Raw genomic sequence first — 119,016 nt, 5'->3', positions numbered from 1 at the left:
GGATCCAGGTTTATTGAGACTTCTGGTCTTCCTATGGAGTCACCCTACTCCTCAACTTCTTCCAGCCTTTCCCTAATTCAAGCACAGGGGGGCCCTGGCTTCTTTCCATTGGTTGGGTGTAAGTATCTGCTTCTGTCTCAGTTGGCTATTTGATGGGCCTCTGAGAGGACAGCCATGCTAGGTTCCTGTCCATAAGTACATCCTAGCATCAGTAATAGCATCATAGCTCAGAACCTCCCCTTGAGATGGGTCCCAATTTGGATGAGTCACTGCAGTCTCTTTCCTTTCCCTCAGTCCCCTCTCCAATTTTGTCCCTGCAGTTGTTTTAAACAGGGACGATTCTGTGTTAGAGGTTTTCACTGTGGGATGGCAACCCTATCCCTCCACCTGATGCCCTGTCTTTCTCCTGGAGGGGGACTTTACAAGTTCCTTTTCCCCACTGTTAGGAATTTCATCTATGGTCCCTCCCTTTGAGTCCTGAGAGTCCCTCACCTCCCAGGTCTCCGGAATATTCTAGAGAGTTCCACTTCCTGAGGTTGCCTGATTCCATTATTTCTGCTGGCCCTCAGAGCTTCACTTCTGTTTTCCACCCTAATACCTGATTGTATTATGCCCCCTGTTCCCTCTCACAGCCAGGGTCCTCCCTCTGCCCCTGTGATTGATGTCTTCTCCCTCCCAAGTGGGATTAAAGTGTTCTTGTTTGGGCAATTTGACTTATTAACCTTCTTGAGTTCTGTGGATTGTATCCTGGGTATTCTTTACTCTTCAGGCTAATGTCCACTTATGTGTGACTACATACCATGCATGTCCTTTTGGCTCTGAGTTACCTCACTTAGGATGATATTTTCTAGTTCCATCCATTTGCCTGCAAAACTCATGATATCCTCTTTCTTAATAGCTGAATATTCCATTGTGTAAATGAACCATATTTTCTGTATTCACTCTTCTGTTGTGGGACCTCTGGATTGTTTCCAGCTTCTGGCTATCACAAATAAGGCTGTTATAAACATAGCAGAGCACATTCTCTGTGGTATGGTGGGCCACCTTTTGGATATAAGCCCAAGAGTACTACAGCTGGTTCTTCAGGTAGGTCTATTCACAATTTACTGAGGAATGTCTAGATTGATTTCCAGAGTAGTTGTACAACTTTGCAATCTCATCAGCAATGGAGTTCTCTGCTTTTTCCACATCCTTGCCAGAATCTGCTGTGTAAGAATGGAATCTCAGGGTCATTTTGATTTGCATTTCCTTGGTCACTAAGGACTTTGAGTGATTCTTTAAATGATTCTGGGCCATTCAAAGATTGTTCTGCTGTGAATTCTTTGTTTAGTTCTATACCTCATGTTTTTGATTGGGTTGTTTTGGTTTTTTTTTTTTTTCAGATTAGCTTCTTGAGTGGATGTGTACTCTGAGGATTTAAAGTAGAAATTACTGAGTGCCTGAACCTCGCTGATCCCAGTCCAAAGCTCCCTGCTCCCAAACCCCGTGGGAGAGAGAGCTGATCACCCAGAAGTGTAGGCAATCCTGAGACTACAGAGCAGGAGAGACCTCCATATCTGCTCACCTTTGCCCACATCCCTAGCCCAAGATAAAACTGTATAGTGCCTCTGGACACAGGAAGATACCAGCAGTCAAGCTGCAGGAGCACTGTGGTCCAGATTGTGCCTGGATCTGAACTGAACAGATCAAACAGCTCCCTGCACCCAAATCCTGTGGGAGCGAGAGCTAGACCTTCAGAGGGGCAGACACTCCTGGGAAACCAGAGGAGACTACTCTCTGCCCGCATTCCTGGCTCTAGAGGGAAACACCTAGTGCCATCTGGGCCCCCTGCACACAGGGACCCAGGAGCAGTAGGGGAAGGGCCCTTCTGGTTGCTGCCCTCGCAGAGAGCTGAAAGCCATCCCCAAGGAGCAACTTCAGGCCTGAGACCAGAGGTAAAATCAACTTTTCTGCTCCAAGTGACCTGCCTGGTGGACTCAGGACACATAAAGGCAAAATTCCTCTGGGACTGGACACTTCCGGTTTCTTTTCTTTCTTTCTTTCTTTTTTTTTTTTTTTAGATCCAATTGATAAGATATAATTGCCCACTTAAACATACAAAGCCCAGTACCATCCATCCCTTAGGAATATTGATAACAACCTGTAAATACATAGAGCAGAATCTTAACATCACCTGCCCTGGCTTCTCCCCTCTCTCCTCCTGTCTCTTTCTTTCTCTTCTCGTCTCCTCCTCTTCCTTCAAACTTCTCTCCAGCCCATTCTTCCTTCTCCTCCAATGATAGGCCTCAAGGGCTGGAGAGATGGCTCAGTGGTTAAGGGCACTGGCTGTTCTCCCAGAGGTCCTTAGTTCAATTCCCATCAACCACATGGTGGTTCACAACCATCTTGTGGGTCTGAAGATAGCAACAGTGCACTTCTTGTTTCTAGCTGGCACCCAAACATCGCTGATCCCGGCCCACAGCTCCCTGCTCCCGAACACCATGGGAGAGAGAGCTGATCGCCCAGAAGTGTAGGCAATCCTGAGACTACAGAGCAGGAGAGACCTCCATGTCTGCTCACCTTTGCCCACATCCCTAGCCCAAGAGGAAACTGTATAGTGCCTCTGGACACAGGAAGATACCAGCAGTCAAGCTGCAGGAGCCCTGTGGTCCAGATTGTGCCTGGATCTGAACTGAACAGATCAAACAGCTCCCTGCACCCAAATCCTGTGGGAGCGAGAGCTAGACCTTCAGAGGGGCAGACACTCCTGGGAAACCAGAGGAGACTACTCTCTGCCCGCATTCCTGGCTCTAGAGGGAAACACCTAGTGCCATCTGGGCCCCCTGCACACAGGGACCTAGGAGAAGTAGGGGCAGGACAGGGACGGCTGAAAGCCAGTGGACAGGAATGACTACATGCTTCAGAGCAGAACACTCTGTTCCCGTAACTAGCTGAAAGAAAACAGGAAAACAGGTCTATAGCATTCCTGACACACAGGCCTATAGGATGGTTAAGTCACTGTCAGAAACAGCGGAAGAAGGTAACACCAGAGACAACCTGATGGCAAGAGGCAAGCCCAGGAACCCAAGCAACAGAAACCAAGACTATATGGCATCATCAGAGCCCAAGTCTCCCACCAAAGCAAACACTGAATATCCAAACACACCAGAAAACCAAGACCTAGATTTAAGATCACATTTTATCATGATGATGGAGAACTTTAAGAAGGTCATAAATAACTCCCTTAAGGAAATACAGGAAAACACAAGTAAATGGCTAGAAGCCCTTAAAGAGGAAACACAAAAATCCTTTAAAAAACTACTGGAAAAAACAACAAAACAAGAGAAGGAAATGAACAGAACCATCCAGGAGATAAAAATGGAAATAGAAGCAATGAAGAAAGAACACAGGGAAACAACACTGGATATAGAAAACCAAAGGAAGAGACCAGGAGCTGTAGATACAAGTATCACCAACAGAATACAAGAGATAGAAGAGAGAATCTCAGGAGCAGAAGTTTCCATAGAAATCATCGACACAACTGTCAAAGATAATGTAAAACAGAAAAAGTTACTGGTCCAAAACATACAGGAAATCCAGGACTCAATGAGAAGATCAAACCTAAGGATAATAGGTATAGAAGAGAGTGAAGACTCCAATCTCAAAGGACCAGTAAATATCTTCAACAAACTCATAGAGGAAAACTCCCCTAACCTAAAGAAAGAGATGTCCACAGGTCTTCCTGGTTGCTGCCGCTGCAGAGAACCCCTGGGCAGCACCCCACGAGCGAACTTGAGCCTCGGGACCACAGGTAAGACCAAATTTTCTGCTGCAAGAAAGCTGCCTGGTGAGCTTGGGACACACGGAAGCAGAATTTCTCTAGAACCGGGCACGTTCTGTGTTTACCGGAAGTCCCACACCCGCGGATCCCGGCCCGCAGCAGCTCTCTGCTCCCAGACCCGGTGAGAGAGAGACCCAACCGCCTGGTCAGGTGGGCACTCCTGAGGCTGCAGAGCGGAAGAGACCACCAACACTGCTCACCCCTGCCCACATCCCTGGCCCAAGAGGAAACTGTATAAGGCCTCTGGGCTCCCGTGGGGGAGGGCCCAGGAGCGGCAGGACCCCTGCCGGAGACACCGCCGGACCCTGAAGGAAACAGACCGGATAAACAGTTCTCTGCACCCAAATCCCGTGGGAGGGAGAGCTAAACCTTCAGAGAGGCAGACAGGCCTGGGAAACCAGAAGAGACTGCTCCCTGCACACACATCTCGGACGCCAGAGGAAAAAGCCAAAGGCCATCTGGAACCCTGGTGCACTGAAGCTCCCGGAAGGGGCGGCACAGGTCTTCCTGGTTGCTGCCGCTGCAGAGAGCCCCTGGACAGCACCCCACGAGCAAACCTGAGCCTCGGGACCACAGGTAAGACCAAATTTTCTGCTGCAAGAAAGCTGCCTGGTGAACTCAAGACACAGGCCCACAGGAACAGCTGAAGACCTGTAGAGAGGAAAAACTACACGCCCGAAAGCAGAACACTCTGTCCCCATAACTGACTGAAAGAGAGGAAAACAGGTCTACAGCACTCCTGACACACAGGCTTATAGGACAGTCTAGCCACTGTCAGAAATAGCAGAACAAAGTAACACTAGAGATAATCTGATGGCGAGAGGCAAGCGCAGGAACCCAAGCAACAGAAACCAAGACTACATGGCATCATCGGAGCCCAATTCTCCCACCAAAACAAACATGGAATATCCAAACACACCAGAAAAGCAAGATCTAGTTTCAAAATCATATTTGATCATGATGCTGGAGGACTTCAGGAAAGACCTGAACACACTTAGGGAAGCACAGGAAAACATTAATAAACAAGTAAAAGCCTACAGAGAGGAATCGCAAAAATCCCTGAAAGAATTCCAGGAAAACACAATCAAACAGTTGAAGGAATTAAAAATGGAAATAGAAGCAATCAAGAAAGAACACATGGAAACAACCCTGGATATAGAAAACCAAAAGAAGAGACAAGGAGCTGTAGATACAAGCTTCACCAACAGAATACAAGAGATGGAAGAGAGAATCTCAGGAGCAGAAGATTCCATAGAAATCATTGACTCAACTGTCAAAGATAATGTAAAGCGGAAAAAGCTACTGGTCCAAAACATACAGGAAATCCAGGACTCAATGAGAAGATCAAACCTAAGGATAATAGGTATAGAAGAGAGTGAAGACTCCCAGCTCAAAGGACCAGTAAATATCTTCAACAAAATCATAGAAGAAAACTTCCCTAACCTAAAAAAAGAGATACCCATAGACATACAGGAAGCCTACAGAACTCCAAATAGATTGGACCAGAAAAGAAACACCTCCCGTCACATAATTGTCAAAACACCAAACGCACAAAATAAAGAAAGAATATTAAAAGCAGTAAGGGAAAAAGGTCAAGTAACATATAAAGGGAGACCTATCAGAATCACACCAGACTTCTCGCCAGAAACTATGAAGGCCAGAAGATCCTGGACTGATGTTATACAGACCCTAAGAGAACACAAATGCCAGCCCAGATTACTGTATCCAGCAAAACTCTCAATTAACATTGATGGAGAAACCAAGATATTCCATGACAAAACCAAATTTACACAATATCTTTCTACAAATCCAGCACTACAAAGGATAATAAATGGTAAAGCCCAACATAAGGAGGCAAGCTATACCCTAGAAGAAGCAAGAAACTAATCGTCTTGGCAACAAAACAAAGAGAATGAAAGCACACAAACATAACCTCACATCAAATATGAATATAACGGAAAGCAATAAGCACTATTCCTTAATATCTCTCAATATCAATGGCCTCAACTCCCCAATAAAAAGACATAGATTAACAAACTGGATACGCAACGAGGACCCTGCATTCTGCTGCCTACAGGAAACACACCTCAGAGACAAAGACAGACACTACCTCAGAGTGAAAGGCTGGAAAACAACTTTCCAAGCAAATGGTCAGAAGAAGCAAGCTGGAGTAGCCATTCTAATATCAAATAAAATCAATTTCCAACTAAAAGTCATCAAAAAAGATAAGGAAGGACACTTCATATTCATCAAAGGAAAAATCAACCAAGATGAACTCTCAATCCTAAATATCAATGCCCCAAATACAAGGGCACCTACATATGTAAAAGAAACCTTACTAAAGCTCAAAACACACATTGCACCTCACACAATAATAGTGGGAGATTTCAACACCCCACTCTCATCAATGGACAGATCATGGAAACAGAAATTAAACAGTGATGTAGACAGACTAAGAGAAGTCATGAGCCAAATGGACTTAACGGATATTTATAGAACATTCTATCCTACAGCAAAAGGATATACCTTCTTCTCAGCTCCTCATGGTACTTTCTCCAAAATTGACCATATAATTGGTCAAAAAACGGGCCTCAACAGGTACAGAAAGATAGAAATAATCCCATGCGTGCTATCGGACCACCACGGCCTAAAACTGGTCTTCAATAACAATAAGGGAAGAATGCCCACATATACGTGGAAATTGAACAATGCTCTACTCAATGATAACCTGGTCAAGGAAGAAATAAAGAAAGAAATTAAAAACTTTTTAGAATTTAATGAAAATGAAGATACAACATACTCAAACTTATGGGACACAATGAAAGCTGTGCTAAGAGGAAAACTCATAGCGCTGAGTGCCTGCAGAAAGAAACAGGAAAGAGCATATGTCAGCAGCTTGACAGCACACCTAAAAGCTCTAGAACAAAAAGAAGCAAATACACCCAGGAGGAGTAGAAGGCAGGAAATAATCAAACTCAGAGCTGAAATCAACCAAGTAGAAACAAAAAGGACCATAGAAAGAATCAACAGAACCAAAAGTTGGTTCTTTGAGAAAATCAACAAGATAGATAAACCCTTAGCCAGACTAACGAGAGGACACAGAGAGTGTGTCCAAATTAACAAAATCAGAAATGAAAAGGGAGACATAACAACAGATTCAGAGGAAATTCAAAAAATCATCCGATCTTACTATAAAAACCTATATTCAACAAAACTTGAAAATCTTCAGGAAATGGACAATTTCCTAGACAGATACCAGGTATCGAAGTTAAATCAGGAACAGATAAACCAGTTAAACAACCCCATAACTCCTAAGGAAATAGAAGCAGTCATTAAAGGTCTCCCAACCAAAAAGAGCCCAGGTCCAGACGGGTTTAGTGCAGAATTCTATCAAACCTTCATAGAAGACCTCATACCAATATTATCCAAACTATTCCACAAAATTGAAACAGATGGAGCCCTACCGAATTCCTTCTATGAAGCCACAATTACTCTTATACCTAAACCACACAAAGACACAACAAAGAAAGAGAACTTCAGACCAATTTCCCTTATGAATATCGACGCAAAAATACTCAATAAAATTCTGGCAAACCGAATTCAAGAGCACATCAAAACAATCATCCACCATGATCAAGTAGGCTTCATCCCAGGCATGCAGGGATGGTTTAATATACGGAAAACCATCAACGTGATCCATTATATAAACAAACTGAAAGAACAGAACCACATGATCATTTCATTAGATGCTGAGAAAGCATTTGACAAAATTCAACACCCCTTCATGATAAAAGTCCTGGAAAGAATAGGAATTCAAGGCCCATACCTAAACATAGTAAAAGCCATATACAGCAAACCAGTTGCTAACATTAAACTAAATGGAGAGAAACTTGAAGCAATCCCACTAAAATCAGGGACTAGACAAGGCTGCCCACTCTCTCCCTACTTATTCAATATAGTTCTTGAAGTTCTAGCCAGAGCAATCAGACAACAAAAGGAGATCAAACGGATACAGATCGGAAAAGAAGAGGTCAAAATATCACTATTTGCAGATGATATGATAGTATATTTAAGTGATCCCAAAAGTTCCACCAGAGAACTACTAAAGCTGATAAACAACTTCAGCAAAGTGGCTGGGTATAAAATTAACTCAAATAAATCAGTTGCCTTCCTCTATACAAAAGAGAAACAAGCCGAGAAAGAAATTAGGGAAACGACACCCTTCATAATAGACCCAAATAATATAAAGTACCTCGGTGTGACTTTAACCAAGCAAGTAAAAGATCTGTACAATAAGAACTTCAAGACACTGAGGAAAGAAATTGAAGAAGACCTCAGAAGATGGAAAGATCTCCCATGCTCATGGATTGGCAGGATTAATATGGTAAAAATGGCCATTTTACCAAAAGCAATCTACAGATTCAATGCAATCCCCATCAAAATACCAATCCAATTCTTCAAAGAGTTAGACAGAACAATTTGCAAATTCATCTGGAATAACAAAAAACCCAGGATAGCTAAAGCTATCCTCAACAATAAAAGGACTTCAGGGGGAATCACTATCCCTGAACTCAAGCAGTATTACAGAGCAATAGTGATAAAAACTGCATGGTATTGGTACAGAGACAGACAGATAGACCAATGGAATAGAATTGAAGACCCAGAAATGAACCCACACACCTATGGTCACTTGATTTTTGACAAAGGAGCCAAAACCATCCAATGGAAAAAAGATAGCATTTTCAGCAAATGGTGCTGGTTCAACTGGAGGGCAACATGTAGAAGAATGCAGATCGATCCATCCTTATCACCCTGTACAAAGCTTAAGTCCAAGTGGATCAAGGACCTCCACATCAAACCAGACACACTCAAACTAATAGAAGAAAAACTAGGGAAGCATCTGGAACACATGGGCACTGGAAAAAATTTCCTGAACAAAACACCAATGGCTTATGCTCTAAGATCAAGAATCGACAAATGGGATCTCATAAAACTGCAAAGCTTCTGTAAGGCAAAGGACACTGTGGTTAGGACAAAACGGCAACCAACAGATTGGGAAAAGATCTTTACCAATCCTACAACAGATAGAGGCCTTATTTCCAAAATATACAAAGAACTCAAGAAGTTAGACCGCAGGGAAACAAATAACCCTATTAAAAAATGGGGTTCAGAGCTAAACAAAGAATTCACAGCTGAGGAATGCCGAATGGCTGAGAAACACCTAAAGAAATGTTCAACATCTTTAGTCATAAGGGAAATGCAAATCAAAACAACCCTGAGATTTCACCTCACACCAGTGCGATTGGCTAAGATCAAAAACTCAGGTGACAGCAGATGCTGGCGAGGATGTGGAGAAAGAGGAACACTCCTCCATTGTTGGTGGGATTGCAGACTGGTAAAACCATTCTGGAAATCAGTCTGGAGGTTCCTCAGAAAATTGGACATTGAACTGCCTGAAGATCCAGCTATACCTCTCTTGGGCATATACCCAAAAGATGCCTCAACATATAAAAGAGACACGTGCTCCACTATGTTCATCGCAGCCTTATTTATAATAGCCAGAAGCTGGAAAGAACCCAGATGCCCTTCAACAGAGGAATGGATACAGAAAATGTGGTACATCTACACAATGGAATATTACTCAGCTATCAAAAACAACGAGTTTATGAAATTCATAGGCAAATGGTTGGAACTGGAAAATATCATCCTGAGTGAGCTAACCCAATCACAGAAAGACATACATGGTATGCACTCATTGATAAGTGGCTATTAGCCCAAATGCTTGAATTACCCTAGATCCCTAGAACAAACGAAACTCAAAACGGATGATCAAAATGTGAATGCTTCACTCCTTCTTTAAATGAGGAAAAAGAATACCCTTGGCAGGGAAGGGAGAGGCAAAGATTAAAACAGAGACTGAAGGAACACCCATTCAGAGCCTGCCCCACATGTGGCCCATACATATACAGCCACCCAATTAGACAAGATGGATGAAGCAAAGAAGTGCAGACCGACAGGAGCCGGATGTAGATCGCTCCTGAGAGACACAGCCAGAATACAGCAAATACAGAGGCGAATGCCAGCAGCAAACCACTGAACTGAGAATAGGTCCCCTATTGAAGGAATCAGAGAAAGAACTGGAAGAGCTTGAAGGGGCTTGAGACCCCAAAAGTACAACAATGCCAAGCAACCAGAGCTTCCAGGGACTAAGCCACTACCTAAAGACTATACTTGGACTGACCCTGGACTCTGACCCCATAGGTAGCAATGAATATCCTAGTAAGAGCACCAGTGGAAGGGGAAGCCCTGGGTCCTGCTAAGACTGAACCCACAGTGAACTAGTCTATGGGGGGAGGGCGGCAATGGGGGGAGGGTTGGGAGGGGAACACCCATAAGGAAGGGGAGGGGGGAGGGGGATGTTTGCCCAGAAACCGGGAAAGGGAATAACACTCGAAATGTATATAAGAAATACTCAAGTTAATAAAAAAAAAAAAAAAGAAAGAGATGTCCATAAACATACAGGAAGCCTACAGAACTCCAAATAGATTGGACCAGAAAAGAAACTCCTCCTGTCACGTAATAGTCAAAACATCAAATGAACAAAACAAAGAAAGAATATTAAAAGCACTAAGGGGAAAAGGTCAAGTAACATATAAAGGCAGACCTATCAGAATTACACCAGATTTCTTACCAGAGTCTATGAAAGCCAGGAGATCCTGGACAGATGTCATACACACGCTAAGAAAAATACCAGCCCACGTTAGTGTAATCAGCAAAACTTACAATTAACATAGATGGAGAAACCAAGATAATCCGTGACAAAACCAAATTTACACAATATCTTTCTACAAATCCAGCCCTACAAAGGATAATAGATGGTAAAGCCCAACACAAGGAGGAAAGCTACACCCTAGAAAAAGCAAGAAACTAATCTTTTTGCAACAAAACAAAGAGAAGAAACGCACACAAACATAATCTCAACTCCAAACATGAAGATGACAGGAAGCAACAATCACTATTCCTTAATATCTCTCAACATCAATGGACTCAATTCCCCAATAAAAAGACACAGATTAACAAAGTGGTTATGTAAAGAGGATCCAGCATTTTGATACCTACAGGAAACACACCTCAGAGACAAAGACAGACACTACCTCACAGTAAAAAGCTGGAGAACAACTTTCCAAGCAAATGGTCTGAAGAAGCAAGCTGGAGTAGCCATTCTAATATCAAATAAAATTGATTTTCAACCAAAAGTCATCAAAAAGATAAGGCCGGACACTTTATATTCATCCAAGGAAAAATCCACCAAGATGAACTCTCAATCCTAAATATCTATGCTCCAAATACAAGGGCACCTACATGCATAAAAGAAACCTTACTGAAGCTCAAAGCACACATTGCAACTCACAAAATAATAGTAGGAGATTTCAACAGTCCACTCTCATCAATGGACAGATCATGGACAGATCATGGACAGAAATTAAACAGAGACATAGAAAGACTAAGAGAAGTCATGAACCAGATGGACTTAACAGATATTTATAGAACATTCTATCCTAAAACAAAAGGATATTCCTTCTTCTCACCACCTCATGGTACTTTCTCCAAAATTGACCATATAATTTATCACAAAACAAGGCTCAAAAGATACAGAAAGATAAAATTAATACCATGTGTCATATCAGACCATCATGCGGTAAAGCTAGTCTTCAATAACAATAAGGAAAGAACGCCCACATATACATGGAAGTTGAGCAATCCTCTACTCAATGATAACCTGGTCAAGGAAGAAATAAAGAAAGAAATGAAAGACTTTTTAGTATTTAATGGAAATGAAGGTACAACATACCCAAACTTATGGGACATAGTGAAAGCTGTGCTAAGAGGAAAACTCATAAGTCTGAGTGCCTGCAGAAAGAACCAGGAGAGAGCATAAGTCAACAGCTTGACACATACCTAAAATATCTAGAACAAAAAGAACCTAATACACTCAGGAGGAGTAGAAGTCAGGAAATAATCAAACTCAGAGCTAAAATCAACCAAGTAGAGACAAAAAGGACTATACAAAGAATCAACAGAACCAAAAGCTGGTTCTTAGAGAAAATCAACAAGATATATAAAGCCTTAGCCAGACTAACCAAAGGGCACAGAGAGTGTGTCCAAATTAACAAAATCAGAAATGAAAAGGGAGACATAACAACAGAATCAGAGGAAATTCAAAAAATCATCAGATCCTACTACAAAAGCCTATATTCAACAAAACTTGAAAATCTGGAGGAAATGGACAATTTCCTAGATAGATACCAGTTACAAAAGTAAAATCAGGAATAGATAAACCATTTAAATAAACCCTAACTCTTAAAGCAATAGAAGTAGTCATTAAAAGTCTCCCAACCAAAAAGAGCCCAGGTCCAGATGTGTTCAGTGCAGAATTCTATCAGACCTTCATAGAAAACTTCATATTATTACTATCCAAACTATTCCACAAAATAGAAACAGAGTGCTACCAAATTCCTTCTATGAAGCCACAATTACTCTTATATCTAAACCACACAAAGACCCAACAAAGAAAGAGAACTTCAGACCAATTTATCTTATGAATATTGATGCAAAAATACTCATAAAATTCTTGCAATCCAAATCCAAGAACACATCAAAACAATCATCCATCATGATCAAGTAGGCTGCATCCACTGAACTGAAAGACAAAAACCACATGATTATTTCTTAGATGTGGAGAAAGCATTTGACAAAATTCAACACTACTTCATGATAAAAGTCCTGGAAAGGACAGGAATTCAAGGCCCATGCCTAAACATAGCAAAAGCCATACACAGCAAAGTCCTAGCCAGAGCAATCAGACAAGAAAAGGAGATCAAAGGGATACAGATTGGAAAGGAAGAAGTAAAAATATTACTATTTGCAGATGATATGATAGTATATTTAAGTGACCCCAAAAGTTTCAGCATAGAACTAGTAAACCTGATAAACACCTTCAGCAAACTGGTTGGGTATAAAACAACCCTATTATAAAATGGAGTTCAGAGTTAAACAAAGAATTCACAGCTGAGGAATGTCAAATGGCTGAGAAGCACATAAAGAAATGTTCAACATCTTTATTCATAAGGAAAATGCAAATCAAAACAATCCTGAGATTCCACCTCACATCAGTCAGAATGGATAAGATCAGAAACTCTGGCGACAGCAGATTCTGTAGAGGATGTGGAGAAAGAGAAATCCTTGTTGGTGGGATTGCAGACTGGTACAACCATTCTGGAAATCAGTCTGGAGGTTCCTCAGAAAATTGGACATTGCACTACCTGAGGACCCAGCTATACCTCTCTTGGGCATAAACCCAAAAGATACTCCAAAATACAACAAACACACATGCTCCACTATGTTCATAGAAGCCTTATTTATAATAGCCAGAATCTGGAAAGATACTAGATGCCCTTCAACAGAGTAATGGAAACAGAAAACGTGGTACACAGTGGAGTACTACTCAGCTATCAAAAACATGACTTCATGAAATTCATAGGCAAATGGATGGAACTAGAAAATATCATTCTGAGTGAGGTAATCTAAACACAGAAAAAACACATATGGTAGGCACTCATTGATAAGTGGATTTTAGCCCAATTTCTCAAATTACCCAAGATGCACAGACCACATGAAACTCAAGAAGGATGACCAAAGTGCAAAACCTTCACTCCTTCTTTAAAAGGGAAACAAGAATACGCTTAGGAGGGAATAGGGAAGCAAAGTTTAGACCAAAGACTGAAAGAACGGCCATTCTAAGCCTGCCCCACATGTGGCCCATACATATACAGCCACCAAACTAGATAAGATGGGTGAAGCAAAGAACTTCAGGCTGACAGGAACCCGACATATATCTCTCCTGAGAGACACAGCCAGAATATGGCAAATACATAGGCAAATGCCAGCAGCAAACCACTGAATTGAATCAGAGAAAGGACTGAAAGAGCTGAAGGGGCTTGAGACCCCATATGAACAACAATGCCAACCAACCAGAGCTTCCAGGGACTAAACCACTACCCAAAGGCTATACATGGACTGACCCTGGGCTCCAACCTCATAGGTAGCAATGAATAGCCTAGTAGGGACACCAGTGGAAGGGGAAGCCCTTGGTCCTGCCAAATCTGGACCCCCCCCCAGTGAACCAGATTGTTGGGGGGAGGGCAGTAATGGGATGAGGATGGGGAGGGGAACACCCATGTAGAAGGGGAGGGAGAGGCTTTTAGGGATGTTGGCCGAGAAACCTGGAAAAGTAATAACAATTGAAATGTAAATAAGAAATACCCAAGTTAATAAAGATGGAAAAAATGAGACATTACTGGGGTGTTTTTGTTTTGTTTTTCTTTCTTTTTTTATATTTTTTAAAGTTTTTATTAGATATGTTCCTTTACTTACATTTCAAACGTTATTCCCCTTCCCAGTTTCCAGTCCACAAGTCCCTATTCCCTCCCTCCCTATCCCACCTACAGTATTCCCCCTATAGACCCCCTCATTGCCCCCCCACATTCCCCTGCACTGGGGGTCCAACCTTGGCAGGACCAAGGGCTTCCCCTTCCACTGGTGCCCTAACAAGGCTATTCTCTGCTACATATGCAGTTGGAGCCCTGGGTCAGTCCATGTATAGTCTTTGAGTAGTGGTTTAGTCCCTGGAAGCTCTGGTTGGTTGGCATTGTTGTTTTTATGGGGTTGCAAGCTCCTTCAACTCTTTCAATACTTCCTCTAATTCCCCCCATGGGAGTCCTATTCTCAGTTTGGTGGTTTGCTGATAGCACTGACCTCTGTATTGGACATGCTCTGGATGTATCTCTCAGGAGAGATCTATATCTGGTCCCTTTCAGCATGAATTTTCTAGCTTCATCAATCTTATCCTGTTTTGGTGGTTGTATATGTGGCCACATTTGGGTCAGGCTCTGAATGGCCATTCCTTGAGTCACTGCTCTAAACTTTGCTACCATATCCCCTCCTATGAATATTTTCCCCCTTTTAAGAAGGAGTGGGAGCATCCGAATTTTGGTCATCCTTCTTCTTGAGCTTCCTGTGGTCTGTGGACTGCGTATTGGGTAAAGTTTTGGCTAATATTCATTTATCAATGAGTGCATACCAAGTGTGTTTTTCTGTGATTGAGTAACCTCACTCAGGATGATATTTTCTAGTTCATTCCATTTGCCTATGAATTTCATGAAGCCATTGTTTTTGACTGCTGAATAGTACTACATTGTGTAGAGGGACAACATTTTTTTGCATCCATTCCTCTGTTGAAGGGCATCTGGGATCTTTCCAGCTTCTGGCTATTATAAATAAGGCTTCTATGAACATAGTGGAGCATGAGTCTTTGATGTATGTTGGAGCATCTTTTGGTATATGCCCAAGAGAGGTATAGCTGGGTCCTCAGGTAGTGGAATATCCAACTTTCTGAGGAACCTCCAGACTGATTTCCAGATTGGTTGGACCAGTTTCCAATCCCATCAATAATAGAGGAGTGTTCCTCTTTCTCCACAATCTTGCCAGCATCTGCCGTCATCTGAGTTTTTGATCTTACCCATTCTGACTGGTGTGATGTAGAATCTCAGGGTTGTTTTGATTTGCATTTCCCTGATGACTAAGGATGTTAAACATTTCTTTAGGTGTTTTTTGTCCATTCAATAATCCTCAGCTGAACATGTTTTGTTTAGGTCTGTACCCCATTTTTAATAGGGTTATTTTGTTCTCTGGAGTCAAACTTCTTGATTTCTTTGTATATTAAGGATATTAACCCTCTATCTGTTATTTCCCATTTTGTCCTAATGACAGTTTCTTTTGCTTTACAAAAACTTTGCAGCTTTATGAGGTCCCATTTGTCGATTCTTGATCTTAGAGCATGAGCCATTTGTGTTTTGTTCAGGAAATTTTCCCCAGTGCCCATATGTTCAAGACTCTTCCCCACTTTTTCTTCTATTAGTTTGAGTGTATCTGGTTTGATGCTGAGGTCCTTGATCCACTTGGACTTAAGCTTTGTACATGGTGATAAGAATGGATCAATTTGCATTCTACTACATGCTGACCTCCAGTTGAACCAGCACCATTTGTTGAAAATGCTATCTTTCTTCCATTGGATGGTTTTAGATCCTTTGTCAAAGATCAAGTGGCTATAGGTGTGTGGGTTCATTTCTGGGTCTTCAATTTTGCTCCACTGATCTATCTGCCTGTCTCTGTACCAATACCATACAATTTTTATGACTATTGTTCTGTAATACTGCTTGAAGTCGGGGATGGTTATTCCACCAGAAGTTCTTTTATTGTTGAGTATAGTTTTTGCTATCCTGGGTTTTTTGTTATTCCAAATGAATTTCCTAATTGCTTTTTCTATCTCTATAAAGAATTGAGTAGGAATTTTGATGGGTAATGCTTTGAATCTGTAGATTGCTTTTGGCAAAATGGCCATCTTTACTAGATTAATCCTGCCAATCCATGAGCATGGAAAATTTTTCCGTCTTCTGAGATCTTCCTCAAATTCTTTTTCAGAGACTTGGATTTCTTCTCATACAGATCTTTCATTTGTTTGGTTAAAGTCACAAAATAATAATATTTTATATTATTTGGGACTATTGTGAAGGGTGTCATTTCCTTAATTTCTTCCTCAGCCTGTTTATCTTTTGAGTAGACGAAAGCTACTGATTTGTTTGAATTAATTTTATATCCCTACACTTTGCTGAAGTTGTTTATCAGGTTAAGTAGTTCTCTGGTGGAACTTTTGGGGTCACTTTAGTACACTATCATATCATCTGCAAATACTGATATTTTGATTTCCTCCCTTCCAATTTGTATCCCTTTGACCTCATTTTGCTGTCTCATTGTCTGGCTAGTACATTGAGTACTATATTGAATAAGTAGGGAGAGAGTGGGCAGCATTGTCTAGTCCCTGATTTTAGTGGGATTGCTTCAAGTTTCTCTCCATTTAGTTTAATGTTAGCTACAGGTTTGCTGTATATTGCTTTTACTATGTGTAGATATGGGCCTTGAATTCCTGATCTTTCCAGGACTATGAAGGGGTGTTGAATTTTGTCAAATGCTTTCTCAGCATCTAATGAAACGATCATGTGGTTCTTTGAGTTTGTTTATATAGTGGATTACATTGATGGGTTTTCATATATTAAACCATTCCTGCATCCCTGGAATGAAGCCTACTTGATCATGATGGATTATCGTTTTGATGTGTTCTTGAATTCGGTTTGCAAGAATTTTATTGATTATTTTTGCATCAATATTCATAAGGGAAATTGGAAATTGGTCTGAAGTTCTATTTCTTTCTTTTTTTCTTTCTTTTTTTCTTTTTTTTTTGGTCTTTGTGTGGTTTAGGTATAAGAGTAATTGTGGCTTCATAGAAAGAATTTGGTAGTGCTCCATCTGTTTCTATTTTGTGGAATAGTTTGTACAGTATTGATATAAGGTCTTCTATGAAGGTCTGACAGAATTCTGCACTGAACCCAACTGAACCTGGGCTCTTTTTGGTTGGGAGACTTTTAGTAACTGCTTCTATTTATTTAGGTGTTATGGGATTGTTTAGATGGTTTATGTGTTCCTCATTTAACTTTGGTACCTGGTATCTGTCTAGAAAATTCCTTTCCTCCAGATTTTCCAATTTTATTGAATACAGGCTTTTGTAGTAGGAGCTGATGATTTTCGAATTTCTTCAGATTCTGTTGTTATGTCTCCCTTTTCATTTCTGATTTTGTTAATTTGGACGCCCTCTCTGTGACTTCTGATTAGTCTGGCTAAGGGTTTATCTATCTTGTTGATTTTCTCAAAGAACCAGCTCCTGTTTTTATTTTATTTTATATTAATTTTTACTTTATTCAAGAAACAGGTTTTACAGAAAGAAAGTGAGATTGAGGTCATCGTGTTATTAGCTATCCTACAATAATTTAAATGTGAAAGGCAGTAGCCATTGTTAAAAGTGTGCTGCTTACCAAGAATTAATGAGATTTGAATGCTATTGTGTAGTGACTGCCTAATCTTATTTTGACTTTACACTCAAGTTCTAACTTCCATAAATTGTCATTCAGCAAAGGATGCATGGCCAGGTTTGTAGAGAGATGTCATAGTTTACCACCTAGGGCCTCTGAGTCTTGTTAAATAAATGTTTACACTGAACCTGAACTGGTACTCTCAAAATCATCCTATATTGTTATACTCTATCAGTGACCCCTTTGCCTAGATCAAAAGAGTCACTTTTAAATCTGGGAGCAAAACTTGACATGCTTCAGTTAATGAAGCATGGAGTTAACCTATGTCAATCAAGAACTTATCTGACTACTCTAAACATATTGTAAAGGAAACCACGGTAAACTGAATTCCTAATTGTAATTTTAACAGAAATCCATCAAAATAAGTTAACTTAGTTCTTAGTATGCACTTTTAAAGTATAAACAGACTTTGAGTGACATTTTCCCTATACTAATGGACTGAAATGTCACATAATGGGCTTCTGGTCTTCTTGGCAAATGGGCTTCCTTTGCTTTAGGTCCTGAATACAACATCACTTGAAAATACAGTCAGTTGAGAAGAGAATTGTAGGTTGTTAATGGAGGATCTGGATTATTGTTTGATTCGGACAAAAAACCTCTTTATCTGTTGAGTGACTTGCAATGGTGTCATATAAACAATGTTGAAAATGACTTTATTAAAACCAAATTAAAATAGTTTCAATTATCTTTAGTCAGGTGGGAAAATTCCTAGCTGAAATAGTAGACTTATATACTGTAGTTTATGTTGCCCACAAGTTGATTTTATGTAGAAGGGCATAATAATAATGAGAAGGGGTTTTTTGTTTGTTTGGTTTGGTTTTTTGTTTGTTTTGCTCTTTTTAATATTTGCTCTTGAGCATGTGTCAAATAGCATTTGTCAGAAATACTGAACAAAACCCTCTACTTGTACTGGTGATAGAATTCATCAAGATATTGGGGATAGAATGCATATATACATATCCAAGAAACATTCAAGTTTCCAATTCTTAAACATGGCTCACTGTGGATTAAAAATATTTTCTCACCTAGCTCCTGGCATTTTCATGTGAACTGTTTTGTTCCCGATAACATTAAAGTTCCCAGTGCTCCTTCTGACATTCTACCCTGAATTTACTGCTGGCAGATTTCTTACTGATCCCCTGGGCTCAAGACTGACTTGTGTGCAGAGGTTCTGTATTGCCAACTTCCTACGTGGAACTGTTTACAATATCACATATACCTGTAGGCCAAGAACTTCTGAAGATAAAAAATACATGAGAGAGGCCTGAAATATAGTAATATAGTTATGAAGAGATAATGGTAACTTCTGAGCTGGACACACAGCTCATAGGCAGTGCTTACCTATCAAGAGCAAAGCCCAAGGTTCAATCCACAGCACTATAGAATAAACAAATAAGAAAACTATTCTCCGAAATTCCCTAAGCACAATACTGACAATTTAAAATCCTACAGAATTTAGACTGGAGAGGTATTTCAGTGGACAAAATTTCAAAGGCTCTTGCCACCAATCCTGACAACACAAGTTAAACTCCTGGGACCCACATGATTTAGATAAAACACATTATCAAGTCTTCTGATACCCTTATACATGTACTACACTAAAAAATTATAATATTACAACCCTCAGTATTCCTTATTTTATGTGTACTTCATCACTTTCTGTAACCTTGGGGAAGGAAAGAGTGAATACACTAGAAACCCTCATTTGTTTTATGTCAATATTAATTATTCTGCATTACTCTACCAAATAGCACCTCAAAATATTGAAGGACCTAAATACAATGCCATGGAATCATCTTGAAATGTGCATCTCCTTTAACTTTGGTTTCTGAGGCCTAGAATTAACAAAGAAACCTTAGTCTTCCTCAGATGTCATCAGCATCCCCGCCAATTGGTGTAGGATAAAACCAGAAAAATGAAATGCTATGTTCCAGAGAGATAGCCAAGGTTGTACTTCAAGCTGCATCTGTACTTGGTAGTGTGTAAGAATCACCCAAGTGACATTGAACTGCCTGAGGAGCCAGCTATACCTCTCTTGGGCATATACCCAAAAGATGCCCCAACATATAACAAAGACACGTGCTCCACTACGTTCATCGCAGTCCTATTTATAATAGCCAGAAGCTGGAAAGAACCCAGATGCCCTTCAACAGAGGAATGGATACAGAAAATGTGGTATATCTACACAATGGAATATTACTCAGCTATCAAAAACAATGACTTTATGAAATTCGTAGGCAAATGGTTGGAACTGGAAAATATCATCCTGAGTGAGCTAACCCAATCACAGAAAAACACACATGGTATGCACTCATTGATAAGTGGCTATTAGCCCAAATGCTTGAATTACCCTAGATGCCTATAACACATGAAACTCAAGACGGATGATCAAAATGTGAATGCTTCACTCCTTCTTTAAAAGGGGAACAAGAATACCCTTGGCAGGGAAGGGAGAGGCAAAGATTAAAACAGAGACTGAAGGAACACCCATTCAGAGCCTGCCCCACATGTGGCCCATACATATACAGCCACCCAATTAGACAAGATGGATGAAGCAAAGAAGTGCAGACCGACAGGAGCCGGATGTAGATCTCTCCTGAGAGACACAGCCAGAATGCAGCAAATACAGAGGCGAATGCCAGCAGCAAACCACTGAACTGAGAATAGGACCCCCGTTGAAGGAATCAGAGAAAGAACTGGAAGAGCTTGAAGGGGCTCGAGACCCCATATGTACAACAATGCCAAGCAACCAGAGCTTCCAGGGACTAAGCCACTACCTAAAGACTATACATGGACTGACCCTGGACTCTGACCTCATAGGTAGCAATGAATATCCTAGTAAGAGCACCAGTGGAAGGGGAAGCCCTGGGTCCTGCTAAGACTGAACCCCCAGTGAACGTGATTGTTGGGGGGAGGGCGGCAATGGGGGGAGGATGGGGAGGGGAACACCCATAAAGAAGGGTAGGGGGAGGGATTAGGGTGATGTTTGCCCAGAAACCGGGAAAGGGAATAATACTCGAAATGTAAATAAGAAATACTCAAGTTAATAAAAAAAAAAAGAATCACCCAAGTGGTATTGATTTTGAAGGCATGAAGGGGTCATGGAGAGCAGCTGAGGCTCAACATAGGGAAAGGCCATGGGAGGCCATTGGTGAAGATGCAGTCTCAGTTGGAGTTGACAGCCCAGGAATGAAGGGGTCATACAAAGAAGTTGAGGCTTGGGACCATGAAGAGAGTCTATGAGAGGCTATTGGTGAAGCCTAGTTGCAGCGGAAGACTCCAGCATATTGGCAATACCAGTACCATGGGAAGATCACCAAGAACAGCAACAGCAGTGGAATGGATCAACTTAAGCTTAGAGTGCTACAGAGGGCAGACCTGGAGAAGTGATCCCAGCCCTTTGGAGGACCCCAAAGATCATGTGTGAATCCCAGACATTGAAACAAGAAGCTGTAATTTTGAAGTTGCTTTGGAGACCCAAGGTGTTTGAGAAACCAGAGCTGTGACTATTTGCTGAGGAAAGCTGCTAACAGGGAGTTTAATCACCTAGGAGGACATTTGTTGCAGCCAACAAAGATGAAAAGGAGTTAGAGATATGAAGACTGATTTTATATCAACTATGGAGATGCAGAGTTTGGAGTTTGCCCAGCTGGTTTCCTGTCTTGCCTTGGGGATTACAGTTAAGTGATTTGAGGAATCTTAGAACAGACTTTGAACTTTGGACTTTTAAGTGTCGAGACTGCTATAAATTATGGGGACTTTGGAAGTTGTACTCAATTTATTTTTTATTATGCTATGGCTATATATAGCCCCCATAGACTAATGTGTTTGAACAAGCCTATGGAGGCCAGGGAGTAGAATGTGATGGTTTGTATATGCTAGGCCCAGGGAGTTTCACTACTAGGGGATGTAGCCCTTTTGGAGTAGGTTTGGCTTTGTTGGAGTAGGTGCGACACTGTGGGTGTGGGCTTTGTCTTAGTTTCCTAAGAAGATAGTATTCTGTTAGCAGGCTTCAGATGAAGATATAGAACTCTCAGCCCTGCCTGCACAATGCCTGCCTGGACACTGATGATAATGGACTGAACCTCTGAACCTGTAAGCTAGCCCCAATTAAATGTCCTTTATAAGAACAAAAAGAGAGGGGCTCATCTCTTTTGTGAAGACAATTATAAAGCCATAATAGGTTAAGCCATATTTGCAGCTCCTGGTTTTATTGATTTTTTTTTTGTATAGTCCTTTTCATTTCTACTTGGTTGATTTCAGCTCTGAGTTTCACTATTTCCTGCCTTCTAATCCTCTTGGGTTTATTTATTTCTTTTTGTTCTAGAGATTTTAGTTGTGCTGTCAAGCTGTTGACATGTGCTTTCTCCTGTTTCTTTTTGCAGGCACTCAGAGCTATGAGTTTTCCTTTTAGTACTGCTTTCATTGTGTCCCATAAGTTTGGGAATGTTGTATCTTCATTTTCATTAAAGTCTAAGAAGTCTTTAATTTATTTTTTTCCTTGACCAAGTTGTCATTCAGTAGAGCATTGTTCAACTTGAATGTATATGTGGGCTTTCTGTCATTATTGTTGTTATTGAAGACCAGTCTTAAAGCATGGTGATCTGATAGGATGCATGGGATTATTTCTATCTTCCTGTATCTGTTGAAGCCTGTTTTGTGACTGATTATATGGTCAGTTTTGGAGAAGGTTCCATAAGGTGCTGAGAAGAAGGTATATCCTTTTGTTTTAGGATGGAATGTTCTATAAATATCTGTTAAATCTGGTAGTTCGGTAGTTCATAACTTCTGTTAGTTTCTCTAAGGCTCTGTTTAATTTCTGTTTCCATGATCTTTCCAGTGATAAAAGTGGGGTGTTGGAATCTCCTACTATTATTGAGTGAGGTGCAATGTGTGCTTTGAGCTTTAGTAAGGTTTCTTTTATGAATATAGATTCCCTTGCATTTGGAGCATAGATATTTAGGACTGAGAGTTCATCTTGGTGGATTTTTCCTTTAATGAATATGAAGTGTCCTTCTTTATCTTTTTTAATGACTTTTGGTTGAAAGTCAATTTTATTTGATATTGGAATGGCAACTCCAGATTGCAAGCCATTTGCTTGGAAAGTTGTTTTCCAGCCATTAACTCTGAGGTAGTGTCTGTCTTTGTCTCTGAGGTGTGTTTCCTGTAGGTAGCAAAATGCTGGGTCCTCTTTACATATCCAGTCTCTTAGTCTATGCCTTTTTATTGGGGAATTGAGACCGTTGATGTTGAGAGATATTCAGGAATAGTAATTGTCACTTCTTGTTATTTTAGTTGTTAGAGTTGGAACTATGTTTGTTTGTCTCTCTTTTAGTTTCATTGCAAGGAAATTATATTCTTGCTTTCTGTACAGTGTAGTTTCTCTCCTTGTGTTGGAGTTTCCCATCTATTATCTTATGAAGGGCTGGATTTGTAGAAAGATACTGCGTAAATTTGGTTTTGTCATGGAATATCTTGGTTTCTCCATCTATGTTAATTGAAAGTTTTGCTGGATACAGTAACTTGGGCTGGCATTTGTGTTCTCTTAGGGTCTGTATGACATTTGTCCAGGATCTTCTGGCTTCTAGTCTCTGGTGAGAAGTCTGGTGTAATTCTGGTCTGCCTTTATATGTTACTTGACCTTTTTCCCTTACTGCTTTTTATATTCTTTCTTTGTTTTGTGCATTTGGTGTTTTAACTATTTTGTGACAGGACGAATTTCTCTTCTGGTTCAATCTATTTGGAGTTCTATAGGCTTCTTGTATATTTATGGGCATCTCTTTCTTTAGGCTAGGGAAGTTTTCTTCTATAATCTGTTGAATATATTTACTGGCCCTTTAAGTTGGGAGTCTTCACTTTCTTCTATACCTATTATCCTTAGGTTTGATCTTCTCATTGTGTCCTAGATTTCCTATGTGTTTTGGGCTAGGACCTTTTTGCGTTTTACATTATCTTTGTGTTTTCTATTGTGTCTTCTGCCCCTGAGATTCTCTCTTCTATCTCTTGTATTCTGTTGGTGATACTCGTATCTATGGTTCCTTGTCTCTTCTTTTGGTTTTCTATATCCAGGGTTGTCTCCCTTTGTGCTTTCTTCATTGTTTCTATTTCCATTTTCAATTCCTTCACCTGTTTGGTTGTGTTTCTCTGTAATTCTTTCAGGGATTTTTGTGTTTCCTCTTTAAGGGCTTCTATTTGTTTACTTGGGTTTTCCTGCATTTCTCTAAGGAAGTTCTTTATGTTTTTCTGAAAGTCTTACATCATTATCAGAAAATGTGATTTTAAATCTAAATCTTGCTTTTCTGGTGAGTTTGGATATCCAGTATTTTCTTTGGTGGGAGAATTGGCTTCTGATGGTACCAAGTAGCCTTGGTTTCTGTTGTCTAGGTTCCTGCACTTGCCTCTACCCATTGGGTTGTCTCTTGTGTTTGCTTGTCTTGCTGTTTCTGACAGTGACTTGACCCTGCTGTAGGCTTCTGTGTCAGCACTCCTGTAGAACTGTTTTCCTGTTTTCTTTCAGTCTTTCCTGAGAACAGGTGCTCTGATTTCAGGTGTGTTGGCACTCCTGGAGACTGTCTTCCAGCTCTAGGTGCGGGCAGGCATCAAAGGGTCCTCCCCCTGATTGCTTGTGTAGGTCTTTGCACCCGTTGGGCACAGTTGGCACTATGCAGTTCTCTCTTGGGTCTGGACTGTGGGCAGAGGGTATTCTTCTCTGACGCCTCAGGAGTATCCACACTTCTGCAGGTTCAGCTCTCTTCCCCATGGGATTTGGGGGCAGGGAGCTGTTTGTTTGATTCAGTTTGGTCCTGGGTGCAGACCAGAACTGTGGGTACTGGCAGCTATCTGTTCCTATATCCCTGTGTCTAGAGGCACCTCGTAATTTCCCCTTGGACCACGGATGTGGGCTGAGGTGTGCAGAGGTGGCACTCTGTCCTACAGCCTCAGGATGTCTGCACTCCTGGGTGGTCCACTCTCTTCCCCATGGGATTTTGGTATAAGGAACTCAAAATTACTGGGTTTTTTTAATATATATATAAAAGTTTAGACTAATGATTCTTTTAAAATTTTTATAAGATTACTTTTTTTTTATTTATTAACTTGAGTATTTCTTATATACATTTCGAGTGTTATTCCCTTTCCCGGTATCCGGGCAAACATGCCCCTCCCCCCTCCCCTTCCTTATGGGTGTTCCCCTCCCGACCCTCCCCCCATTGCCGCCCTCCCCCCACCAGTCTAGTTCACTGGGTGTTCAGTCTTAGCAGGACCCAGGGTTCTCCTTCCACTGGTGCTCTTACTAGGATATTCATTGCTACCTATGAGGTCAGAGTCCAGGGTCAGTCCATGTATAGTCTTTAGGTAGTGGCTTAGTCCCTGGAAGCTCTGGTTGCTTAGCATTGTTGTACATATGGGGTCTCGAGCCCCTTCAAGATCTTCCAGTTCTTTCTCTGAACCCTTCAATGGGAATCCTGTTCTCAGTTCAGTGGTTTGCTGCTGGCATTCGCCTCTGTATTTGCTGTATTCTGGCTGTGTCTCTCAGGAGCGATCTACATCCGGCTCCTGTTGGTCTGCACTTCTTTGCTTCATCCATCTTGTCTAATTGGGTTGCTGTATATGTATGGGCCACATGTGGGGCAGGCTCTGAATGGGTGTTCCTTCAGTCTCTGTTTTAATCTTTGACTCTCTCTTCCCTGCCAAGGGTATTCTTCTTCCCCTTTTAAAGAAGGAGTGAAGCATTCACATTTTGATCATCCGTCTTGAGTTTCATTTGTTCTAGGCATCTAGGGTAATTCAAGCATTTGGGCTAATAGCCACTTATCAATGAGTGCATACCATGTATGTCTTTCTGTGATTGGGTTAGCTCACTCAGGATGATGTTTTCCAGTTCCAACCATTTGCCTAAGAATTTCATAAAGTCATTGTTCTGGATAGCTGAGTAATATTCCATTGTGTAGATGTACCACGTTTTCTGTATCCATTCCTCTGTTGAAGGGCATCTGGGTTCTTTCCAGCTTCTGGCTATTATAAATAAGGCTGCAATGAACGTAGTGGAGCACGTGTCTTTTTTATATGTTGGGGCATCTTTTGGGTATATGCCCAAGAGAGGTATAGCTGGATCCTCAGGCAGTTCAATGTCCAATTTTCTGAGGATCCTCCAGAATGATTTCCAGAATGGTTGTACCAGTTTGCAATCCCACCAACAATGGAGGAGTGTTCCTCTTTCTCCACATCCTCGCCAGCATCTGTTGTCCCCTGAGTTTTTGATCATAGCCATTCTCACTGGTGTGAGGTGAAATCTCAGGGTTGTTTTGATTTGCATTTCCCTTATGACTAAAGATGTTGAACATTTCTTTAGGTGTTTCTCAGCTATTTGGCATTCCTCAGCTGTGAATTCTTTGTTTAGCTCTGAACCCCATTTTTAATAGGGTTATTTGTTTCCCTGTGGTCTAACTTCTTGAGTTCTTTGTATATTTTGGATATAAGGCCTCTATCTGTTGTAGGATTGGTAAAGATCTTTTCCCAATCTGTTGGTTGCCGTTTTGTCCTAACCAAAGTGTCCTTTGCCTTACAGAATCTTTGCAGTTTTATGAGATCCCATTTGTCGATTCTTGATCTTAGAGCATAAGCCATTGGTGTTTTGTTTAGGAAATTTCTTCCAGTGCCCATGTGTTCCAGATGCTTCCCTAGTTTTTCTTCTATTAGTTTGAGTGTGTCTGGTTTCATGTGGAGGTCCTTGATCCACTTGGACTTAAGCTTTGTACAGGGTGATAAGCATGGATCGATCTGCATTCTTCTACATGTTGACCTCCAGTTGAACCAGCACCATTTGCTGAAAATGCTATCTTTTTTCCATTTGATGGTTTTGGCTCCTTTGTCAAAAATCAAGTGACCATAGGTGTGTGGGTTCATTTCTGGGTCTTCAATTCTATTCCATTGGTCTATCTGTCTGTCTCTGTACCAATACCATGCAGTTTTTATCACTATTGCTCTGTAATACTGCTTGAGTTCAGGGATAGTGATTCCCCCTGAAGTCCTTTTATTGTGAGGATAGCTTTAGCTATCCTGGGTTTTTTGTTATTCCAGATGAATTTGCAAATTGTTCTGTCTAACTCTTTGAAGAATTGGATTGGTATTTTGATGGGGATTGCATTGAATCTGTAGATTGCTTTTGGTAAAATGGCCATTTTTACTATATTAATCCTGCCAATCCATGAGCGTGGGAGATCTTTCCATCTTCTGAGGTCTTCTTCAATTTCCTTCTTCAGTGTCTTGAAGTTCTTATTGTACAGATCTTTTACTTGCATTGTTAAAGTCACACCGAGGTACTTTATATTATTAGGGTCTATTATGAAGGGTGTCGTTTCCCTAATTTCTTTCTCGGCTTGTTTCTCTTTTGTATAGAGGAAGGCAACTGATTTATTTGAGTTAATTTTATACCCAGCCACTTTGCTGAAGTTGTCTATCAGCTTTAGTAGTTCTCTGGTGGAACTTTTGGGATCACTTAAATATACTATCATATCATCTGCAAATAGTGATATTTTGACTTCTTCTTTTCCGATCTGTATCCCCTGACCTCCTTTTGTTGTCTGATTGCTCTGGCTAGAACTTCAAGAACTATATTGAATAAGTAGGGAGAGGGTGGGCAGCCTTGTCTAGTCCCTGATTTTAGTGGGATTGCTTCAAGTTTCTCTCCATTTAGTTTAATGTTAGCAACTGGTTTGCTGTATATGGCTTTTACTATGTTCAGGTATGGGCCTTGAATTCCTATTCTTTCCAGGACTTTTATCATGAAGGGGTGTTGAATTTTGTCAAATGCTTTCTCAGCATCTAATGAAATGATCATGTGGTTTTGTTCTTTCAGTTTGTTTATATAATGGATCACGTTGATGGTTTTCCGTATATTAAACCATCCCTGCATGCCTGGGATGAAGCCTACCTGGTCATGGTGGATGACTGTTTTGATGTGCTCTTGGATTCGGTTTGCCAGAATTTTGTTGAGTATTTTTGCGTCGATATTCATAAGGGAAATTGGTCTGAAGTTCTCTTTCTTTGTTGTGTCTTTGTGTGGTTTAGGTATAAGAGTAATTGTGGCTTCGTAGAAGGTATTCCGTAGTGATCCATCTGTTTCAATTTTGTGGAATAGTTTGGATAATATTGGTATGAGGTCTTCTATGAAGGTTTGATAGAATTCTGCACTAAACCCGTCTGGACCTGGGCTCTTTTTGGTTGGGAGACCTTTAATGACTGCTTCTATTTCCTTAGGAGTTATGGGGTTGTTTAACTGGTTTATCTGTTCCTGATTTAACTTCGGTACCTGGTATCTGTCTAGGAAATTGTCCATTTCCTGAAGATTTTCAAGTTTTGTTGAATATAGGTTTTTATAGTAAGATCGGATGATTTTTTGAATTTCCTCTGAATCTGTTGTTATGTCTCCCTTTTCATTTCTGATTTTGTTAATTTGGACGCACTCTCTGTGTCCTCTCGTTAGTCTGGCTAAGGGTTTATCTATCTTGTTGATTTTCTCAAAGAACCAACTTTTGGTTCTGTTGATTCTTTCTATGGTCCTTTTTGTTTCTACTTGGTTGATTTCCGCTCTGAGTTTGATTATTTCCTGCCTTCTACTCCTCCTGGGTGTATTTGCTTCTTTTTGTTCTAGAGCTTTTAGGTGTGCTGTCAAGCTGCTGACATATGCTCTTTCCTGTTTCTTTCTGCAGACACTCAGGGCTATGAGTTTTCCTCTTAGCACAGCTTTCATTGTGTCCCATAAGTTTGGGTATGTTGTACCTTTATTTTCATTAAATTCTAAAAAGTTTTTAATTTCTTTCTTTATTTCTTCCTTGACCAGGTTATCATTGAGTAGAGCATTGTTCAATTTCCAAGTATATGTGGGCATTCTTCCTTGATTGTTATTGAAGACCAGTTTTAGGCCATGGTGGTCCGATAGCCCGCATGGGATTATTTCTATCTTTCTGTACCTGTTGAGGCCCGTTTTTTGACCAATTATATGGTCAATTTTGGAGAAAGTACCATGAGGAGCTGAGAAGAAGGTATATCCTTTTGCTTTAGGATAGAATGTTCTATAAATATCCGTTAAGTCCATTTGGCTCATGACTTCTCTTAGTCTGTCTACATCTCTGTTTAATTTCTGTTTCCATGATCTGTCCATTGATGAGAGTGGGGTGTTGAAATCTCCCACTATTATTGTGTGAGGTGCAATGTGTGTTCTGAGCTTTAGTAAGGTTTCTTTTACGTATGTAGGTGCCCTTGTATTTGGGACATAGATATTTAGGATTGAGAGTTCATCTTGGTGGATTTTTCCTTTCATGAATATGAAGTGTCCTTCCTTATCTTTTTTGATGACTTTTAGTTGAAAATTGATTTTATTTGATATTAGAATGGCTACTCCAGCTTGCTTCTTCTGACCATTTGCTTGGAAAATTGTTTTCCAGCCTTTCACTCTGAGGTAATGTCTGTCTTTGTCTCTGAGGCGTGTTTCCTGTAGGCAGCAGAATGCAGGGTCCTCGTTGCGTATCCAGTTTGGTAATCTATGTCTTTTTATTGGGGAGTTGAGGCCATTGATGTTGAGAGATATTAAGGAATAGTGATTATTGCTTCCCGTTATATTCCTATTTGGATGTGAGATTATGTTTGTGTGCTTTCATTCTCTTTGTTTTGTTGCCAAGACGATTAGTTTCTTGCTTCTTCTAGGGTATAGCTTGCCTCCTTATGTTGGGCTTTACCATTTATTATCCTTTGTAGTGCTGGATTTGTAGAAAGATATTGTGTAAATTTGGTTTTGTCATGGAATATCTTGGTTTCTCCATCTATGTTAATTGAGAGTTTTGCAGGATACAGTAACCTGGGCTGGCATTTGTGTTCTCTTAGGGTCTGTATGACATCAGTCCAGGATCTTCTGGCCTTCATAGTTTCTGGCGAGAAGTCTGGTGTGATTCTGATAGGTCTCCCTTTATATGTTACTTGACCTTTTTCCCTTACTGCTTTTAATATTCTTTCTTTATTTTGTGCGTTTGGTGTTTTGACTATTATGTGACGGGAGGTGTTTCTTTTCTGGTCCAATCTATTTGGAGTTCTGTAGACTTCTTGTATGCCTATGGGTATCTCTTTTTTTATGTTAGGGAAGTTTTATTCTATGATTTTGTTGAAGATATTTACTGGTCCTTTGAGCTGGGAGTCTTCACTCTCTTCTATACCTATTATCCTTAGGTTTGATCTTCTCATTGAGTCCTGGATTTCCTGTATGTTTTGGACCAGTAGCTTTTTCCACTTTACATTATCTGTGACAGTTGAGTCAATGATTTCTATGGAATCTTCTGCTCCTGAGATTCTCTCTTCCATCTCTTGTATTCTGTTGGTGAAGCTTGTATCTACAGCTCCTTGTCTCTTCTTTTGGTTTTCTATATCCAGGGTTGTTTCCATGTGTTCTTTCTTGATTGCTTCTATTTCCATTTTTAATTCCTTCAACTGTTTGATTGTGTTTTCCTGGAATTCTTTCAGGGATTTTTGCGATTCCTCTCTGTAGGCTTCTACTTGTTTATTAATGTTTTCCTGTGTTTCCCTAAGGGAGTTCTTCACGTCTTTCTTGAAGTCCTCCAGCATCATGATCAAATATGATTTTGAAACTAGATCTTGCTTTTCTGGTGTGTTTGGATATTCCATGTTTGTTTTGGTGGGAGAATTGGGCTCCGATGATGCCATGTAGTCTTGGTTTCTGTTGCTTGGGTTCCTGCGCTTGCCTCTCGCCATCAGATTATCTCTAGTGTTACTTTGTTCTGCTATTTCTGACAGTGGCTAGACTGTCCTATAAGCCTGTGTGTCAGGAGTGCTGTAGACCTGTTTTCCTCTCTTTCAGTCAGTTAGTGGGGACAGAGTGTTCTGCTTTCGGGCGTGTAGTTTTTCCTCTCTACAGGTCTTCAGCTGTTCCTGTGGGCCTGTGTCTTGAGTTCACCAGGCAGCTTTCTTGCAGCAGAAAAGTTGGTCTTACCGGTGGTCCCGAGGCTCAAGTTGGCTCGTGGGGTGCTGCCCACGGGCTCTCTGCAGCGGCAGCAACCAGGAAGATATGCGCCGCCCATTCCGGGAGCTTCAGTGCACCAGGGTTCCAGATGGCCTTTGGTGTTTTCCTCTGGCGTCCGAGATGTGTGCACAGAGAGCAGTCTCTTCTGGTTTCCCAGGCTTGTCTGCCTCTCTGAAGGTTTAGCTCTCCCTCCCACGGGATTTGGGTGCAGAGAACTGTTTATCTGGTCTGTTTCCTTCAGGTTCCGGCGGTGTCTCAGGCAGGGGTCCTGCCGCTCCTGGGCCCTCCCCCACGGGAGCCCAGAGGCCTTATACAGTTTCCTCTTGGGCCAGGGATGTGGGCAGGGGTGGGCAGTGTTGGTGGTCTCTTCCGCTCTGCAGCCTCAGGAGTGCCCACCTGACCAGGCGGTGAGGCCTCTTTCCCAAGGGGTCTGGGAGCAGAGAGCTGCTGCGGGCCGGGATCCGCGGGCGTGGGACCTCCGGCAAACACAGGACGTGCCTGGTCCTAGATGAACTCTGCCTCTGTGTGTCCCGATCTCACCAGGCAGCTCTCTTGCAGCAGACAAGCTGGTCTTACCTGTGGTCCCGAGGCTCAAGTTTGCTCTCGGGGTGCTGTCCACGGGCTCTCTGCGGCGGCAGCAACCAGGAAGCAAGATTACTTTTAAAGATAAATAATAAAATATTTGATTCTTTCATTGTAAATGCACATTGCAACCTGCCATTAACTGTCAGAAACTGGCTGAGAAAATTATCTTGTCTACTTAAACTCTGTTAATAGATAACACGTTACTTAGATATGAATATATTAGGGTTCTTGGGCATAATTTTTTTACCCATAATATATAGAACATTTTATCAAGTGAAGGTATTGAGAAACATGCTTTGCTTGAGTATGTATATTCACTGTAATTGTTTCTTAAAGAAAAACAGAATGTAGCTATATTGTAACTTATGTATGTCTTGAATGATTTTAATGGCATATATAAGCTTTGAGAGAAAAATGAAGTTGTTGGAGCTTTGCTGTACACAACCAAAGTGTATAAGTGTATTTATATATTCATATATGTATAAATGTGAAGTTGGTTGTAGATTTACTCCCCAGAAAGTTTCTCTGGCCCCAGGGAGTCCTCCACCAATCCCAGAGAATCAGTTTTTTTTTTCCATCAGAGAAAAGTCTACTGAGTGACAAATTACCTACTCTATTTCCCACCCGAGATTAGCCTAGATGTCAAAGCTGGTCTTTGCCAAAACAAAAGGAGCACTCCCAACCCTCCTTTATAAAGCCAGTGTCACTCTAATTCCTAAACCTGGTAAAGACACCACACACACACACACACACACACACACACACACATGCATACACAGACACACACACACACGTACACACTCTTACACACACACAGACATACACATGCACACACACACATATACACACATACATACTCTTACACACACACACACACACACACACACACACACACACACACGAAAACTCCATGTCATTGTCCTGATGAATAGAGACCTCAAAATGTTCAGAATACTTACAAAAAGGATACAAACATATATTAAAACGATTACCTACCATTATCACATTGGCCATATCCATAAAATATAGAATGGCTCAATCTTCACAAGTTGATTCATATAATAAATCATGTAAATGAACTTAACGGAAAAAAAATGACATGATCATATCACGAAATGTGGAAAGGCCCTCTGAGAAAGTCCAACAGGCCTTCCTGATTAAATTCCTATAGAATATATGGCTAGAAGGAACATAGCTCAATATATAAAAGCTATATATTAGAAACTCATAGCCAACATCATTGCAAGTGAAGAAAGACTTGAAACAATCCTACTGAAGTCAAGAAAGAGACAGAAATTCTATTATTCTTACTCCTTTTCAATATTGTGTTCTGAATACTAGTTGGAACAATAAAGCAAGGGGAGGAAAGTGAAATGGATACAGATAGGTAAAGAAGTCAACAAACTATTGCCATTCTCAGATGGCATGATACTATATATTAGAAATCCCTAATATTCTATTTAAAAACTCAAAAAGAAACACAAATTCAGGAACATGGCAATATATGGAATCAACTTGAACAAATCAGTAGCTTTTCTCTGCACAAATATACATAGGAGATCATTGACATACTCACATTCACAATATCCTCAAAGAAAATAAAATATTTAGGAAAAAACTAACCATAGAAAAGAAGGACCTCTGTGATAAAAATATCAATGTTCTGAAGAAAGATAATAAAAAATAAAAAGACAGCCCTTACTCATGGCCTGGTCGAATTAACGTTGTGAAAATGATCATTTAACCCAAATCTATTTACAGATTCAAAGCAATCACTATCAAAATCCATATATTATTCTTCATAGAAATAGAAAATCTCCCTAAAACCTATATGTAACTACAAAAGACCCCAGATAGGCAAAACAATCCTGAACAAAAGGAACAATGCTGTAAGATTACCATTTTACATCTTAGGATATATTACAGAGGCAAGGCAATAAAAATGAAATGGCACTGGAACAAAAACAGATGTGTAGACCAATGGAATAAAAGCAAAGACTCAAATATGAATGCACATATTTTTCTTATTTTGAAAACTGTATGTCTTGGGCTCATTTGTTTAATAGATCTTTTTTGTTTGTTTTGCTTGTTTCTATGTACTTTATATACTCTGGATATGAATTTTCTGTCAGATGTATAGTTGGCAATGTTCTTGCCCATTCTATGGGCTTCTTATTCACCTGGTTGACTGTTTCCTCAGTTATGCAGAAGCTTTCTAGCTTTATGAAGATCTGTTTGTCAGTTGTTGGTCTTAAATCTTGGATATATGGAGAGGTATTCAGAATGTCCTTTCCTAGGCCTATATCATCTAGGTTACTGACTTTTTTCCCTAGAAGTTTCAGTATTTTAGGTTTCAAGTTTAGGTCTCTGATCCATTTGGAATTAGTTCCTGTGCAAAGTGGTAGGGCTCTATTTTCATTCTTCTGCATGTAGACATTCAGTTTTCCCAGCACCATTTATTGAAGATGTTTTCTTTTCTCCAGTTTTTTTTTGTCATCTTTGTCAAGTATTAATTGGCTGAAGTTGCATGTATTCATATTTGAGACTTTGCTTTTATCACATTGGTCTACATGTCTGTTTTTGTTCCAGTACCATTCTGTGAGACCATGAAAGGTAGCCTGGTCCCCAGTTGAGGTAAAGTTAGAAGCCCAGGAGTCCCTGAAGGGATGGTAGGAGCTTTGCCTACTCCAGGGCACCAGTGCCCTGTCATTAGCCACAGTACCCCCCATAGATTTGTGGCCATCAGTCATGTAAGGGCAATACCCCAAGCCCCCACATATAGACAAGAATGTGACTTGTGGTCAAGTTGGCTCAAGACAGATCTCCATGCTAATGAGGTATATAGAGGCCTGGAGGCTTAGCCAATAAATTTTCTTTCCCAGATATTCCTCCCTGCAAAAGGTATTTAATCTCAGGCTGAACTTGGGTTTTACAGATCCACTTTCTGCCATGACAATAAATGCCTTAAAACCATGGACTGCCCTTTTTCATTGGGATCTGCAGTGGGGAGCCTTGAAGAAGACCTTCACCTATAGAGCTGTTCTGTAGTCTCTCTTAGAAGTCCTCTCTGCACACCCAGGCAAGACTGCAACCAAGCCTAAGTCTGCAGTCAAGTCAAGGACTCTCCTCATATGATCAGCCTGAACTCCTCCCTCCTCCTTGTTTTCCAACTACCCACCTCCCCGGGCCAGATCCAGTTGAGGGGCCCAGATTCATTTCTCAGCTCTTATACAACTTCCAGCACCTCCTGGGTGTCCAAGAGCCTGGAAAACCAACAGCTACAGCCTCATCGCAGGACCCAGGGGGCCTCCTAGCCTTTCAGGCTGTCCCATGCCTCTGACAGCTTTCCCACCCTTGGAGCAGCATCCTGGGTCTTCCCTAAGGCTCAACACCAGCCTGGATAGCAAACTGCATGAGGTAAGCACATAGCAGAGACTGAAGGAAAGGTAATCCAAAGACTGCCTCACCTGGGGATCCATCCCATATGCAGCCACCAAACCCAGTCACTATTGCTGATGCCAAGAAGTGCTTGCTGACATGAGCCTCATATATATATATATATCATTGATTGGTGGTTTGTTCCTTGTGAGCTCTGGAGGGTGGGATCTGGTTGGTTGATATTGTTGTCCTCCCTATGGGATTGCAAACACCTTCAGCTTCTTCAGTCCTTTCTCTAATGATATGAATATATATGATATATATATATGATATGATATATATATGAATGAGAATTATATATATATATATATATATATGTATATATATATATATATATATATATATATATGAATGAGAATGCTTGCAGCTAACTGTTGTGGTTTGCCTTGGAGTTCTCTTTGAATTTGTAAAATAAAGGCAAGAGCGCTAGATTTGGGGAGAGGGAGGAGTCAGGAGCGAGAGGGGGATTAGATTCAGAGAATAGTGTTAGAGAAGACAGTTGGTGACAGTTGAGCCAGTAGAACCTGAGCAGGGGGAAAAGGATTGAACAGTTGAGAGAGTGGGGAGAGAAGAAATGAAGATAGGTGGGAAAGGGACTGGTTAAGCACACGATGGGGAACTGAGAAAAGTTAGAGGAGACAGGAGATGGAGAGAGGAGAGAAACTAGGAGTCGTTGTGGGAGAAGGAGAAACTAAAGCATGGAAGAGTTGATATAGTTGGGAGAGTGAGTAATGAAAAAAGTGGGAAAGGGACTGTTTAAAGACACCATGGGGAACTGAGAGAGGATGAGTTGGGAGAAAAGTTAGAGGAGACAGGAGATGGAGAGAGGGGAGAAGCGAGGAGTCATCGTGGGAGAAGGAGAAGCTGGAGACCTGGCAAATAAAAGGTGCAAGGGATAGATGGTACTGGGCTTTGTATGTTTAAATGGGCAATTATATCTTACCAATTGGATCTAAGATTATTGTGTTGTGTGTTCTTTTATGTGAGGGTTTGAGTGTAAGAAAGTGTGTGGCTGGGCTGTGTTTCTACCAAGATATCTAGCAGATATCTGGGGCACTGAGGTGTAGGACCTAGCTGGGTAAAAGACCAGAACTTTACCGTTTTGTTTTTATATTTTTACAACAACAGCTAACCATTGAACTGAGCACTGGGACCCCAATGGAAGAGTTAGAGAAAGGACTGAAGAAGCTGAAGGTGTTTGCAATCCCATAGGGAGAACAACAATATCAACCAACCAGATCCCACCCTCCAGAGCTCACAAGGAACAAACCACCAACCAATGAGTACAAATGGAGGGACCCATGGCTCCAGCTGCATATTGTAATAGAGGATGGCATTGTCTGGCATCAATGGGAGAAGCCCTTGTTTCTGTGAAGGCTCATTTCCCCAGTGTAGAGGAATTCCAGGGTGTTGAGGTGGGAGTGGATGGGTAAGAGAGGGAACATCTTCATATAAGCAGAGGGAGGGAGAGTGGAAATGGGAGAGGGGGAGAAAGGGAATAACATTTGTAATGTAAATACACAAAATATCCAATAAAAATAAGTTTAAAGGACCAGGCCAATAAAGGGAAAGTGGGGAAGAGCCTTGAACTCATTGGCACAGGGGGAAAGATCCTAAACAGAACTCCAATGGCTCATTATCTAAGATCGAGAATTGATAAATGGGACCTCGTGAAACTAGAAAGCTTCTGTAAGGTGAAGGACATAGTTACAATACAAATCAGCATCCAACAGATCAGGAGAAACTGTCAGAGCCTCCTAGGTTTGACCCCTGCTGAGCCCGGCTGATGCATGTGGAACTGACACACCTGGGCCACACCTGGGCCACACCTGGGCGGTGGTCAATTCGCTCCTGCCTTTTGTTTTCTCAGCCTTTGTCCTTGAGATTTAGGCTGGTCTTCTCGGATTTCTCCCTAATTCAAGTCACGTAGTTGGTCTTTTGTTACCGAAGTCATGAGCCGAGAAGTCATGAGCCAGGGTTTCCCAGATATTTTCTACCTGGTGAACTTGGGTATATAAGTGGTGAATAAAGCTACAGGAGTCTCTCTTCTTCTCTTCTGGCTTGACATGAATAACCTGTGTGTGTGTGTGTGTGTGTGTGTGTGTGTGTGTGTGTGTGTGTGTGTGTGTGTTTAATCCCGCAGGCTTTCGCCCGATTCTCAGTACCATGTCGGTGCAGGCATGGGGCACCGACAAAAAACAACTTCACTAACCCCACATCTGATAGACGACTAATACCCAAAATACATAAAGAGCTCAAGAAGCTCAGCGACAAAAACCAAACAACCCAATCAAAAATGGGGCATAGAACTAAGCTGAGAATTCACATCACTGGAATCTTGAATGGCTGAGAAACACCTAAAGAAATGTTCAAAGTACTTAGTGATCAGAGAAAGGCAAATCAAAACGACTCAGAGATTCCACCTCACACCGGTCAGAATGGCTAAGGTCAAAACCTCAGGTGACAACACATGCTGTCAAGGATGTGGAAAAAGAGGAAAACTCCATTGCTGGTGGATTGCAAACTGGTAAAATCACTCTGGAAATCAATTTGGAGGTTTCTCTGAAAATTTAAAATAGACCTACCTAAATATCCAGGAATACCACTCTTGGGAATACACCCAAAAGGCATCTCACCATGCCACAGGGGCACATGTTCCACTATGTTTATATCAGCTTTATTTGTGATAGGCAGAAGCTTAAAACAACCCAGATGTACCACAACAGAAGAATGGATTAAAAAAAAAAAGAATGGATTCAGAAAATGTGTTTCAATTACACAATGGAATACTACTCAGCTATTAAGAAAGAAGACACCCTGAGTTTTGCATGCAAAACTAGAAAATATCATGCTAAGTGAGGTCACTCAGACTCAAAAGAACATTCATGGTATGTTCCCACTAATAAGTGGATATTAGCCCCCCAAAAATGTACAGAATACCCATGATACCATTCACAGAACTCAAAAAAGTCAACAAGCTAAAGGGCCCAAGTGAGGTTGCCTCAGTTCCATTTAGGAGGAAGAAGAAGTAACCACAAAGGGATAGGGAGGGACAGGGGAGGAAAGGGGGTTGATTTGGGGGGATAGGGGAACATGATCTGGTATTGGGTGGAGGAAAAAAACTGAAGCCATGAGTGCCAGCAGAAAGAATGGAAATGGGCGACCTTGGGAGGAAGGAGGTTAGGAGGACCCTCTAGAATGTATCAGAGACCTCGGAAGTGAGAGATCCTCAGGAATAAAGATGAAATGTCCTTCAGTGAGGAGAGGGAACTTATTGAACCCAACTCCCTCAGAAAGACAGGGCATCAAGTGAGGGATGGGGTTGCTATCCCACAGTCAAAGCTCTGACCCATAATTCTTCCTGTTTAAAAGAAATGTAGGGATGGAAATGGAGAAGAGCATGAGGAAAAGAAGGCCCAGCGATAGACCCAAAATGGAATCCAACTCAAAGGGCGGCCTCAAGGTCTGACACCATTACTGAGGCTATGGGGTGTTCACAAAAAGGGACCTATCATGACTACCCTCCAAAAGACCCAACAAGCAGCTGAAAGAGTCAGATGCAGATATGTGCACCAACCAATGAACAGAAGCTGCTGAACCCTCTGGTTGAATTAGGAAAAAGCTGGAGGAAGCTGAGAAGGAGGGCAACCCTGTAGGAGGACCAAGACTCAATTAACCTGGACCCCTGAGAGCTCTCAGACTCTGGATCACCAACAGGACAGCATACACCAGCTGAGATGAGGCCTCCAATACACATACAGGTGTCGACTCCCAGGTCTGGGTTCAGTCAGATAAGATGCACCTAACCCTCAAGAGACTGTAGGCCCCAGAAAGTTCTGGTGGGGTGGGTGGGGTGGGGACATCCTTGTGAAGATGGGAGTGGGGGGATGGCAGTGGAAGGGGGGAGAAGGGTGGGGAGGAAGTATGGAATGTGGAACAGTTGGAGGTGGAATGGGAGGGGAATAAAATTTGGAGTGTGAAAATAAATAGATGATAGATGATAGACAAACAGACAGATAGATATAAATACAATTTTATAAAAACAAAATTAATGGCTAAGAAATATCTCAAAAAAAAAAAAGTCCATTGTTCCCAGCAGTTACAGAAATGCAAATCAAAGCAAGCTTTAAGATTTCTTCTTACATTGTTCAGGATTGCTTTGGCTATCCTGGGTTTTTTGTTTTCCATATGAACTTGAGAATTGCTCTTTCAGGTCTATAATTTTTGTTTTTAAATTTTGATGGAGATTGCATTAAAACCATAGAATGCTTTTGGTTGACCACCATTTTCACTATGTTAATCCACAAGCCTGGGAGATATTTGCATTAATATTTTCCTCAATTTCTTTCTTCGGGGACTTGAAATTTTTTCATACATCTCTTTCCCTTGTGTTCTTAGAGTTACACCAAGATATTATATTATTCGTGGCTATTGTAAAATGTGTTGTTTCCTTATTTCCTTCTCGGCCTGTTTATCATTTGTGTAAAGGAGGGCTACTGATTGCTTTGAGTTAAGTTTGTATGCAGCCACATTTCTGAAGGTGTTTATCAACTATAGGAAACCTATGTCAGAATTTTGGGGGTCACTTATATTTATTATCATCTCATCTACAAATAGCGATACTTTGACTTCCTTTTCAATTTGTACCTCCGTGATCTTCTTTAGTTGTTGTATAGCTCTGGATAGAACTTCAAGTACTATATTGAACAGATAGGAAGAGAATGGGCAGCTTTGCCTTGTCCCGGATTTTTAGTGGTTTTGCTTTAAGTTTCTCTCCATTTACTTTGATGTTGACTATTGACTTGCTGTGTACTGCTTTGATTATGTTTAGGTATGTGGCTTGTATCTGTGATCTCTCTAATACTGTTAACATGAAGGGGTGTTAGATTTTGTCAAAGAAGTTCTGAATAATAAAACTTCAGGAGGAATCACTATACCTGCCCACAAACTGTACTACAGAGCAATAGTAATAAAAACTGTATTGGTACAGAAACAGACACACTGATCAATAGAATCAAATCAAAGACCAAAGAAATAAATTCAGACACCTATATACAATTGATTTTTAGAAAGAAGCCAAAACTATATGATAGAACCAAGAACTTATCTTCAAAAACTTGTTGATTTCATCTTATCTGCCCTCTAGCTAATTTTATTCTGAGAAATTAAATTTCATTTTCTGAATTAAAGGGTAATCATATTCGAGGGTTCAGAAAGAGAATGCAGAAAGACAACATCACACTGTTTTAGGACAAAATGGCAACCAACAGATTGGGAAAAGATCTTTACCAATCCTACAACTGATAGAGGGCTTATATGCAAAATATACAAAGAATTCAAGAAGTTAGACTGCAGGGAGACAAATAACTCTATTAAAAATGGGGTTCAGAGCTAAACAAGGAATTCACAGCTGAAGAATGCCGAATGGCTGAGAAACACCTAAAGAAATGTTCAACATCTTTTTGCATAAGGGAAATGCAAATCAAAACAACCCTGAGATTCCCCCTCACACCAGTCAGAATGGCTACGATCAAAAACTCAGGTGACAGCAGATGCTGGCAAGGATGCGGAGAAAGAGGAACACTCCTCCATTGTTGGTGGGATTGCAGACTGGTACAACCATTCTAGAAATCAGTCTGGAGGTTCCTCAGAAAATTGGACATTGAACTACCTGAGGACCCAGCTATACCTCTCTTGGGCATATACCCAAAAGATGCCCCAACATATAACAAAGACACATGCTCCACTATGTTCATAGCAGCCTTATTTATAATAGCCAGAAGCTGGAACAAAACCCAGATGCCCTTCAGCAGATGAATGGATACAGAAAATGTGGTACATCTACACAATGGAATATTACTCAGCTATCAAAAACAATGACTTTACGAAATTCATAGGCAAATGGATGGAACTGGAAAATATCATCCTGAGTAGGGTAACCCAATCACAGAAAAACACACATGGTATGCACTCAATGATAAGTGGATATTAGCCCAAATGCTCAAATTACCCTAGATCCACAGAACACATGAAACTCAAGAAGGATGACCAAAATGTGAATGCTTCACTCCTTCTTTAAAAGGGGAACAAGAATCCCCTTGGCAGGGAATAGGGATGCAAAGTGTAGAACAGAGGCAGAGCAAACACCCATTCAGAGCCTGCCCCACATGTGCCCATACATATACAGCCACCAAACTAGATAAGATGGATGAAGCAAAGAAGTGCAGGCCGACAGGAACCAGGTATAGATCTCTCCTGAGAGACACAGCCAGAATATAGCAAATACATAGGTGAATGCCAGCAGCAAACCACTGAACTGAGATCGGGACCCCCGTTGAAGGAATCAGAGAAAGGACTGAAAGAGCTTGAATGGACTTGAGACCTCATATGAACAACAATGCCAACCAACCAGAGCTTCCAGGGACTAAGTCACTACCCAAAGACTATACATGGACTGAACCTGAAGTCCAACCTCATAGGTATCAATGAATAGCCTAGTAAGAGCACCAGTGGAAGGGGAAGTCCTTGGTCCTGCCAAGACTGAACCCCCAGTGAATGTGATTGTTGGGGGGAGGGCGGTAATGGGGGGAAGATGGGAAGGGGAACACCCATAGAGAAGGGGAGGGGGAAGGAGGGGTTAGGGAGATGTTGGCCTGGAAACCAGGAAAGGGAATAACAATCGAAATGTAAATAAGAAATACCCAAGTTAATAAAGATGGAAATAAAAAAAAAAGAAAGACATCAACAAATTCACTGCAGTTATTATTGTGAAAAATATAAGACATTACACCCAAACACAGCCCGTCTAGATGGTAAAGTGGGCAAAGAACAGGTTTGGTGCACTACAATGTTATGTCAAGGTAAAGAGCTGAAGTGGTGGCACCTCATCACAATCATGGAGCAAGTTCAGTGGAGGACACGCCCACCAGTACTCGTGGAGAGATACAGCACATACATGAGGACATGATGACAGTTGCCCATAGATCTGCAACTCCTTGGGTCCCATCTAGAATTTTCTATGTTTGAATTAAAATTTATAACTGTCAAATGTGATCACTTAGGAATCAAAAAGTATTACATCTGGGAAGAAAAGCCAATGAAAGGTCTGTTAATGGCTTCCTGATTAACTTTATTTAAACTGACCCATATCACATGATTGTAAGTTTTCTACGCAATCATGGAGTAACATGAAACACAGACTGTGTAGCTTAAATGACATTGGAAACAATGAACTGACTGACCCTGTGAATTAGTAGAGCTGAGATGTAGGCAACATACTTAGGGAATCTTAGAAACAAGGAAGAATCCTTTCTAGAACACTCTTCTGCTTTAATCCAGTCTTTCTTCTATCAGTGTGAATTTTAGTTGTCACTTGTTATTTTAAACATTAACAGGTGTTATACAGGTTAATGAAATTTGGTGTGATACACCTATACATTGTACATTGTGTATGTCTGTCCTGTTTCATTGGTTTTTTTTTTTTGGTTAGTTGGGTTTTTTTTTTTTGGTTTTGTTACTGTTTTTGTTACTGTTTTTGTTTTTGTTGTTGTTGTTGTTGTTGTTGTTGTTGTTGTTGTTGTTAACTTACTACTAACTAGAGTTATTGGGGAAGAGAAACCTCAACTGAGAAAATGTCTATTAGATTGGCCTTTGGGCAAGTCTGTGGAGCACTTTGATTGACAACTGATGTAGGAGGGTCTAGTTCACAGTATACAGTGCCACTCCTGTCCAGGCAGTTCTATATAGTATATAAGGAAGCAGATTGAACAAGCCATAGGGAACAAGCCACTGAGCAGCATTCCTCCATAGCCTGTGCTTCAGTTTCTGCTTCCATTGCCTTCCCTGAGTTAACTTCCTGAGGGACTACAAGTGGGAGCTAACACAAACCCTTTCCTCTCCAAGTTGCTTTTGGTCAGATATTTATCACGGCAACAGAAACCTTGATAAGATCATATGAATTCACTCTTTTACCCTCACTTCTCTACCTCCCAGCTTACCTCCCAGTCTCTAATTCTTTCTTGCTGGAGACCAGCTCCAGCTACAAGGCGCAGGTACTGAGACTCGGAAGAGGCATTGACCAAAGTGAAACCACCTGTTGATTTTCAAGAAAATGGCCCAAGTAGCTCAGGCATCTTTATTTGTACAATCACAATCCTGCCTCCCTGAGTTTTAATATAACTGAATATTTTATTAAAAGAACTCATAACATCAGCATTAAAAAAACCCTCATTTAAATTAAAAAAATAATACTTTCCCATCCTCCTTCTGCACTCCTGGTGGGTCAGTTACCCCCTAACCTTATTTTATACTACATAGCACTACTTCAGGAAGCCAAAATAAATGTGTAGCCAGGCATGTGCTATAGACAGGAGCACATAGCCAGTTGGTAGCTGACAGAGGAAAGGGAAGGTTAATAGGGCAAAGGAGGATGTGGACCTGTTTAGAAATAGTTCTTTGGGGGTGATTCCAATCTTCATTGTTAGAATATCAGCAGCAGTTGGGTTCACACGAATCAGCAGAGATAGCTCAATCCACTCACGAATACCATTCAGGAGTCAGCAACAGCAGTTCAGTCAAGAAGAAACCATGAGGCTCGTCCAATTGGTCCAAGGAAACAGCAGGAAACCACAAGAATACCACCAGAAGTTCTTGGATGGCTTTTCTGTCTATGAAATCACAGCAAATGATGATCAGTACAGAGTGGTAAGGTGTACCATTATTACAAAGTGTTGTCCACTGTCTGTGGGATTCTATTTACACCCTTTCCAAACATCACATGTTCTCTCAAGTGTCCACTCCAGCACAAGGACACATGGCTGCTTCCAGAAGAGAACTATGTGTCTTTTCTCAGTAAAACACCCTCCTTCTTGTCTGTTTCATCAAAATCATCCTTTCATAGTACAGTTTCCAGAAAAGCATCACATGACCGCAACCGAATCTCTAAGGAAACCAGAAATTTCCACTTCAGGTAGGAAATGCAGTTACATAGTTATGTAAAGTAAAAGACAGAATTAAACAGTTGTGGGTACAAGTCCTGTCATATAGCACCCCCATGTCATACTTTTTAAATTGTAGACAGAGACATGTTTATTGTACCAAGCAACTTTTCCTAATATGCAACTATCAATTCCTGATACCAACTTTCAAAGAACCATTAAGTCTCAACTGATCAGACATAGCTTCCCTATTTTCTAACTCTGTTGATCAGACATAACTTCCCCATTTTAAGTATTGGTTGACTGCACATAGCTTCATCTTTTAACATCTCTGTTGACCAGACATATCTCAACGGTTATGCAAACTAGACCCAACACTCTAACAATTGGCACAAGCTTATTCAGTATGACTGTAGCTGTTCTCTAGGAACATGATTACCTGTTCCCTCGTATTCAGGATTAATGACCGCATCTGGAGGATCTATAGTGGCAAAGAGAGAAGATGAGGAATTTACTCTTTGAAAGGGTATTGACAAAAACACAGAATTATCCACAGGGCTTTCAGCTGGCTTTGCCTGTGACTGACAAAATGAAGCCAAATTTTGATATGAGTATAGGCAGCATAGCAAATGCAAGGAGAGCTCGTAGCACATACGATCTGGGAAATAAACATAGAGGCCACCACATTTTACCCAAGCCTGTGCCAAGTGGGAAGGGATTTCCATGGGCTTTGCCACAGTAGAATCCCAGGGGTCTCCATAAGCCTTGCAGTAGTAGAATATATCAGTGAACCACCCATATGCTGTTTCCTGGAGATGCTGCATGGTTTCTGCCAGTATCTTTCTACTTTTATATCATTAAGTTTGTTTCTACACGTGAAAGAAAGCCACAATACTGTGTTCTTGTGTTTTTCCTATTTTATTGACTCAGTTGCTCCATATTACATACATTTTGCACAAATGAGAGGATTCAGTTTTTCATTATGACTCCATTATATATGTATGCCACTAATCCTTTATCTGTTCACTTGTTGATGGGCTTTGAGGCAGTCACTACCATGTAAGTGGGGAGAGATCTATGGTATCTTACAAATAGAGCACTATGCTTGCAGTTTCACAGATGCTCTTCCATGAAGTTGAATGAAGTAGCAAGAAGCAGATGGCTAAGGAGGACTCATGATAACATTTCTGTCACATATCCACACCAAAGCAAGTCATCTTTCTGAGGACACTAAGTCTACATAGCAGACAGGACATTAAGATCTGTGACTGTGTTATGAAATTATGCAGAGGTAAGAAGAGACCATACCTATCGCTAAGTCTTTGCTTTGCTCTGAGAAGGAGCCCGGTGGGGAGCGTGGGAGTCCTGGGCTATGAGAAGGTCAATGCAAATAAAACTAAAGGAAAGCAAGGAATGGAAAATTCCATACCTAAATCCTTGCTGTGAGTTTGCAATTTGTTTTTTGTTTGTTTGTTTGTTTTCTTTTTTTTAATCTGAGAAAAATTACCCAGTCTCTTAGGCTCTGAATAATTGCTTTACCATCACTAATATAGTTGACATTGTTGAAGTCAAGTGTATAATTGTTTATGATTTACTTGAGATATATGTGTGTGTGTGTGTGTGTGTGTGTGTGTGTGTGTGTGTGATTACACTGTCGCTGACTTCAGTCACACCAGAAGAGGACACCAGATCTCATTACAGATGGTTGTGAGTCACCATGTGGTTGCTGTAAATTAAACTCAGGACCTCTGGAAGAGCAGTCAGTGCTCTTAACCACTGAGCCATCACTCCAGGCCCTTGAGCTGATTTCTTAGAAAGACATAGGAATTAGGCTATAAGGAGATCTACAGCAAACCATTAGTTAAAACAGAGAAATGGCATGTAATTCTATCTATTCTCAGAAACCACCAATCTCTTGTGGCTTGATATTGGCACTGATGGTAAAAGAGATTTGAAAATGGTCTGCACTGACAGATGCTTTCTTTTCTGGTACCAAAGGAGCAAGCAGACATGCAAGGAATACACAGAAAACATACTATTGAATATGAACTTCCCAAGGAGTGAGGAGGACTTCTAACCAGGCCAACTGGGTGATTGACTCTTGCCCTCCCAGCAGCAAAAGAAGCTGCTGGCCTTTGTGAAGGTGTAACAGCGAGTGTTGGGTAAGTGGGCATGAGACTAGAGCATGAGATTGTTAGAAGGGTGATTCTTGGCGTGTGTGTGTGTGTGTGTGTGTGTGTGTGTGTCTGTGTCTGTGTCTGTGTCTGTGTCTGTGTCTGTGTCTGTGTCTGTGTCTGTGTGTGTTCTCTACATTCTATCCTGACCTAACAAACCCTTATTATGTTATTAGCTGTGCTCAAACCTGAAGGAGGTCTGTAATCAAGATGATGGCACTGCTTGGAAAAGAGTGGCATTTATAAATTGGTGCAGAAATATGTGGGAGGGCCCTGGAGAGACTTAGGACACTGAACTCTGAGATTATAATCAGCCTGTTCTGCCTGAGGAATTGCCTCTCTAGTCTTCCTGGCAGACACATTCCCAGTCTGACTGAAATCCCACTGTTCCCTCTCCCCCTGTGTTGAAGAATTAAATAGGCCCCTCCACCCCGTGGGCCACCTGCTAGGGCAGGCTCTGCCCTCAGTTCACAGCCCTGTCCCCTTTTCCCTGCCAGGTCGCCAGGTTCAGCGCTGCTGGTGTAGATGCAGAAGTCGCTGGGACAATCCCTCCCGCTGCTTGGCGGTGGCACCGGCCCAGCCACCCCTTGGCTAGCCACCTGCCCCCGCCGCTCCGGACCCGGTTTCCAACTCCTCTTCCTCACAGTCCCGGGCGAGCCACGTTGGGTTTATGTCTTTATTTGGCTGTTGCGCAGCCATTGGTACCTGTACTGGGGAACCATAGCATACAAGCAAGAAGCTTACAGCCTCAGTGGCGAAAATTTTCTCATGTCAGAGACCTAGAACTCTTGCAGTCGTTTATGTCATCCCTTCTTCTCCAGACAGAAGATACCAAAAAAGTTACAAAGATCTGTTCATCTTATTGATAAAGGCAATAATAAGCCACAATGTCTGTCAACATCAACCACAGCATATCAGTTAAGTTCTATCACTACAAGATGCCCCGTTTGGCTTCTAAGGTTGAGGACAAAGGAATGGAATCAAGACAGTTCTAGTCAACATGGTTGACTGGTTGACGTTGCAAAGGCGCTTAATTGGCTTTCAATGTATCCCACCAATTATTTTGGTTGTGAACTGGGAGTACAGACCCAGTTTGATGTTAAGAATGACTGTTACATTGTCAATGGATCTCATGAGGCGAATAAGCTGCAAGACATGTTGGATATAAAAGGGAAGGGGAAGGGGTTAGGGGGGTGATGGACAGGAAACCGGGAAAGGGAATAACATTTGAAATGTAAATAAGAAATACACAATTTAATAAAAATGGAAGAAAAAATGTTCTCTGTCCTGAATGTGAGAATCCTGAAATAGATCTGCAGGTCAATCCAAAGAAGCAAACAATAGATAATTCTTGTAAAAGCCTGTGAGTACCGAGGCATGTTTGACACACATCATAAACTCTGTACACTCATTCTCAAAAACCCACCTGAGAATAGTGACATTGGTACAGGAAAGAAAGGAGAAGGGAAAAAACAGAAAGGGGAAGGACAAGGAAAATTGCTTTGTAATTGCTATGAAATTAGTCCTGCACATGGTGTGGAAGAAGAGGAAGATGATGATTGGGGGGAGGATACAACTGAGGAAGCTCAAAGGTGCAGAATGATAAAATCAGTGACCATACAAAAGGTCTTTGGAAAGAACTGTAGAAGAGCGTGTTAACATCCTGTTTGATTTTGTTAAGAAAAAGAAAGAAGAGGGCATTGTTGATTCATCTGATAAAGAAATTGTGGCTGAGGCAGAAAGACAGGATGTAAGAGTCATGGGCCCTTTGTTTTGACAGAAGTTCTCTTTGATGAGAAGATAAGAGAGTAAATCAAAGAATACAGGCGCCTTTTTTTTATTTATTTATTTTTTTTTATTAACTTGAGTATTTCTTATATACATTTCAAGTGTTATTCCCTTTCCCGGTTTCCGGGCAAAATCCCCCTCCCCCCTCCCCTTCCTTATGGGTGTCTTTTTTAAGATTTTGCCGTAACAACAAAAAGGCCCAGGGGTACCTTCTTCATGGTTTGGAATGTGTGGTAGCAAAGCATCAAACTCAGCTGATCTCCAAGACTTCACATATCTTGAAGGAGATGTGTGATGCTTTTAGTAGGTCATTATCAGCTGCTCAGAAAATACCTCTAAGAAATATGTCTCAAAAGAACTTACAAAAGAGATTCATGTCAAAGCAGAGCCATTTATTAAATGGTTGAAGGAAGCGAAGGAAGAATCTTCTTGTGGGGAAGAAAAAGACGAAGATGAAAATATTGAGGTGGTATATTTGAAGACTGCCAGTGTACCAAAAGTTGAAACTGTGAAGTCTGACAACAGGGATGATGGCACTGATATTGATGCCATTTAAAAGGATGGATGCAACTTAGCTTAACAGTATAATGCTGCAAAATTTTCTTCTTTATCAGTCAAAGTGCAACATGTATGTGCAAGAGCTAAAGTGGCTTAACATCATGCTATACTTGATACTAAAAAGCTATTACGGTTGGCTGAGAAACACCTAAAGAAATGTGCAACATCTTTAGTCATAAGGGAAATGCAAATCAAAACAACCCTGAGATTTCACCTCACACCAGTGAGAATGGCTAAGATCAAAAACTCAGGTAACAGCAAATGCTGGCAAGGATGTGGAGAAAGAGGAACACTCCTCCTTTGTTGGTGGGATTGCAGACTTACAACCATTCTGGAAATCAGTCTGGAGGTTCCTCAGAAAATTGGACATTGAACTACCTGAGGATCCAGCTATACCTCTCTTGGGCACATACCCAAAAGATGCCCCAACATATAAAAAAGACACGTGCTCCACTATGTTCATAGCAGCCTTATTTATAATAGCCAGAAGCTGGAAAGAACCCAGATGCCCTTCAACAGAAGAATGGATACAGAAAATGTGGTACATCTACACAATGGAATATTACTCAGCTGTCAAAAACAATGACTTTATGAAATTTGTAGGCAAATGGATGGAACTGGAAAATATCATCCTGAGTGAGGTAACCCAATCACAGAAAAACACACATGGTATGCACTCATTGATAAGTGGCTACTAGCCCAAATGCTTGAATTACCCTAGATGCCTAGAACACATGAAACTCAAGACGGATGATCAAAATGTGAATGCTTCACTCCTTCTTTAAAAGGGGAACAAGAATACCCTTGGCAGGGAATAGAGAGGCAAAGATTAAAACAGAGACAGAAGGAAAACCATTCAGAGCCTGCCCCACATGTGACCCATACATATACAGCCACCCAATTAGACAAGATGGATGAAGCAAAGAAGTGCAGGCAGACAGGAACCGGATGTAGATCTTTCCTGAGAGACACAGCCAGAATACAGCAAATACAGAGGCAAATGCCAGAGTAAACCACTGAACTGAGAACAGGACCCCCGTTGAAGGAATCAGAGAAAGAACTGGAAAGCTTGAAGGGGCTCGAGACCCCATATGAACAACAATGCCAACCAACCAGAGCTTCCAGGGACTAAGCCACTATCTAAAGACTATACATGGACTGACCCTGGACTCTGACCTCATAGGCAGCATTGAATATCCTAGTAAGATCACCAGTGGAAGGGAAAGCCCTGGGTCCTGCTAAGACTGAACCCCCAGTGAACGTGATTGTTGGGGGGAGGGCGGCCATGGGGGGAGGATGTGGAGGGGAACACCCATAAAGAAGGGGAGGGGCTAGGGGATGTTGGCCCATAAACCGGGAAAGGTTACATTACACTCGAAATGTAAATAAGAAATACTCAAGTTATTAGAAAAAATATAAAAAGCTATTACGGTGAGTGGTCTATAATTAAGCCCAATGAGACATCTAGAGAGTCCATACATATCAGGAAGCAATTGTAGTTTGCTTATTTATGGCATGTTTCTTTCGGAAAAACTAATGGAGGACACATTTGGATCACATTCATACAGTTATAAGAACTAAAGACTTGCTTTTGGTCATTCTTCAGACTTCAGTCTATGAATGGCTTATACTGAAGTAATTGGCTACTTTTAGGATGTTACACCATTTAATAACTTCTTAGGCTTCTTAAGTTTGGTAGATTGTTAGGTACTGAAGACTTGAAGAATGCAAACAATTATAATGACCTTACTCAGCCATTAAGAAATGAAAATACTTTGAAAATTGTATCTCCAGTCCATTCAGATTGGCAACTGACAATCCTTGTCATTCTAAGGAAATTTGATGATTTAATGACAGTGTGACATCCTAATGAGAAGTAAAAATGACCCGTGTGTCCTATGGTTTAAGATCAAATTTTGAAACTTGGAGTTGTGGTTTTTCAATTTGTGTCCACTCACCCCAAATTGCAGTCCACTGAGTCATGTGCATTGCCCGTTGGATAAGCCAGGGAAATAACAAATAAGTATTTTGTGTGTACTTAGTGGTTGCTTTGTACTGAGAGAAAAGCTTTGAGGTGTGATTAAATCATAAACTGATTCTATTTGGGAGAAACAGGAAAAAAGGTGCACATAACCTAAAACAGCATAATTTTTCAACCTTTACTCTTAAATTATAATTTCAAGATGTTTATACATACTGTACCTTGTGTTTGATGTGTTCCCCCTCCATAATATTATGGTTTATTCTTTAATGCCTTTTAATTTGGATATAATAGCTTGTATTTTAGGTTTTGGTTGCTATCTTGCCAAGATAAGTGTTATTGTTTTTCCAAGCTTGATCCCCTTCCCTGATTTGTCTTATTTCAAGAGAAAGTTAAACTCATATTTCTGAGTCAAAGCCTGTATTTTGGTTAAGACTTGGGATATTTTTTACTTCACATTGAATATAGCTGGTCCTTCACTTGTTAAATAACCATTCATATTTTAAATTCTTTTATAGTAATTATTCTTGGGTGGCTTTTCACAATTTATATCTTTTTACTACTTGTTCTCATTTCTTTTAATTGTATAAACTGTTTGGTTCACTCTGTGACCTTAAATTCTAGTAGTTACTGTAGAGTTGGTAATGATGTCTCCTTGTTTCATAAGAGGTTTGGAAATTTTGATGCCAACAGTGATGACTGAGGTAGAATGGGGATGTAGTGATGAAAACACCAACAGAGTTCTAGATGATAGGCTTTCCTTCCCCCAAGGAGCAGAGTTACATGATTGACAGTAGGTAAGGGTTGGGGACAAGTCTTAAGGCAAGACTCTCATACAATTGTCTTTAGTCGAAAGAAGGAGGAGGATGAAAAGGAGGAGAAGGAGAAAGGAGAAGGAAAAGAAAGAGAAATATACTTTATTGAGGACTCAAATAGACCTTAATGGCTTATAGAATATGTTCCTAATTGTATTGCCGTTCCTCGCATTCCATATTTTATTATTAATTTCATTTTAAATATATTTTATGTTTTATGGGTACTTCACAAGGATGTATGTCTGTGTGAATCATACATGTGTGTCTACTCCCCACCAAGGCCAGAAAAGGACGTCAGATCACCTGGAACTGAAGTTAAACATGCTCGTGACAAGCCATGTGGATGCTGGTAATAAACTCATGTACTCATAGGACCAAACAGTGCTCTTAACTGCTGAGACATATCTAACCTCCTATAAGAAGTGAAGAAATGTCTCTTATTTGCTCTGGTAATTTTACAAATAAGTGTGTTATCTGGTACCTCCACAATACATTGATAAACTTTAAGTGTTCATTTAGATTCAGTTCAATACAAACACACAGTGACAGATATAGTCCTGGTTTTCTTTCCCATGTTTTTTTTTGGTTGATAAAGGACAAAAGAATATCAAACAAATGTGTTTATGTATCGCAAGGGACTTGATCTGTGCATAAAACCAAAACAACAACAAAAATGCTTACACAAAGAACATACAATCACAAAAGACTTTATTTTTAACCAACAACACCTAAACTTCTTGAGACTTCATTGCAGGTCTCTATGCACTAGTCAATAAAATTGAAATGATGAAAAACCCATACTGTAGCAGAGATTCTGAATACAAAGACTGTTAATATTTAACTGTTGCTGTTAATTGCAGGGGACAAGAAAATTTTGCCTCCTTGCTCCACCGCAATCTCCTGGAACATTCTGGTAGTTTTCTGAAAAATATCTGAGACTCTGACTATTATTTGCAGATCTGGGTTTTTGTTGAAGCAAAGGTCACAAAAATCAATAGGTCAATAACACACCCATTCATCCCATACTGGTATTCACTGTATCAACAGTCTACATTTTCAGTAACAAACATTGCTGCCTTGTGGTGGTTGGATTTTCTGCATTATCATGAGGACATATTCTCTGTTCTATACATTTACTTGCTTTGTGGTTTTTGTTTTATTTTCTTAACAAACCAATTGTTCATCATATGCAGGATGGCAAAGTGCCTTTGATTCAATGTTGGATTCATTATTTGAGTTATGAGACAGGAAAATCACATTCTACAATAAAGAAAATATGTGGTTTCAGACTACAAATGAGTATATATGTATATATTAATGCATACATATGTCTGCATATAGGAAGGTAGATAGATACTTAGACACATGCATGTACATGATAGAATTTCATTCAGTGTTGCAGTTGCTACACAATGAGAACGGCACACCTCAGTGATGCACGTATTTGATGTATATCATCTCCTCTTCATTCTACCCTCTAATTTTTTCCATCTTTATTAAATTGGGTATTTCTTATTTACATTTCAAATGTTATTCCCTTTCCTGGTTTCCAGACCAACATCTCCCTGACCCTTCCCTCTCCCCTTATATATGGATGTTCCCCTCCCCATCCTTCCCCCCATTACCGCCCTCCTCCCAACAATCCTGTTCACTGGGGGTTCAGTCTTAGCAGGACCCAGGGCTTCCCCTTCCACTGGTGCTCTTACTCGGCCGTTCATTGCTACCTATGAGGTCAGAGTCCAGGGTCAGTCCATGTATAGTCTTTAGGTAGTGGCTTAGTCCCTGGAAGCTCTGGTTGGTTGGCATTGTTGTTCATAAGGGGTCTCGAGCCCCTTCAAGCTCTTCCAGTTCTTTCTCTGAACCCTTCAAAGGGAATCCTGTTCTCAGTTCAGTGGTTTGCTGCTGGCATTCGCCTATGTATTTGCTGTATTCTGGCTGTGTCTCTCAGGAGAGATCTACATCCGGCTCCTGTCTGCCTGCACTTCTTTGCTTCATCCATCTTATCTAGTTAGGTGGATGTATATGTATGGGCCACATGTGGGGCAGGCTCTGAATGGGTGTTCCTTCAGTCTCTGTCCTAAATTTTGCCCCCCTATCCCCTCCTAAGGGTATTCTTGTTCCCCATTTAAAGAAGGAGTGAAGCATCCGCATTTTGGTCATCCTTCTTGAGTTTCATGTCTACATTCTAATTAATGATCTGGTCAGAGTAAAGCTTTTTGGTTCAGTTATTGAAGCCATACACTCTGAGTTGGCTGAGAAGGGTTGCATGCAGTCACCAAACATCATTTCCTTAGTATCTTTAATGCAGGAAAAAAATGGAAGATGAGATGGAAGGGAAATAGATCCGAAGATACTTTCTGAATACATTCTAGTGTACAATTGGTCTTTATCAAGTCAAGACTGATAGAGACTAGTCATTATAGGAGAAAGTATTCCTATTTAGAGGGGAGGTAACCAGGCTCCAGCATCCTGAAGACAGGCAAACTCATCGCAGTGCCAGAAGAGACATTTAACTTCGTAGAGCCTCAGTTCCTTGATTTGCAGCATGGAAGGGAAGAACCAGGGGATTTGTTAGGCTTATCTGTTTTCATGTCTAGATAATCCTTATCAGCTACACAATTACCTTCTACCCCATCATCTGTTGTCCCACCTCCCTTTCCAAATCACCTGATATTTATGTCATGGAGACTGATATCATTCTATCGGTCATTCAGGACAGCATAGATTAACACATCCCAGAGGAATACCAGGGAATATTCTATAGAATACTCACCTGAGGGAAGTCAAAGCACCTTCTTTTGACCACAGCATTACGGAGAGCCCAGCCAGAACAAGCTCCAACAGGGTGTTGATCAGCATCACTGTAAGGGCTCCCTAAATTCAGGAGAAGAGAGGTTGGTGTGACTGAGTCAGCTGAAGCCCTCATACCTGTGTGGGAGGTGACTATAGAGATGAAACCATCTCCACTCAGAGAAGGGAAAGGATCTTCAAACCTATAAATAGGCTAAAATCGATGCCTGTTCCCTTCATTCTTTGGAGGAAGTGGGTGAAGAAGACAAACTAAATTAACAAAGTTTTCTTCTACTTCTCATTCCCCTTGTGCACAGATCCTGCACTCTTCATTCAATGAGGGAGCAGAGAAGAGTAGTGAGCCCAGGACAGTCAACAGCTCCTGCTTTTGGCTCTCTTCTGCTGCTTCGTGTGAAGCTGGGCACGTCTCTGCTTCTCTAGCTTCTGTCTTCTTTCTGCTCACTTACCACCCACGTTAGTACTTCCTCTACGGAGACTTGTGAGGGTTAGTGAGGTTCTGATCATGCAAACTCTTTGTAAAAGTCAGTGTTGATAGAACCTTCTTCCTTGGGATGTGTTTCTGTTTTGTCTTGGTGTGTGTGTGTGTGTGTGTGTGTGTGTGTGTGTGTGTGTGTGTGTGTGTGTGTTTGTGTGTGTGTGTTTGTGTGTGTGTGTATGTGTGTGTGATGGTAATAAGGCAGAAAAGCAATCCAGTTTCTATGGTCTTTGACAACCTAAATAAACTCAAAGAAGGATCTAAGTAAAGAACACACAGCCCATGACCTTTGTCCCAAGATGTCCTTCATAAAGACCACTTGATAGGAAAAACAATGAATGTTACATTGTACACCCTTCATTTACTTGCACACAGAAAAAGCAGTGTGAAACTACATACAATGTGAAACCATCCCATGATGATATCATACTTTGTGATCTGTGAAAACTCCTCCCCAAGGTTTCAGGCCTCTAAAGTGAGGCTTAGTTATTCCAGATGTTAATTTACTCACATTACTATGCATCTAATTTACATACTTTTTCTTCTTATGGTTTTCTTAACTAAGAAAGAAACACTGAACTCAGATCCACAACGAATCAGAAAGCCTGAAGTTGAGCAGACCTAACAATCTGGCTACCTTGGATCTGTCTGTCTGTCTGTCTTTCTCTTTCTTTCTTTCCTTCCTTCCTTCTTTTTTCTTTCTTTCTTTACTTTTATTGTCATAAGAAAATGAATATTATGCAGGAACTCCATTGTTATCTTACCCAATGTTCTCCCCATGTGATAGAGACCAAGTGTATGTTCTTGGATGTTTTAATTGAAGGCATGTTATTCCTGTTAGTCAAATTGCATTACTTTCTTCCAACACAACAGAGAGCCCTCACATGACTGCTGGCTACTCTTCTCCACTTCTATATATTTCTTTTTCCATTTAACAAGCTCATCTCTTTCAGAATGATGAAAGAAACAGTGAGCTTGCCCCCACAAAAGCCCAGTGCTGGCTGGCTACTAGGAGCACTGGAGGTAACAGACATCTGACACCTCTACCCCAATCCTGTCCTTCCCACAGACCATTTCCCAGTGCTTAGCTGACTTTAGCTCAGCTCGCTTCGCTCCCTCTACCACACATGTGCCTGGTTTCCTTGTTGGCAAGTCCAGATCACCTGAGTCTTTTTGGTATGCATCTTATCATGCTAAACACAGCTCTTTGGAGATGTGTTCATGCTTTTAACCCAGAATCACTGGAGTTAAAGATGACTTGGGGGTAAAAGCTTTAGCACTGTTTACCCTTGCTTTATTCAGCCTTGACCATTACCTAAGACCTCAAACCAGACACTGAAAGATCATCAAAAGAGGGAAAAGATCATAACTAAAATTGTCCAATAGTCTTTAGAAATACTTACAGCCAGAACAGAGTTGGTGACAGAGCACTCATTCCTGTCAGAGTCATAGGAAATGTGGTAGTAATGATGTTCAGTTGGTCTAGGGTCCTTGCTCAGCTTGCACTGCTCTGAGGCAGGATGCAAACCAGCCAGGCTGACAGAGATGATAATGATGCCCATGAAAGCAAATGAAACACTCAGGATGTTCAGAGTCAGGCTGCCATCTACCTGGAAGAAGCAGCAGGTTTTACTTATATCTCTTCCAAAATGGTGCACCAATTCTCTTTATTTGGTTCCTTTAGAAGCTGAAAGATTAATAATTTATTTCTTTATTCTTCCTAATGTAAAATTGCTAGTAGTAGAAAGTGCAGAGGCCCTGGTTTTCCCTCCCGATTATTTTCTATGCTTCATTTCCCAGATGATATTTGCTAGGTCACTTTACCCAACCATGACCACCACATTTATTGGGCCTTATGAATGTCTAGGATCAAATAAACCCAAACCTAAATGGCAGTTGGATGGATAAACAGGATTTCAATGGTGAAAAAGAAAATATTTTCCTTGCAATATCTTTACCCATGACTTTTAATGGAATCATGCAATGTAAAACTGGAAAATTCTCAAGGTAGTGTAAAAACAGGAGGAGGTGCAGACACAAGCCATGTTCCTGTCCTTCGACATTCTGTTTTGATTTGAAAGATTTTCTATAGAGGGATATATAAGAACCTTCAGGAAATGTCTCTTGAGCTAAGGTTTGTCTACCCTTAAAGAAGAGAAGAGCCCATAAAGGGGGTATATCAGAGCACAGGACTTTCACCTTACTCTCTTTGTTCTCCCTTGATGCCACATGACACATGTCTTTGCTCTTTTAGCATGAGACACTCATTGCCTCAGAACACATAAAGTCACCAGAACTACACACCGCTAAACCTCTGAAATGTGAGCCAAAAGGAACCATTCCTCCTTGTGAGTTCAATTATCTCAACAGTTGAATTCGGACACACTTAATACTGGCAAATGTATTCAGAATGACACATCCTTCTCATATCTCACCCATAGAAGCATCAATCATACAGAAAAGGCAGGTGAGGCAGTATTCCTTACATATTACCTATCTCAGAAGCTCATATACCCAAAGGTAAGTGTGGGGACTTTGTTCTCAGTGTCAGGTAGGTTTCAGGTTCTGGAAAGCCTAGTAATTGCCTATAACTAGGGATATAGAAAGTGATGTAATCGTGTGACTGAGGATGTTGTCATTTGTGCCAACAGTGTAAGGGAGAAAGAGACAGAATGGGACTAGATATTGGCAAATTGAAGCCACAGTGCCTGAGGTCCTTGGATTCTCCCTGATTTGCATTACTCAGTCCCAAGGCTCACTTTGGGTCTCATATCCATAACCTTTATGGTGTCAGTTAAATAAATAAATTTTCTTGATAGTGCCTTTTTTTCTTTTTCAATGTATACAAAATGAAAATTGAACTAAGATCAGTCTGAAAGCTACAGTTACATGTAGGTATTCTAAGGCAAATCCAACTGTATGGCCCTGAAGTAGGATTTAATTTCAGGTCACATGTTTTAGAGAGATTGTATAAATCACTCAGAACTTGGTGCTTTTAGGAGCTTCCCTTCACAAATAGTGACTTAAATCAAACTCTTGGACACCTTGACCAATATGTATGTTCTTGGAATATACTAGGTTTATACTAACTGACATTCTTCTTTAGTCTGCATTCACTGAATGAAAAGAACATTCTTCAGCATTGGTTAAGCATCTTTCATAAGCCTCAGTCTACTTAAATACTACCTATATTCTCAGTTGATTTTAGTCATGGTATTTTACCAGAGCAACAGAAAAGTAATTTTTATTCTGTACATTTGGGAGACTGGTATCGTCAGATCTTCCTAACTAAATCCCTAAGCTATTGCATTACATGTCATTCTCTCCCATGACTTCCTTAATCAACTTCTTGAGGAACATTCAATGGCTGATCACTAGGCTAATCTTTATATCATTCAAAAATTTCTTCCTATAGTCCAGGTTTCTTCTTCCCAGGACTAGATTTTTCCTTGAAGAAGTTCAATTAGGAAAAGCTGAATTCTTAGCTAAAACAAGTAACTATGAAGACTTTTAGAGTTCCAACATTCTGCTTCTCAGTTCAAATTGTATTTTCAGTTCCAGTGAAAAGATTTCCTTTATGAAGATATAAAAAATATTTTTGTCACTTGAACATTTTCTCTAGGGATTCTTATGGATTTTAAGTGATGACATTGAACTATATATGCATGACAAATATAACTCTTTGAAAATAAGGACATTAACTTCAGTACTGAAGAGTAAAATTTGAAAACTTTTGTGTTGCTAGGCTTTTCGTTGCCATGAAAAAATGCCGCATATGAACAACTCAGGACAAAAATATGTTTGGCTCAGCTTCAGAGTCTCAGGTGACTAATGTGGAACTCGGTCGGCAGAGCAGAACAGCTCACATGCTGGTCAGGAAGCCTAGTGAGAGGAGATCTCTTCTAATCACAGTTCAATTTCTCCCTTTTACTTCATCTGGGTCTTTATCTTAGAGAATGGAACCATCACATTTTGGAGCTAGAACACCCCCAGATGGATGCTTTATTAGTCTCTTAGGTGCTTCTCTATCCAGTCAAGTTGATGACCAAGATTCACCATCATTGCCTGCTGCCTACGCAATGGCATTGTAAGAAAGCAGAATTTTATACATGGGATTCCTTGGCACTGTTCTCAGAGATCAGGTACACTATGATTTTGCTTACCATGATAGAAAGATTGTGCTCCATATAGGAATATGGGGAACCCAGAAACAGCTCACAAATTAACAAGTAATCACTGTAGAGCTTAGCTTGTAACTTTCAACAGGAAAAGCCTGGTCCTGAAGTTTCCTCTCTGGGTTTCATGCTCATTAGTTCTGTGTTATATCACTTGTACTCACCAAAGGATTTGTTGACTTTCTCTCTGTAATGATGGACAAAATTCCAGAGATAATAAACTGTTCAGACAAGAAGAAAACATTGTCAGGTCAATTTCTATGTACAAAGTAATTATGGTGTTACTCTGGTGTTTATGACAAACTTTCATGGGCCAAATGACCAATGACACACAAGCCTAGGCTCATAGGGGTGTCTCTTTGTCCGTGTATTATTCAAAAACCCAAGAAAAGGTAGATAAGTGCAGAAATCTATCTCATTAAAATTCGTCAAATCTTTAAGAGATAGCAAAAAATGTTTTATTACATAGAAAGGAAAATATGGATTTAGATGACTTCAGAGTCTAAGGCATTGATGCATAAGGAGAGAAAGTGGAAAGTAATAATGGAGGGCTTAACTTGTTGTCCCTCCTTTCATCAATAAAGTTATGGCATTTTGATTTGCACATAAAAACCATGCAAATGTCCTTCAGTAAATCTCACTTGAACATGCTGAAGTAATTGTTAATGTGCAATTTTCAGCATGCTACAATTTTAGAGAGGAATTTGGGAGCTGCATTCTCTAAGATGTTGGCCTATACTTTGCACTTCTTGTCATGCTCCTGGATGCCATTTCAATATTATCTTTGCATCAAGATAATGCTGGCATTCAAAAAAATGAGTTTAGAAGAGTACCTGCTTCAGATTTTGGTAATAGTTTGAGAGCGATCTGCACTAGGTTTCTTTTGTTGTTGTTGTTGTTTTGATTTTTAAGGAAATATGGGATGATATTAACAAACACAGAAAAGAAACAGGACTTTAAGTAACTGGTTCTAGAGATCAAGATACATGAGAACAAAAGAAACCATAAGGTTGCATTCCCAGAAGCCTTTAGTTGTGACTTTTTAAATCATGATTTTATCATGATAGATTTTTTTTTCTATCACTCAATAAATTAAGTAAAGCTAAACAACAAACAGTTTAGGAAATTTTTAAAGTTGAATATTTGTGATTTCAATTCTCCAAAGTCAAGCAGCCTGTCCATATAAATAAATACTGGGTCTTCATCTCTGCGATGCTAGGGATTGAACTCAGGGTCAGTGAAGTCCATGTATGTGTTCTGTTGCTGATCTATGCTCATAGTTTTGGAAATAGAGTCTTGATAAAGTTAAAAGAAAAAAAAAACAACTGAGTGTTTCTTCTTATGCAAGAGATGCTTTGTGTTAAGAGCAAACAAAGGTGAGGAAAGAAAAATAAAGTTACAACACTGACCTAGACATCACATCAGCCCCATGATCAGGGTTAAGTGAGCAGTGAAATGTTTGAAATAATATGCACCTTTCATGGTACCTACCGTATGGCAAGCCTCTGCTGTCATAATCACCTACACAGTCAGCACTCTAAACTCAAACTTAGAAATATTTACAAAAATCTAGGCCAGCATAACTCAGAAACAATCAAAATCGCCAATGACAAGGGGAGTCTGAAAAGGTCCAAATAAGGATATCTAGTGGACACTCTGGAGATACAAGTGGTGTCACTTCTTTCTGTTCTATTAATAATGATTGAGCTGTGGATGAATCAAAGGAAGAAATATAGAAAGGGAAAAAACTGTTACTGAGCTGCAGGAAGTAGATAGGAAGCCCCAGTGACAGAAAACCTCCCTTCTGAGTAAGACTCATCCACATCGGTCTAGAGGAAAGCTACCCTCTGAGAAAAAGACCTTCGTGATCTCCTGACTGCAGACATGGATCAGCCTCAGGGGAATATCCAGTCTATCTCCATGAGTGCCTGCAACAAGGCCAGATTCAAAAAATGGAAATGTTCCTTCCTGCAGGGTGGCCCACAGGATGACTTTTCACTATACAGAAAGCTCTAGATCATTTGGATCCTTCTTCATAGACTTTTCTCAATACCCAAGGCCACCAAACTCATCATAGTTCAAAAGATGTCATGAAAATGTGACATTCATAAAAAATGTTTATTTTAACTAGATGGAAAAATCTTCAGGATGACATAAGTGCTGCCCTTCTACACTAAGACCTTCTCTAATGACAGACAGGAGAACAAGGTCTACCACTGACCTATTTTTCACAGTTAGACAGAAATGTAGCTAGGGACAACTCCATTCTCTGTCCTCCCCATCTTAATCCCCACAGAAGTCTACTTACAAACAAAGGTCCTATAAATGGGTATCCAGATTTTAACAGGACAGAAAACACTGAGGTAAAATGTAGGACAGGAGGAACAGATGCCAAAATGATTCCCAGACCCAACACCATCACAGCACTCATGATCTGGATTGCCTGTTGAAAAAGGAAGAAGCAAGAAGGAGAATTAAACCAGCAATGACAAGAACCTCTCCACTTTTCCCATGGTTTCCATGTTTTGCCATCTTCTACAACATCCCAGTGAGCACACAGACAGTGTATAAGTTCCCCATTGAGAGAGGAAAGTTCATTCGGGTAGGAATGTGGTTCTACCAGAGCCTTGGGTCACATTTAGGCACTTCTGTCCTTGAACCCATTGCATGTTCATGACCCATCCTGGTGTCTCTTGGCTGGCAGGAGTTTGACAATGGTAGACATTGTTCTCCTGTCTGTCATCAGAGAAGGTCTTAGTGTAGAAGGGCAGCACGTATGTCATCCTGAAGAGTTTTCTATCTAGTTCAAATAAACATTTCTTATGAGTGCATGGATAACAAGTTTCCTGTGCCCTCTTGTGGGACAAAGAGGCATCTGAAAGCCCTCTCGGAGCACTAGAATGTGAAAACCCTCCACACATCATGCAGAGCCCACAAAATTTCAGTCCAATTTTTCATTATGAGAATCCCTTGCCTCTATATTAACCGGAAATTTTTGTCTTCCTGACACCCTCTTTCTCCTCATAGACTCACAGCACTCGTAATTTTGATTAAGCAGTTTTATATACTTTTGGTTACATATACTTCAAAGCAATCCAGTAGAATGTATGTATGCCCAAACAAGGCCATCAGTTCCATTAAAATCTGGCTCAAGCAGATAATGTTAGTATAAACAACACTGAAAACCCACTACATCCTTTGTCAGAGCAAACTTTTTCTTCTCCCTTACACAAAAAAAAGTCCCATTAGTGAGGCTAGGATGAGCACAGAGTAGAAAAGCCATGGGTTTTTGTATCATCTCTTTTCATTAAGTTGCAGAAGGGTGTGCTATACTCAGAGAGCTCCTAGAATGTAGCTACAAATATTTTCATAAATAATTAGTAATTACTCTTTAAAAAAGAAAAAAACAAAAAAATAAGTAAACAACAAAATCTCAATGACTCCTAGAATAAGGTCATTGGAGTGCATGCAGTCCAAGTTCCTTGCAATAAAGGGAAATATTTGCCAATTTTAGAAGGTTTTAGTGATGTGAGAAGGTTGCCAAGAGGTGTCCACCAGTGTACAGGTCACACAGTGACCACTCTGTCAAAACTGAAGGCCTCCCACCCCATAAATCTATCTCTGTTTCTAGTATATAAACCCTCACTCTCTGCCCTCCTCCAACTTCATGGTGTTCTGAGGGGGATTTACCGCCATCACTTTGATCTCTGCCTTTAGATGTTTCTTCAGGCTGACTTGCCTCTTCACGGTAGGCTGGAGTTTGTCTGTTTGGGGAAAGTTGGTTCCATTTGGTGAAATCAGTGTGATGGTCTCATTAGTCACTACTTGTGGAATCATGATGGAGTTCCCTGGGCTGGAAGAGAAAATGGACTCAGCTCTTATGATACATTGTGCCAATTGGATTGGTTTGTTTTCGTTTGTTTTCAGGTCTGCTTGGCTTGTTGATTTATTTTTTATTCTCTTTTTGTTTGGGTTTTTGCCTATTTGGCTGAGAAAAGTTGGATGCGTGGAGAGGATCTAAGAGATGGGAGGACGGTCATGATCGGAAAACATCCCATGAATTTTCAGTAAGTCATTAAGTGCTTGGACTTTGAATATTAAATGCTAACAAACAAAACAAACTATACTTCCTGGTTCTGCCCCCACTTCCCAGACTGTGAACCTTTAGGCATCCTGACTTGACCTTTGGAAGGAGAACCTGGTGGTCCAGGGAAATGTAAAACCACGACCTTTAGGAATTATGTGTTCTTCCCTCAGAACGTTAAACACACCCCAATGACTTTAGATAATAAACACCTCATAGGAAGGGAATTCCTGTAAGTTCCTGTGTCCATGCCCAAATGATCACAAGAAATTTGTAAATGTAGCTCTGGCTCTACCCAATCTCACCTAGAAGAAGCGCGTTGTCTTTCTTCAATGACTTCCACCATCCAGTTACTGTGCTACCCACGAGGTGCTGCAAATCAGCTTCAGTACGTTCCAATCCATGCTACATACCACTCAAAATATGTAACCCCATTTGTCTGCTTTGTTTGCCTAATAGTGCCAATTTTCACATTTTATCTTATTTTAGTAGACATAATCTACTGTTTTTATTCCTCAAACAAATCTTTTATGTTAACTAATCAAATCATAATCAGTAACAAATTCAGAATCAAATTTAGATGTGCACGGGGAAGTAATTCATGCATTGTACAGCAACATCGAATAAATGTTAAATAGACAAAGTTCTCATTATTGCCCCATTGGTTACACACATTTGGGTGTGGGACCCCAGCTGTCTCTGACTCTGGTTGTTCTCCATATTTTCCCACCTGCCAGCAGCAGCCTTTGTCTAAGTCTTTTCAGTGTGGAGAAGCAGCTGAATACAGCAGTGTGAGAAGTCCTGGATTCCTAAGCTGTGGTTCAAGTTTTCTCAGGATCTTGGCACTCATGTTTCTAAATATGGAAGGACCATGTTCCCTGGGGAATGGGTTCCTGAGCTCAGCTTGGCTCCCTTCTGTTCTTTGTTCTATTCTCAGCCTTTATGCTTCCCAATCAGTGAATGACCTGAGAGCTCTGCTCCTTATGTCAGTGATCACGAAGATCATGCAGCTAGAAACAGCCAGGACAGGTAAGTCAGATGCCCTGTCCCTTTGCCCATTTAGTTCTGAGGTGCCCCAGTGTCTCCATTGCTTTCATGAGCATCAGCAAGCTCTTATAACTCAGTACCAGAAACATAATGAGATATACAAAGGGAAGCCTCTTCAGGGTTGCCTACCTGAATTTGTGTGTCTTGTCACCCAGTCACTTCCAGCTGAGTTTTCAGGAACCCTAACAGTTTAACTCTGGGTTCTCTCAGTCTGATCTTTGTTTCCTGCTTGTGAACTTCTAACTGTCCCCAGCTCTTCCTTCTGTGCTCACTGCACAGGAAGTGGTGTTTTCAGTCTGTGGACATGTGACTATGACTATGACTGCACTTATGTCAGAAACTCCCAGTAACATCTGAAAGATCACTAATAGGACCAGTGCTGAGGGAGGGAGGGAGGGGGTAGTAAGTTCCAACACCCACCAGCTCCACATAATGCCCAAGTTTGCTTTCTTGAACTTCAGTTATTTACTTGTTAAACAGAAAACAGCAACAAGCTGGGAAACCCCATTGAGATGAGAGGAAGTTTCTCTGAAAGGCCTGTCTTCCTTCTAAGTAGTATTTAAAAAACTGTCCTGATTATTAATGATTAATACAACTATTACAAGTTGTAGCAATATTGATGAATAAAACATTTCACAATATATAATAAAGTATCATGACTTTGGGCTTTAATATGTTAATTTATTATAGGCTAATATACAACTGAACACACAGTAATATATAATCAATTGTAACAACTGAACATTTTACAGTATTCTTGGTACTTTGTTATTCATATTTTTTTAGTAATTCCTCAGCTTCTGAAAAAAAAAAATCTCGTACCCAGTATTGCAGAACTTAATGGTTAATTGCTACTCACTTTAGATCCTTCCTCATCTCTCCGAAACTTCTAGACCATTGGACTTCTCTAACAGTGGATGTGTGCTTACAGGCTCTGTCCTGCTAATGGGCTCTAGGTAATCTGGACTGTTGTCCATTAGTTACTGATGTGTCTAGGGAATTACTGGACATTTCTAGAAAATGAATAGATCAAGAGAGGAACGAATGGAGAACTTTCAACACACAGGGAATGACTTCCACCATCCTACACTGGGATACTGTTGTGAAGACAGGTGCCCCTGTGGTTTTCAGGACCTTGGGTAGGCACTGTCCAGAAGCTGACTTTGACATAATTAATTTCACAGGGGAACCAGAGCCAGCTGCAGCAACTGGACAGCCACACTCTGTAAACTTCCTTCCTTCTTCCCTAGGAGTCAGCCAGTAGGAACCTACAGAGCCAGTGTGAGACACTGTCACATCAGAGGGTTGTAGTGTGATGATTCCCTGCAGGCTTCGTAGCAGGCAGGAAAAAACAAAACAAAACAACAACAACGTGATTCAGGAAGGGATGAGACTGAAACTCAGCTCAGCCCCATTTTTTTGTAACTGACACTGGACCAAGTTTTCTAGTTTCTGGCCCTTTAGCCATATTTAAGCACAGCACAATTTTGGAAAAAGGGAACTCACGAAGCAATGAATTCAGTCTGAAGCTCACAATTTAATGTTACATTGAGAGCCTTTACAAAGTACACGAGGCTAATTTTCACAAGAATGAATACTGTTGATCAGAGATACTGCCCAAGATTTAGGCTCTAGGGAGTTTGACTGAAGTAAACACAATGCCTGTGGGTGTCAGCATTGGCCTGGCCCTAAGATAGCATAGACATCCCTTAGGCTATGTAAAGCACAAGTAGTATCACTGATGAGGGTGGGTATTATGGTCTAAAAGTGGTCTGGGAGGAGAAGTAAAAACAAATTTTAGGAGCTGTGAGCAGAGCCTGTCTCATCAAAGAACAAAGGATACCAGGTTGTAAACCTACATCACTCCTGGCATTCCCTGAAGAACAGGTACTCATCCATTAGAGTGAGGATGTAGGCCTCCTGTTTCACTATCCTGGCTTCTCCAATGCTCATCAGTGTGCACAACGACTTTCTGTCCTTTACAGTTGTGAATTCTACAGTTCCTGCATGAACTCTTCTGCTTAAAACGCAGCTAAGACACGTTGTTTTATCATCTGGGAGTTATTTTGTCCTCAAGGCCAGAAGAGCACAAAGAGAAAGGCCTTCTTCAATTCTGGAGAAGACAGACTTCTCTTCAAAGTCCATCCTGAATTTCTAAAGCAAGGGCCAAGCTAAAAGCTGTTGCCTGTACCTGAGATATGTTCTTTTAGCTGGGTTGACTTTTGTGGCCTCAGTGGATGAGGAAGCCTCACAGAGAGTTAAAGTGCCAGGGTCAGAGAATAGGCAAAGTGGCCCCACCCACTCAGAAGAGAAGGGGAGAGGAGAAGGAGGAAGGGTTGTGGAGGGGGAGTGACTGAGGAGGGCAGTGAGAATGATGTAAAGTGGATAAGTAAAAAAAAAAAATCTGCTGTTTCTACTCCTTTCCCAGGAAGCCTGTCCCCGTTCTTTTCCTATCATGCCCTGTGCCCTCACCACTGTCCCAGAACCTATTGAATTAGTGAGGTGCAGCTGCTCTCCTGAGCTTTTACCATGGTGAAGAGTAGCCTCTTGAGGACAAGCATGCCCACTTTTGTCTACAGGAGAATTTGCTAGTAAATTAGTTAAATTTGCTAGTAAATCTGTCTACCTGACATCCCCTCACCAGTCTGTTCTTTGTTTGACACAATTTGAGTGTATGTAAAGACATTGAATAGGTACACAAGACAATGCATGTAAGACGACTATCACAAAGTCCTACACAGTGGACATCATAGTGGTGTTTTTGTCAAGTTACCCTATACCTTCCCTGCCCATAGTCTCAGGATCAATCCCTCCTCTTCTCCAAAACTAGGAATTTTAAGCTTTATTTGGAAAGGAGACTTCAGCAGTCTGAGCAAAAAGCTGCTCTCCCAGTTTGAGCTTAGTTCCATACTGCCCTAACATTCTCAGTGGTCTCCAGAGTCTGAGCCCAGCTCCTTAACATGAAGATAAAAGATTAATTAACAATACACTATGATTAGTCTTCTAGGACCTTCGTTTTTAATCTCTCACCACCATTGCACACGTTCTGGTCTTCTGCCCACATTCTGGGAAATGCCTCTTCATAATTTGCATTCATTTAGAGTTACCATTTTCTCTTCTCTTTCCCAAGCCAACATGTACAGTAACTTTTCTCTAATATAGGCATCTGATGCCTAATATAATACGCTTTTCTGACTAATTCTAAGGCTTTCTAGTTTTGATCCTTACTTTCCTTTTCTATGTATAGGCATGTGGAATTTAACTGCCTTAATTCTATCTTAAAATAAGTCTAGTGTCTTAACCCTCTTCATTTAATGAAGGCCACTCTTACAACTATCTCAGAACAAAAGTCTAAAACTAGTTTTAACCTATCTCTACTAGTCTTCCATCATCCAGAGTTCTACATTACCACTTCCTTCCCCCACAATGTTATTCATTCACTTTTATTAAACTTTTATCAAGCAATCAATATATCAAACTGCTGTTTATTTAATTGTCCTTTAAGGTATCAACAGTTTGAACCAATTCCTTCTTTGGTCCTTTGATATAGTATGAGGTGTAGACCAGGCTGGACTTTAACTCACTGTGTAACAGAGCCTGGCCTTGTACTGAGATTCTAGGCATACATGGTGATCTCTACCAACTTTTGGCAGATATTTATCTACAGGAGAGACAGACAGACAGACCCAGAGAGAGAGAGAGAGAGAGAGAGAGAGAGAGAGAGAGAGAGAGAGAGAGAGAGAGGGACAGAGAGAGAGAGAGAGAGAGAGAGAGAGAGAGAATATTGGCCATATGGCCATATTTCATGTATGACTATAGCTATTTAGGATTCAAAAAAGAACCAAGAGCCAAATATTACCAGATTATCTAAATTTGGTTAAATCCTTGGTATACTTCCTCCTTTTTATTTTGTTTTAGTTTTGTGTGTGTTGTGGTTTACATTCAATAAAATCTCACTTATATTTCCATGACTTTTTAGAAAGGATGAGTGTAAGATTGTGACACAAAACAAAAAAACAGGAGTAGATTCTGGAACTACTCAGAAAAAAATTTTGAGTTGTATCTTCTCTGGCTTATGTGTGAAATTTCCCAATTAAACCAGCCCACTGTTTATCCTCTAGAATTCAGCATCCACAGTGATTCCTGTCCACTGTAGAACCACAGTCACCCCTGTAGGGAGACAGCTGGTTCCAACAAGATATAAACGCTGTGTTATCTCCTATCATATTTCTGTGTCACATGAGACCGAAACAGTCTTCTAGCCTGCCTTGCTATGGGCTAAGCATATTGTCCTCTAGAGAAATGATCAGAATTATGTTTCCCTCAAACGTGCTTCCAGAGTAAGAGTGCAGAGAGGATAAGAAAATTGAATAAATTCTTTACGGTTTTAGGAAATGCAACTTTGCAGCTGTAGGAAAAATGCTTCTCAGAGGAACACTCCTCCATTGTTGGTGGGGTTGCAGACGGATACAACCATTCTGGAAATCAGTCTGGAGGTTCCTCAGAAAATTGGACATTGAACTGCCTGAGTATCCAGCTATACCTCTCTTGGGCATATACCCAAAAGATGCCCCAACATATAAAAAAGACACGTGCTCCACTATGTTCATCGCAGCCTTATTTATAATAGCCAGAAGCTGGAAAGAACCCAGATGCCCTTCAACAGAGGAATGGATACAGAAAATGTGGTACATCTACACAATGGAATATTACTCAGCTATCAAAAACAATGACTTTATGAAATTCGTAGGCAAATGGTTGGAACTGGAAAATATCATCCTGAGTGAGGTAACCCAATCACAGAAAGACACACATGGTATGCACTCATTGATAAGTGGCTATTAGCCCAAATGCTTGAATTACCCTAGATGCCTAGAACAAATGAAACTCAAGATGGATGATCAAAATGTGAATGCTTCACTCCTTCTTTAAAAGGGGAACAAGAATACCCTTGGCAGGGAATAGGGAGGCAAAGATTAAAACAGAGACTGAAGGAACACCCATTCAGAGCCTGACCCACATGTGGCCCATACATATACAGCCACCCAATTAGACAAGATGGATGAAGCAAAGAAGTGCAGGTGACAGGAGCCGGATGTAGATCGCTCCTGAGAGACACAGCCAGAATACAGCAAATACAGAGGCGAATGCCAGCAGCAAACCACTGAACTGAGAATACGACCCCCGTTGAAGGAATCAGAGAAAGAACTGGAAAAGCTTGAAGGGGCTGGAGACCCCATATGTACAACAATGCCAAGCAACCAGAGCTTCCAGGGACTAAGCCACTACCTAAAGACTATACATGGACTGACCCTGGACTCTGACCTCATAGGTAGCAATGAATATCCTAGTAAGAGCACCAGTGGAAGGGGAAGCCCTGGGTCCTGCTAAGACTGAACGCCCAGTGAACGTGATTGTTGGGGGAAGGGCGGCAATGGGGGGAGGATGGGGAGGGGAACACCCATAAGGAAGGGGAGGGGGGAGGGGGATGTTTGCCCAGAAACCGGGAAAGGGAATAACACTGGAAATGAATATAAGAAATACTCAAGTTGGGGCTGGGGATTTAGCTCAGTGGTAGAGCGCTTACCTAGGAAGCGCAAGCCCCTGGGTTCGGTCCCCAGCTCCGAAAAAAAGAACAAAAAAAAAAAAAAAAAAAAAAAGAAATACTCAAGTTAATAAAAAAAAAAAAGCTTCTCTTTCTTTTTCCTCTGCTTACTGTTTCTACTATTCTATCCTCTTGATAAGGAAAGAAGAAAAATCCCAAATGCTTCAAATGGAGAAGAAAAAACTGTATTATTTCATAATAACATTAGTCTTGCTGATAATGTCTGTGGTTTATTGGGCAATAGAAAAGATGCAGCTGTGGTTACAGCCTGGCCACTGCTGTGTGCTGTGACCAGATTCAGAGAACAAAGGGTTGAGAACCTAGCTTAAGTACTTTCATTACCTGACTGGGAATCCCATCCATAGCTGAGACTCACTTCCTATCATGAGAACAAGGAAACAACAGAACACAAAGTACAAAGAATGGACCACACGGAAGGAAACCAAGAACTGAATGAATTATTACAATCTTCATGAGTGTGACCCAATACCAACAGGAAGCACTTCTGTGGGCTTGTCTCACTCTATGGATAGGTATTTCAGTAACCCCAATGAAGAAAAATGTTTCTTGGTTTGGTTTGGTTTTTGTTTTATTTGAAACAGCTTCAGATCAATCATTTTCTTATTGGTATTCATCTTGAGCAAATTGTTTTGCATTTATCTTATGTATTCTTTATGTTTTTATATGTATTTATTGCAGTTTATGTCTTTTTCCTATGATGTGTACAAAACTTGTTGGCCTGTGCCTGTCAGAAGAGGGCATTTGATCCCCTGGAATCTGAGTTAGGAATGTGAGTTACAATGTGGGTGCTGGGAACTGAAACCAGGTCCTGTCCAAGAGCAACAAGTACTCTGAACTGCTGAGCCATCTCTTCAATCCCATTTGTTATGTTTTTAACATTTCATTTCTGAGAACTGTCTTGATATAGCTATAGTAAAAGATAATTTAAGGTAATAACTTAAATCTAAGGAAATAGCAGGATGATATTGGTAAGTTTTTGGTTCCTTGATCACATCAATACCTGAAGCTTCGGATTATGCAAATAATTTAAACCATGCTATGCCAAATTAATGCAAGCTCTAGATTTATTCTACAATGAATAATTAACATTGACAATACGTATAATCAAATTATTTAAGAATCTACTGACAATGATTTCTCTTTGGGTAATTTAGGCTGATAGCAGAGTCTTTGGATATTGCTTTTAACCAGAAAGGTAATGTGAACATTCAACTGCAAGGCAGTGTAACCTTCAAAGCCAACCTTTAGTGACTTAGTTTCCCAAGTTAGGCCTCTTATCTGAAAGATTCAGTAATCTCTCAAAAGAGCATGACTCTCCTTGGAACCGAGCGTCCAGAGACATGAACCTGTAGATGAGATTACAGCTTCAAACCACAGTGATAAGTGATTTTTAGGTCATATGTAATATATACACATATGTGTATGCATTCTCTCTCCTCTCTCTCTCCATATGTATGTATACAGAGAGATGCCTTTAGGAGAGACTTCCACGTGTATATAGATGTGTTTATATGTGAATGTTGTTTGTGTGTGTGTATTTAAGGATCAGGTATTCTGATTTCAGTCACTTCTTTTTACTATAATTTTTCACCAAATCAATTAAAGTATACACTATGTTATTATATGATGAATATGTACATAAAGACTAAAATTGGTTGCTATCATTAGTAATTTAATATATCTGTTGTCTTACATACTTTATGTGTTTATACACGATCATAAGCAGCTAAAACTACTTATGTAGAAAAAGCCCCCCAAAAAGTAAACTCCAGTCTTTATTCTTTGCAAAGGTATCTCATTTGACTAACACAGGTCTTTGTTTTTTCAGTTTTGCTTTCAAAACTTCTTTGCCAATGCATTGCCCCTTGTACCTACAATGAATAGAGGATGTTAAAGTTTTGTTGACATAATAATGTTTGACTTTCATGTTTATACCATGTCTGATATTCCTCCAAAATTCAGTACAATGAAGTGTTAATTTCCTAGAGAAACGCATACACACACACATGCACACACACACACACACACACACACACACACACACACACACATACACACACACATCAAAATTAGACTATTTCTCCTGGGTATACATTTTCTGGAACATTTTTTCCTTGGCACTCTGGTGGTAGCAATGGTTGAAGTGGCATGGAGGGCGCCATCACTGTCACAGGAGGATTTGATGGTAGCACTACAAGAACCTGTGAAATGAATCAAAATGTTATTGAGTCACCCAGTATAGCCAGCACTTCCATTTCCTTACCCTGTGGAGTCACTGTTACTAATATCTATACTGTGGCTACTAAGTTAAATCAAACATCACATTGAGTGGTATCTGGGTCACTTTTTGGATCATGAGGTGCTGCAAACCTGAGACACTCTTTCTGTGGCAACTGAGTAGTTGGTATCTGCAGCTGCATCTTGGAGCATCAGTCTTCTGTGTGAATGATTTTCTTGAACCAAAGTGTCACAGAGAATGACAGTGGCATTCTTCCAAATTAGTCCGCTCCTGCTGACACAGCACATACAACTTAACATGGTGGCCTTGAATGAAGTTCTGCACAATTGTCAGGGACCCAGAATGGCAGAAGCATCATGACACATGGAAATATATTCTGTCTTTCTCAATCAAGGGCCATAAGGCAGCAGTAGAATGAAGAAGATGTACATACTTAAGATGTGCATGTGCCTAGGTCACTGCTTTTGTGGGTTAACACACAAGAGGGCAACAGGGACAGCATTCCTCAGCCCCAGGGAGCAGTTGCTGCGTTACACTAGCTTCCTATATGAGCTCTGAAGCAGCTTATCTGGCATAACGTATTCAGTGTCTATTTCCTGGTTATTTTTCTCCTAATACAGTTTTTTCTCCTCCTATATATGTCACTTTCTTATGTCTATGAGACTTTCTTCCTCGTCCTTGTTCAAGAGCATCTGCAGCAGTCCTTGAGTTGAGACAGTGGCCATGTGTGCAAAAAAATGAAAGTTTCTGAGGAACACCATTTAGACAGGAGAATAGGGACTAGAAAAAAAGAATTGGAGTAGAGGGAATAGAGCTGGATTTGATTAAAAGACACCATATGCAAGTAGGGCATATACAATGTAAAAGAAACCAGTACACAAAAGAAGACTCTAAGCTCTTCTTTACCTGGGAAGGTAAAGAAGACAGCACATTGAGTGGGGTTGTGGGGCAGTGAGTCCCCCATACAAACAAAATGACTGAGTCTGTAATGGTCCTAAAAATGTGCTTCATTCTGAGGCCGGATGCTCCTTAGGCTCTTTCTATGCCTAAGCAGTCCACTTCCATTCTTAGGTACGCTTTTATTTCCTTGATAAACTGTTGCTATTTCTAACAGGAGTCCCTGGTACAATGCATAGCTGTGGAACACTAGTGTCTGGAAGTGGGTGACCTCTGAACACAGAGGGGTGGCTTGGCACTTCTAAATATGTTTTCCCAGACTTTCTGGTCTTTGAAGTCTTTCTATCTTCCTTGTGCCTGGAGAATGAAGGGATTTTCAGCTGTCTGTCCAGTTTTGTTCTGTTTGTTTTGGTTTACCTCTTTCAAACTTTCCTAAAAGTGTCCTTGCCCTTCCTTCCTAGTCTTGCTTTAAACTCTGTTATTAATGAAACTAGGAAATCCAGAAGGAACCTCAGCTTTTCTGCACAAAAAAACCTTTTAAGACAGAGCAGTGGACATGACAAAGTTTTTTTTTAATTAGATATATTTCTTTACTTACATTTCAAATGTTATTTCCTTTCCCACTTTCCTGTCCATAAGCCCCCATCCCCTCCCCATAACTCATGCGGGTATTCCCCCCCATACACCCCCCTTACTGCCCTCCCCATTCCCCTGCACTGGGAGGACCAAGGGCTTCCCCTTCCACTGGTGCCCCAACGAGGCTATTCTCTGCTATCTCGAACTATTGTGAAAGGTGTCATTTCCCTAATTTCCTTCTCAGCCTGTTTATTCTTTGAGTAGAGGAAGGCTACTGATTTGTTTGAGCTAATTTTAGATGCAGTCACTTTGCTTAAGTTGTTTATGAGGCTAAGTAGTTCTCTGGTGGAACTTTTGTGGTCACTTAAGTACACTATCATATCATCTGCAAATAGGAATATTTTGATTTCTTCTCTTCCAATTTGTATCCCTTTGACCTCCTTTCACTGTCTGATTGTTCTGGCTTGGACTTTGAGTACTATATTGAATAAGTAGGGAGACACTGGGCAGCCTTGTCTAATCCTTGATTTTAGTGGAATTGTTTCAAGTTTCTCTTCATTTAGTTTGATGTTAGCTACGGGTTTGCTGTATATTGCTTTTACTGTGCTTAGATATGGGCCTTGAATTCCTGATATTTCCAGGACTTTTATCATGAAGGGGTGTTGAATTTTGTCAAATGCTTTCTCAGTACCTAATGATCATGTGGTTCTTACCTTTGAGTTTGTTTATATAGTGGATTACATTGGTGGATTTTCATATATTAAACCAACCCTTCATCCCTGGGATGAAGCCTACTGGATCATGATGGATGATAGATTTGTGTGACTGATTACAGAGCAATAGAGACCTACTAAGCATCACCCAACAAAGACTGATACTCACCTCACTAGAGTTACAACAGGAAGCTTTACATCCAAATGCAGAGATGGACACAGCAATGCAGAATTCTAGTATATTTAAAATTAGCATCAAAACATCCAAAGCCTAAAACCAGATTCATACCAAGGAATGTGAGGAATAGAGATTACAAGTTTGAAATATGTCCTCCTACTCCAACTACTATGCCAAAAGAGGGAAGGGCCTGTCCAGGTGTTTGGAAATGAAGCTTTTGATATAACCCAAAACTAAGACAAGTTCTTGGTCTCCTGATTGTCACTAATTTTCTCACTTATAGGAAGACTATCCTGGTCTGGGATGGCTGTCCAAGTTATTATGACATCTTTACTCATAGAAGTAAAATCTGAAGAATTCTAGTCTAAGAGCCTGGGAATGCTTCAATGTCTGCCTAGAAAATAGAAGGCAGAATGAGGAGCCAAGAAATGTGGACAGAAGGCAGAAACACAAAAGCCAAGGATGTTGATTTTCCCTACTCACAGAAAGACAACAGCCCTGCCAACAGTTGATTTTATACAGTGAGACTCATTTTGAACTTCCGTCATCATGTAATAAGATATATTTGGATTATGCACTATTTTGGTAGTGATTGTCACAACTGTGGTAAATCACTGGAGGGTTGTGCACCACACTCCTTAGCGTACAAAGCATTTGGCTTTGTCTGGATCTTCCCCAAGCCACAGGATGAAAATGGAAGGCCAATGGTGGCACATTTGTTGTGAATTATCCTGCCTTGACCTGGTTTGATCTAAAGTTGGCAGATTTGAATATTTTCAGTGATCAGAGATGGTCCCCCTCCTGTGCATTACTCCATTGATCAGGAGCTTGGCACACGACAGATACTGATTCAGTGGCCATGAGAATATTTGCATTGGTTGTTTTCATCCTTGCTCGTGTGTCACCAGATCACTTAGTCTCTGTGTGCAGACCTTGTGACAGGCATGAGTGGAGGACAGCAAAGTAGGAGAGATAGCAATCTTACATTACATATAGTTTAATTTACATAAACGAGTGCAGGGTAGGGCTTGTGGCTCGCAAGTATAATCCCACCATTAAGAAGAGAGGGTGGTTTTTAACCCAAGGGTAACTTGGGCTACATAATAAGACTCCATTCTCCAGCAATATCAATCACACATACTGAAAACATCAATTAAGACACAACAAAGCAAAGGTAGATTTCAACATAAGTAGCAGATATATATGTGTTTATAATACACTATTATAAGATATAAGAACTATCTTTTTCTTGATAGCTTGACTGATCATTGGCAATTCCATGTGGCTAATTCTTGGCATTCAAGGTAGCATGCAATATATCTGGTCTTTCTTATAAATAGCTTACACCTTTAAACCTGTTTTGCAAAGATTATAAGCTATACAATCTTTTTCTCCCTAGAGTATTGGCACCTCCAACCATTAGGAACTTGGATTTATTTTGGATCTCTCTGGGGCACTAACTGAAGATTAGACATGACACATGGGTCCCTATGGTGGAGAAGTAGCGACTTCAGTGATTTTCTTTGTACTTAGTCATAGACAGAAGAGAAATAATGAGGTTTCACCTGATCTCTAAAATATTATCCTACTTCACTATTATTTCAGCAACCCAAATTGATTTGTTTTCCTACTCTCTTTTCTTTTTTCCCAATAATTTTTTTATTCAGTTTTACATCCCAATCACAGCCCCCTTCCTCTTTTCCCAGTCCCAGCTCTACAAAACATTCTTCCCATCCCCCTCCCCTTCTCCTTAGGGGAGAGGAACCCCTTTAGGTACCACCTCCAAATTTGATTTTATGATCAGAATGTTAACTGTTGCTTCTGCAAGAGTCAGTGAGCCCTTACCTCCCCCATGGCATCCTACCAGCAGAGTCAATACTTACCCTGGTGATTGGATCACTACCATATAAGAAAGAATAAGTACTCAAAACCACACTGACAACACCCATTATGCTTGCAGCTGCAGCCAACACAGAGCTGATAGTGTTCAGACTTAGACTGCTGATGACCTAGAAAGGAATGAGAATAGTTATCAGTGGATATATAACTCCATCAGTATTTGAAATACACCATTTCATCATCTTCTTGCCAAAACTAGACTGTGTCTTCTCTTATAGTAGCTTAACTTCCAATCCCTTGCCAAAATAAAAGCAAAATAACTGTTACTCCTAAGACTAAATCCTCCAGATGATTCTCAAGGACACGAGATGCTCTCCAAATTTACAAGCAAAATTTTCAAAGTCTTTGACACGTTATCTGGAGAGCTTGTCCATCATTTACCACCACACTGTGCTGCAAATGCCTAACTGCCCTTGTGCAGATGCTGATAGCCATGTCCCTCTTGCATATTTCCTCCTATGCTGTAGACATAGCCCCACAATCATGTACACGTGGTTCATTTAAATAAACTTTATTGTGAGAAGTAAAACGACTCAGCAAAGTGAATGTCTGCTGCATCTAGAACATGAGCTACAGGTTAGTGGTCAAAGTTGGTGAAAGATGCTAAGGAGACAGACAGGATTTAGCCTGGGTTTCAAAAAGTCACCTTGATCATGCTACACAAGTTGATGTCTATGTGTTGCAGGAAGTGAAATTCAAATGCAGCTTTTACAGGATGAAATAATGGTTGAACTCTTGGCTTTTGCCCTTATCAGCTTTATGATAGACATATCATTGTAAATGTCTTTTTAAGCCATGTATTATTTTTTGTTTACAAATGGTTTTTCTGCCTATATGTACATTCAGCATGCACATGGCCCTGGTACCCACATAAGCCAGATGAGGGCTTGAGATCCCATGGAATTGTAGTTATGCATGTCTGTTAGACACCATGTGGGTGCATGGAAAAAAATCTGGGTCCTCTGTAAGAACAGCAAGTGTTCTTAACTTCTGACCATCTCTCTGGTCTCTAAATTTGTTTTAAACCTTTTATTTTGGATACATTTGAAGAAGGCATTTTAATATGTCAATCAATACTTCACTTATTAATGCCACTGCAAATATTTGGGTATCATGGCACATCTGTGTAAACCCCACCTGACATTTCCTCCCTGAATTCACTGTACCAGCACCAGGTTTCTCCCAGCAACTGCCCTGATATGATATCTATCAAACATGATCCGACTTATTATGAACCAGTAGCTCAGCTACACTTTTGAAAGTCAGGTCCTTCTAAACTCATAGCCATGGCTTTAGGAAGATAGAGTCAACCCCTTTACATCTTAGCAGAATGCACAGTTGATGAAATTGCTCCCTTTTGATAGCCAAATAAACTAAAATACATACCAGGCTCTTTGTCGTTTTCACTCCTGCTGCAATTGACAGGGATCCGGAGACAATGAACTGTTCAGGAGGGGAAATATCCAGGTTAAAAAATCTTTAAACAGTTGTTATAAATTGTAGCATACTGACCCTTACTTCTGAAGTAACTGAGTCTAGAAAACTGACCAATTTCTGAAAAGCAGCAGTTTTTTTTTAAATTTTTAAACTAAATTTGTTGTATTTTGGAGCATCTTTTGGGTATATGCCCAGGAATGGTGTAGCTGGGTCCTCAGGTAGTACCATGTCCAATTTTCTGAGGAACCTCCATACTGATTTCCAGAGTAGTTGTACCAGCTTGTAATCCCACCAACAATGGAGGAGTGTTCCTCTTTTTTCACATCCTCGCCAGCATCTGCTGTCACCTGACTTTTTGATCATTGCCATTCTGACTGGTGTGAGGTGGAATTTCAGGGTTGTTTTGATTAGCATTTCCCTGATGACTAAGAATGGTGAACATTTCTTTAGGTGCTACTTCGTCATGTGATATTCTTCTGTTGAGAATTCTTTGTTCAGCTCTGAGTTCCCATTTTTAATACGGTTATTTGATTCTCTGGAGTCTAGCTTCTTGAGTCCCTTTTATATATTGGATATTAGCCCTCTATCTGATGTAGTATTGATAAAGATCTTTTTGCAATCTGTTGGTTGCTGGGAAAGCAGCAGTTTTCTAAGTCACCCACCTTCCCCATACTCACAAGAGCAAAGAGGAAAAGTAAAATGAGATAATGGAAGAAACATCAAGGTTTTTTATTAGATTATTTCATTTGTTTATTTTGCATGTTTGAGTAAGGTCTTGTTATGTAGTTCTGGTTGACCTAGAGCTTGCTACATAAACCAGGCCAGGCTTGTGTTCAGAGTGGCTCTCCTGTTTATGCTTCCTGGGTGAAAGGATTACAGGCAGGAGCCATCAAAGTGTCTCAAAATTGTAGTAATGTTTTCTCTATGCTTCCAGTAGGGAGGAATAAGCCATGGTCCCTCTTTGCTGTCTTTCTCCACTTAAAGATCTGTGACTGGAATGATCATTTTTCTAATTACACTGACAAAGCTGTCTGCAGTTTCTTACTCTGGAGATGTTTACTTAATATTTATGACATTTTGAGATTATATTTTATAGACTTGAAAAGAAACTGAGAACTTTTTAAAATTTAAAATCATCGGGTCCTTTCACATACTTCGTATTAAGGTTTTTAAAACCCTATTTAAGTCTCATGTTATCAAAAATTTTAAGAGCAGCACAAACTAAATATCTTTCTTATAACAAGATTTTTGCCAACATGACAACCAAACTAAAGAAATTAGTCCATCTAAAATAGAAAAGAAATTATCCTTGATGAAAATGCAGATTGAAAGCTGTAAATAAAATAATATCAACAAATTAAATTGTATATTAGATGATTACTAGAATATGTAGTTCATTTGAGCCTGCCGATTTGGCCATTATTTTCAATTAATTGAAATGACTGCTTTCAATTTATTGAACTGACCTTTTTAGACTGTTCAGCTAAATATACAGATGACTAGATTTGCTTTCCAAATTTTAGTTTAGAAGATCTAATGGAATATTTATTGGATTTGTCATAAGAAAAGAATAGGTATTTCTTTTTGAATATTTTATTAGTATGTATTAATTATATAAGGTGATGGGTTTCATTATGATATTTTCATGCATATATATAATGCAATTTGATCAAAAAAAGATTTAAAGTTAATGGAGTGTTCACTAGGACCACATCATTGAAACTAAAATTAAGATATAGATGAGAGGCTGGGGAGTTGATTTCACCCCATGCAGGCCTGAAACCTTGAATTGGATCTTCCATCATGAACTATGGGAGTTGGTTTCCAAGATGGTATTGGGTAAGAAATAAGGATTGAAGCAGACATCCACAGTGAAGAGATAAATGAGATAAATCTTGTTCATGGACTAAAAAAATTAACCTTCTTTTGTCTCATTTTATTTTTCATTTGTACAGTGAAGAGAAAAGGCAATTTCTCAAAACAAGTAGTGCCTGATTGAGGTGAAACATTACATAAAAAATTTAGTAATGGCCCAGATTACAGTGCAACGTAAGATATTAGTGGTATTATTGGTGGGATTATCACCATCATCATTATTAATACCATTGATACTATTATTGATATATAAAGTACCATGAAATTTGAAAAATATGGCAGTCTGTGGGATTCTTCAAATCTTAAACATCTGTGGTAAAATAAGAAGGAAAAATTAAAGTACCAGGTCTACCAAATGACCAAATGTTCTCATTCTCCAGTTCATAATAAATAGAAGCCTTGCAATGCTTGAATAAGACTCTAAGTTATAAAATAACAAATAACCAAGGTTATGCATTTTGTTCTCTACTTGTAAGTTCATACCATATAGGTAAGAAAATGTTTGGTTTTTATACCTAACTGACACTCTGAACTCTAAAAAAAATTCTCTCTAGTTTTATTATAAAGTTTTTAACTTAGAAAATTCTCATTCAAATTTTTGATTAGTTATTTTACTATAGGCTGGCCTGACCACCCAGTGCTCCCAGAAACTAGACCACCAACCAAGGAGTGTACCTGGAGGGATCCATGGCTCCAGTTACATATGTAGCAGAGGATGGCCTTGCCTGCCAGCAGTGGGAGGAGAGGCCCTTGGTCCTATGGAGGTTTAATGCCCCATCATAGGGAGATGCTGGAGCAGTGGAGTGTGTGTGCAGAAACACATACAGAAAGTGAGGAGGCCGGATTTGGGCTGGAGGGCTAGTGGAAGGGTAACTGGAAAGTGGAATATCATTTCAGATGTAAAGGAATGGAATTGCTAATAATAAAAAAGGAAACTAAATGTATCTACAGTTCTCCTATTCTCTTAAGCGTTTTTTGAGATTTGATTAGTCAGATGCCTTAATCGCCTGCTCAGCTTTGTCCCGTCTTCTTTGCCAGCAACACCCTATTTCATTCATTCTTTCATGATGTCAGAATTTTGTGATCCCTTGCTAGCTAGAAAAGCAGATCTCAATTTCTCCAGGTTAACAACAGCAAGCCAGTCATCCTCGGTTTGAGGATATACTTATAAAAATTTTATGAGCATTAAAACAGGTAGATCGGAAGTCATACTGCTCTTTCTAACCAACCCTAGAATTGATTAACCATGAACTTCTGAGGAAATCAGTGTGTCAATGTTTAAGTAACTCTTGTGGGAGTATAAGACTACATGCTGTCACAATATATCTTAAATGACTTATTAAATAAACAGTCCACCTATCTTTATGAATGGCATGTGGAAATTGCCATGTGAACAAGGAAATACTGAATCAGGTTTAAATACGCTGTTTTCAAACATGTAGACTACTTGAAAGAGTTGAGAGAAGAACTCGCCCAAAGTTAGCGTAGACACAATAGGGTGATATTACCTCCAGTTACAAAAGACTGCGTGTACTCACCATTACTGGTCCCCAAATTGGGGCTTGTAAGGCAACTGAAATGAGTGATCCAAAACCCATAGTTTTCATTACTATTACTCCTAAGCTGAGGTTTATGAGAGCAATCATAACTTGTACCACCTAGAAACAAAAATAAAAAAACCATCATCACCACAAAAAATGATGCCCATGCTGAGTACTATCAAGCCACTAAGTTACCTCCACCAAGTCCTTTCATAATTCATGGATAAATTTTAAATATTATTCTTTTGTCCATTGTCTTCATATAAGGATGAGATACTAACTTATAAATCATCCCTTGGACACACTCTCTCTGTCTCTCTCTCTCTCTGTCTCTCTCTCTCTCTCTCTCTCTCTCTCTCACACACACACACACACACACACACACACACACACACACACACACATTTCAGTAATTTCAGTCTTAGTGAGAATTTGGGAAGTTCTTTCCAGAGATGCTTTGATGATTCCCATGATGCACCTCTACCTCTGTTGCTGTCCTTTGTCACATGATCACATAAGAAAGACTCAAAAATTAGGAAGAAATTATATCAGCAAGATGCAGAATGAGGGAAATATGAAGAGTGCATGTGATCTTCTTTGGGAGCTTGGAGTTTGAGGAAGGAATGTGAATACAGTGAACCAATGATGGAGGAATTTACATATAACTGCCCCCATCCATAAAAAAAGACTCACGGAAAATGAAAGCAACGTATGAAGATGAGTGAGAGGAAAGAAGAGGAGGAAATGTAGAGAAGGATGAATGGGACTATAAGGAAAGATTGAAAAAAACTTATGAATTTATTATCACATGTATGTATATATGTAACAATAATACATAAAAAGAAGTCACTGCTCATAAAATTTGAAAGGAAGGAGAGAGCTTGGGAGGCTTGGTGGATGAAACAGAGAATGGAAAGTGTGTTATATTTTAATTAACTCTTTAAAATGGAAAAGGACATATTTAATGAGTTACTCAACTACACTTTGATTTGTGGGAACCCACCCAACAAGGTCAGAACTTAATCCAAAGGAAAAATAAAACTAGAGTAAAAATCACTAGGGTTCGAAACAGGGAATCAATGTACAAAAATTTACAAAACCAAAAGTCATTTGTCTTAAAATACAAATAAAATCAATTCCTTGTTAGCCAAGCTGAGAAGAGACGTGGTTAACACTCCCAGGAACCATTCAGGGGATAGGATATGTGGGAAACACAAGAGAAGAGGCCATCTGACTCAATAACGTAGAGGAAACAGAGTTCCTTAAGAATACCATGCACCAAACCTCGGAAAAGAAGTAGCCACAAATGTCAGGAGACAGAATAATTTGAGCTGGACAGGTGCAGGCCTTTAATCCCAGAACTTAGGAGGCAGAGGCAGGCAGACCCCTGTGATATTCAAGGCCAGCCTGGTCTACAGCCTGTGTTCCAGGACAACAAGGGCCACACAGAGAAACAGTGTCTCAAAAGACTAAAAACAAAACAAAACAAAAAATTACCCTCAAAACAAAAACAAACAAATGAACATTAAAAAATAGAATAATTTGAAAAGATTTACTACTACATGATATTATTATTTATTTTGCATTATTAAAAATATCAATAAACTAATAGAACACAAAGCACTAAACTCAGAGTTCCCATCACTGGGAGTGTATATACCTCTGTCTCCCCCTTAATTTTACTGTAAAAGTAAAACTGCTCTCAATTTAAAATATTTTATTGATATTTTTAACAGATGCATTTGAATCAAATGCTATTACCTCCAGGTTGTGCTGATGTACCATGAAGCTACTGAAAGAGAGCATGGGTGTCTGCTTTTTATTTAAATAATTTATATATTTATAAAATCACTCTCCCCTGAGATCCAAAGATGTCTTACCCCTAAGACTTTGGGTTCCCCCTTCAAGAACTTCTCTTTGTTCTCGTTCCACCTTTGTGATTTTATAACAGATGGCTCCGAGGGCTGAGTTCCTCCAGGAACCACTGCTGTGGTGCTCTGTGCCAGTCCTTGCATGGTTTCCAGGGCAGCAGACACAGTACTGAAATAAGAATGAAATTTCAGATGAATTTCTGGAAATGAAGCAGTGCCAGGATCCCACTTAAGGGTAAATTCCAAACAAAATCCTCCTATGTTGTTATCGTCGTCGTCGTCATCATCGTCATCATCGTCGTCGTTGTCATCATCATCATCATCATCATCATCATCATCATCGCTCTAATTGAAAACAATATTTTCTCTTGGTAAGAGGAGCCCAATTCTATTTCCAATTTTATTTTGAATGCTCCTGCTTTTTCTTTATTTACTCACAAATACTTTGGACTTCACTTTTCAAATTCTTAGTTGAAGCATTTGTGCATGTTGACATCATCTTCAGGAGATGCACCCCACTTCACCATCTGGTCCCATAACAAAGAAACCCATCACACCTGTGCATTCTCCTAACCAGAGTCTCTGGGTTCCAGCAGATACAACTCCCCTCTGTCTGTGAACTCCTCAACCAACCTGCAGTGCAAGGGAGAACTTAAGCAATTCTTGGTGAGGATTGTGGTTTCTTTAATAACCCAGGTAGTTACGTTATCTGAATTGGTTTTTGCTTTAATCCCAGGTGTGAGGTATGGACCTGCTCAGATTGGCCACAGCTGCTAACTAGGAAGGTCTAGTGCTGTAGGAGGGGCGTGATTTTGGCAACTGCAAATGTTTGGAATTCTGGGGACTCATGAGAGAGTATAAATGTGAGAATCCGGAACCCTGAGCAAGCTGGTGGTGGCTTCTCTTCCCACCACCACCACACCCCACAACGTCCCTGCTACTGCCAGCTCCTGCTATTGCCTTTGCTGCTTTTGCTATTGCTGGGTTGCTGTATTGCTGTATTGCTGTATTGCTGGATTGCTGAGTTGCTGGGTTGCTGGATTGCTGGATTGCTGGTTAGAGATATTCTGGTGAAGGAGATTGGATTTGCTCTAAGGAGATTCATGTCTCTAATCAGCAAGAAATAGCCTAAAAAGATGTAGACTCCCTTTCCCAGTCTTTCTCTCCTCTCTCCTCCTGTGGGGCTGCAATGCATTGGGGAGGAATTGGGGCAGAGAAGGGTGGTAGACTTTTGAACCCAATAAAGTAGAAAAAATGCCTACACTTCCATTTCATGTTTCAGAAGGCAAAGGTGTTCTTAAGGGAACCCAAGGTGAAGGTCTAGTCCACTCAAATGCACAGCTTTCCTTTTGTTATAAAGAACCTCTGCCATGCCTCTCAGAAATACCTTCAGAGCTCTGGGCTGTGCTGACATCCTCGCTTGCCTATTCATTCCCCTCTTGGGTCACACTTACTAAAGAGAAAGCATAAAGAAGGGAATCTAAATGGTATGTCTCTCTTTGGTCAAACTGAAAATAAAAACAAACAAAAAGAAATAAGCTTAAATTTCAACAGTTTGTGGCAATTGTCAGTGATAAAAAAAATGACACCTGAGCAGAGAAAAGCCTGGGCCTAAGATCCAATAATCTGAGGGATGGGAAGATGGCTCAGTGTTTCAGAGTACTTGATGCTCTTCCAGAGGACCCAGGTTCAATTCCTCCCTCCTACATGGCAGCTTGTACCCATCTATAACTATAATTCTAGGGTATAAACACTTTCTCTGGTCTCTTTGAGCACCAGACATGCATGTGGCATACAGATATACATGCAGACAAAACACCTATGCACATAAAAGGTCGAATAATCTGGAGTTTTCTCCTAGCTTTCATTAACATGGGAATTCCTGGTTATTAACATTCGTTGGAGCATTTGACTTCATCTGTGAAGGGTGCACTGGGCACAGTTGCTACCAATCTTCTTTCTGATCTGCACACTGCTAAGAGTTTTCTCGGTGTCTTCCATTGATGAACATCTGTATCAGAGGCTTCCGCTCAAGTGCAGACTAATATTAGGCTGGGTGCTGAGCCTTCATCGTCTGTATTTCCACCAAATTCTGCATGGAGCAGATGTTGGCTTAACTCATGGATTATCAAAATAATATGTAGGTGACAGATAAATATCATGGAAGGTTATTAAGAGTATGTGAAATGACCACTCAATAATTTAAATATTACCTTCTGGTTTTTGATACCCTGAGTATAGAAAAATTATAACAACCTTATAGAGTGCTCAATTGAGGCCTTCTTTTATTTTAAGTTTTTAATTTTTTTTTAATTCCAGGTGTGAGATACGGGCCTGCTCAGATTGGCCACAGCTGCTAACTAGGATGGCTTAGTGATGTAGGAGGGGTGTTATTTTTCTTATTAAAAATTAATTTTTTTATTTTTTATTAGATATATTTCTTTACTTACATTTCAAATGTTATTCCCCTTCCCAGTTTTCTGTCCATAAGCCCCCATTCCCTCCCCTCCCCCATACTAGTATTCCCCCTATATATTCACCTTATTGCCCCCCCATGTTCCCCTGCACTGGGGGTACAACATTGGCAGGACCAAGGGCTTCCCCTTCCCCTTGTGCCCCAACAAGGCTATTCTCTGCTACAGATGCATTTGGAGACCTGGGTCAGTCCATGTATAGTCTTTCAGTAGTGGTTTAGTCCCTGGAAGCTCTGGTTGGATGGCATTGGTTTTTTTATGGGGTTGCAAGCTCCTTTAACTCTTTCAATACTTCCTCTGATTCCCCCCAAGGGGGTCCTATTCTCAGTTCGGTGGTTTGCTGATAGCATTGACCTCTGTATTGGACATGTTCCGGATGTATCATTCAGGAGAGATCTATATCCAGTCCCTTTTAGCATGCATTTTCTACCTCCATCAATCCATCAATCTTATCTAGGTCAGGCTCTGAATGGCAATTCCTTGAGTCACTGCTCTAAACTTTGCTTCCATATCCCCTCCTATGGGTATTTTTTCCCCGTTTAAGAAGGAGTAGGAATATCCGCTTTATGGTCATCCTTCTTCTTGAGCTTCCTGTGGTCTGTGGATTGGATCTGGGGTAATTCGAGCTCTTTGGCTAATATCCATTTATCAATGAGGGCATACCAAGTGTATTTTTCTGTGATTGGGTTACCTCACTCAGGATGATATTTTCCAGTTCCCTCCATTTGCCTATGAATTTCATAAAGTCATTGTTTTTGATAGCTGAGTAATATTCCATTGTGTAGATGTACCACATTTTTTTAAATACATTCCTCTGTTGAAGGGCATCTGGGCTCTTTCCAGCTTCTGGCTATTATAAATAAGGCTGCTATGAACATAGTGGAGCATGTGTCTTTGTTATATGTTGGAGCATCTTTGGGTATATGCCCAAGAGAGGTATAGCTGGATCCTCAGGCAGTTCAATGTCCATTTTTCTGAGGAACCTCCAGACTGATTTCCAGAATGGTTGTACCAGTCTGCAATCCAACCAACAATGGAGGAGTGTTCTTCTTTCTCCACATCCTCACCAGCATCTGCTGTCACCTGGGTTTTTGATCTTAGCCATTCTCACTGGTGTGAGGTGAAATCTCGGGGTTGTTTTGATTTGCATTTCCCTGATGACCAAAGATGTTGAACATTTCTTTAGGTGCTTCTCAGCCATTCGATAATCCTCAGCTAAGATTGTTTTGTTTAGCTCTCTACCCCATTTTAATAGGGCTATTTGGCTCTCTGCAGTTCTTTGTATAATTTGGATATTAGCCCTCTATCAGATGTAGGATTGGTAGAGATCTTTTCCCAATCAGTTGGTTGCCATTTTGTGCTAATGACAGCATCTTTTGCTTTACAAAACCTTTGCAGTTTTATGAGGTCCCATTTGTCAATTCTTGATCTTAGAGTATGAGTCATTGGTGTTTCATTCAAGAAATTTTCCCCAGTGCTCATGTGTTCAAGACCCTTCCCCACTTTTTCTTCTTTTACTTTGAGTGTATCTGGTTTGATGTGGAGGTTCTTGATCCACTTGGACTTAAGCTTTATACATGGTTATAAGAATGGATCGATCTGCATTCTTCTACATGCTGACTTCAAGTTGAACCAGCACCATTTGTTGAAAATGCTATCATTCTTCCATTGATGGTTTTAGCTCCTTTGTCAAAGATCAAGTGACAATATATGTGTGGGTTCATTTCTGGGTCTTCAATTCTATTCCACTGATCTACCTGCCTGTCTCTGTAACAATACCATACAGTTTCTATGACTATTGCTCTGTAATACTGCTTGAAATCAGAGATGGTGATTACCCCAGAAGTTCTTTTATTGTTGAGTATAGTTTTCACTATCCTGGGATTTTTGTTATTACAAATGTATTTGCAAATTGCTCTTTTTATCTCTATAAAGAATTGAGTAGGAATTTTGTTGGGGATTGCATTGAATCTGTAGATCACTTTTGGCAAAATGACCATATTTACTATATTAATCCTACCAATCCATGAGCATGGGAGATCTTTCCATCTTCTGAGATCTTCGATTTCTTTCTTCAGAGACTTGAAGTTCTTGTCATACAGATCTTTCACTTGCTTGGATAAAGTCACACCAAGATATTTTATATTATTTGGGATTATTATGAAGGGTGTCATTTACTTAATTTCTTTCTCAGCCTGTTTATCCTTTGAGTAGAGGAAAGCTCCTGACTTGTTTGAGCTAATTTTATACCCGGACACTTTGCTGAAGTTGTTTATCAGGTTAAGTAGTTCTCAGGTGGAACTTTTGGGGTCACTTAAATACACTACTATATCATCTGCAAATAGTGATATTTTGATTTCTTCCCTTCCAATTTGTATCCCTTTGACCTTTTGCTGTCTCACTGCTCTGGCTAAGATATCAAGTACTATATTGAATAAGTAGGGAGAGAGTGGGCACCCTTGTCTAGTCTCTGATTTCAGTGGGATTGCTTCAATTAGTTTCTCTCCATTAGTTTGATGTTAGCTACTAGTTTGCTGTATATTGCTTTTACTATGTTTAGAGATGGGCCTTGAATTCCTGATCTTTCCAGGACTTTTATTATGAAGGGGTGTAGAATTTCATCACATGCTTTCTCAGCATCTACTGAAACGATCATGTGGTTCTTATCTTTGAGTTTGTTTATATAGTGGATTACATTGATGGATTTTCATATATTAAACCATCCCTGCATCCCTGGAATGAAGCCTACTTGATCATGATGGATGATCGTTTTGATGTGTTCTTGGATTCGGTTTGCAAGATTTTTATTGAGTATTTTTGTGTCAGGACCTGGGCTCTTTTTGGTTGGGAGACTTTTAATAACTGCTTCTATTTCTTGAGGAGTTGCTGGGTTGTTTAGATGGTTTATTTGTTCTTGATTTAACTTTGGTACCTGGTATCTGTCTAGAAAATTGTCCATTTCCTCCAGATTTTCCAGTTTTGTTGAATATAGGCTTTTGTAGTAGGATCTGATGATTTTTTTAATTTCCTCTGATTCTGTTATTATGTCTCCCTTTTCATTCTGACTTTGTTAATTTTGAAGCGCTCTCTGTGACCTCTGGTTAGTCTGGCTAAGGGTTTATCCATCTTGTTGATTTTCTCAAAGAACCAACTTTTGGTTCTGTTGATTCTTTTTATGGTCCTTTTCGTTTCTGCTTGGTTGATTTTAGCTCTGAGTTTATTTCCTGCCTTCTACTCCTCCTGGGTGTATTTGCTTCTTTTTGTTCTAGAGCTTTTAGGTGTGCTGTCAAGCTGCTGATATATGCTCTCTCCTGTTTCTTTCTGCATGCACTCAGAGCTATGAGTTTTCCTCTTAGCACAGCTTTCATTGTGTCCCATAAGTTTGGGTATGTTGTACCTTCATTTTCATTAGAAAGGATCAACAGAACCAAAAGTTGGTTCTTTGAGAAAATCAACAAGATAGATAAACCCTTAGCCAGACTAACGAGAGGACACAGAGAGTGTGTCCAAATTAACAAAATCAGAAATGAAAAGGGAGACATAACTACAGATTCAGAGGAAATTCAAAAAATCATCAGATCTTACTATAAAAACCTATATTCAACAAAATTTGAAAATCTTCAGGAAATGGACAATTTCCTAGACAGATACCAGGTATCGAAGTTAAATCAGGAACAGATAAACCAGTTAAACAACCCCATAACTCCTAAGGAAATAGAAGCAGTCATTAAAGGTCTCCCAACCAAAATTCTCAGAAGTCTTTAATGTCTTTCTTTATTTCTTCCTTGACCAGGTTATCATTGAGTAGAGCATTGTTCAACTTCCACGTATATGTGGGCATTCTTTCCTTATTGTTATTAAAGACATGCTTTAGCCTGTGGTGGTATGATAGGACGCATAGAATTATTTCTATCTTTCTGTATCTATTGAGGCCTGTTTTTTGACCAATTATATGGTCAATTTTGGAGAAAGTACCATGAGGTGCTGAGAAGAATGTATATCCTTTTGTTTTAGGATGGAATGTTCTATAAATATCTGTTAAATCCATTTGGTTAATTGAGGCCTTGTTAAAGCCTTTATCTTTTCTTTTACTTAATTTTAAAAAAATAGGATTATTTATTTCACTTTTGAGAATATTATATTTGGATAATGTGCTTACATCACTTCCATCCTACCCTATCTTTTCTCCAACTTTTCCCATGATCTCCTACTTCCTTTCATATTCATGACCACTTTCCCTTTAATTATTAAATTATTAAATATGCATATTGATAAATATGCATATTATTTTATACACACACATAATTTTGGGTCCATTTAATGTTGCTTGTATGTAAATGTGTCTAGGAATGAGTACATAGGACTAGATAACCCATCAGGGAGCTCCTTGCTGTAGAAGCTAGGAATTGTCTATAGTTTTCATCAAAGGGTAAACACACAAGATATTCTCAAGGGTACAACAGTAGCACTTATTATCTTGAGGGTAGTCCAGAGATGTCTAAATGGTCTTAAAGACACAATAGGCGAAAATCCATGCATGGTACAATAAACTTGGCCACCTAGCTGTGACTGCTGAGGTCATAAACCCTAGAGGAGAAACTGTTGCTGCTACTTTAACAAGCCTTTATCTTTTCCCTGTCCTTATTCTATGCCCCAAAAACTGCCTCCAAGGTACAGTTAAATGTGTACTCAATCCCAGGTCGAAAAACTAATGTATGTTTGAAAGCTGATCTCATTTTTCTCATTTTTACCTAGATGTCTTATATTCATCCAGTAAAGTAAAAGTCATCATGTTGAAGCCTAAGAAGCCAAATCCAGAACCTATCTACTTCCACAATGCCTGTCGTTTGTGTCTGAAGAGGCTCAAGCTCTGGGAAGGCCCCCCAGACTCTTTGTTCAGAGCGCTGTGATACAAATCTCTGAAGACACATAACCACTTCCTACTTTTTTATGAAAACCATTAACTGACTTTCGATTTCTCCACCAAGGCATGTATATTTATTGTAAAACATATTCAAAAGGAGTGGCTCCCATTAACAGAGTTTTTATTCCACAAGAAAATAATATCACTTACTGCAAAGGTATGTTTGGAAATTTCCTTTTTGTAAAACTCCATCAAAGGAATATAACAAAATACTATATACTTTAAAATGTTGTATGATCAATTTTATTAAGTATTAATAAAAAGCAAAACTTAAAACCAGAGTAGACATAAAAAATATAAAAATGTACAAGATTAAAGATTAATATATTTAGACTATATGTCATTTAGATGGCCTTTCCCAACCTGTTAACAAAAATCACACATTGTAGTTACATGTGTGTTCCCAGAGACATGTTTTTCTAGAGAACTGTGTATGGAGATTTTGGATGTATTGTGAGCACAGGAAACTCTACTGTCAGAGACTTGTCCTGAATTCATAATTACTACCCAGCATCAATGAATACAGTGCTTTTCTGGGTCTAAGAAGCATCCAGTTTCATAGAAAAAGCTTATTCTCTAAGACAAACTTAACCACAGTCATTTCTGCATGATCTCATTAGTCTACTGAACCTAAGATTCCCCACAGAAAATCAAAATCACCTTCACATTATTTTCATAAAATATTTGATGTTGTGTGATTATGAAGAAGCGACATTTATTTAACCCATTATTGGGTGGTACAACAGAAAGCATGACCATAGAAATTGACAGCTCTGGTTAAGGTTATTCAGCTAAGTCACACCATAACACAGGTAATACTGGAAATGAGAGAGGTTACTGTTGCATGGACAAGGCCCCAGATGATCTTGATTTCACAATTCATCCTTATATGAACTAACCAGGGTCACATAACACTACATGAATCCCTTCTAAGAGCAAGGCTTTCATGACCTAACCCCCTGCTTCGAGTCATGATTCTCAACCTTCCTAATGCCGCAAAACTTTATAGAGGTCCTCACGTTGTGCTGAACACCCCCAAACATAAAGTTTATTTCTTTCTTTTTCATAAATGCAATTTTGCTATTGTTGCAAGTCATGATGTAAATAACTGTATTTTCAAATAGTCTTAGCTGACTCCTATGATAAGGTCATTCGATGCCTAAGAGAGTCTCCCTTGACAGGTTGAGAACTGCTGTCTTAGGAGTACTGTCACTTCAGCATTTTTATATTGGTATCAATGCCTCTATCACATGATTCCTTGGGGATCAAACTTCATTCGCATTACTCAATAAACGTTTCTTAGGTGAAGTTTACATTAATGAATCATAATATAGGTCATAGATAAGATGATGAAAAATTATTCATTATCTGTCCTCCCCTAGAAGCTTGATAAACTCAGAAATTAGGAACAAATTTAGGGAAATCCTAGGAGATTCAGTGAGCTAATAAGGAAGCTTGCCATCAGAATCTTGGGTCATCTGTTCTCTGTCTGGTAAATCAGAGCCTCCTGAGAGCTCAGAGGTCACCAGTGAAGACAAACATGGAATGGACAGGAGCTTAATGGAGATGGGAGCATCTGGAAGGAGAGCTGATGAGGTGAGCAAAAGACATCACAGTGGAGGGGAGTGAGATGATGGAGGGAAACCTGCACATCTAAGCAAGTAGTAATCTCATCCACAATTTGATTTGTGAAAAATATTCACGGACAGGGCTGTGGGTTGTGCACAATGCAGTGATGTGACTTTGCCGGAATTGTGAAGCTTCTTCAGCCATGATAGTGTTAGCAATAGGTGAAGCTGTCTTAGTTGTCTGCTGGTCTGGCGCCCCTGTGACTTATTATTATTCCCATTTTATCTGTGCTTCTGTTAGATCTGGAGAAGTTTTCAAAGATGAGGTACAACATTTGTACCTTAGGAATGCCAATAGCTTAGGAAAAAAAAAACACAGATAATGCTTCTGTTTATATCTGTAAGGTTTTGTAAAAATGGTGTTTGGATTTCATATCTCACACTCCATTGGCATTTCCTATATTCACCAAGGACAGGCCATGGTAGAGAAAGCACATCAAACTTTAAAGATGCAAATATTTAAGTTAAAAATAAGGATTATGAATATTCATCTTGTCATATTTTAAACGATGCTTTATATGTTATTAATCATAAAATATTACAGAAGAAAACATAAGTTTTTTCGTTAAAAACTTGTTTTAAATAAAATTTACTCCTCACCTCTAATAAAATAAAAAGATCTACTAACCAGACAATGGAAAGGATCTGATGTCAGATGATTTATCCCAGGAGAAGCTTTGCTTGTGTGTTTTCACAGGATGCTGATCCACCTTTGTAGATGTCAGATAAGTCGATTGTGCCCGGACTTACCCCCACTGACTAAGAGGCAGAAACTTTTGCTTCTGTCATTTCCTCCCCACCCACCTCAGCCATCATACATGAGTGGATGTTTACTCTGAAGATTCAAAGTAGAAATTACTGTTTTCATATAGTTTAGATTTATGATTCTTTTACATTTTTATAGGATTACTTTTTAAGATAAATAATAAAATAGTTGATTCTTCCCTTGTAAATGCACTTTGCAACCCTGTAGTAAGAAAAACTGACTGAGAAAATTACCATAATTACTGCGTCTATTTATACTCTGTTAATATAAAACAAGTTACTTAGATGCAAATGAATGTGGGTCCTTAGTGTTGGGGATTTAGCTCAGTGGTAGAGCGCTTGCCTAGGAAGCACAAGGTCCTGGGTTCAGTCCCCAGCTCCGAAAAAAAAAAAGAAAAAAATGAATGTGGGTCCTTGGGCATAATTTGTTTTTCACCCATGATATGTAGAACATTTGAAAGTGAGGGTATTAGGAAACGTGGTTTTTTCCTATGTATATTCACTGTAATTGTTTACTGAAAGAAAAATAGAATGTAATCATATTGTAAATTTTATAGAGTTTGAAAGGTTTTGCTGGGATATATAAGATGTGGGAGAAAAACTAAAGTTGTTGGAGCTTGGCCCCACCCCAAAAATGTGTATATGTATATGATTATATGCATATATGTGAAGTTGGCTGTAACTTTGCTTCATCCACCAAATGTATGTATGTATGTTTGTATGTATGTATGTATGTATGTATGTATGTATGTATGTTTGTTTGTATGTATGTAATGGGTGACGTTGTTGGAGCTTGTTGAGGTATGCTTCATTCACCGTGTGTGTGTGTGTGTGTGTGTGTGTGTGTGTGAGTGTGTGTGTGTGTCTGTGTCTGTGTCTGTGTTTGATTCTTTCCCATTTTTTTTCTTGGTGGCCCCAGAATGTTTCTCTGGATCAGAATCTTTCTTGCAGCCCCAGGAAGTCTTCCACCAGCCCCAGATAATCAGGCTTTGTTCCTGTAGAGAAATATCTGCTGAATGACCAACTGCTTACTCTATGTCCCACCCAGTTTACCCTAGATGCCAAAGCTGGTCTTTGCCAAAACAGAAGGAGCATTCCAACCCATCCCCTCTATGAAGCCAATGTCACTCTAATTCCAAAACCAGGTAAAGACAGACAGACAGACAGACTAAAAGATAAAAGTTTTAAAGTTACCCCCCTAGACACAAAGTTTAGAACAGAAAAAAAAAAACAAAAACAGGTTAGACCCCAGAATTTTATGTTCCAAGAAGCCTCTCCTAGGGCTATAGAATGGATAATTACATTGGCCAGCTCAACAGCTTTCTCCCAGAAACTAGCTGACCATAAATCTTAGAGAACAATCTTGAGAAGCAGGAAACAACTTCTCCTAGGAACTAGCAGACCATGAAGTTAAACAATCTGAGAAGTAGGAGACAACTTCTCCTAGGAAACAATCTTGGGGGACAGAGAGTTCTTCCTTGTGATTTTTCACTGTTATTCTACACACTTTCCAATGATGCCATCCCTGCCCCCTCCGGTTGTGGTTTCTCCCTTTAAATACCTCTTCTCCCAGCCTCTCGCGGTCAAACTCCACTGCCCCTGCGTGGGATACGAGTCTCGACCCCAGTGCACTGGTTGCTATCGATAAACCTCATGTGATTACAACAAGGACGGTCTTGTGTGAGTTCTTGGGGGGTTGTGTCATCCTGAGACTTGAGTGAGGGTCTCCCCACTCCGGGGGTCTTTCAAGACAAGCAGGCAGACATGCACACGCACACACACACACACACACACACAGAGAGAGAGAGAGAGAGAGAGAGAGAGAGAGAGAGAGACAGAGACAGAGACAGAGACAGAGACAGAGACAGAGAGAATTGAAAACTACATGTCATTTTTTTTCTGATGAACATAGATCTAAAAATGCTCACTAGAATACTGACAAAAAGAATACAAACATAATATAAGAAGATTATCTATCATGACCACATTAGCTATATACATAACACATGGAATGGCTCAATCTTGACAAGTTGGCTAATATAATAAATCATGTAAATGAACTTAAAGGAAAAAGGTGATATGATCATATCCAGAGATGTGAAAAGGCCCTTTGAGAAAGTTCAACAGGCTTTCCTGATAACATTTCTACAGAATGTAGGGCTAGAGGAATACACCTCAATATAATAAAAGCTATATATTAGAAACTCATAACCAACATCATTGTAAATAAAGAAAAGCTTGAAGAAATCCCACTGAAGTCAAGAGACAGGAACTCTATTCTTACTCCTTTTCAATACTGTGTTTTGAATACTAGTTTGAACAATAAAGCAAGAGAAGGAAATTGAAATGGGTACATACAGGTAAAGAAGACAACAAACTATTGCTATTCTCAGATGACATGATACCATATATTAGAGACCCCAAAAATTCTAACAGAAAGCTTCTCAAAATGAAAAACAAACTCAGGAACATAGCAAGATATGGAACTATTGTGCACAAATCAGTAGCTTTTCTACACAGCAAACATACATAGAAGGAGATCATTAATACATTCCCATTCATAAAATCCTCAAAGAAAGTAAAATATTCGGGGAAGACCTAACCAAAGAAGAGAAGAACCTATGAGATGAAAACTTTAAAGTTCTGAAGAAAGATAATAGAAAATGTAAAAACAGCCCTTACTGATGGATTGGTTGAATAACTTTGTGAAAACGATCATTTAACCAAAATATATTTATAGATTCAAAGCAATCTCAATCTAAACCCCTATGTCATTCTTCACGGAAATGGAAAACTATTCTAAAATCTATGTAGAACTACAAAAGAACCCAGATAGGCAAAACAATCCAGAACAAAAAGAACAATGCTGTAAGATTACCATTTTAGATCTTAAGATATATTACAGAACCATGGCAATAGAAACTGAATGGAACTGGCACAAAAACAGATGTGTAGACCAATGGAATAAAAGCAGACTCAAATATGAATACACATAATTTTAGCCAATTAATATTTGACAAAGATGACAAAAACATAAACTGGAGAAATGCAGGAGAATGAAAATAGAGCCATATCACGTTACACAGAAACTAACTGCAAATGGATCAAAGAGCTAAACTTGGAATCTAAAACACTGAAACTTCTAGGGAAAGAAGTCAGTAACCTAGATAATATAGGTGTAAGAAAGGACTTTCTGAGTAGGTCTCCATATTTCCAAGATTTAAGACTAGCAACTGACATACAGATCTTCATAAAACTAGAAAGCTTCTGCATAGGTAAGGAAACAGTCAATCAGATGAGTAGGAAGCTCATATAATGGGCAAGAACATTGCCAACCATGTTTCTAGATGTTGAGTCAGACATATCTGAATGTCATGGTAGTTGTTGACACTATAATTAGTTTAAGACAATCTGTACTACACAAAGCCTATCTCAATGGGGAAACAACAGATAAATTTTCAAAAAGCCATGACTGTATGAAACCCACAAAAATGCTTTATATACTGTAGAAAAGGAAATGCAAAGTGGATCATCTGTAGTGAATGGAGACATGTGTCATAGTAACTGACTACTTAAATATGAAAATATATCTTTCCTTTCATTTATTTATAATAAAGATGATAGCCAGAGGAAATAAATGGCATTTTATATTACATTTGAAAACAGCTGTAGATATATTGTGTATAACACATTAATACAAGGCTGTATATTTGTGTGTACATAAATTAAATATATCATGTAGTTTTATATTTCCATAAAATAACAGTGGAGAGATATATGCATCTGTGTAGTTGTAAAGTTTCTTTATTTTATTAAAAGACAACAACATTAAAAAAAAGAACATTGCCAACTATATATCTGATAGAAAATTTAAATCATAATATATATATGATATCACAGAAACAAACAAAAAATGATCTATTAAACCAACGAGCCTGAGACCTAATATGAGTCTATGAGACTAATTGAGTTCTCAAAAAAAAAAAAAAAACAAAAAACAAAAACAAAAACAAAAAAGACTAAGAAATATCTCAAAAATGTCCATTGTTAAGGGAAGAATGCCCACATATACGTGGAAATTGAAAAATGCTCTACTCAATGATAACCTGGTCAAGGAAGAAATAAAGAAAGAAATTAAAAACTTTTTAGAATTTAATGAAAATGAAGGTATAACATACCCAAACTTATGGGACACAATGAAAGCTGTGCTAAGAGGAAAACTCATAGCGCTGAGTGCCTGCAGAAAGAAACAGGAAAGAGCATACATATATCAGCAGCTTGACAGCACACCTAAAAGCTCTAGAGCAAAAAGAAGCAAATACACACAGGAGGAGTAGAAGGCAGGAAATAATCAAACTCAGAGCTAAAATCAACCAAGTAGAAACAAAAAGGACCATAGAAAGAATCAACAGAACCAAAAGTTGATTCTTTGAGAAAATCAACAAGATAGATAAGCCCTTAGCCAGACTAACGAGAGGACACAGAGAGTGTGTCCAAATTAACAAAATCAGAAATGAAAAGGGAGACATAACTACAGATTCAGAGGAAATTAAAAAATAATCAGATCTTACTATAAAAGCCTATATTCAACAAAACTTGAAAATCTACAGGAAATGGACAATTTCCTAGACAAATACCAGGTACCGAAGTTAAATCAGGAACAGATAAACCAGTTAAACAACCCCATAACTCCTAAGGAAATAGAAGCAGTCATTAAAGGTCTCCCAACCCAAAAGAGCCCAGGTCCAGACGGGTTTAGTGCAGAATTCTATCAAACCTTCATAGAAAACCTCATACCAATATTATCCAAACTATTCCACAAAATTGAAACAGATGGATCACTCCCGAATTCCTTCTATGAAGTCACAATTACTCTTATACCTAAACCACACAAAGACACAACAAAGAAAGAGAACTTCAGACCAATTTCCCTTATGAATATCGACGCAAAAATACTCAATAAAATTCTGGCAAACCGAATCCAAGAGCACATCAAAACAATCATCCACCATGATCAAGTAGGCTTCATCCCAGGCATGCAGGGATGGTTTAATATACGGAAAACCATCAACGTGATCCATTATATAAACAAACTGAAAGAACAGAACCACATGATCATTTCATTAGATGCTGAGAAAGCATTTGACAAAATTCAACACCCCTTCATGATAAAAGTCCTGGAAAGAATAGGAATTCAGGCCCATACCTAAACATAGTAAAAGCCATATACAGCAAACCAGTTGCTAACATTAAACTAAATGGAGAGAAACTTGAAGCAATCCCACTAAAATCAGGGACTAGACAAGGCTGCCCGCTCTCTCCCTACTTATTCAATATGGTTCTTGAAGTTCTAGCCAGAGCAATCAGACAACAAAAGGAGGTCAAGGGGATACAGATCGGAAAAGAAGAAGTCAAAATATCACTATTTGCAGATGATATGATAGTATATTTAAGCGATCACATAAGTTCCACCAGAGAACTACTAAAGCTGATAAACAACTTCAGCAAAGTGGCTGGGTATAAAATTAACTCAAATAAATCAGTAGCCTTCCTCTACACAAAAGAGAAACAAGCCGAGAAAGAAATTAGGGAAACGACACCCTTCATAATAGACCCAAATAATATAAATACCTCGGTGTGACTTTAACCAAGCAAGTAAAAGGTCTGTACAATAAGAACTTCAAGACACTGAAGAAAGAAATTGAAGAAGACCTCAGAAGATGGAAAGATCTCCCATGCTCATGGATTGGCAGGATTAATATAGTAAAAATGGCCATTTTACCAAAAGCGATCTACAGATTCAATGCAATCCCCATCAAAATACCAATCCAATTCTTCAAAGAGTTAGAACAATTTGCAAATTCATCTGGAATAACAAAAAACCCAGGATAGCTAAAACTATCCTCAACAATAAAAGGACTTCAGGGGGAATCACTATCCCTGAACTCAAGCAGTATTACAGAGCAATAGTGATAAAAACTGCATGGTATTGGTACAGAGACAGACAGATAGAACAATGGAATAGAATTGAAGACCCAGAAATGAACCCACACACCTATGGTCACTTGATTTTTGACAAAGGAGCCAAAACCATCCAATGGAAAAAAGACAGCATTTTCAGCAAATGGTGCTGGTTCAACTGGAGGTCAACATGTAGAAGAATGCAGATCGATCCATGCTTATCACCCTGTACAAAGCTTAAGTCCAAGTGGATCAAGGACCTCCACATCAAACCAGACACACTCAAACTAATAGAAGAAAAACTAGGGAAGCATCTGGAACACATGGGCACTGGAAAAAATTTCGTGAGCAAAACACCAATGGCTTATGCTCTAAGATCAAGAATCGACAAATGGGATCTCATAAAACTGCAAAGCTTCTGTAAGGCAAAGGACACTGTGGTTAGGACAAATCGGCAACCAACAGATTGGGAAAAGATCTTTACCAATCCTACAACAGATAGAGGCCTTATATCCAAAATATACAAAGAACTCAAGAAGTTAGACCGCAGGGAGACAAATAACCCTATTAAACAATGGGGTTCAGAGCTAAACAAAGAATTCACAGCTGAGGAATGCCGAATGGCTGAGAAACACCTAAAGAAATGTTCAACATCTTTAGTCATAAGGGAAATGCAAATCAAAACAACCCTGAGATTTTACCTCACACCAGTGAGAATGGCTAAGATCAAAAACTCAGGTGACAGCAGATGCTGGCCAAGATGCGGAGAAAGAGGAACACTCCTCCATTGTTGGTGGGATTGCAAACTGGTACAACCATTCTGGAAATCAGTCTGGAGGTTCCTCAGAAAATTGGACATTGAACTGCCTGAGGATCCAGCTATACCTCTCTTGGGCATATACCCAAAAGATGCCCCAACATATAAAAAAGACACGTGCTCCACTATGTTCATCGCAGCCTTATTTATAATAGCCAGAAACTGGAAAGAACCCAGATGCCCTTCAACAGAGGAATGGATACAGAAAATGTGGTACATCTACACAATGGAATATTACTCAGCTATCAAAAACAACGGCTTTATGAAATTCGTAGGCAAATGGTTGGAACTGGAAAATATCATCCTGAGTGAGGTAACCCAATCACAGAAAGACATACATGGTATGCACTCATTGATAAGTGGCTATTAGCCCAAATGCTTGAATTACCCTAGATGCCTAGAACAAATGAAACTCAAGACGGATGATCAAAATGTGAATGCTTCACTCCTTCTCTAAAAGGGAAACAAGAATACCCTTGGTAGGGAAGAGAGAAGCAAAGATTAAAACAGAGACTGAAGGAACAACCATTCAGAGCCTGCCCCACATGTGGCCCATACATATACAGCCACCCAATTAGACAAGATGGATGAAGCAAAGAAGTGCAGGCTGACAGGAGCCGGATGTAGATCGCTCCTGAGAGACACAGCCAGAATACAGCAAATACAGAGGCGAATGCCAGCAGCAAACCACTGAACTGAGAATAGAACCCCCGTTGAAGGAATCAGAGAAAGAACTGGAAGAGCTTGAAGGGGCTCGAGACCCCATATGTACAACAATGCCAAGCAACCAGAGCTTCCAGGGACTAAGCCACTACCTAAAGACTATACATGGACTGACCCTGGACTCTAACCTCATAGGTAGCAATGAATATCCTAGTAAGAGCACCAGTGGAAGGGGAAGCCCTGGGTCCTGCTAAGACTGAACCCCCAGTGAACTAGACTGTTGGGGGGAGGGCAGCAATGGGGGGAGGGTTGGGAGGGGAACACCCATAAGGAAGGGGAGGGGGGAGGGGGATGTTTGCCCGGAAACCAAAGAATTATTATTAAGTATTAAATAAATTTTAAAAAAAAGAAATATATATAATTTCAAAAAAAAATGTCCATTGTTCCCAGCAATTAGGGAAATGTAAATCAAAGCAACATTAAGATTTCATCTTACATTGCTCAGGATTGTTTTTGCTATCTTGGGTTTTTGGTTTTTTTTGGTTTTTGGTTTTTTGTTTTGTTTTGTTTTTGTTTTTGTTTTGTTTTGTTTTGTTTTCCTTTTTTCTTTCTTTCTTAACTTGGGTATTTCTTATTTACATTTTGATTGTTATTCCCTTTCCCAGTTTCCTGGCCAACATCCCCCTAAACCCTACCCTTCTCTTTTTCTATGGGTATTTCCCTTCCCATCCTCCTCCCATTACCGCCCTCCCCCCAACAATCACGTTCACTGGGGGTTCAGTCTTGGCAGGACCAAGGGCTTCCACTGGTGCTCTTACTAGGCTATTCACTGCTACCTATGAGGTTGGAGCCCAGGGTCAGTCCATGTATAGTCTTTGGGTAGCGGCTTAGTCCCTGGAAGCTCTGGTTGGTTGGCACTGTTGTTCATATGGGGTCTCAAGCCCCTTCAAGCTCTTTCAGTCCTTTCTCTGATTCTTTCCACGGGGTCCCGTTCTCAGTTCAGTGGTTTAATGAGAATTTCTCTTTCAAGGTCTATGTAAAAAACTGTTGGAATTTTGATGGGGATTGCATTAAATCAGTAGATTGCTTTTGATGGAATGGCCACATTCAGTATTTTAATCCTACCTATCCATGAACATGGGAGCTCTTTTCATCTTCTGATGTCTTCCTTTGTTTCTTTCTTCAGAGACTTGAAGTTCTTGTCATACAGATCTTTCACTTGCTTGGTTAGAGTTACACTAAGATATTTTTATATTATTCTTAAAAGGTGTTGTTTCCTAATTTCTTTTCTCAGCCTGTTTATCATTTATATAAATGTGGGATACTCTTTGACTTAATTTTGTATCCAGTCACTTTGGTAAAGGTGTATATCAGCTATAGGGGTTCTGCAGTAGAATTTTTGGGGTGACTTAAGTATATTATCATATCATCCACAAATAGCAATACTTTGCCTTCTTCTTTTCCAATTTATATCTCTTTTATTTTCTTTAGTTGTCTTATTGCTCTGGCTAGAAATTCAAGTACTATATTGAATAGATATGGAGAGAGTGGGAAGTCTTATCATATCCCTGATTTTAGTGGAATTGCTTTAAGTTTTTCTCTATTTAGTTAGATGTTGGCTATTGGCTTGCTGAGTATTGCTTTGATTGTGTTTAGGAATGTCCCTTGTACCTATGATCTCTCTAATACTTTTAACAGGAAGGGGTGTTAGATTTTTGTCAAAGGACTCTTGAACAATAAAACTTTAGAAGCAATCACCATCCCCGATTGCTATACTACATCAAGCTGTACTACAGAGCAATAGTGATAAAAGTGTATTGACACCAGTTCCCATCTGTGCTCTGGAGCTAATCCTGTGCCACAGCTCTCCATATCCAAATCTTGCCCAGAGAGAGCTGGTCTCACAGGAGTGCTGACACACCTAATATCACAGGTGATACCACCACTATTGCTCCAATACCTGGCACAAGTAGGATTCGCCCAGAGTCAACAGACAATAGTAACTGTGGAGCAGCCTGGGACAGGATCCTTCCAGTTATCATCTGCACCCCAGAGAACACCCTGTCCCACAGTTCCATACCCAAATCCCACCCTGAGAGTGCTGGTCTCCAAGGAAGGCTGATAAACCTAAGATGACAGGCTCACAGGTCTACAGGCTCACAGGCTCACAGAAAGGAAAAGCTACAGTCAGAGACAGCAAGACCAGAAAACACCAGATAAAGTCAGATGGTTAGAGGCAAGCACAAGAACATAAGCAACAGAAAATAACATAAGAACCAAGTTCTCCCACCACAGCAAGCCCAAACATACACGGAAAGAAGATTCTGATTTAAAACCACATCTCATGATGATGATAGAGGACTTTACAAAGGACATAAATAACTCTTAAAGAAATACAGGAGAGGATCCCGGCCCGCAGCAGCTCTCTGCTCCCAGACCCTGTGGGAAAGAGACCTCACCGCCCGGTCAGGTGGGCACTCCTAAGGCTGCAGAGCGGAAGAGACCACCAACACTGCCCACCCCTGCCCACATCCCTGGCCCAAGAGGAAACTGTATAAGGCCTCTGGGCTCCCGTGGGGGAGGGCCCAGGAGCGGCAGGACCCCTGCCTGAGACACCGCCGGAACCTGAAGGAAACAGACTGGATAAACAGTTCTCTGCACCCAAATCCCATGGGAGGGAGAGCTAAACCCTCAGAGAGGCAGACACGCCTGGGAAACCAGAAGAGACTGCACTCTGCATACACATCTCGGACGCCAGAGGAAAACACCAAAGGCCATCTGGAACCCTGGTGCACTGAAAATCCCGGAAGGGGCGGCGCATATCTTCCTGGTTGCTGCCACTGCAGAGAGCCCGTGGGCAGCACCCCACGAGCGAACTTGAGCCTCGGGACCACAGGTAAGACCAACCTTTCTGCTGCAAGAAAGCTGCCTGGTGAACTCAAGACACAGGCCCACAGGAACAGCTGAAGACCTGTAGAGAGGAAAAACTACACACCCGAAAGCAGAACACTCTGTCCCCATAACTGACTGAAAGAGAGGAAAACAGGTGTACAGCACTCCTGACACACAGGCTTATAGGACAGTCTAGCCACTGTCAGAAATAGCAGAACAAAGTAACACTAGAGATAATCTGATGGCGAGAGGCAAGCGCAGGAACCCAAGCAACAGAAACCAAGACTACATGGCATCATCAGAGCCCAATTCTCCCACCAAAACAAACATGGAATATCCAAACACACCAGAAAAGCAAGATCTAGTTTCAAAATCATATTTGATCATGATGCTGGAGGACTTCAAGAAAGACATGAAGAACTCCCTTAGAGAACAAGTAGAAGCCTACAGAGAGGAATCGCAAAAATCCCTGAAAGAATTCCAGGAAATCATACATAAACAAGTAGAAGCCCATAGAGAGGAGTCACAAAAATCCCTGAAAGAATTCCAGGAAATCATAAATAAACAAGTAGAAGCCCATAGAGAGGAGTCACAAAAATCCCTGAAAGAATCGCAAAAATCCCTGAAAGAATTCCAGGAAAACACAATCAAACAGTTGAAGGAACTAAAAATGCAAATAGAAGCAATCAAGAAAGAACACATGGAAACAACCCTGGATATAGTAAACCAAAAGAAGAGACAAGGAGTTGTAGATAGAAGCCTCACCAACAGAATACAAGAGATGGAAGAGAGAATCTCAGGAGCAGAAGATTCCATAGAAATCATTGACTCAACTGTCAAAGATAATGTAAAGCGGAAAAAGCTACTGGTCCAAAACATACAGGAAATCCAGGACTCAATGAGAAGATCAAACCTAAGGATAATAAGTATAGAAGAGAGTGAAGACTCCCAGCTCAAAGGACCAGTAAATATCTTCAACAAAATCATAGAAGAAAACTTCCCTAACCTAAAAAAAGAGATACCCATAGGCATACAAGAAGCCTACAGAACTCCAAATAGATTGGACCAGAAAAGAAACACCTCCCGTCACATAATAGTCAAAACACCAAACGCACAAAATAAAGAAAGAATATTAAAAGCAGTAAGGGAAAAAGGTCAAGTAACATATAAAGGCAGACCTATCAGAATCACACCAGACTTCTCGCCAGAAACTATGAAGGCCAGAAGATCCTGGACTGATGTCATACAGACCCTAAGAGAACACAAATGCCAGCCCAGGTTACTGTATCCTGCAAAACTCTCAATTAACATAGATGGAGAAACCAAGATATTCTATGACAAAACCAAATTTACACAATATCTTTCTACAAATCCAGCACTACAAAGGATAATAAATGGTAAAGCCCAACATAAGGAGGCAAGCTATACCCTAGAAGAAGCAAGAAACTAATCGTCTTGGCAACAAAACAAAGAGAAGAAAAACACACAAACATAACCTCACATCCAACTATGAACATAACGGGAAGCAATAATCACTATTCCTTAATATCTCTCAACATCAATGGCCTCAACTCCCCAATAAAAAGACATAGATTAACAAACTGGATACGCAACGAGGACCCTGCATTCTGCTGCCTACAGGAAACACACCTCAGAGACAAAGACAGACATTACCTCAGAGTGAAAGGCTCGAAAACAATTTTCCAAGCAAATGGTCAGAAGAAGCAAGCTGGAGTAGCCATTCTAATATCAAATAAAATCAATTTTCAACTAAAAGTCATCAAAAAAGATAAGGAAGGACACTTTATATTCATCAAAGGAAAAATCCACCAAGATGAACTCTCAATCCTAAATATCTATGCCCCAAATACAAGGGCACCTACATATGTAAAAGAAACCTTACTAAAGCTCAAAACACACATTGCACCTCACACAATAATAGTGGGAGATTTCAACACCCCACTCTCATCAATGGACAGATCATGGAAACAGAAATTAAACAGAGATGTAGACAGACTAAGAGAAGTCATGAGCCAAATGGACTTAACGGATATTTATAGAACATTCTATCCTAAAGCAAAAGGATATACCTTCTTCTCAGCTCCTCATGGTACTTTCTCCAAAATTGACCATATAATTGGTCAAAAAACGGGCCTCAACAGGTACAGAAAGATAGGAATAATCCCATGCGTGCTATCGGACCACCACGGCCTAAAACTGGTCTTCAATAACAATCAAGGAAGAATGCCCACATATACTTGGAAATTGAACAATGCTCTACTCAATGATAACCTGGTCAAGGAAGAAATAAAGAAAAAAATTAAAAACTTTTTAGAATTTAATGAAACTGAAGGTACAACATACCCAAACTTATGGGACACAATGAAAGCTGTGCTAAGAGGAAAACTCATAGCGCTGAGTGCCTGCAGAAAGAAACAGGAAAGAGCATATGTCAGCAGCTTGACAGCACACCTAAAAGCTCCAGAACAAAAAGAAGCAAATACACCCAGGAGGAGTAAAAGGCAGGAAATAATCAAACTCAGAGCGGAAATCAACCAAGTAGAAACAAAAAGGACCATAGAAAGAATCAACAGAACCAAAAGTTGGTTCTTTGAGAAAATCAACAAGATAGATAAGCCCTTAGCCAGACTAACGAGAGGACACAGAGAGTGCGTCCAAATGAACAAAATCAGAAATGAAAAGGGAGACATAACAACAGATTCAGAGGAAATTCAAAAACTCATCAGATCTTACTATAAAAACCTATATTCAACAAAACTTGAAAATCTTCAGGAAATGGACAATTTCCTAGACAGATACCAGGTACCGAAGTTAAATCAGGAACAGATAAACCAGTTAAACAACCCCATAACTCCTAAGGAAATAGAAGCAGTCATTAAAGGTCTCCCAACCAAAAAGAGCCCAGGTCCAGACGGGTTTAGTGCAGAATTCTATCAAACCTTCATAGAAGACCTCATACCAATATTATCCAAACTATTCCACAAAATTGAAACAGATGGAGAATTACCGAATACCTTCTACGAAGCCACAATTACTCTTATACCTAAACCACACAAAGACACAACAAAGAAAGAGGACTTCAGACCAATTTCCCTTATGAATATCGACGCAAAAATACTCAACAAAATTCTGGCAAACCGAATCCAAGAGCACATCAAAACAATCATCCACCATGACCAAGTAGGCTTCATCCCAGGCATGCAGGGATGGTTTAATATACGGAAAACCATCAACGTGATCCATTATATAAACAAACTGAAAGAACAAAACGACATGATCATTTCATTAGATGCTGAGAAAGCATTTGACAAAATTAAACACCCCTTCATGATAAAAGTCCTGGAAAGAATAGGAATTCAAGGCCCATACCTGAACATAGTAAAAGCCATATACAGCAAACCAGTTACTAACATTAAACTAAATGGAGAGAAACTTGAAGCAATCCCACTAAAATCAGGGACTAGACAAGGCTGCCCACTCTCTCCCTACTTATTCAATATAGTTCTTGAAGTTCTAGCCAGAGCAATCAGACAACAAAAGGAGGTCAAGGGGATACAGATCGGAAAAGAAGAAGTCAAAATATCACTATTTGCAGATGATATGATAGTATATTTAAGTGATCCCAAAAGTTCCACCAGAGAACTACTAAAGCTGATAAACAACTTCAGCAAAGTGGCTGGGTATAAAATTAACTCAAATAAATCAGTTGCCTTCCTCTATACAAAAGAGAAACAAGCCGAGAAAGAAATTAGGGAAACGACACCCTTCATAATAGACCCAAATAATATAAAGTACCTCGGTGTGACTATAACCAAGCAAGTAAAAGATCTGTACAATAAGAACTTCAAGACACTGAAGAAGGAAATTGAAGAAGACCTCAGAAGATGGAAAGATCTCCCATGCTCATGGATTGGCAGGATTAATATAGTAAAAATGGCCATTTTACCAAAAGCGATCTACAGATTCAATGCAATCCCCATCAAAATACCAATCCAATTCTTCAAAGAGTTAGACAGAACAATTTGCAAATTCATCTGGAATAACAAAAAACCCAGGATAGCTAAAGCTATCCTCAACAATAAAAGGACTTCAGGGGGAATCACTATCCCTGAACTCAAGCAGTATTACAGAGCAATAGTGATAAAAACTGCATGGTATTGGTACAGAGACAGACAGATAGACCAATGGAATAGAATTGAAGACCCAGAAATGAACCCACACACCTATGGTCACTTGATTTTTGACAAAGGAGCCAAAACCATCCAATGGAAAAAAGATAGCATTTTCAGCAAATGGTGCTGGTTCAACTGGAGGGCAACATGTAGAAGAATGCAGATTGATCCATGCTTATCACCCTGTACAAAGCTTAAGTCCAAGTGGATCAAGGACCTCCACATCAAACCAGATACACTCAAACTAATAGAAGAAAAACTAGGGAAGCATCTGGAACACATGGGCACTGGAAAAAATTTCCTGAACAAAACACTAATGGCTTACGCTCTAAGATCAAGAATCGACAAATGGGATCTCATAAAATTACAAAGCTTCTGTAAGGCAAAGGACACTGTGGTTAGGACAAAACGGCAACCAACAGATTGGGAAAAGATCTTTACCAATCCTACAACAGATAGAGGCCTTATATCCAAAATATACAAAGAACTCAAGAAGTTAGACCGCAGGGAAACAAATAACCCTATTAAAAAATGGGGTTCAGAGCTAAACAAAGAATTCACAGCTGAGGAATGCCGAATGGCTCAGAAACACCTAAAGAAATGTTCAACATCTTTAGTCATAAGGGAAATGCAAATCAAAACAACCCTGAGATTTCACCTCACACCAGTGAGAATGGCTAAGATCAAAAACTCAGGGGACAGCAGATGCTGGCGAGGATGTGGAGAAAGAGGAACACTCCTCCATTGTTGGTGGGATTGCAAACTGGTACAACCATTCTGGAAATCAGTCTGGAGGATCCTCAGAAAATTGGACATTGAACTGCCTGAAGATCCAGCTATACCTCTCTTGGGCATATACCCAAAAGATGCCCCAACATATAAAAAAGACACGTGCTCCACTATGTTCATTGCAGCCTTATTTATAATAGCCAGAAGCTGGAAAGAACCCAGATGCCCTTCAACAGAGGAATGGATACAGAAAATGTGGTACATCTACACAATGGAATATTACTCAGCTATCAAAAACAACGGCTTTATGAAATTCGTAGGCAAATGGTTGGAACTGGAAAACATCATCCTGAGTGAGCTAACCCAATCACAGAAAGACATACATGGTATGCACTCATTGATAAGTGGCTATTAGCCCAAATGCTTCTATTACCCTAGATGCCTAGAACAAATGAAACTCAAGAGGGATGATCAAAACGTGAATGCTTCACTCCTTCTTTAAAAGGGGAACAAGAATACCCTTGGCAGGGAAGAGAGAGGCAAAGATTAAAACAGAGACTGAAGGAACACCCATTCAGAGCCTGCCCCACATGTGGCCCATACATATACAGCCACCCAATTAGACAAGATGGATGAAGCAAAGAAGTGCAGACCAACAGGAGCCGGATGTAGATCGCTCCTGAGAGACACAGCCAGAATACAGCAAATACAGAGGCGAATGCCAGCAGCAAACCACTGAACTGAGAATAGAACCCCCGTTGAAGGAATCAGAGAAAGAACTGGAAGAGCTTGAAGGGGCTCAAGACCCCATATGTACAACAATGCCAAGCAACCAGAGCTTCCAGGGACTAAGCCACTACCTAAAGACTATACATGGACTGACCCTGGACTCTAACCTCATAGGTAGCAATGAATATCCTAGTAAGAGCACCAGTGGAAGGGGAAGCCCTGGGTCCTGCTAAGACTGAACCCCCAGTGAACTAGACTGTTGGGGGGAGGGCGGCAATGGGGGGAGGGTTGGGAGGGGAACACCCATAAGGAAGGGGAGGGGGGAGGGGGATGTTTGCCCGGAAACCGGGAAAGGGAATAACACTCGAAATGTATATAAGAAATACTCAAGTTGCAGCAGCTCTCTGCTCCCAGACCCGGTGAGAGAGAGACCCAACCGCCTGGTCAGGTGGGCACTCCTGAGGCTGCAGAGCGGAAGAGACCACCAACACTGCTCACCCCTGCCCACATCCCTGGCCCAAGAGGAAACTGTATAAGGCCTCTGGGCTCCCGTGGGGGAGGGCCCAGGAGCGGCAGGACTTCTGCGCCTGAGACACCGCCGGATCCTGAAAGAAACAGACCGGATAAACAGTTCTCTGCACCCAAATCCCGTGGGAGGGAGAGCTAAACCTTCAGAGAGGCAGACAAGCCTGGGAAACCAGAAGAGACTGCTCCCTGCACACACATCTCGGACGCCAGAGGAAAAAGCCAAAGACCATCTGGAACCCTGGTGCACTGAAGCTCCCGGAAGGGGCGGCACAGGTCTTCCTGGTTGCTGCCGCTGCAGAGAGCCCCTGGGCAGCACCCCACGAGCGAACCTGAGCCTCGGGACCACAGGTAAGACCAAATTTTCTGCTGCAAGAAAGCTGCCTGGTGAACTCAAGACACAGGCCCACAGGAACAGCTGAAGACCTGTAGAGAGGAAAAACTACACGCCCGAAAGCAGAACACACTGTCCCCATAACTGACTGAAAGAGAGGAAAACAGGTCTACAGCACTCCTGACACACAGGCTTATAGGTCAGTCTACCCACTGTCAGAAATAGCAGAACAAAGTAACACTAGAGATAATCTGATGGCGAGAGGCAAGCGCAGGAACCCAAGCAACAGAAACCAAGACTGCATGCCATCATCGGAGCCCAATTCTCCCACCAAAACAAACATGGAATATCCAAACACACCAGAAAAGCAAGATCTAGTTTCAAAATCATATTTGATCATGATGCTGGAGGACTTCAAGAAAGACATGAACACACTTAGGGAAACACAGGAAATCATTAATAAACAAGTTGAAGCCTACAGAGAGGAATGGCAAAAATCCCTGAAAGAATTCCAGGAAAACACAATCAAACAGATGAAGGAATTAAAAATGGAAATAGAAGCAATCAAGAAAGAACACATGGAAACAACCCTGGATATAGAAAACCAAAAGAAGAGACAAGGAGCTGTAGATACAAGCTTCACCAACAGAATACAAGAGATGGAAGAGAGAATCTCAGGAGCAGAAGATTCCATAGAAATCATTGACTCAACTGTCAAAGATAATGTAAAGCGGAAAAAGCTACTGGTCCAAAACATACAGAAAATCCAGGACTCAATGAGAAGATCAAACCTAAGGATAATAGGTATAGAAGAGAGTGAAGACTCCCAGCTCAAAGGACCAGTAAATATTTTCAACAAAATCATAGAATAAAACTTCCCTAACCTAAAAAAAGAGATACCCATAGGCATACAAGAAGCCTACAGAACTCCAAATAGATTGGACCAGAAAAGAAACACCTCCCGTCACATAATTGTCAAAACACCAAACGCACAAAATAAAGAAAGAATATTAAAAGCAGTAAGGGAAAAAGGTCAAGTAACATATAAAGGGAGACCTATCAGAATCACACCAGACTTCTCGCCAGAAACTATGAAGGCCAGAAGATCCTGGACTGATGTCATACAGACCCTAAGAGAACACAAATGCCAGCCCAGGTTACTGTATCCAGCAAAACTCTCAATTAACATTGATGGAGAAACCAAGATATTCCATGACAAAACCAAATTTACACAATATCTTTCTACAAATCCAGCACTACAAAGGATAATAAATGGTAAAGCCCAACATACGGAGGCAAGCTATACCCTAGAAGAAGCAAGAAACTAATCGTCTTGGCAACAAAACAAAGAGAATGAAAGCACACAAACATAACCTCACATCCAAATATGAATATAAAGGGAAACAATAATCACTATTCCTTAATATCTCTCAATATCAATGGCCTCAACTCCCCAATAAAAAGACATAGATTAACAAACTGGATACGCAACGAGGACCCTGCATTCTGCTGCCTACAGGAAACACACCTCAGAGACAAAGACAGACACTACCTCAGAGTGAAAGGCTGGAAAACAACTTTCCAAGCAAATGGTCAGAAGAAGCAAGCTGGAGTAGCCATTCTAATATCAAATAAAATCAATTTCCAACTAAAAGTCATCAAAAAAGATAAGGAAGGACACTTCATATTCATCAAAGGAAAAATCCACCAAGATGAACTCTCAATCCTAAATATCTATGCCCCAAATACAAGGGCACCTACATACGTAAAAGAAAACTTACTAAAGCTCAAAACACACATTGCACCTCACACAATAATAGTGGGAGATTTTAACACCCCACTCTCATCAATGGACAGATCATGGAAACAGAAATTAAACAGTGATGTCGACAGACTAAGAGAAGTCATGAGCCAAATGGACTTAACGGATATTTATAGAACATTCTATCCTAAAGCAAAAGGATATACCTTCTTCTCAGCTCCTCATGGTACTTTCTCCAAAATTGACCATATAATTGGTCAAAAAACGGGCCTCAACAGGTACAAAAAGATAGAAATAATCCCATGCGTGCTATCGGACCACCACGGCCTAAAACTGGTCTTCAATAACAATCAAGGAAGAATGCCCACATATACTTGGAAATTGAACAATGCTCTACTCAATGATAACCTGGTCAAGGAAGAAATAAAGAAAGAAATTAAAAACTTTTTAGAATTTAATGAAAATGAAGATACAACATACTCAAACTTATGGGACACAATGAAAGCTGTGCTAAGAGGAAAACTCATAGCGCTGAGTGCCTGCAGAAAGAAACAGGAAAGAGCATATGTCAGCAGCTTGACAGCACACCTAAAAGCTCTAGAACAAAAAGAAGCAAATACACCCAGGAGGAGTAGAAGGCAGGAAATAATCAAACTCAGAGCTGAAATCAACCAAGTAGAAACAAAAAGGACCATAGAAAGAATCAACAGGACCAAAAGTTGGTTCTTTGAGAAAATCAACAAGATAGATAAGCCCTTAGCCAGACTAACGAGAGGACACAGAGACTGCGTCCAAATTAACAAAATCAGAACTGAAAAGGGAGACATACCTACAGATTCAGAGGAAATTCAAAAAATCATCAGATCTTACTATAAAAACCTATATTCAACAAAATTTGAAAATCTTCAGGAAATGGACAATTTCCTAGACAGATACCAGGTATCAAAGTTAAATCAGGAACAGATAAACCAGTTAAACAATCCCATAACTCCTAAGGAAATAGAAGCAGTCATTAAAGGTCTCCCAACCAAAAAGAGCCCAGGTCCAGACGGGTTTAGTGCAGAATTCTATCAAACCTTCATAGAAGACCTCATACCAATATTATCCAAACTATTCCACAAAATTGAAACAGATGGAGCCCTACCGAATTCCTTCTACGAAGCTACAATTACTCTTATACCTAAACCACACAAAGACACAACAAAGAAAGAGAACTTCAGACCAATTTCCCTTATGAATATCGACGCAAAAATACTCAATAAAATTCTGGCAAACCGAATTCAAGAGCACATCAAAACAATCATCCACCATGATCAAGTAGGCTTCATCCCAGGCATGCAGGGATGGTTTAATATACGGAAAACCATCAACGTGATCCATTATATAAACAAACTGAAAGAACAGAACCACATGATCATTTCATTAGATGCTGAGAAACATTTGACAAAATTCAACACCCCTTCATGATAAAAGTCCTGGAAAGAATAGGAATTCAAGGCCCATACCTAAACATAGTAAAAGCCATATACAGCAAACCAGTTGCTAACATTAAACTAAATGGAGAGAAACTTGAAGCAATCCCACTAAAATCAGGGACTAGACAAGGCTGCCCACTCTCTCCCTACTTATTCAATATAGTTCTTGAAGTTCTAGCCAGAGCAATCAGACAACAAAAGGAGATCAAAGGGATACAGATCGGAAAAGAAGAGGTCAAAATATCACTATTTGCAGATGATATGATAGTATATTTAAGTGATCCCAAAAGTTCCACCAGAGAACTACTAAAGCTGATAAACAACTTCAGCAAAGTGGCTGGGTATAAAATTAACTCAAATAAATCAGTTGCCTTCCTCTATACAAAAGAGAAACAAGCCGAGAAAGAAATTAGGGAAACGACACCCTTCATAATAGACCCAAATAATATAAAGTACCTCGGTGTGACTTTAACCAAGCAAGTAAAAGATCTGTACAATAAGAACTTCAAGACACTGAAGAAAGAAATTGAAGAAGACCTCAGAAGATGGAAAGATCTCCCATGCTCATGGATTGGCAGGATTAATATAGTAAAAATGGCCATTTTACCAAAAGCAATCTACAGATTCAATGCAATCCCCATCAAAATACCAATCCAATTCTTCAAAGAGTTAGACAGAACAATTTGCAAATTCATCTGGAATAACAAAAAACCCAGGATAGCTAAAGCTATCCTCAACAATAAAAGGACTTCAGGGGGAATCACTATCCCTGAACTCAAGCAGTATTACAGAGCAATAGTGATAAAAACTGCATGGTATTGGTACAGAGACAGACAGATAGACCAATGGAATAGAATTGAAGACCCAGAAATGAACCCACACACCTATGGTCACTTGATTTTTGACAAAGGAGCCAAAACCATCCATTGGAAAAAAGATAGCATTTTCAGCAAATGGTGCTGGTTCAACTGGAGGGCAACATGTAGAAGAATGCAGATCGATCCATGCTTATCACCCTGTACAAAGCTTAAGTCCAAGTGGATCAAGGACCTCCACATCAAACCAGACACACTCAAACTAATAGAAGAAAAACTAGGGAAACATCTGGAACACATGGGCACTGGAAAAAATTTCCTGAACAAAACACCAATGGCTTATGCTCTAAGATCAAGAATTGACAAATGGGATCTCATAAAACTGCAAAGCTTCTGTAAGGCAAAGGACACTGTGGTTAGGACAAAACGGCAACCAACAGATTGGGAAAAGATCTTTACCAACCCTACAACAGATAGAGGCCTTATATCCAAAATATACAAAGAACTCAAGAAGTTAGACCGCAGGGAAACAAACAACCCTATTAAAAAATGGGGTTCAGAGCTAAACAAAGAATTCACAGCTGAGGAATGCCGAATGGCTGAGAAACACCTAAAGAAATGTTCAACATCTTTAGTCATAAGGGAAATGCAAATCAAAACAACCCTGAGATTTCACCTCACACCAGTGCGATTGGCTAAGATCAAAAACTCAGGTGACAGCAGATGCTGGCGAGGATGTGGAGAAAGAGGAACACTCCTCCATTGTTGGTGGGATTGCAAACTGGTAAAACCATTCTGGAAATCAGTCTGGAGGTTCCTCAGAAAATTGGACATTGAACTGCCTGAGGATCCAGCTATACCTCTCTTGGGCATATACCCAAAAGATGCCTCAACATATAAAAGAGACACGTGCTCCACTATGTTCATCGCAGCCTTATTTATAATAGCCAGAAAATGGAAAGAACCCAGATGCCCTTCAACAGAGGAATGGACACAGAAAATGTGGTACATCTACACAATGGAATATTACTCAGCTATCAAAAACAATGAGTTTATGAAATTCGTAGGCAAATGGTTGGAACTGGAAAATATAATCCTGAGTGAACTAACCCAATCACAGAAAGACATACATGGTATGCACTCATTGATAAGTGGCTATTAGCCCAAATGCTTGAATTACCCTAGATCGCTAGAACAAACGAAACTCAAGACGGATGATCAAAATGTGAATGCTTCACTCCTTCTTTAAATGAGGAAAAAGAATACCCTTGGCAGGGAAGGGAGAGGCAAAGATTAAAACAGAGACTGAAGGAACACCCATTCAGAGCCTGTCCCACATTTGGCCCATACATATACAGCCACCCAATTGGACTAGATGGATGAAGCAAAGAAGTGCAGACCGACAGGAGCCGGATGTAGATCGCTCCTGAGAGACACAGCCAGAATACAGCAAATACAGAGGCGAATGCCCGCAGCAAACCACTGAACTGAGAATAGGTCCCCTATTGAAGGAATCAGAGAAAGAACTGGAAGAGCTTGAAGGGGCTCGAGACCCCTAAAGTACAACAATGCCAAGCAACCAGAGCTTCCAGGGACTAAGCCACTACCTAAAGACTATACATGGACTGACCCTGGACTCTGACCCCATAGGTAGCAATGAATATACTAGTAAGAGCACCAGTGGAAGGGGAAGCCCTGGGTCCTGCTAAGACTGAACCCCCAGTGAACTAGTCTATGGGGGGAGGGCGGCAATGGTGGGAGGGTTGGGAGGGGAACACCCATAAGGAAGGGGAGGGGGGAGGGGGATGTTTGCCCGGAAACCGGGAAAGGGAATAACACTCGAAATGTATATAAGAAATACTCAAGTTAATAAAAAAAAAAAAAAAAAAAAAGAAATACTCAAGTTAATAAAAAAAAAAAAAAAGAAAGAAATACAGGAGAACAAGGAAAACAGGTTGAAGCCCTTAAAGAAGAAATACATAAATCCCTTAAAGAAATATAGGAAAAAAAAACAACCAAACAGGTGAAATATTTGAACAAAATGATAGGATCTAAAAATTGAGATAGAAACAACAAAGAAATCACAAAGGAAGACAACCCTGGAGATAGAAAACCTAGGAAAGAGATCAGGAGTCATACATGCAAGCATCACCAACAGAATAAAAGGGACAGAAGAGAAAATCTCAGTAGTAGAAGATACCATAGAAAACATTGACACAGCAGTAAAAGAGAATGCAAAATGCAAAAAAGTTTCTAACCCAAAACATCCAGAAAATCTAGTACACAATGAAAAGACAAAACCGAAGGGTAAAGGCATAGAGGGAATAAAGATTCCCTACTCAAAGGGCCAATAAATATCTTCAACAAAATTATAGAAGAAAACTTCCCTAACCTAAAGAAAGAGATGCCCATAAACATACAAGAAGCCTACAGAACCCCAAATAGCTTGAACCAGAAAAGAAATTCTTCCCATCACATATTAATCAAAACACCAAATGAACAAATCAAAGAATATTAAAAACAGTAAGGGAAAAAGGTCAAATAGCATATGAAGGCAGACTGATAAGAATTACACCAGACTTCTCAACAGAGACTCTAAAAGCCAGAAGTTCCTTAGCAGATGTCATACAGACTCTAAGAGAACACACAGCCCAGGCTACTATACCCAGCAAAACTCTCAATTATGGTAGACACCACTCATGACAAAACCAAATTTAAACAATATCTTTCCATAAGTTCAACCCTACATAGGATAATAGATGGAAATCTCCAACACAAGGAAGGAAACTAAACCCTTCAAAAAACAAGAAATTAATCTTATTTCAACAAACCCAAAAGAAGATAGTCACACAAACATAATTCCACCTTTAAGAACAAAAATAACAGGAAGCAACAATCACTGTTCCTCAATATTTCTCAACATCAATAAACTCAATTCCCCAATAAAGAGACATAGACTAACAGATTAGATATGGAAACAGTATTCAGTATTTTGCTGCATACAAGAAATGTGCCTCAGTGACAAAAACAAATCCCCACCAAAATCACGACACAATTCAAAGATATGGAAAGAACAATTCTCCAATTCATCTGGAAAGGCAAAAAAAAAAAAAAATAGCAAAAACAATTATTTTTTATAATTGGCTATTTTTTATTTACATTTTAAATGTTATCCCCTTTCCCTGTTTCCTATCCATAAACACCCTATCCTATCCCTTCTTCCCCTTCTTCTATGAGGGTGTTCTCCAACCCATCCACCCACCCCTTCCCACCTCCCTACCCTGACATTCCCTTATACAGGGAGGTCCAGCCTTGGCAGGACCAAGGGCTTCCCCTCCCACTGGTGCCCAACAAGGCCACCCTCAGCTACATATGTAGCTGGAGCCATGATTCTGTCCATGTGTACTCTTTGGATGGTAGTTTAGTACCTAGGAGTTCTGATTAGATTGTATTGTTTTTCTTATGAGTTTGAAAACCGCTTCAGCTACTTCAATTCTTTCTCTAATTTCTCCAATGGAGACCCTGCTCTTGGTTCAATGGTTGACTGACAGCATCCACCTCTGTATTTGTCATATTTTGGCAGAGCCTCTCAGGAGACAGCTATATCAGGCTCCTGTGGTATAATGGTGAGCACTCTGGACTCAAAAAAACAATTCTTAACAATAAAAGAACCACTGAGTAAATCACCATCCTGGACCTCAAACTCTACTACAGAACAATAGTGATAAAAACTGCATGGTATTTGTACAAAGATTAGTGTAATAGAACTGAAGGCTCAAAAATAAAACTGTACACTTACACTCACTTGACAAGAAAATGAAAATAGACCTATATTTGTCACCTTGCACAAACCTCAAGTCACGCGGATCAAAGACCTCAACATAAAACTAGATACATTCAATCTAATAGAAGACAGAGTGGAAAAGAGCCTTGAACTCAATAGTACAGGTCCAAATTTCCTAAACGAAACTCCAATAGCTCATGTTCTAATATCAAGAATTGATAAATGGGACCTCATGGAAAGAAAAGTTTCTGTAAGGTAAAGGTAAAGTCCTTAAGACAAAGCTATAGATTGGGGAAAAAAATATCTTCACTAACCCCACATCCGGTAGAGGGCTAATATAACGAACTCAAGAAGCTAGCCACTAAAATACCAAACAACCCAATCAAAAAAGGGGGTACAGAATTAACCTGAAAATTCACAACAGAGGAATCTCGAATGGCTGATAAGCACCTAAAGAAATGTTCCAAGTCCTTAGTGATCAGAGAAATGCAAATCAAAATGACCCTGGGATTCCACCTTACACCAGTCAGAATGGTTAAGATCAAAACCTCAGGTGACAACACATGTTGACAAGGATGTGGAGAAAGAGGAACACTCCTCCATTGCTGGTGGGATTACAAACTGGTACAACCACTCTGGAAATCAATTTGGAGGTTCCTCAGAAAATTGGAAATAGATCTACCTAGAGAACCAGCAATACCATTCTTGGGAATATACCCAAAAGATGCCCCACCATGCCACAGGGACACATGTTCCACCATGTTCAAAGCAGCCTTATTTGTGATAGCCAGAAGTTGGAAACAACACAGATGTCCCATGACAGAAGAATGGAAAATGTGGTTCATTTGCACAATGGAATACTAATTAGCTATTAAGAATGAGGACAACCTGTGTTTTGCAGGCAAATGGATGAAACTAGAAAATATCATCCTGAGTGAGGTAACTCAGACCCAAAAGAACATGTACCGTATGTTCTCACTATTTAGTGGATATTAGCCAAAAATAAAAAAGTACAGAATATCCAAGCTACAGCTCACAGAACTCAAAAATTCAACAAGATGAAGGGCTGGAGTGAGGACACCTCAGTCCCACTTAGGAGGGAGAAGAAAGGAAGAAAGAGGGAGGGACAGGAGAGTGAAAATGGGTGGTGGTGGGAGGAGAGGGGAACATGATCTGGTATTGGGTGGGGAAAAAGGACTGAGCCCTGAAGGCCAGCAGAAAGAATGGAAACAGGCAACCTCAGAAGGAAGGAGGTTGGGAGGACCCTCTATAATGTACCACAGACCTGGGAAGTGAGAGACCCTCAGGACTCAAAGGATGGGACCCTAGATGAAATGCCCTGTTCAGTGGTTGGGTGCATATATCTGGGAAGAGGGAACTTAACTGAATCAACCTCAAGAGGAAAAACAGGGCATCAAGTGAGGAATGGGATTGCTCTCCCACAGTCAAAATCTAACCAATAATTCTTCCTGTCTGAAAGAAATGCAGAAATGGAAATGTAGAAGAGCCTGAGGAAAAAAAGGTCCAGCAATAGGCCTAAAGTGAGATCCAATTCAAGGGGAGGCTCCATGATCTGATGCCATTACTGAGGCTATGGGGCGTTCATAAAAAGGTACTTATCATAACTGCCCTCCAAAAGACCCAAGAAGCAGCTGAAAGAGTCAGATACAGATATATGCACCCAACCACTGAACAGAAGCTGTGGACCCATGTGTTTGAATTAGGGAAAAGCTGGAGGAAGCTGAGGAGGAGGGCAACCCTGTAGGAGGACCAGCAGTCTCAATTAACCTGGGCCCTGAGATCTTTCAGACACTGGATCACCAATGAGGCATCATGTGAGATAAGGCTTCCAACACATATACCACAGGTGCCTCTTGGGTCTGGGTTGAGTCAGAGAAGATACACCTAACCGTCAAGAAACTGGAGGCCCCAGGAAGT

The 119,016-nt window shown here is 40.1% G+C and overlaps 2 protein-coding genes and 1 pseudogene across 5 annotated transcripts; 1 reads left to right on the top strand and 2 right to left on the bottom strand.

The window, feature by feature from the left end:
• Nucleotides 1-46,909: 46,909 nt before the first annotated feature.
• On the top strand, nucleotides 46,910-48,366 carry Eif5-ps11 (eukaryotic translation initiation factor 5, pseudogene 11; annotated as a pseudogene).
• Nucleotides 48,367-51,855: 3,489 nt separating this feature from the next.
• Ms4a6c (membrane-spanning 4-domains, subfamily A, member 6C) lies at nucleotides 51,856-63,997 on the bottom strand. Its single transcript, XM_087604101.1, has 8 exons — nucleotides 63,015-63,997; nucleotides 62,316-62,478; nucleotides 60,934-61,068; nucleotides 58,790-58,846; nucleotides 55,854-56,060; nucleotides 53,938-54,038; nucleotides 53,542-53,548; nucleotides 51,856-52,424 (listed from the first exon to the last, which is right to left on the bottom strand). The coding sequence occupies exons 1-8, from the start codon at nucleotides 63,053-63,055 to the stop codon at nucleotides 52,329-52,331; spliced, it is 807 nt and encodes a 268-aa protein (XP_087460227.1). The 5' UTR covers nucleotides 63,056-63,997; the 3' UTR covers nucleotides 51,856-52,328.
• A 5,578-nt stretch (nucleotides 63,998-69,575) lies between these two features.
• Ms4a4c (membrane spanning 4-domains A4C) lies at nucleotides 69,576-92,471 on the bottom strand. 4 transcript variants are annotated; one of them, XM_087549125.1, is made up of 7 exons: nucleotides 92,235-92,471; nucleotides 82,618-82,777; nucleotides 80,735-80,854; nucleotides 77,271-77,327; nucleotides 75,869-75,994; nucleotides 73,977-74,078; nucleotides 69,576-71,583 (listed from the first exon to the last, which is right to left on the bottom strand). In XM_087549125.1, exons 2-7 carry the CDS (start codon nucleotides 82,750-82,752, stop codon nucleotides 71,452-71,454), a joined length of 672 nt encoding a protein of 223 aa, XP_087405251.1. In that variant the 5' UTR covers nucleotides 82,753-82,777; nucleotides 92,235-92,471; the 3' UTR covers nucleotides 69,576-71,451.
• Between the last annotated feature and the right edge of the window lie 26,545 nt (nucleotides 92,472-119,016).

The sequence above is a fragment of the Rattus norvegicus genome, chromosome 1, assembly GCF_021556685.1.
Source record: "Rattus norvegicus strain SHRSP/BbbUtx chromosome 1, alternate assembly SHRSP_T2T, whole genome shotgun sequence".
NCBI lineage: Eukaryota > Metazoa > Chordata > Mammalia > Rodentia > Muridae > Rattus > Rattus norvegicus.
Note: the sequence above shows the minus strand (reverse complement) of the source record. Positions and strands in the feature narration are given on the sequence as shown.

What these genes read in the sequence shown, in the direction of transcription:
- Ms4a6c (XM_087604101.1), bottom strand. Translation starts at nt 63,055, where the DNA reads ATGGTGGAAGTCATTGAAGAAAGACAACGCGCTTCTTCTAG. An exon ending in AGACAACGCGCTTCTTCTAG is followed by an intron (nt 62,479 to 63,014) that starts GTGAGATTGGGT and finishes TTTCTCTTCCAG; the next exon opens with CCCAGGGAACTCCATCATGA. An exon ending in GAAAGTCAACAAATCCTTTG is followed by an intron (nt 56,061 to 58,789) that starts GTGAGTACAAGT and finishes TGCTTCTTCCAG; the next exon opens with GTAGATGGCAGCCTGACTCT.
- Ms4a4c (XM_087549125.1), bottom strand. Translation starts at nt 82,752, where the DNA reads ATGCAAGGACTGGCACAGAGCACCACAGCAGTGGTTCCTGGAGGAACT. An exon ending in GGGAACCCAAAGTCTTAGGG is followed by an intron (nt 80,855 to 82,617) that starts GTAAGACATCTT and finishes TTTTGTTTCTAG; the next exon opens with GTGGTACAAGTTATGATTGC. An exon ending in TGAAAACGACAAAGAGCCTG is followed by an intron (nt 75,995 to 77,270) that starts GTATGTATTTTA and finishes ATTCCTTTCTAG; the next exon opens with GTCATCAGCAGTCTAAGTCT.